The sequence below is a fragment of the Herpailurus yagouaroundi genome, unplaced genomic scaffold, assembly GCF_014898765.1.
Source record: "Herpailurus yagouaroundi ecotype Mexico unplaced genomic scaffold, PumYag 29, whole genome shotgun sequence".
NCBI classification, from domain to species: domain Eukaryota; kingdom Metazoa; phylum Chordata; class Mammalia; order Carnivora; family Felidae; genus Herpailurus; species Herpailurus yagouaroundi.
In genome coordinates, this window is record NW_024412377.1 from 65,141,889 (window position 1) to 65,285,534 (window position 143,646).

At 49.3% G+C, this 143,646-nt stretch overlaps 1 protein-coding gene and 1 long non-coding RNA gene across 4 annotated transcripts; one reads left to right on the forward strand and one right to left on the reverse strand.

Moving 5' to 3' along the window:
- The first annotated feature begins 19,530 nt into the window (after positions 1–19,530).
- CPLX2 (complexin 2) lies at positions 19,531–104,096 on the forward strand. Of its 3 annotated transcripts, XM_040445588.1 has the most exons (5): positions 19,531–19,774; positions 31,200–31,280; positions 98,586–98,705; positions 98,842–99,017; positions 99,783–104,096. In XM_040445588.1, the coding sequence occupies exons 3-5, from the start codon at positions 98,675–98,677 to the stop codon at positions 99,978–99,980; spliced, it is 405 nt and encodes a 134-aa protein (XP_040301522.1). In that variant the 5' UTR covers positions 19,531–19,774; positions 31,200–31,280; positions 98,586–98,674; the 3' UTR covers positions 99,981–104,096. The 3 variants fall into 3 exon arrangements, with proteins under 3 accessions (XP_040301522.1, XP_040301531.1, XP_040301518.1); XM_040445597.1 differs by lacking the exons at positions 19,531–19,774; positions 31,200–31,280 and adding an exon at positions 90,947–91,040; XM_040445584.1 differs by lacking the exons at positions 19,531–19,774; positions 31,200–31,280 and adding an exon at positions 91,533–91,745.
- LOC121011336 (uncharacterized) lies at positions 69,685–77,930 on the reverse strand. Its single transcript, XR_005781573.1, has 2 exons — positions 74,273–77,930; positions 69,685–72,112 (listed from the first exon to the last, which is right to left on the reverse strand). It is a non-coding gene; the product is annotated as an uncharacterized LOC121011336 (long non-coding RNA).
- Positions 104,097–143,646: the final 39,550 nt, after the last annotated feature.

Sequence of the window (143,646 nt, forward strand, 5' to 3'; positions counted from 1 at the left end):
CATTCACCCAATCTCCATAACCAGTCCATGGGGCAGGGACATCATGACGAAAGAGAAGCCCAGAAGGGTTAGCTCACTTGCTCGAGGCCACAGTTAGGAAGGAACAATTCCAGGACTCAATCCCAAGACTACTGGCCTCTAGAGCCTGCAATCCTGATAACATGGGGGTGTGGCTGGATCACACCAGGACCCCCAAGGTCTGACACTGCACCGGGATGCTCTCCTAGGGCCTCTCCTGTCCCACAACCCCTCCCACCCACAGGTCCTGGGTGGTTCTTGCTCATTTCACAGTGGGCCTAGCTGCTGCACACTTGCCTCCGAGGCCACCCCCACCCCCATCCACCCCGAGTGTCACCAAGGATGCCTGCTTTACGTGTGCGGGGCTCAGGGAGGCAGCAGGCCCTTTCCACTCCAAATCCACAAACCCTTGTTTGTCTCCTGAGCAGGCGGGAGCTTTGCAGGTCTGCTGGTCTCGGCTCAAAAGAAAACCCTCCTCCTTGGGAGAATAGCTGGGCTTGTGAAGAAGGGCCTCAGGTACCCGCACTCCATGGGTTTCCTCTGCACGGAAAAGAGCGTCGGCTTTAGAGACACGAGGTATGGCCCACGATCCCAGCTCTGGGGTGTTCCCGGGACACGTCCCCTCTGAGCCTCAAGAAATGGATTGTTAGTGCTTCCTTGCTGGATTATGGCCAGGAGCAGCTGCATGTCATGTAACTAAGCTGCACGGTAGTCAACAGACATCACCCGCCGTCTTCACCTTCTCATGTTTTCCGGAACATGTGATTTGGCCATCTCTGTGAGGACTGCCAAACAGCTTTTCCCCTCCTTTGGCAAATTAGGATATTGGAGCACAGAGCACTTAAGAGGCCTTCTGGAGGTCACGGAGGTCACACAGCAAGACAGAAGCAGAGCTGGGTTCAAACCCTGGGAAATTTCTGCATCTTCCCACCCCCTGGGCTCCCCACCACACTGCCCCGGGGCTCCGGCTTTGTGATGGAAGCAGTAGGCGTTATTTATTTCCTTCGTTATTTATGCACCGCACGTTTGGAACAGGGCCCTTGGTGATTAAAGCGCCTCGGGACAGAAAAGCTGAGCTGAAACATTCATGAAAATACAGAAAGGAAAACAAAGCAACAGCATCAACAGAGACACCCAGGCGGGAGTACAGGAGCATGGCTGAGGACACAAACTCATCCCAGTGCCCAGGAGGGCCCCCTTCTGTATTTCCGGTACCCCAGGACCAGCCCGTTGGCCATCATTATCAACAGTAGCAGCAGCATCCCTAGAGTCTTGGGGTCGGGCATCCCTGGTCTACAGCCCAGCTCTGCGAGTTCTGGCTGTGTGACCTTGGACAGGTAACCAGCCCCTCTGAGCTGCAAGGTGCCGGCTCTGGTTTCCCAGGGCCACTGGGGATGGGGAGTTTATGGGATGATGTATGTGAAACCACAGCAGAAGACCCTGCCTGTTACAGCCCTACGAAGCAATAGATTTCTGTTCTTCCTTGACATTCGAAAAGCCCTTCTTACATACACTACAGGCCAGGGTGAGCATTTGGGCTCTGAGTAGACTGTCGGCAACACGGCCCAGCTCCAACTGTGACTACCTATGATTGGGGAGAAAGTTATATGACACTCTAAATCCTCATCTGCACGTCTTTTAGATGGGGCTAACAATAACTCCTACCCCTAAGTGGGTGTGAAGTTTAAATGGGAAAATACACGCAGGGACGTATCACAGTTACTGATACGGGACAAGTGTTCCATAACTGTCATTGTTAATATTTGCCATCTTTCCAACATGCCTGCTTGGTAGTCAGGATAGGTACCTTTGCCCTCATTTTACAGATGACAGAACTGAGGCTCAGGGATGTAAAATGACTAGGCCAAGGTCACACGGCCTGACAATGGCAGGGCTGGGACCTCTGCACTGGGCTCCTGACTCGGTCAGTGCTCTATTATAAGAGTCCTAAGGTTGTTCCATTCAACAGGACACTGTCATCTTGGTCAGCTCTGCCCAAACAGAGGGACTGGAAGACATCTTGTGAGGAGGGGGGGGAAGCCTCGTTCACAGCTTCAGGCTGATCTGGTTTCAAACCTTCTGCCTTGCTGTGTGACCTTGGCTGGAATTGAGCCTCTCTGGGCTTCAGGTTCTCCTATTTAATTTGGCAGTCTAGGGGCGCCTGGGTGGCGCAGTCGGTGAAGCGTCCGACTTCAGCCAGGTCACGATCTCGCGGTCCGTGAGTTCGAGCCCCGCGTCGGGCTCTGGGCTGACGGCTCGGAGCCTGGAGCCTGTTTCCGATTCTGTGTCTCCCTCTCTCTCTGCCCCTCCCCCGTTCACGCTCCGTCTCTCTCTGTCCCCAAAATAAATAAACGTTGAAAAAAAAAATTAAAAAAAAAAATAATTTGGCAGTCTAATTACTGCCTTAGTCCTTGGGGTCACTGTGAGCAGGAAATGAGGATGGGTATAAAAGCGCCCAACACCGTGCCAAAAGCACAGCGAGAGCTCCGACAATGCCACGTTCCCTCCCCTGCCCCATCGGTGCATCTGTCATTGCCTCCCCTAGGGAGCCTGGCACCAGCGTCGTTCCCAGCCGGAGGGACCTGCGTGACTGACGGCCCCTGACATCCTGGCTGACAGAGCAGTCTCTTCTCCACGGTCCTGCCCCAGCCTCCCCAACACGGAGACCTAATAAGGCCACTGGGGGGTGGGACGGGCCCAGCCCAGACCCGCCAGGTCCTGCCTTTTTCTCTTTCTCTCCCCCATCCTTCTCTCAACTCTGATTCCTCTCTCCTACCTCTCACCACCCCTGACACTTTCAAGGAAGCAGACCCAAGGCATCTGACCATGATCCAAAAGTTACCTACATCAGAAAAGTACAAGATGCTTTAACTTCACAAACTCTGAATGCATTCTTACTCTGACCCAGGGGTGCTGAGAATACAAAGTTGAACAAGGCGTGGTCCTGCCCTGGGGGATCTCCAGAGGAAAATGCAGCACCAACGGAAATATGCAAAGTAATAAGATGTTGCATAATAAAGAAGGATTATACCAGCTGCCATTTATTTGTTCTGAGTTTCATATGTGTTCCTGTTGAAGGTCATAGCTCAGGTGCAGAGAGGTCATGAGTATTGGACCCACTTCCTGATTCGTGGTCAGCACTTTCACTCTGTGTCCTCACTTGGCGAAAGGGGGCAGAGGAGCTCTCTGGGGTCTCTTTTATAGGAACACAAATCCCACTGATGAGGGCTCCACCACCATGACTTAACATTCCCCCAAAGGCCCCATCTTCTAAAAGCATCACATTAGGCATTAAGATTTCAACATATGAATCTGGTATTTGGTAGAGACACAATATTTGGTAGGGACACAAATATTCAGAACATAGCACTACCTAAACATCCTATTCTAACATAAAGCATGTAAATGTGCACGAATCTGAGCAATATTTGGATGGAAGCCTTCGAGGCCTTTAAGAGGAGGTCTGTTGATGGAGTTCTGCATTCTCTTTTTTTTCCCAACAAAACACAGACACAAGACATCTAACATTTACACTTCAGACATCCTCAAAGTAGAACAAGAAAATGCAGCCTGAGTGCAGAATCCTTCTGGATTTTTATGCTCATTTCCCTAATGCTTCACGGGTCTTTCATCCACACGTAATTCGACAGAATTTTTTTTAACGCTGACCTTTATGGAGTGTCTTCAAAGCATTCAACTTAGTTCTCATAGAAATAGAGCTTTCTTTCCTATATTTTACTTGTATTGAACGCATGATTGTAATTATGTTATTTAGTTAAGTATGATGTGAACCGATGGAACAGGAGCACAAAAAAAGGGAAGGTGGTTGTTCTGAAGAAAGCTCAGCTGAGTGCTTTGGAAATACTCCATAAATATGAGTTATTGCAAGGCAACAAATATGACTGATTCCTGTAAACTGCAGCTCAGGTGGCAGAGCATAAAGACTTGTGTCACCTCCGCTGGAGAGCAACCTACCGGCCTTTGTCTTCCACCTGCTCCCAGCATCAGGGAATAAAGAAGTGCCATTTATCGAGACAGGCAGGTAAGTAGAGGCCATAAAGAGACAATTTTCTGTTTCCGAGCCCCCTCCCACAGCGTCCATGAGGGGTGGGGACCTGTTCGTGTTCTAGCTTGCTCCTCGTCCCCCTTCTGGTTCTCCCAAAAGGAAGGGAGGAATTAACTAGCAAGATCCTATGACGCTGAACATACTAAGTTTCCTAGTGGGCTGGGTCACTGTGCCAGAAAGGGACAGCTCGTTGCCATGGCCCTCTCTCTCCTTTCCCTTCCCGTGCTCTCCGCTCTTGTCTCATGTCTCGTACTGGTGACAGGAAGTCATAAGAGCATCTGCTGCAAGGAGATGGCAAGAGAGGAGGTCCCGGTGGAAGATACAGGTGTAAAGTGGGCAAGATTCAGTCTGTGAAGATCTTGGACACCGGGCTAAGGCTTCCGGACTTGATCCTACGGGCAATGAGGAGTGACTGAGGTTGAATCTGTGCTATAGAAAGGGTCACTCGGACAGTCGATGTGGAGAATGGAGGCAGGGAGACCATCAAGGAGGCTGCTACAGTCACCTGGGCCTAAACTAACACGGGGAGCCCAGGTGGAGGTGGGAGGCAGGTGGCGACCAGACCTCACAATGGATTAGACATGAGGAATGAGGAAGAAAAAGACTCTGACGAGGCTTAGGTGTGTGTCTGGGCCAACTGGCCCCACCCAGAGAGACAAAGAAGACAGGAATTCGAGCAAGATGAAGCCCTCAGTGTTGGCCATTTGGGCATGTGTTGAGAGGCTGCCGGAAGGAGAATTCCAGGAGCCCAGAGACACTCAGACCTACTGAGGGAACGGCTCTTGGAAACGAGCTGCTCTAGCTGCTTGAATCAGGTGCAAAGCACCCTCTGTCTTGAGGCCGTAACTGGCCTCAATAACTGGCAGCAGAACAGGTAGGGTGGCAAAAGCCACCAGATCATCCCGATCTGGGCAGAAATTCCTAATTCTGCTGGTATGCGTCCTGTGAGGCTTTGGATGTGTGATTTCATGTCTGTGAGCTCTGTTTTGTCATCTGCGAAGTGGAACTGCATAAAAGTACCTTCTTCATGAGCTATACGGAGAATCAAACGAGACGGTGGAGGTAAGCACCAAGCTAGTGCCTGACACATAGTAGGTGTTCAGTAAATGGTGTTACTAGAACTAGCGGAGGCATCTTATTGTAATTTATAAAATACCGTCTATTATTTTATTAATCCTACAGAAATTTAAAAAAAAAAAATTGCAATTCCAGAGTGGAAGGTCTAGTGACTCCAAGGGATTTGAGAAAGAGCTATGGTATTCATCTCAGTTCAACACGACTTTGTGGGGCTCTCCTGGGTGCCCAGGCCTGTGAGAGGCGCTGAGAATTTAGGAGGAGCTTCCAGAGTTTGCCGTCTTCTCTCCCCTCCCCCGCCCCAAACAGACAGTCACGGTCACCAAGGAGGGGGGCTCCCCCCAATTGCGTAGGAGCTCTGAAGAGTTGTGTTAAACAGACAGTCCACACTGGGCACTGGGCACTGGGCACATAGAGAAAAGTCGCGCCAAACCTGTGCCCTGGGGGCTTAGAGCCCAGTGAGGGGCATTGGTGAGTCTTGAATGAGCTTTTTCTCCAGGAACCAGTGTCCACCCCCGCCTTAGGCTCCCTGCCCAGGCACAAGGCTGCCAGCCCATCTGTGTCCTTGAGAACATGCTGGGCTCCTGACCCAGGCGGCAGCTGGTCCACTACCTGCTGCCCCTGACCCGGCACCTGTCCAACAGCGAGGCGGGGAGGGCAGAGAGAATCGGAGAGCTGGGAAGGAACGTGGAACTCATCCAGGGCATGGGATGTGCAACTCGCTCAACCTGGAACAAGAAAAGGCCTGGATTTTCAGCGAGCTTGGCCCTCTGCCAGCCGTATGGGTTGTGGCAGTTACTTTTCAATCTGAACCTCAGTCTTCCTAACTATAAAAGAGGGATAATAAATGTCTACCTCACATTTGTGAGGATTGCATAGGAGATACATAATTAGGAGCCTTTTCATTGAAAATGACAGGCACTCATTGAATGCCAGCTTAAGGGGAAAAAAGAAGGGGGCATTTATTGGTTCGTGGTGTGGCTGGAAAGTCGAAGGGTGAAACGAACTTCAGAAACCAGGTGCTCAAACAAACATCAGAAATCTGCCCCCCTTCCTTCTCCCTCTCCCACTCTCGCTCTCCCTCTCTCTCTCTTCCACTGTCCTCCAAAATTGCTTTACTTTCATATAAATCTTCCTTTGAAGCAGCCTTGGGCTTACATTCGACCTCAGCAGAAAGGGAGTGTTTCTTTACCAGCGGTCTGCCTCTAAGACTGCCTCTAACTGGGTTTTGCTTGGCCCTCTTTAGGTTAAAGTCCACCCCTCAACCAGTCACTGTGGCCAGGGAGATACCCTATTCCCACTGGCCAGCTTGGACCATTTGTCCATGTTTAGAATGCTGGATTCCCGGTTGGCTCACCTCCACCCAGATAACAAGGACTGACTGTGGAGAAAGAAGTATCCAAAGGAAAATCCAGATGCTGTCCCAGATAAAAAGGGCAATGGATACTGCATGGATATGGCATGCCAAAACAACATCCTGAGCATCATCAACGCCACAGTCACCACCGTCACAGGGTCACAGTGTCTCACCTGTGTGTTCCTGTGACCCACTCCTCCCCGTGTGGCTTCTTCCACGATCATTCTGTGCCTAGAAGACTCTTGGCACTCAGGCAGGTCCTCTGGGAGCCTGAGGCTCTTCTGCTTGCCTGCCCCCCAGAAATTGTTCAGTTCCTGCCTTCATCCTGTCTCTGCATCCTGAGATGGACCTGCCCCAGTCATGGGCTCTGCTCTCACCTGCACCAGACCCCAGCCTTTACTCTCCTCATCTCCTCATAGCTGAGACCCCCTGACGACCACTCTATGGACCCAGTTCTGCTCCAATTGTGGACAAAATCAGGAAGTTTGGAAGAACCCCAGACCCCATCACACAGAGTACCACACTTCTGCCCCTGACATTAGGACCTGTTTTCATCGCTGGAATCTGTCCTTGGCCCTATATCCTGAGTTCCTATCTGGCTACCTTCACTGGATGATTATATCAGCAAACTTTTGGTTGCAGAAACAGCGACGCTCACTCAAACTGACTTTTTCAAACCACATAAACGTGTTGGCTGAGGGGCCAGTACAAAAAATCCAGAAGTAGTTCAAGCTTCAGGCGAAGCAAGATCTAGCAGCTCAATGACATCTCCAAGGATCTGGTTTCTTCCCCCTGTTAACTCTGTTGTCTCAATGTTGACCTCATCCCAAGGCTGTTTTCCTAGTGGTCCCAAGATAGATTCGAGTAGCTCCCAGGCTCTATGTTTCCACTTTTATAGCCAGAAGGAAAGAATAGTTCTTTGTCCCAGAATTCCTAGCATAATTCTAACAGATTGATTTTGATTGAACCAGCTTAAGTTTTGGAGTGCTTTATTATGTAGCAAAAGTAGCTGGAACACCATGCAAATGGGTGCACAGGCACTTCAAAAGAGAATAATTTTGATATCAAAGTATTAAGAGACACCCTCGGGGAAATTTTTTTTAATCCATGAATATTTGTTCTAAAGAAACCTCTTGATAAACGTACTGCAAAAGTCAAATGGAAAATAACAAACGTTGTAATGAGCTGTCCAATTTTACTGGAAAACATACACCCTGAAAAAATTGAATACTTCATTCGATTTCTGTTTGTCCTTAAAATCAGTACATAGTTTCAATTATGACCTATGGTTTGTTAAATATAGGTTATCATCAATTTTATTTCATTTTTAAACTCTTGACAAAGTCCAAATCAAAGCTATTAACTTGCATTTATGACAAAATTATAGTCCGTCCTTGAAGTGGTTCATATTGAGTGGAATATTTTTTCTGGTCCCCAATTATTCTCAGGAAACTGAGATTCTCTTCTATATGTCTGGACCATAACCATGTCAATGTTGTGTCTTTTCACTGCTGGACTTGCTTTTGCCTTAGCACCAGAAGAAGGGGAATGTTCCCCAACCTTCCAGAATCTCCTTCTGCCCCATTCTGCCCATTCTGCAGTAAATTACCAGACTCAACTTGCACCCATTGAGAAAAGGCATCAAGGGCTGCTGCTTCTTCCCATAGGCCCAACCACACCAGTGCTACCACACCCCACCTCCCACCGTGCCTTTCCATGTGTCTCCACCTCTTTGGTTTTTGTCTCTCTTCACCCTCTTCCCTTTGCTGTCCTCTGCTCTCCTCTTCATTCCAGATGGATACTTGGATTATATCAGCCTCTTCGAGGAAACAGCCCAGACCAATGCCACTCGGTCCCCGACACCAGGTCATAACGCCGGCATTTCTGCCAGACTCACCTCATTTATCACCAAGAGAAAGAAGCAGCGATTAATAACCACCCATTCTCAAAGGCAACTGAGATTGACAAACCTCACACTCCTTTGGGGGGCTGGGTCTTGGGGAGGGAAGCTTGTGGATGGGACTTCCCACCAGGAAATTTCAAATGCAATCTTTTTTTCATCAAACTTTGGGGCTCAGAAGCCACGACCTAGTGGTTAGCATTCCTTGTGTTGAAGGTATCCGAACATCCAACTCAAACTGGTTTAAACAATAAAAGGAATTTGTTACCTCATATACCTGAAAAGGGCAGAGGTAGGCCTAGCTTCAGGTAAGGTTTGGTCCAGACGCTCAACCGATACCACCAAGAATCCAGTTTTATTCCGTCTCTCCTCTGCCTAGTACAACAGTATCCTCACTCTAAAGCTGGCTTCTCTCTTGGCCACAAGATAGCTGTCAGTATCTCCAAAAGTCAGTGAAGTCCACTTACCAACAGATCAACACAAGTCTCAGAAATGAGTCATTATCATTATATTAATTCAGGCTTACCAGAGAGGCCATACTTCCCCAATACTCTCTGCCCCTCTGCCCTGGCCCCGAGCATACATGCACACAAACCCTGAAAATACAGGGATGAAAATCAAAATACAAACACCTGACCCACCATTCAGATAATCCTGGCATATTAGAATGTTTTTTCAGCCTTTTAAAAACTATCCATATATTTATATCTATATGTGCTAGACACAGAGAAAGGTTGATTATATATGATTATACATAAAACCGTTATATGTAGTGTATGCTTTTTTAATCGAAGTATAGTTGACACACAATATTACATTAGTTTCAGGTGTATACATACTTTATACACAACAAAATGTTTACACATTCACTTTGAACTTTCCCCTATGTTAATTAATATTCTCTTACAATACAATTTCTTTTTTTTTTTAACGTTTATTTATTATTGAGAGAGAGAGAGAGACAGAGACAGAGACAGAGACAGAGCATGAGCAGGGGAGGGGCAGAGAGAGGGGGAGACACAGAATCCGAAGCAGGCTCCAGGCTCTGAGCTGTCAGCACAGAGCCCGATGTGGGGCTCAAACCCACAGACCACAAGATCATGACCTGAGCCGAAGTCAGTTACTCAACCAACTGAGCCACCCAGACGCCCCTACAATACAATTTCTAATGGTACCATCTCAGAACAATCTAACTTCAAATCAGCAATCAGCATTTATCGGAAGGCTTCCTAACCACCAGTATTCTTATTTGTAATCCCTTGCCAGTGCTTCAATCTGCAATTGACAAAAGGAAAAAAAAAAAAAACCCTTTTTAAAATTATTGTTAATTTAATTAGTTGTGATAACTGTATTATGGTCATATTAAAAGGAAGAAAAAGTCCTTATTGATTAAGAGGTACATACTGACAAGTCAAATGTAAAGATATCTGGGGTTTGCTTTAAAATATTCCAGAAATAGGGGCACCTGGGTGACTCAGTTGGTTGGGCATCCAACTTCGGCTCAGGTCATTATCTTGCGGTTTGTGGGTTCAAGCCCCACATGGAGCCCACTTCGGATCCTCTGTCCCTTGCTCTCTGCCCCTCCCCTGCTTGTGTTCTCTGTCTCACTCAAAAAAAAAAAAAAAAAAAAAAAGTAAATAAACTTTAAAAATTCCAGAAATAAATAAAAGTGGGGAGCAAGGGGTGGGATTGCTCAACAACAACAACAACAAAGAAGTAAGTCTAATTGGCCCTGATTGGCTGACTTGAATTATGTCATTGGCTGATCCTCCTGTAATCTCTGTGGCCAGAAAGATGAGAGATGCTGTCTGGTTTAAGCTAACTGAGCCCAACCTTTGATGTTGAAGTCAATGCCAACTAAGCCACATGGATGAGAGGCAAGCTACTCTTAGGAAGGCAGAAATGGATGTTGGAAGGCTAAAAACAGACTCCAGACCACAAGTCCCACATACTTCCTGGATGGAGGGCATATTAAGGTACTTAACTGTCCCCAAGATGGCAATAACGATATGTGTCTGCACACCTTTTCACAATTTGCCAAGTTCCTTTCCATCCATTACTTCCTTCGAGCTTCACATTTTCTCTGAAAGGTAAATATTAGTAACCCTGATGTCCAAATAAGCAAACTGAGATTCAGGCCAAGGACACATAACTGGTCAGTGGCAGAACTCCTAAATTCTGTATTTCTTCATGGTAATGCCACTGACTTCCTACGAGATGAGTTTCTAGAAAAGCACATTCAAAGCTGCCCTCAAATGGCAAAACACGGTCCAAGCCCAAGTTCTTAACCCTCCAACTCAGTACACAAAAGGCCCACCGGGACAGCCTGTTTTATGATGTTCATGCTTCTGGAAATCCTGAATTCTCCCATCTGTGAGACAAGGGGATGACATAGCCCCCCTACAGCCCTGTGACAGTACTAATGTTTCCCATTGGGCAGATTCTCTGGTCATATCCCAGCCAGCGCCGTCATTTTCCTCTGTTCCTGCCTCTCTCATCCAATGTTAATCAAATATCTACTAAAGCCCAAAGTCCTCACCATAGCAATCAAGCTCCCCTACCTCTATTTCTCTGACCTCCCTCCAACCACTTCTCTTCACTCACTCCTCTTCCTTTGAGTTTCTGCTTAAACATCACCTTATCAGAGGTGATAAGAGGTATCAGAGGTGAAGGGTCTTCTCTGACCCTTCAGAAAAAAAAAAATCAACATCCCCAGCACTTCCTAATCCCATCTCTGTTTTAATTGGTTCCATAATAATTATCACGTCAAATGTCTTACACATTTATATCTGTATTGTGTCTCCCTTTCCACGAGAAGGTGAGTACCTCAAATTCAGGGATCTTATCTGTTTTGTTCATTGATTCTAAGAGTCTGGAACTGTTCTTGGCACATAGCAAGTGTTCAATAAAGATTTGTGAAATAGTGAATGCTATCAACACAGCCAACTAGCCATACTCTCTTGCCTTTAGAGTTTTCCAGACATGGATGAATACCAACCTAAAGGTCCCCCAGTGTCAGAAGACTCAGACAAGACTTTCCAGGGGGGTGTCCTCAGAGCCCTTTTCATTCTTAAAGTGTTCCTCTCTCTCCCCCAGGACAGTGGCAGGGTGGGGTGATAACCAGAACACCAGTAACTTCAAACAAACTCTCTCTCCTCCTCTTTAACTTCAACCTTTTATGCCCTCAAGGCTGATCAAGGTTACTTCAGAATTGATTAGTATAACCTTCATGGGTAGAATGGAGCCTCACTTTGCCTAAGGGGACCTGGCACCTATATTTTATTTCTGGCTTCTGTGGCCTTAGCTGAAACTAAGATAGAAACAATCCATTTTGACACCCTATTACACATACATCATGTCACTGAATGTTCACAATGACCCTGCAACACAGATGTCTTTATCTCCATTCTGAAGATAGGGAAACTAAGGCTCAGAGAGTCCTTCCTCTCTGGCCTCTGAGATTGGATAAATATTCACAAAGTCCTCTTCTCTCAGTTGCCCTAGAGCGATATGGGTATTGCTGTTCTCAGGATCCAGTCATCTGTTGTGTTCTCTGTAGGACTCCGCCTCTCACCCAGTTCTCTAACCCCAACCAGGCAGCACCCAGAGGAACTGCTGACCCTGATCAGCTGGACCTCTTGTCCACCGCTTCGATAAGCAGCTTGGTGGGGAGATAAATGGCTGTGATTATTAGCCTCAAATGAGGTTTAGGGATTATCTGTGGATTTTCTCTATCCCTGTGGCAGGCACAACGGAGAGGGGAGGGGCTACGACTTCAGAACCCAGAACAACCAGAACATTCATGACTTGAATTGCACCAAATCTCGAGAGTCAAATGGGTGTGCGTTTGGATCTAAGCTCTGTGACCTTGGACAAACCACTTCACCTCCCGGAACCTGTTACTTTTCTCTGTACAAGGAAATGGAGACATGCTAAGAATGTTCTTCCACATCAGAAGAGGATCACTCTCCAAAGCTCTGGTTTGAAGGACTGTGCTCACAACTGCAAAGCTCTACATCAGTTACTTCTAGCATCTTATCCCCTTTTGCATCTCCTCAACAATGTCTTGAAGGAGCAAACTGAATTGCTATATAAAACAACAACATCAATACGAGCAGCCAACATTTACTGAGCTTCTTATATGCAAGCCCTTTACAGGCCTGTTACTATTTAATCCTCTCAATAAGCTTAAAAAACAGCTTCTATTTCATGCAAGTAAATTTGGTTTCATGCAGCTTGCCCAAAGTCACAAAGTCGGTGAGGGGGAAGACCAGACGGAGAACCCAAGTTCTAGTCCCTAAAGCCAATATTTAAACTCTCTGCTAAATGTCTCAATGGCATATGCCATGATTTCTGTAGGATATTCTGCTGGGGGCCTGACCTGGTGTCATTAGAGTAATCTTTATGCAATCTGATTGAACTACTTTTATGAGCACATACCATACTTGCCTCTCTGAGTCCCTGTTTCTTCATCTATAAACTGGAGGTGATAACACTTCCCTTCAAATGGCTGTTTTGAGGATTGAGTGAAATATAATAAAAGTTCAAGAAATATCGGTTTTCCTTCTTTTCCTCTCAAAAATTAATATAAATTGATTTGTTGAAATAATGACAACTGGGACTTAACATCAATAAAAACGGGAAAGTAAGTCAGGTATGAAATTGATAATGTTGGAATTGTCTACCTACCTACTCAGTGTGTCACATAATTCTGCAACTTTTGAGATGCTGTGCATTGCTCTGACATGAGAGCTAGACGATACGGAAAACAGAGTGGAGAGGTGCCATATTCTCACCGATTCAACAAACATTCATTGAGCCACTTTCCGCAGCCCTGTGGTTTCAGTGAAAAACACAATCGACACAATCCTTGTCTTCACTGCGATTACATTCTGGTGAGAGAAGCAGAATAACTAACTAACTAACTAAATAAGATGTTTTCAAAGAGGAGCAAGTGTTATCAAAGACAAAGCAAGGTAATCATCTAGAGTGTAACTTGGGAAGAGAAGGGGCTATTTTAGAGAATGTGGGCAGAGAAGCCTTGTGTGACAAGACATTTGGCACAAAAGCCTGCAAGCTGGGAGCTGAGGCCTCTAGCTAGGAGTGAGTGGTGTGTGTTTAGGGAATGAAAAGAAACTTTGTGGCTGGTGTGGAGTGAGTAACAGGTTAAGTAGTAGAATAATAGCATCATATAGATAGGTGGGGGCCAGAGGGTGCAAAACCTTAAAGGGAGTTTGAGTTTTATTCTGAGTTCAACAGGAAAGATACCATTAGAAGTTTAGCAGACTAGGGGCGCCTGGGTGGCGCAGTCGGTTAAGCATCCGACTTCAGCCAGGTCACGATCTCGCGGTCCGTGAGTTTGAGCCCCGCGTCAGGCTCTGGGCTGATGGCTCAGAGCCTGGAGCCTGTTTCCGATTCTGTGTCTCCCTCTCTCTCTGCCCCTTCCCCGTTCATGCTCTGTCTCTCTCTGTCCCAAAAATAGATAAACGTTGAAAAAAAAAATTTTAAAAAGAAGTTTAGCAGACTAACAACTTGATCTGTTTTATATTTGTATTTAGTTTATTTTATCTTTAAAATGTTTATGTATTTATTTTGAGAGAGAGAGCGAGCAAGGGCAGAGAGAGAGGGAGACAGAATCCTAAGTAGGCTCTGCACTATTAGCACAAAGCCCAATGCAGGGCCCAAACTCACAAACCAGGAGATCATGCCCTGAGCTGAAATCAAGAGTTGGACCCTTAACTGACTGAACCGCTCAGGCACTCCTGTTTTATACTTTTAAAAGCTACATTGGACCCAAATGAATATGGACACTTAGTTTATAACAAAGCAAGCAGAACAGTTGGGGGGGGGGGGGTTTTTTTTTTTTTTTTCCTTTCAATAAAGAGTGCTGTGTCAATAGAGTAGCCGCATGGCCAAAATATACTTAATCTTAATCCCTGTTTCATACCCACATTAAAATCAATTCTATATGGAGTGTAAATCTAAATATAAAAGGCAAAACAATAAGGATTCTAAAAAATAACAAGGAGAATGTTTTTTTGACCTTGGAGAGACAAAAGTTTCTCTAAGCAGAACACAAAAAGCACTAACTGTAAAGGAAAGAAATGATACATTGACCTATGATAAAAGTAGCAACTTCTGTTCATCAAAAGACACCAACAACAAAGGGAAAGGGTAAGCCACAGCCTGGGGGAAGATATTTACAATCTATATGGCTTCAAGGGATTCCTACCCAGAACATACAAAGAACTCCTACAAATCAATAAAAAAGCAACATATCAGAATAAAAGAATTGACAAAGACAGAAGTAAGCACTTCACAAAAGTTTTCCAAATAGTCATTCAACATGTGGAAAAGTACTTCATTAGGCATCAGATAAATTCAAATTAAAACCTCTACATACAGAGAATGACTAAAAGTAAAAATAGATTGACCATACCAAATGTTGGTGAGGATGTAGAAGAACAGAACTCTCATATCCAGCTTATGGGAGTGCAAATTGGTATTCTCCACTTCGGAGAACTGTTTGAAAGTGTCTACTAAAGCTGTATATATGCACACTTTACCCGTTTATTCCATTCCTAGGAATACACCCAACAAAAACCCTTACCCATATGTATCAAAAGATCTATACAAAATTTGGAAACAACCCAAAAATCAATCAAAACACTGAGATCCAGTCATAGAGTGGAATACTACACAGTAATAAAAAGTAAGACATTGCTGACACAGGCAACAACATGAATGAATCTCACAAATGCGATATCAAGCAAAAGAAGCCACACACAAAAGCATACATCCTCCATGATTTCGTAAATCAGTAGCATTAATCTGTAGTGCCAGAAGTCAAAACTGGGTTACCTCTGAGGAGGAGTAAGGGGGTAGCAACTGGGGTGCCATGATGAGGACTCATACTGTTCCATTTTACTATCTGGGTGCTGGTCGCACAATTGTGCTCATTTTGTGATAATTAATTAAACTGTTTATAGGACTTGTGCTCTTTTCTTTATAAGATATATAGGTTAAAAATCACTTTGAGAAGCAAGAATGAAACCAGAGAGACCAGTTAAGACACTTAACAGCAGTCCAGGCAGGAGATCATGATGGCATGAAAGGGAGGAATGTGGTGGAGAGGGAGAGAAGTAGACTAAGTTAGGATGTATTTTGGTGGAAGAGCTTAAATGATTTGCTGACGGATTGGATGCTGAGAGAAAGGAAGAATTCTATACTGCCCCCCTGGGTTTGTGGCCCCAGTGTCTAGGCAGATGTGGAACCACTCGTCCACATGAGGAAGACCAGGAAAGGAATCAGCACCATTGATATACTTTCATATGTTACCTCATTTATTTCACCCAGGAACCTTCCTTGGTACCTATTTTTTATCCCCATTTTACAGAAAAGGGAGCTGAGGCCCTCAGAAATGAAATTATTTATCCAGGCTTACACAGGTCTAGGAGGAAACAGAATGGGAAGACTGTACCCAGGAGACAGTCAGATAAAGTGTTGGAGCCTGCAGACTCAAGTCAAACAGCCAAGGTTTAAACCTGCCTCTGTCAGCATGCAACCTTCAGCAAGTCTCTTCTCTTTTCTATATCTGTAAAGTGGGGATAAGAATCATACCCTCCTCATAGGGTTAATATATGTCAAGAGCTTTAACGGAGCCTAACGCAAGTCAGCCATCTGTAAGTTAGCCATATCAGGGTCCATGTGGACTTCCCAGAGGGGTGGAGAAACAGAAGGTGGAAGCTAGTTCTTGAGCCAAGATTGAGTTTCATTAGCATGGTGATTGCCCCTTAAAACACTGAAACAAATGACGGCATATAATGTCATTGCCACATAATAGAGACCATCGGGACAAAACTCCAAGAGCCAAAAGACATAAAGTGCATACAACAGAGGAAATCCTGGCTTGGATGGGTGTTGGCCACCTGGGGGCCAGTACGCTTTTCTTTACGTTGGAGAAGAAAATTGTTGCAATTATTTAGCAACCATTTTGGAGGGCTAAATTCCAGCTTCCCCAAGGTGCTCCAAGGTAGAGGGCAATAAGGTTTTACTTTCCAGAGTCAGTAGTCAAAGAATTCTGCACTCTTGGATTAAGTGATACTTCTCATCACTTCTCTCTTATTTGAATTATTTTTTTTTAGTTGTTCTTTTTTTGAGAGAGTGCAGAAGGGGCAGAGAGAGAAGGGGAGAGACAGAATCCCAAGAAGGCGTTGCAGTGCCAGCGCAGAGCCCAACGTGGGACTCGAACCCATGAACCATGACCTGAGCCAAAATCAAGACTAGAACGCTCAACCAATGAGCTACCCAGGTGCCTCTCTCTTATTTGAATTATTGCAGCAGCCTCTAAACTGAACTCCTCCAATTTCTTCCTCTTCCACAAATACTACCTTAGCAACTGCATCCGTGGTCATTGCTGGGTGCTAGGGAACAATAAGAACAAACCCATAGGTATGATGCCCTCGTGGAGCTTCGGGTCCACATCACTCCAGAGTGATATTTCTGTTACTAGAAAGCACTTTACAAATTGTAAAGCACTGGTCCAATGTTGCTACTGTAGGATAATCAAGGTAATGATAGCAGCTGTTAAAACAGAGCTCTTGCCTTTCAATGTGGCTGTCTGCTGCCTGTAGGATAAAGGCATAAGCCAAGTCCAAACTGGATTCCAGCCTCATTTCCTAGCCCCCATCCCTTATCTCAGTCTCATACTCCATACTCACCAAACCACTGAGAGTCCCTTTATTTCCACACCCCGAGGCCCTTGAATATTCCATTTTTTTCTGTCTGAAATACTCTTCACCTGCTGTCTGCCTACAAACTCCCACTTAATCCTTCAAGATCCAGTTCCAACCTCTTGCAACTCCTCCCTCCATGCAGGTTTATCTCTCCCTCTTCTCCTTTTTGCAGCACTCTCCGTATGGTTGTTTCTCAGTAGAGGTTAAGATACAACAGAATAACCTAAGAATCACCTTCAAATCTTGTGCCAACCCTGCTCACCAGCCATCTGGATTCAGTATGTCTGGGGTGCATTAATGGCTAAGAATTCAGGGTTCAAGTCAAACAGACTCAGATTAAGCTCAAGCTTAGCTGTTTACCAGCCTCATGACCTTGGCCAGGTTACTTAACCTTCTCAAGGTTCTGTTAACTCCACAAAGTGGGAATAGAAATAGGAAGGAACGATCAGTCAAGACAAAGTGTGTAAACACTTAGTACAGCACCTGACACCTGGGAAGTGTACAAATTGTAATGGTTATTGAAAGAATTTTGGTTTATTCTGACCTGGTAGCCTATCCATTTCTTCCCCACCCTACCCATCTCCAGGTTGAAAATCATTGCTGAGTATTCATCAAATTGTACTATAATCCATTGTTTATGCACCTGTGTCTCTCACTAATGTGAGCCCTGGAGGGCAGGAGGCATGTCTTAGTTCTAGATGCCCAGCACGTAGCACAGTTCTGAGAATAGCATCACCACTTGCAAGCTGTGTGATCTTGGTCAAGTCGGCCTGCCTCTTTTGGCCTCAGAGGTTTTCAGTGAATACCAAATGAGATTATGGATGTGAAAGTGTTTTGCATGTTGTGAAGTGAGTTGTCGTCGTTATGGCCATGCCATCCAGGGTGAGAAGGGGCTGTCATGTCACAGCCACGTACCTGTGGCCCTCCATTTCCTCTTCTTTTTCATCCCATAGAATATCAGTGTGACCCTTTTGCCTCAAACATTCTTACTTGGTGTATACCTAATAGTAAATCCCACAATGACCTGCATAATAGCTCCAGCCTTTCTAGGGAGAGAGGGACTATAGATGCCCTGGTGTGAGGTAGGCTCCTCTCAGGATACCAGCCACTGAGAATACTACAGCAAGCAAGAGAGACATGATCCTTGCCCCAGTAGAGTTTTAATTCTAGTTGAGGGAAAGCCAATGATAAACAAATAAATCCATAAATAAAACCATTTCAGAGAGTAGTAATTACTAAGCAAAAAGAAGTAGATAATGTTACAGAGTAATTGGGGGAGCAAATATTATATAGGGTGGCCAAAGGTCTTTTCAGGAGCTGACATTTGAGCCAAAATCCAAGAGACAAGAAGGATTTAGCCATGTAAAGACCAAGGTTAAAAGAGTCCTAAGTAGAGAAACAGGGGGGAAAAAATTAAGCAACTTGGTACAAAATGGTGGTTACTGCAGATGGAATTACTAAGTCAGGAGAGAGTTGGTAGTGATGAGGCAGGAGGGTTAGACAGAGATGCCCCCACATGAGGTTTTACAGGCTGTGATTAAAAGAGACATGGGAGTGGGGAGAGGGAGAGAGAGATGAGGTTGGGAGAAATCAAATGAACACTGAAGGAAAGGAAGTTACTTTGACCTCTGCTTCTCACGTGTGCATACATTCAGCAGACACAATTCAACATCTCTTGTATGTCAGTCATTGTGCTAGGAGCTGGAGATACAAAGAAAAATAAAATATGGAACCAGTTTTTATGAGCCTGGTAACTGAGAATATAGATGCCTAAGTAATTTAAATACAATATGATAAGAAGTCTCCTAGAGAGATGTAAAGGCTGAGGGAGATTAAGGAGGGAGTGACTGTGCCTTAGGAATCAGGGAAGTTCTCACTGAGAATGCGGACACTTTAACTTACAAATAAAGTGTAAGTAGTAAGGGGGAAAATGTTCCAGCCCCAGGGAGCAGCAGATGATAAGGCACTGGGGTGAACCTGTTCAGAATAAGTGATTTTCTGTCCTTTTGGAAACAGCTGGAAAGGCAGCCTGGGTCTTCCTGGTGAAGGACCTTCAGTACCACACCAAAGAGTTTGTATTTTTTATGAATGCACTGTACATATGGAAGGCTTGGAAAGCCCTCTCTAGGACATGGTACTACAGGTACTTCAACAGAGCAAGTACAAAACCTGCCTTTGGTTAACTGGTCACAGAAAAGGGGGGCAGGGAAGAGAGACTTCCAAGGCAGGGAGCCCTTTGTTCTCTAAGTGACAGAACCCTATGTTCCCAAACTTCAGGGCAAAACTGACTCTATGGAGAGCTCCCCCCATGTCTCCCTCTTGATTTCACTGCTGGCGCCATCTCTGGTCCCCGTCGCCAGCCCCCGCCTCCTATCTCAGGAAGCTTGGGTCTCCCTGGGAGCGGGTCTGCCCTTGGGGGAGGCCTCTCGGCTTTGTGCCCTGCAGCTCGGCTGACACTCGGGGCGGACCGAAGAGGGGCTGGGCGCCCCCGGTGTGCACATGTGCTAGCCCAGGCAGGAGGGAGCGCCTCCGCGGAGGAGTGCAGGAAGGGGGAAGGAGACGCGCGCCAGAATCTCGGTCCCGGGCGCCCTGGTCGGCCGCGGAGGAGCTGCAGCCTCCAACAGGTTCGTAGAACGCACGCTCGCTCTCTGCTGCTGAGCCGCCACCTCCTCCGCTGGAGCAGGTTCGCCGGAGAGACCCTAGCCATAGGCCCCGCGCCGGCGAGCTCCCTGAGGGTGGTTTCCTCCGGTCCTCTTTCCTTCTCCCGGTAGCTCTCAGCCGCCACCGGCTCTTCCGGGGAGAGGCGGAGGGAGCCACGGGCCCCTTCTCGCTTCAGCACCACCTCGGGGACAGCTCCCCTCGCCCAGCTGGGTCCTCTCCTCAGGTCAGCACTGCACCTGCCTACAACGGCCATCCGCCGGCTCCTCTCCTCGTTGGGTCCGGGTTCAGTGCCACGGCCTCCGAGGACAGTCCCTCGTCCCCGTGGACTCCGCTCCCCGCGTCAACACCGCGGTGGCAGACAGCTCTTACCGGCCGCCTGCTTCCTGGCGAGCCGCGAACAAAGCCGTGGGGCTGGGGCCTCCCGCGTTCCTTGCGGGTGGGTGGTTGCATCGGGGATTTCGGCTTCCCCAGAGCAGTGTCTGGGGCGAGCTGGGGAGTGGAGCTCAGTCACAATCGCGCGTCTCTGGCTTGGGTCTGCAGTTCACCAAGGCCTGGCCGTGCAATGGCGGGTCCCAGTTGGAAGTCGGAAAGAGGGTGGAAGGAGAGACAGGCACAGAAGGGTCCAGGACTCCAGTGGGGCGGCTGGGCCTAGGCTAGAAGGGAGGAGTGCGCTGCCCCTTCTTCCCTCCAGACCCCCACTTCCACCCTAACTCAGGACCATGGACTTCCTTCAGAGAGCCTCACACAGATACCCGAGGCTGACAGCTGCAATCACTGACTCAGGCTGTCCCCGGAACATCCCTAGAAAGTGTGAGGCTGAGTTTCCGTGGGGGGAGGGGGCCGAGAAACCGCGGGGAAGCCTCACGAACTGGGCAGCTACTCCGCTCCCCGCCTCCGGAGTGATGCCGGAGAGGAATGAATGGGGGAAGGGAGAGACCCCAGAAGCAGCAGGTTGTGAACTAGGCTTGGCTCTGGGAGGCTGCAGGTAGTAAGAAAAGAGGTTGAAGGAACATGAGAAGCTGGGAGGTTCCCAAACAGAGAAGCCAGTTCAGAGGGAGAAAACCAAATGTGGAAGAGGAAACCTTTTCTCTGTGAGCTGAAGCTGGGAGGGCCCTTGCCTCACGTGACCCTCTCAATCCCGGGTAGTCTCAACCAGAGACCCGGGAGTCCCGGTATAGGGGGCAGAGGTGATTTGCCCAAGGTCACTTAGCAATTAAGTAGAATTGGGCCTAAAGCCCGAGCTCCCAAAATCCTGGGCCTGTTGTGTAACATTCACGGGGAAGTGTTTTAAAACCCCAGATACCAGGAGAAGAGCAGAGTTGTTTCCATTCTGAGTCCAAATCTCGGCTCTGTCACTTCCTAGCATGTGACCTTGGGAGAGTGACCTTCTGATCAGACAGGTTAATAGTACCCACTTGTGGTGAGGATTTAATGAAATACCTATATAATAAGCTTAGGGAAGTGCCTGGCACACAATAAGTACTCAAAAAATGAGCTATCCTTTCTGCTACTATTCCCTCTGTAAACATGCGCTGAAGACTTCTTGTGTGCACCGGCTGTGCACTGGGGAGACAGAGACGTGTCCTGAGGAGGACACAGAGCAGCAAAGGAAGCAGAAGACAGTTGCAATATGATGTGCTAAGTGCTACACTAAGGTGAGTACACAAGGCTATATAGGATCTCAGAGGCAGGAGCGGTGAGCTGTGGGGAAAGGAGAGGAAAGGTACCTCAGACACTTGCAACTGTGTGTAAAGGCCAAGAGGTGTGAGATCAGAGCCACCAGGGTGATGTCACTGCGCCAGAAAGTCCTTAAGATGGGGAGTGTGAAATGAGAGTAGAGAGAAAAGCTGAAGCCAGTCTCCAAAGGGCCTTCTTCTGTGATGAAATATTTCAATGATATTTTAAAAAATAGAAAGAATAGTATAATAAACCCCCACATACCCGTCATCCAGCTTCAACGGTTGGCCAATTTTGTTTCATCTTTACCCACACCCACTCTCATCACACTCAGACACACACACACACACACACACACACACACACACACACACAGAGGGAGAGAGAGACATATCTTGAAGCAAACCCAAGACATCATATCACTTAGTGCAGAAGGATTTTAACAACAACAACACCCTGCCATTCAAATGTTGTTCTACCTTAGAAGTCTCTACCTCAAACTCTGACTTTCATTCCTCAATCTGTTCTGAACATTCCTGTCCTTAGCAGAAAGTGTTGCGAGAGATCCACCCTAAGATGATAAGCCATGTGCATTAGAGAAACTATTTCAGAAAAAAAATGGAGGGTACATCAGCCCTCAACAGATTTTACAAAGCCAGAATTGTTTATCTCCACTGCCTACACTGTGGCTAGAGGCCAGTACTATTTGCAAGACAATAGTCAAAAGACAAATTGAGCCCATAAAGCAAAAGACAAAAGTGAGAGCTTCTCTTTCAAAGTAATCTGAACTATAAGCTTATAAGAACAGAAGGCTTGAAGTCATGGAAATCCTGGATTTGGAAATCATCAAACCCAACAGCCACTTTTTACAGATGAGGAAGACAAGGGTCAGAGATAGGAAGGAGTTTGCCCAAAGCTCCACAGTGCTGAGACCACAGCCAAGACCTTTGAACTCATAATCCAGAGTTTTTGTCAGTTCACCATTCTGCCTAGAAGATTAGGTCTTAGAGTTTCTCAGCCCCTAAAACTGGGATGCCATTTCCTTCCAGAGCTCAAAGAGGCTGGAAGGAGGAGGGAAAGTGGGGCAAGAAATGTCCTTCCTGGTTCTCAAGAGGATGACAATGTGTGGCAGTTGGTCTTTGAGATACCTTGACTCATTTCCCTTCCATATCCTTTCACAGAAAGTCTACAATGGTGGTACCTATATTCTGGCCACTGCGTGCATCTCCTGTCTCTCCCCTTGGTTCTCATTAACACATTTCTGCAGTCAGACACCCAAACCTTATTTCTGTATTTTTGCTCATCCTGCCTGTCTTAACCAGATGAATATGAAGTCTCTCTTTTCCATTTGCCCCCAACTGGGCTGCACATTCCTCTTAGCGACAGACCGCCATTTCTCTGAGATATGAGCAGTGTTTGGCCCAAGTCCTGGCAGGACGCAGAATTCTTGTGCCTTTCTGGAGCATGAAGTCTCTCCTGTTACTGATGAAATGTGATGGATGTGACGGGTATGTGTGCTCCCATCAGGCTCTGGGCACTTCACAAGTCAGCATTTTGCTTTTCAGGGATGTCCCTGCCTGCAAAATGGGGAAGGCAGTATCTCACAAGTTTCCCTGAGTCTTAGGTGGACAATTAAGGCACATGTAAGGAGTTCTAAGCATCCCTCGTGAAGGGAAGTCAGCAGAGAATGGTCAATAAAATTGCCTTATGTCTGGGAGTATGATTGCAGGCAAGGTGATAAAGATAGTGAATTTCAGCTTATGAAATTATCCCAGCTTTTAGCCTGAGGTGAGACCAGTTCAGATATATTATATTATGTTATATTATATTATATTATATTATATTATATTATATTATATTATGTCATGTCATATCATATCATATTATATCATATTATATATTGCATTATATTATATTATATTATATTATATTATATTATATTATATTATAATTATATTAATACAGGTTTTTCCACACTATCTGAAAGTTCACTTTATGTCGTATCACTTTTATGGAAGACCTATGTTAGTACCTGTTTTCACTAGCCAAAAGAAATTTGACAAGGATTTCACTTTTACAGAAAGATAATTGCTTCTTTGCTTTACACCATTTGGGTTTTAAAAAGGTTTCATAAGAATGCTCCACTTTCAAATAGCAGGGGAAACCTGTATTATATTATCTGGGCCTAGGTGAATTTCAACAGATAAGCATTTATACTTCCTCCAACATTTACTCTTTGAGTGGCTATTCTGTGTCAGGTATGGTTACAGGTACTGAACAAGACACCTCAGATCCCTGCTTCCATGGGGCTTATAAACTTGCAGTAGACACAGTCATTAATAACAATTAAAAAGTAAGTGTGAAGACTTTTAAGCATACAGAAGGACAGATAGGGAAGGTCTGTCTGAAATGGCAACATGAAACTAAGGCCCAAATAATAAGAAGTCAATCACGTGAGGATATGGGGCCAAACATTCCAGGCTCAGGAAATAGCTCTGGAAGAGGCCCTAAATGTGAGCCTGGACTCTTTGGGGACAGGCAGAGGGCCAGTGTAGATGAGGGTGGAGAGGGGGCAGGGACCAGTCCATCATGCAGAGTCTTCTAAGCCATGGTCAGGATTTGGGATTTTATTCTAAATTCAGTGGATTATCACTGGATGATTTTAAGCAGGAGCGTGATAAAAACTGCTTTTGCTTTAAAAAGATGCCTCTGGTTACTGCATTGAGGAATGGGTGATACGAGTATGCTGGGCTGGGCATCGAGCAGGCAGAGAAGGTGAGACACAGCTTCACCCCTTGAGATGCTCAGCATCCAGCAGAGGAGACAGGACATGAACCAGAATACAGAACCCTGTGGGAAGGGCGGCCATGGGGAGGGATGTGCAAGGCATTATGGGAACACAGAGCCAAGAAGAACTCATTCAGTCTGGGAGGCACTGGGCAGGGGTTTGTGGAAGTGGGCCATGGCTGTTGGATTGCACTTAGAAAAGGAGAGGGTAGGGCTGGTGCCCAGGACAGAGAAAGGCAACTTAGCAGCAACAGAGTGCCTGAAATGGGAGCCGGACTGTCCGGGTTCAAATCCCAACCCTGCCATTCAGTAGCTGTGTGGACTTCCACAAGTTACTTAACTACTCTGCGTCTCAATGTCCTCATCTTGAAAATGGAGACGATGAGAATCACAATACTAATTTCAAGGGATTTCTGTGAGGGTTAGCCAAGTTAAATTTGGGGAAGCACTTAGACAGTGCCTGGAAAGCACCTAGAAAGTGACATATGAATAAATAAAAATGGAGCACGTCCGAGAGCAGGAGCCTCTGGTGGAAAAGGTCGAGTAGGAGCCCAGCTCTGAGTGACCTTGAAGACCAGGCCAGGCATGCTCACCTTCTCTGTATGCAACAAGGAGCCATTAAAGGACTTTAAGCAGGGGATCGTGGGGAGGAGAATAAGCTAAAGCCCAAAAAGGGACCTATCCACAGTCACACAGCCAGTTATAGGAGGGACGCTGTCCTCGGTCTCCCTGACTGATTCAATATCATAGCAAGGGAAGGACAGTCCGTATTTTGTTCCCCCGTTTCACTCTCAGGGTTAGAAGGAGGCCTCGGTAACTCACAGTGTTTGTGGACCGCACGACTAAATCAAATCACGCAGGGAAAGTCAGAAGCCTTGGATTCCCAAGAAGGTCAATGCGTTTTGGACCGTGGAGAAGCTGCTCTCGAGAAAACAGACCAAACTCCTAGAGATGTTGACCTGGGGGCCTCCAGCCCTCTGAACCCCAGGTCCTCCTGTGACCGAAGACACTGCCGCCCACGCTGCCCCAGACACCTACTCAAGCTACAACGAGCATTGCTGCGTAGGTTCAGAAGTTAATCTTGGTGAAGTGCCTGGAAGATGAAAAGCGTTCCCCAGACATCCAGTGTGGTAATTGCCACTGCGGAGAAAACGCATCTCTACATTTGCAAGAGGCAGGCCTTTGTGTTCCACCAGAAAACAGCCATTAGAATTCCTGTCTCTGACTCGTCACGAAGCTGTGACAGCCTGGCGGGCAAGGAGGGTCTTGCAGTTCAAGTAGCAGATGGCAGGACACTCAGAGGAACTCGGATGCAGCTATCCATTCCTGAATGCCTGCCTGCTCCAGGCAGGGCGTGGGGCCCGGCGCATCCTGGAGACAGCCCCAGCCCCAGCACATCCTGCCGGTGACTTTGGGCAAGTCCCATCATTTCTCTGAGCTTCAAGTTCATCATCTAAACAATGGGGATAACACCGCTGGCCCCACTGGGTCATTTTGGTTTTGATTCTGACCATGTGGGGTTCAGGTTGTAATCCCATTTCACAAATGTGGAAACTGAAGCCCAGGGTATGGCTCACCAGTTCCTCAATACTCACTGAGCACCTGTGATGGGCCAGTAGCTGTTGGAGGAGCTGGAAAGACAATGAAGAATAAGACAGACAAGATAAGGTCCAGGCTGTCCCTGAGCTCACGTTCTATTCGAGAGACAGAAAAGAAGCAAGTCAACAATAAAATCATTCCACCAAGTTATATAAGTGCTAGGAAGGAAATAAGAGAGGGGTGTGTCAAGGAGGCAGGGGCTGTTGGGGCTGTTTACATAAGGCAGGCAGGGCTTGAAGGAACAGGCATCAAAGCTGACATCTGGACAAGGAGAAGCAGCTGGCTATGGACAAGTGCAAGGGTCCTGACGTAGGAAGAAGCTTGACAAAGGTGCATGACGGAGGTCGAGCCAGCGAGGGAGAGGGTGGTAGAGATAAGGGCAGAGAGGTTGACCGGGGCCAGAGCAGGCAGGGCCTTGACGACTGGGTGAAGCAGAGGGGTGGCATCATCTAAATCGTAGCTAAGAGTCTTCTCTCCGTCTCATCACCGGTACGGGGCCTGCTGGGGCAAAGCCCACATCAAAGTGACCACCTGGACCCCCTTTAGGCCTACGGTTCCTGCTGCCATCTCTAGAGCAGGTCAGCCAAAGGGCAAAAAAGTGATGGGTTCCCCTGCTGGGAAATAAATGCATCGGTCGGCTGGCTGGCTGCTGGGTGGGCACCGCCCCGTGCCTTGCAGGCGGCATCCCTAATGCTATGAGGCAGCGAGGGGAGGGAGAAGACATAAGGCCGCTGGACTGGGGGGTGAGGCGAGGGAGAGAGGCACCTGCCTCAGGTGCAAAATGTAGAAGCGTGCCAAAAAATGCAGCCGTCAAGATAAATAACATGTTGTGCGGTATTTTTTTATAAACAAAATTGGAGCCAAAGAATCCATAATGAAGAAAATATTAAAATGTTTAAATGACGACAGGATTCTAAAAGAGCCAGTTCGGGGGTAAGACAAATGGGGTGAATCAGACACGTGCAGGATCTAATCCTGACCCAGAGATGTTCGCTCAACTGCAGGAACACTTCCTGGGCCGGGGCCCTGTTCCCACCGGAAGCCAGCATCCAGAATGGGACGGCTCATGACAGACTGAAAGTAAGAAACAGTCCCTAGTAGGCGCCTCAGAGACCACACTCCATCCTGGCTGTGGGGACAGAAACCCAAGCGGGGACCCACAGCCAGGAGGTGTCACTTGGCAGGCAGCCCTGGAGCCACATACCCCCAAGTGGACCTAAGTTCAAACTCACCCCTTGTATGCTCTGGGACCCTGAGTGAGGCTCAGTGCCTCTCAAGCCTCATCTGCCCCATCTGTGACCCCAGGGCTAAGAAGACCTGGTCCCCAAGAGTCAATAAGATAAGATTTGTAGCCCTCTAGCACCTGGTTACTCCAAGTATGGTCCCTGGACCAGCAACATCAGCTGTCTCCTAGGAACTTGTTAGGAATGCGGAACCTTAGCCGCATGGCAGACCCACTGAATCAGAATTCGCATTTTAATGAGACCCCCAAGGGATTGGCAAGCATGTAAAAGCCTGAGAAGCTGGCCAATTCTTGGCACTTTGAAGATGCTCAATAAATGATAGTGCTGCCCCTTTGCCCACCAAACCCCGAGTTAGATCCTGACTTCAGGCAAGAGGAAAAACCCAAGAGAGGGAGAAGAGATTCCCGAGGTGGCCAACTCAGTACATTTTAAACGGTCAAGTTGTAAAGCCAGGGAGTCTGGCTGGGCTCTTATACAAAACCATTTAGGTCCTCCATTATTTACCTGGAAAATGGGAAAAATAATAGCAAATACCTTATACGGTTGCTGTGAAAATAAAATGAGATAATACTAGTAAAACCTCAGCACAAAGCTCGGCACGTAGTAAGTGTTCAATAAATGCTTGCGATTGTTGCTAGTGGTGAGAGGGGTGGAGGGGGTTCAATAAATGGCTACTGAGTACAGCCCATGTGATGAAATAGATAACATTTGTATAGCTCTTTGCCATTTATAAAGCACTTTCATCTATACCGTTTCAACAGACTCTTATAACTCCCTGGGTAAGATAGCATGAAATATATTCATTTTACAGAGGAAAAAAAGTCAAGGCTCAGAGAGGTAGTGATTTGGCTAAGCAAACCAGGATTTAAAGCCCTAGGGTCTGAAACCAAAATCTGTGCCAGCAACAGAGCGTCTAACAATAACCATGGGAAAAGGTTAAAAATGGAATAAGATAATATTAGACTCTAGAGATAGTGTTATTCAACCCCCTTATTTTACAGAAGGGAAACCTGAGGCTCAGGGAGAGGAAGAGACTTGTCCAAGGTCACTCAGACAGAGCAACAGCCCTGGGTCAGAAGCCAGCTCACAAGGGTTCTGTCCAGAGTCCCGTCCTGTGTCCAGACCCACCTCCTGCATCTGAATGGCCAGGCTCCACCTGATGAAGCCAGTGGCACCGGCTGTGGGCGGCCCCGGCTGGTTCCCTGGGCGTGTCTGCTGGACAGTAGGCATCCCAGATCCGCCTTCCTTTCCAGCCTAATCAGAGGAAGGGAGTGTAGAAGCTGGTGTTGCCAAGGTGAGAGCTGTGAGGTTGCTAAGACACGATTTGGGAGCAGTCAGGTGGCAGAAGAGGGCTTTGCTGAGCCTGGGGTAAAGATGAGGACCTGTCGTCAGGACAGACTCCTCACTGGGGCCTGGAGGAGGACCTCTAACTCCGCGGGGTAGGTCAGCCAATGGGAGAGTTGAGTCTCGCAGACCTTCCACCTCTATGCACCGCCCCAGCCAGGAGGCAGAGTCTACTTCTCCCTCTACTCAAGACCTCATCAAGCACAGGTCCTGCTACCTATCCCTCCAATCCAGACCCTGCCCTCAGAAGGAGCTCCCTAGGGCACAAGCTGAGCCCTGCAGTGGCTCTCCATCACCCTCTGGGTAAAGTCCATGTCCCCCTAAAGCTCCTCATAACTGACCCCGACAACCTCCCAGCTTCATCTTTGTCCCCAAGGATCTAGCCAAGCCAAATTCCTCCAAGTGGGACCATGCTCTCTCCACACCTTTGCAGATGCTGCTCTTTCTGCCTGCAAAGCCTTTCCTGCTCCTCTGTCCTCTAAGCCTCAGCTTCAGACTCACCTTCTCAGGGAAGCCCTCCCTGAGGCCTCCGGGCAGTGAGGCACCTCTGACGAGCCTGCATTTCCGGGGATGTCACCTTGTGTGTTAACTATCTGCTTTCCTGTTTGTGTCCCCATTAGACTGTGGGCTTTTTACATCTCACTCCTAGAGCAGACCCAGGTTCCAACTGTGCAAGATCAAGACTTCTCTGAGCCTCTGTGCCCTCCTCTGTGTGATGGGGATTGTGACCTTGGCCTTGCCAGGCTAATGGGAATATTGGAGATCGTGGATGTGAAGGGCTTGGTACATCACAGATACAGCAAAAGTGCGGCCGTTGCCCTGTTGTTTATGTCAGTGCCGCCCGTGCCCAGACCGGCGTGCTCGCTAACACGTGCACGTTCAGTGTATCCGTCACCTGCGCCGGGAGAATAGTAACCGCTGTGCAAAAGGGCTCCGAGAACAGTGAAGCCCCGTTCAAGTGTACATCATCATCATTCTGGTCGTCAGCACCCTTGATTCCCACCAGCCCCTGGACCTGAGTCATCCTGACATACTCTCTGCCCAGGCATTGAACAAACGGGTTCATTCACTGCACAAAAGAGTATCTACTCTGGGCCAGGAAATGTGCCAGCTGTTTGCAACTTAGCAGTAGGTAGACATTCAATACTTAATTGTGCCACCGTTCTCTCCTGGCCTTCTTAAAGGTTGGCCTCCCCACCTGGCGTGCCTGTGGCCCTGCCTGAGGCCAGGGAGGTCACTCTTTGCTCTAAGATGCTCCGTGGGCAGTCAGGGGGCCCACTTCCCCGCCTAGCCAGTCAGAAAACAGTAACATCTGCCCTGTTTCTAATCCAGTTGCTCGTTTTAAATTCAGCTCTGAGAGCCGGAGCATGCTTGTCCTTTTCCCTGCGGTGTCCCCAGCTTTTAGAACAAGGCCTGACACAGCCATTCAGCCACTATTTACTCATTCATTCACTCACCCACCAGATATTTGTCAAGTCCCGCCAAGTGCCAGGCCCTGGGGAATCAGCGGGGCCCTGCCTCGCTGAGCTCCTAGTCTAGAGGTGGGATTGGGGGTGGAGGACATTGTGTCGGGAGGCAGCAATGCCTTGGAGCAGTGGAGGCCAAAGGGTTAGGTACTGTGGTCCCAGGGTGGTCCCAGAAGACGACCAGTCACAGAAAGGGGCTTGAGTGGGCTGATTGTTGGAGCCCCTGCTTTACCTATACTGTGTCTATCATCCAGGGCAAATCCTCAGTCCCCACCTCTGGAAACGACACCAGAATCTCCCCTTTCTTGAGTCACAGCAGGACTGTGGTTACGGGAGGAAGGGAAAACAGTCGAGGAGGTGGCACCAGGTTGTGCACAGGCCCCTGAAGTTGCCGAGGCTTTGGTGCCCAGCAAGGAGAGGCCCTGACTGCAGCAGGGGGCAGAGCGGGGACTGAGGGTTCTGATCTGGCTCCACAGGCTCCCCCGGTGGGAGGTGGAGCAGAATGGCCTCCCCTCTGTGTGCCTGTGTTCTTGTCTGTAAAATGGGAGAACATCAACTTCACTAGCCCCAGCTTTGTGAGAGCAGACCTAGCAAACTTGCTGAGCACCGCTCAGTCAACAAATGTCTAATGGGTGCCCACTTTCTGTCAGGACTTGTGCAAGGCTCGGGATACAGTCATGGAATGTACCCTTGAATGCTTGGTGCCTCCTAGGAGAAAGCAGAGGCAGGTAACTAAAATTTGAGGGTCTGCAATGTAATAGGTATCTTCCCAGATATTTTTAGCCAACACTGACAACAGTAATTACAACCAGCATTTATACGGCATTTAATGTAGGGGGTTGGTGCGGTTAGTAGCCCCATTTTATACATAAGGAAACTGAGGCTTGGGGAGACGTAATGGATTTTCCCAAAGCCAGAATTCAAACCCAAGTATGACTGACAGTAAATCCCATCCATTGACATAGTCAGAGATCACATTTAAGCCAGAAAGCAGTGTGGTCAGTGGTACCATACAAGAGTTGCCTGAACCAGTGGCCGAGATGGGCAACTGGTGTCAGGGGAGTAGGTGAGGTGGGGCCCGGGGTTGGGTCTGATGCCGGGTAGAGTCCCATCTTGCCCAGCCCCTTGATGAAACCCAGGGGATCAGTAGCGGCCTCAGGAGAAGCAAGAGTATGTCTTTAGTGGGGCCTGGGGTTCAGTGCCCATTCAGAAAGCCAACCACCCCAAAAGTCCTCTCCCTTTACCCCTCAACACCCTCTCTTCTCTTCCAGGGATCTGTGCATCTCTGGCATGCTACCTGCTCTGCTCATTGACTGAAGGCCCCTACATCTCAGCTCAGCCAAGAAGCAAAGGTAAGAGTACTGTCCAGGGTCATTCCATGGATGGTGTTCAGGCCTCCCCACTCCTGGGGCCCCAGTGAAGGGGGTCATGATGACATTTCCCCTCTGTGATCACCAAGACCACTCCTAATTAGAAAGGAGCTGAATCAACTGGGCAATATGGTGGAATGGTGCTAGCTTGCATTTTCAGAGTTGTTTACAACAGAGAAACACTTTCTTGTGCATTATCTCCTTCCATGATGCTCCCCCCCAAAAAACCTTAGGGGGTATTATCCCCAATTTACAGATAAGGAGACAGACGCACAGAGAGGGGAAAGCACTTACAGCTGGCAGGTGGCTAAGCCTGAATTCCAACCTACATTTTCTTGTCTGTTATCCCCATATGGCCTGTGCATATTGTCTGTGCTTGCTACATGCTTGATGAATGAATGAGTGAATTAATGAACTGACCAAGATCAATGGCAGGGCAGAGCGGGCTGGAATCTGGCTCTCCTGTTACCCCAGTTCCTATGTTTTTTTCTGCTAACTGTGGCTTTCTGCTTTGATGAGCTCAACACTATACCAATCCCTACACCCCCACCCCAGGATTTCAAGCATCTCATGTGTGGTGTCCACTACCCTTCCTGCTGCAGACAGAAGGATAAAGGTGGAGTGGTTGGCCTCAGCCTCTCTGTCGGGTGGCCCCCAAGCACGGATCACACCCAGCAGCCCTTCATCCACATCGCCTCTTCCCCACCACCCACTACCAGTAATCCAATGTGCATAGTTGTAAACTTGTTTCTTTAAATAAACAGTCTTGAGTTTCATACCAAATAGTCTTTTAAGAGGAGGAACGTCTCCAGGCCACCTCGTATTTAGCATACAGTGAGCCACATATTTGCACAGAGAGAGTGTGTGTGGATATAGAGATCGCTCGATCGCTATAGATATCGTTGCTCATCCAGATGGGAGCTATTTATGATGCTGAGTCACTCGCAATGAATGCCACTGAGGGATTCCAGGCTGGGCTCTGAGCCCCAGCATCACAGACCTCATGGCTCTCTGCCTCGTCCTCACTGTTCACAAATGAGAGAGACAGAGAGAGAGAGTGGTCCCCCATCTCAGTGCAGGGACAGAAGGAGACATGTTGGCCACAGGAAAGAGAGACTTTCTCATAACCAAGTTCTATTTCAAATCATTGTCCTCCATCCAGAACACCACACCCTTACAGAGCATCTAGTCCAATTCCTTCCTTGTATAGATAGGAGAGAAAACTGAGACTCAGAGAGGGAAGGGCCTTGCCCAGGGTCACACAGCGAGTCAGTGACAGAGCTGGTCCGAGAGCTCGAAACTTCTAATTGCTGCCTGGGGCTCTTTCCCCTTTCCCAGCCACCTTCTTCAGCTTTATTTCCAATGTCTTGGCATTTCAGCCCCTCAGGAGCTTCCTGTCTTCTGAAACCTTGGAGATGTCACTGAGCACCTCTTTCCTTGAGCTCCTCCAGGAGGGGAACTAAGTCTGGTTTGGGGGTTATCCCCAATACTTACTGCAGGAACTGCACACACTAGGCACTCAATACATGTGCATTGGGTATTATATAAGACCAAACTCAGCACCAATTCCTGGGGAACCCTAGTTCTCCATTTGAAAAAGCACCCATTTATCCCCACCCTCTCTTTCTTGTCTCTAAGCCAGTTCTCTATCCATGCAAAAATAGACTCCCTCCCACTCACCACCCACCTCTGCCCAATTCTATAATGAATCAATTTTATTAATAGGCTTTAGGATAGAAACTTGACAAAGGCTTTTTGTGAAAGTCACCCTTTATCTCCCTATATAGTTTTCTTCTCAAAGAATTCTAATAAACTGGTCAGATGAGATTTTGCTTTACATAAAATATTCATTAATCCACTCCTTCCTTCCATATGGAATATGTTCGTTTAAACATTCGGTGATCTCTATTCTTTATTATGGATTTTATCCAGTTGTTCTAAGAGACCATGGAATGACATGGAAAGCGTATGGGCTTTGGAATTAGGGCTGGGTTAAATTCCAACTGACCACATACTGGCCCTGCATCCACACGGATTGCTATAAAAATTAAATGAGATAATGTCTGTAAAGTGTCCAGCACATAGTAAGGGCTCAGTGCAAGTTTGTGAATAAATGCAAGACTCAGGACCCATATGAACCATATCCTAAAGAGTAAGGGACCAACTGACTCTGCAATCTGAAATCTTAAAATCAAACAACCCCAGAAGGGTAGTTTGAGAAGTCTTGAAGAGCAGACCCCAAGAATTACACTGTTGGTTGGGATGTCTCCAGGCCAGAAAATGAAGCTTTTTCTCCAGCTCCTTGTACAAGGAGTTCCCTCAGCTCAAAGAAAAGTCAGAGTCTGGAATCTAGGAAAACAGAAAGCTCCTTGAGAATAAGCATTGTGTGCTGTTAACTGTTGGGTTCTACCTCTCCCAAAACTAGAGCCTATCCATAGGGTAGTACAGATAGGCAAAGATGGATAGGCAGCTGTTATGTTGTATTCTACCTCTCCAAAAACTACCCTACCCATAGGGTAGTATGTATAGTCAAAGAGATACACAGTAAGTATGCATTGGGTTGAGTTGAGTTGAGTTGAGTTGAGTTGAGCTAAGTTGACTTGGCTTTAATTGACTTGAGTTGTTTTGAGTTTGCTAATGGACCCCACTTTAGGACCTACCAAGGGAGAAGCTTCCTGGAACTCAAGCTTAGCTTAGACTGGGACCCACAGCACAGGGGAGACCCCAAGGATGATGTCCTGGGAACATTCAGGGCCTTCCAAAGATCGAGGTATCTCAGAGATAACCAGAACCATAGATAGGACTGAGAAAAAAAAGGTAGAAACCTTAGCTTGGTGGGGGGCACCACAAAGCTGAATTTCCTTTAGAAATCTTTAAAATTTATCAGAATTTGGACTGGATCTTACTTTATCTTTAGAGTGACATATTCTTCTCTTCATGGCAGAGAAGGGCCCTTTAGTGGTACCCACTTCAGTGGAAGATCTCTAGGTTGGGGGCATAGGCTGCCATGAAGGGAGAAAGCAGCCTGAGGCCAGGAGCCAGTCAGAGCTCCATATTGCAGATGCTGACACAATTGTAAATTGATCCTTCTATTGGAGTAAGGGTTTGGGGGTCTGATTAAGGTACATTTCAAAGTCCAGACTTACATCAGGCATCAGTTGATGAAGGGAACGGTGACCCAGGAATCATAATGGGGAATCAGACAAGACCTCTGGCACCAATGGGGTCCCTTCACTGGCCCCATCTCAGGCACTGCTCATCACAGGATGCAACCAGGTCCTGAAAGGAGCCAGGAACAGAGGCAACAATGAGACTCAGGCCAACAGGGACTGCTCCAATCCTTACTGCATTTGGCTGTGTCTGTCTGTCTCCTACACTGGCTTGGGAACCCATCAAGGGGACTACATCTATTCTTCTTGTGTCATCTAAAAATCTGGGTACAGGTTAGACATCAGCATTTGATGAGTGAATAATTAGGTCAGAGTAAGCCTTACAATGCCAGTGGAAGATTTCAAGAGAGTAAGATGGAAAATTTTAAGATTTTAAAATGGCAAAGGTCCAAGAGAGAGATGCCCAGCCAGGAAAGATAACATAGACCCAGAAGTTGCCCCTCAGGAGTTTGGCTCACAGGGAAAATTGGACTAAATGAAGTCAAGAGACAGTGATGCCATGTGGGTCAAAATAACATTTGTCAGAGTCCTGGGCTTCTGAGACAGTTCTCAAGGGCCACTGTAGAATGGATTTGGTCAAGAGAAGTTTTTAAAAAGGAATCTCTGCACCCAACAATCCTATTTGAATAATTTTTAAAAGCTCCAATTTTATCTGTTTCATATATTAGATTTCCAAACACATTTTCATTTTTAACAGATTCATTGGATTTTTAAAAAATCTATTTGGAAAGGACTAGTGTTGAAAGAGCCTTGGCATTTGGAGTTAGACTGTCTGGATTAAAATCTCAGCCTCAAGCCTTTCCACCTATGGGACTTTAGGAAGGGACCCCTTTGAGCCTCCATATTCTTATCTATAAACCATCCTTCTAGAGATAGGTGAGAATTAACTAAGGAGCTACAGTATTTCCCAAGGGCTGTACATGGGTGATTGATGGTGTACACGATGATTTTAGGTAGTAGATGGATGAACATTTATTATTTTAATAGCTCACAATTGTGCATGTTAGAAAAATATAACTGACACACCAAATTCTGTGATTTATGGAAATAATATAGCATTTCCTTTTAAAAGAAAATTCAGAGCTTTTTAAAAGGCAAATCAATTTAAAGAAAACTACAAAGTAAATGAATAGTAGTGATATGGCAGAAATCACGAAGGGGGTACAGGAATGACTGAAATGTGGGGAAAACTGAGATAATCTGTGTAAAATACCTATCCGTGTCTGTCACTCAGGAAGGGCTCTAAAGACTTAATTCTTGTATCCTTCTCTCAATTCCCTGAGATGGCTGGACCTAGAACCAAGCTCGTCCACTGGGACAAGATAGGCGCCCAAGCCTAGTCAGCCAGGAATACAGTGTATGGTGGGTACGAGTGGGCAACCATGGCCAAGTCCAGGCGGTCAGCCATGGTCAAGTCCGGACGGGCAGCTAGCCACAGGATCTCGGAGCAGGCACAGGCTGAAGAGGCAATGTTTTCCACAGAGTGGGCACCAGCCATAGTTTCTAGCAGCTTCTAGTTGAAATTAAATAACAATGTTGTATTTTCCGCGTCCTCGTTTTTACCATTACCTTCCACTTAGAGAATAGGATCGAGCTTTCTTGTTTTTGCAAATGATGTCATGTTCCTTTTAGGAATACATGTATTAAAGGTTAAGAAGTGAGTGTGTTGTTATTGTTCAGTATAAAGTGAGTAATAGTACAAGAGAATACATGTGTGGAAACAAGGTAAAAGTGATCATGACTGAGAGAAAAGCCAGTCTGGCAGAAGCATGGAAAGGGGTCCTGCAGCTACAGGGCCCATGCTGAGCCCACAGACAAGATGTCTCCAGACTCATCCGCTGGCTTCAGGTCAAGCCTTGTCCTGGGGAGGCAAAGGTGGCCCCATCCTAAGGAGCCAGCTTGCTGGGCAGGTGACCTGGAGCCTCCAGACTGAGCTGGGAGTCCAGGGACCACGAGAGTGGCCCAGCAGCAGTCATTATGGTCAGGGCTGCCCCCAGAGGGTGTGTCTGGAAGAAATCCCAGTCCTCTGGTTTCTGGCGAGGTTGGGGCTGCAAAGGATGACCCAGCAGCTCCAGAAGAAGGGGAGGAAGGAGGTGAGGGTAAGGAAAAGCCAAAGCTTTTCTCTGTAGCTGACTCTGTAGCCTGTGCAAGCTTGGCCTGGCATTCAGGGGAATCCAGTGTGAACCCAAACAGTCCACACCGCCTATGAGAGGTGCTGTGCATCGGTGTTAGTAGCAAACAACAGAAACCAAATCTGCCCCAATCAAACAGAAGCAGGGGTTATTGAGAGGTTATCAGATAACACCCAGAAACAAAAGGAAGCCTGTCGATCAGGCTCAGGAAAGGACAGGAACCAAAGCAGACCAGGGGTCTGGTAGCAGGACTGAGGCCAGTTTCTGCAAGTCTCCCCTGTGGGACGCATCAGCCACAGTGTTTGTTCCTCCTTGCATCACTCTACGCATGATTCACAGCCCCGGGAGGGGCACTAGCTGGCATGGCTTGGGTCCTGTGTCCTCCTCGTGGCCAGCAGAGAGCATGGAGCTTGATCAGATTCCCTCCAAGACTTGAACACTGAGGAAGGGGTGATTCTCAAAAAGAAAATCAAGGGACTGTTATTAAAGGAGGAGAAATGGATTCTGGCCAGAATCCCAAACCAGCAAATGTCTACCATGAGGAGCCAAGGGAGGACCAGGCGGTGTGGTCCCCCGGGTCTGACTCTTTGGAGCCATCCCTGGGGCTTCCTTTCTCCCACACTGGTAGGGCCAGGTCACTGTCCTGACCTAGGGCCAGTAGGCAGCCATAGCCAAGACAGAAGCCCATCAGACTTCTAGTGAGGGGTTCCTGGATCTTCCAATGAGCTGAGGGAGGGAGAAAGTTGGATAAGGCTGTTCCTTGACCCCAGAGCTGAAAAGGATCTGCTGGGTTGAGGAAGTCTAATGAGAATTACTCACTCAGGGGCCACAAACTCACTATCTGCAGGGCTGGCCAGAAATAAATACATGAAAGGAACTATGGTGATCTGGAATATGTCTGTCTACAGGGGCAGCCCCTGCTGGGTCCAGCCAACTGTTGCTATACAGACTCACGGCCCCAGTGTTGATCGATATCCTGATTTTTTTTAATGTTTATTTACTCATTTTGAGAGAGAGAGAGAGAGAGAGAGAGAGAGAGAGCACACATGCACCTGTTCATGAGCAGGGGAGGGGTGGAGAGAGAGAGAATCTCAAGTAGGCTTTTTGCTTGGGGCTCAATCCCACAAACCATGAGATCATAACCTGAGCTAAAATCAAGAGTCAGACGCTCAGCCAACTGAGCCACCCAGGCACCCCAATTTAAGTAAATCCCCAAATCCAGATTTTTTTGTGAGACTCCTCCTTTCCAAGTATTGTTAACTACCGAAAAAAAAGTTTAAATACTGTGCTGACCAGACAATGCAAACCACCAGTTTGTGACCACTAGACTAACTTCTCTTCATCCACCTCAACGCAGCTAAGAAGTCACTTCCTCCAGGAAGCCTTCTGTGACTTGCCCCTCCCTCTGCCTTGCCACCCTCTGTTTGGATTCCCACAGACCCAATATTTCCTCCTATCACAGTAACGACACTCTGCATTATACAAACTCCTTTGCTTCCATCTGCTGCCCTTTAACTGTGCTTCCCAGAGGGTGAGGGTGCCCACCACATCTGACATCTACGCCCAGCATAGTGCCTGACACATTCGAGGCACAGGGCACAACTGTAGGGACTGCGGTTGTCAAGATGGCTAGGTTAAACAATGGTGACAAATTAATCCTGAGACCTCCGTGGCTTAATACAACAAAAGTGGGCGTCTCCCTCATGCAAAGTCTGCTGTGGGCCCAGCAGGTCTCTGGGTAGCCTCCTGCCAAGCGGTGACTGGGAGACCCAGGCTGCCTCCACCATTCGGTGGCAGGGGAGGAGAGAGAGCAGAGAATCCCCACACACTCCAAACCTCAGCCTACAAGTGCCTTTTGTCGGCTCCCTTCACAGAACATTGGCCAGAACTAGTCCCATGACCTGTCTCACTCCAAGAGGCACAAACCCTGGGCTGCAGGCGACAGTGCTAAGGAACCCCAGGGTCCAACAGGTAGACTCCAGCTGCTGGTGGGCAGAGGCAGCCAAGGCCCATCGTTCATGGGAAGCAGCAGGACTCCACAGGTCATGTTTAACTCAAGACATCTGGAAAATTGGGACGAGAGTGAGGAGAGAATTTCATCAGCTTGAGCTTTCCACCTCTCCTTACTGTTCCAATCAGTAAACATTAGGAAATGAAAATCAAGTTGATGGAAAAATTGAGGTCAAATGCCAATGAGCAAACCATTTAGAGTGAAATCGCCACCTGGCCCCGTGACGACCTGGGAGTGACTGCAGCTGCTCGCAGGGCCTCTCTGCTGCGATCAAAAGCCAGTGCACTCAGGGATCCTGACCCCTGCTGTCAGCCTTGCCCAGAACCTCAGCCAATGGCACCCCCAACTGCAGCCCTCTAGCTTCCATTTGCATGCTGCTGGTGACAAGAAGCTCACCACCCTACCCCCACCCCCAAATCATCCCGCTCCGCTTTCAGACCACTCCCATGGTGTTTGTGGTGACAGGATCCGATGTCCCTAGGGACTAGCGTTTGAGGAAAGTGCCTGGCTCAATTCACCCCTCTGGCTGACCAATCACTGCCTTGACCCCCAGGAGCTGTCTGGGGAACCGAGTGCAGTAAGAATGAAGGAGGTGAGGCATTCAGGGTAGGGGAATATGTGTCCATTTCTGGTTCATAGAATGAAGACAGAAATCCATTACATGGGAGATAGGATCAGACCCAGAGACATTTATCCCAGAGAAGAGAAATCTCTGAGAAACTGTCCCAGGACAGTGATGGAGGTCCAGCCTGATTAAATGAGGGGGGCAACAGAGGGGCAAATAAGATCCCCAAATAAGAATGTCTTTTCCCGGGGCGCCTGGGTGGCTCAGTCAGTTAAGCGGCCGACTTCGGCTCAGGTCATGATCTTGCGGTCCGTGAGTTCTAGCCCCGCGTCGGGCTCTGTGCTGACAGCTCAGAGCCTGGAGCCTGCTTCAGATTCTGTGTCTCCCTCTCTCTGACCCTCCCCTGTTCATGCTCTGTCTCTCCCTGTCTCAAAAATAAATAAACGTTAAAAAAAAAAAAATTAAAAAAAAAAAAAAAAGAATGTCTTTTCCCTCATTCATTCTGCAAACATTCACAGTTTGTCTACTGTGCCAGGCCCCATGCTGAACACCGGGAACAGAGAGACTAATCAGTCACAGGCCCTGAGCTTGGGTGAGTGGGCAGGCATGTAATAATAATATTAAACCCATATGGGGATGGCTGAGATAAAGTGCAGGATGGAGACTATGGGAGATCAGAGAAGGGGTACGTGGCATACCTGGAGGTGGGGTGTTCAGGAAAGGATGAGGGGGCAGACAAAATGGGAAGAAAAGGATGGTGGGTCAAGGGCAAAGGCCCAGAGATGAGAAATAGCCTGGCATGTGGGAAGACCTACCCACTGTCCTGTTGCTTAAGGCAGGAAGTGATGACAGGGAGGCCAGAGCAGGCAGCAGAGGGCCTTGAATTGCCAGGGAGCTGGGACCCTGGCCTAGGCTAGGAGAGAGCCATAGGCAGTTGGGGGGTGAGGGGGAGGTTGCAGAAAAACATATCCTACATTCCTAACAAACCTATGTTTGTTACTGAAATATAACCTACATTCATAAAAGTGCTCACATAATACATTTACAGCTCAATGAACTTTCACAAAGTAAACATACCCATGTAACCAGCCCCCAGATCAAGAAACAAACTTCCCAGCTTGCCAGAAAGCCCCTTTTGTCCTCTCTTCATCGCCCCCTCCCTGAAAAAGAACCACTGTTCTCCACTGTTCTAACTTCCAACCTCACCGATTAGTTGGTTTATTTTTGAACATCGCACAAATGAAATCACGCATTCTTTGGTATTTGACTTCTTTCACTCGTGATGTGTGGCATTCTCTCATGTTATTCATTCCCATGGCTAAATTATATTGCAAATATAATTATATTTGGAATTACGTATATTATGTTATAATATTAATGCATAACATATTTGACAACACCAAAATGCATTCATCCATTCTCGTGTTGATGGACATTTGGGTTGTGTTCAACTTGGGACCCGTATGGTTCCATTAAGAGTCTTGCTTGTGTCTTTGGATGAACATATATACACATTTCTGTGGGGGGTGTGCCAAGGAGTAGAATCAGTACGTTATAGGGGATGTGGGTTCATCTTTAGCAGCTACTGTCAAATGTTTTTTCCAAAATGGTGGTCCTAATTTACACCCTGCACGGTACTGTATGAAAGGTCTAGAAGCTCCATGGCCTCACCTACATTTGACATTTTCTGTCCTTTCCATTTTAGCCTTTCTGGTGAGTGCACAGTGGTGATTTGCATTTCCCTAATGACTAGTGAGGTTGACCACATTTTCATGTGCTTACTGGCCATTTGGACATTCCCTTTCCTGACATGGTTGTTCATGTCCCTGGAAGTTGAGGAACAAGGTGTACATTTTATTTTAGAAAGTCATCTCAGGCGGCCAAGTAGGGTGACTGGGATTGTAGAAGTAGATTCTCTTGAACCTCTGGCTAATACTAATGGCATCTCACTTAGGCACAGGGCTTTATCTGCTTCCTCTGCCTCTTTAAATTCTTACAGCCTCCTTGTGAGGTCAAAATTGTTACCAACAGGGCACTTGGGTGGCTCAGTGGATTAAGCATCTGACTTCAGCTCAAGTCATGATCTCACGGTTCATGAGGTTGAGCCCCACCACGTCGGGCTCTGTGCTGACAGCTCAGAGCCTGGAGCCTGCTTTGGATTCTGTGTCTCACCCTCTCTTTCTCTCTTTGCCTCTCTCTCTCGAGAATAAATAAATGTTAAAACATTGTTTTCATTGTTACCAACATCTCAACACCTCAAAGATGAGGTGACTGGGAAATTACTTGTACAAAGTCTCACAATCGGAGCTAAGTGTAGAGCCCCAGCATGGGGGGGGGGGGCCTCAGGCCTGGGTTTGTTTCCTCGTTAATCTCAGACAGGAGCAGGAAGCCTGGGAAGGAATAGAAGAGAAAGGAACAAAAAGAAAGGTAAAGAAACAGCGCCAAGAACATCTATCGCACTCTTATATTTTATCTCACGAGAGGAGATTCTCCCTCCCTTTCCTCTCTTCCTTCCTCTTCCCTCCCCTCTCCCCACCTCTCCCCAAAAGTCCTAGCAGAGGTGAACAGCCATCAGAAGCCTAGTGACCCCCAACCCCATTATTGTGTTGGATGCCCAGTGATGTGAAGGGAGGACTGGAGCCAACCTGAGTTGCCTGACCTGCTACCACTCACTCTGTGGCCCAGAACCGGTCACTTTACCTCCCTGGGTCTTCAACTCTTTGTCTGTTTCAACAGTCCCTTCCTCAGAGCCTTATGGAGAGAAGCCAATGAGCCAGCATGGGGCCTGCCACAAAGCAGCCCCTGGTTTAGTTGGTACATGCTCGTTCCCTCCCTGGCCACATCCAGGACTGGTGTGGCTCCGTGTCCTGCCTGCAGCCCTGTCCTTTGGCTCTCTCCTTCCTGAGTAGCAGGGCAGCACCCTTTTGTCTCATGCAGCGACAGCAGGCCCCTAGCAGTTTCGTCACTGCCAGAGAGCAGGTGTGGCAGGGGCAGGAAGAGCACCCCTCCCCCAGGACCTCCCTGCAGCTGCCTGCACTCTGGCCAACAGCCAGACAATTCGCCCCAGAAGGGCCTTTCTCTTCTCAAGGGCTCTCATCTCAGAGCCCAGACGCCTTTATTTTGGGAGCCTTGCTTGGTAAAGTGCTCTGTCAAAGCTACCTCCGAGCAACATCCCCACCCCCACCGCACACACACCACACACTGCCATCCTGCCTGATCTTCCATTCATTAATCTACACGGTATTTGGTGAGCATCCCAGGCACCCTGCTAAGCCCTAGGAGACCCACAAGGTCCCTGTCTTTCTGGGGCTTCCCCTGCAGGGTGTGGGGAGGTGGGTAAGACACAAGCAGATGGATACAAGACATAGGATCACTTTGGGATGGTGCTCAGGGCTATGGATGGTGAAGTCCAAAGCTGTAATGGACCACCCTGTCCCCAAACAGAGTGGAGAAATTTACAGGCCTGCTGCTGGCAGGGGTGTGTCCTTCTCTGGTTTGGGCTCCAAAGTCAGTTCCTAGAGGGAAGGGTCACAGCATAGCTACCACTGGAGAGGAGGTTCCAGGAGGTGGCTGGAGAAGCTTCTAGCTGCAGCTGACCCCCAGCTATCCCACCCCCTCCTTTCCCTCCCTGCAGAGCCCTGCCAGATCCTTCAGATCCAGCAGCCCTCACAATTGTCTTGTCTCTCCCACCTCCTGAGGCAGCAGGAGGGGTCACAGGAGCTCTTCCTTGACTCACCAGCTACTCCCCACCCATCCCATAGGGTTTGTCCCTCCAACCCTACTGGGTTCCGACCAAGCCACGCCCTTTCCAGATGGGTCCCTTACAAAACACCAGGAGTGGGGTGCCTGGGTGGCTCAGTCGGTTGAGTATCCAACTCTTGATTTCGGCTCAGGTCATGATCCCAGGGTCATGGAATCAAGCCCCGTGTCAGGCTCCTCCACTCAGTGTGAAGCCTGCTTAGGATTCTCTCTCTCTCTCCCTCTGCCCCTCTCCTTGACTCACATGCTGTCTCTCTCCCTCTCTAATACATACATACATATATACATACATACATAGAAAAAGAGAGGACAGAGCTCTTCTCTCCTTAAAAAAAAAAAAAAGAAAACAGGGGCGCCTGGGTGGCTCAGTCAGTTAAGCATCTAACTTTGGCGCAGGTCATGATCTCACAGTTCGTGGGTTCAAGCCCTGCATGGGGCTCTGTGCTGATAGCTCAGAGTCTATAGCCTGCTTCAGATTCTGTGCCTCCCTCTCTCTCTGCCCCTCCCCACCTTGTGCTCTCTCTCTCTGTCTCTCAAAAATAAACATTTAAAAACAAACAAACAAAAAACACCAGGAGTAAGGTCATCTGAACCTTAGTCAAGGCTGGCAGACTTCCCCAGATCTCCACCCCCAGAATTCTCTCTCTGGCTCTCCTTCTCAGGCCTCCCGTATCCCTGTCTTTCACCTTCTCACTGACTCATTCTCTTTCTCTGTGCATCTCTCTCTGTCTCTGTGTCTCACCTCAATTTTCCTCCCTCTGTCTCCCTATCACTCTGATTCACATCCTAAATGCACTTCTTATCTGGACGTTAATTTACTTCAAATACTTACTTTAAAAAAATGCATTGAACCCCTACTGGGTGCCAGGCATGGGGCAAGGAGCTTGGGTCTAATCAAAGATGAGTAAAGCATAGACCTCCCTGAAAAGAAGATGAGTCATACACGGAAAGAAGTGAAATGGAGAGGCTGAAAGTGACTGAAGCTATAAAAGAGACGATGGGGGCTCAAGAGTATCAAGGAGGGGGTTTTCTGAGGGCTTCATGGAAGAGGTGACTCTTCAGTCAGATGTTGAAACATGGTCATGCAATGGAATGTGGGCTGACTGTGCAGAGGAAGGTCCTCTCCTGTGGTTGAGTTCTTCAAGTGCCCTCTCCACTCAAAGCTAAATCCTACTCTCCAGCATCCTTCTTGTTTAATCTCCAAAGTACCCTTAATAAAACATGGACTTTGGTGTCTTACAGACCTGCATGCGTCCCACAGACTCAACTCTCTGAGCTTTCATTCCACCATCTGTAAACAATCCTCTAGGGCTGTTGTGAAAATCAAATAAGACAAAGGATGTGAAAATGCTTTCCTACTGTTAATGAGACTCTTTACTCTTAATGAGGGCTCTTTCAACTGCAAGTGACAGAAACCTAACACAAAACGACTTCAAATAAAAAGAAAAGTCTGACATTGCTGGCATCAGGCACACCTGGATCCAGGGGTTTAAATGACTCTATATCTCTCGATTCTACTCTCAGGCAGACTCTCTCGCTCAGAGGAGAAACACAGCAACTACTTGTCCACAAGTTGAGCAAGTCTAGCAGAAATAGGATACTGCAACCCCAATGGTGCCAGCAAAGTTCTGGGGTTGAATTTCAGTGGACAGAGCCCTAATCTGTCCCCATAGCCAGGCCTGGGTCACACGCCCACCCTGGAGCTGGTAACAACATGGCCCTCCCACCCAATCCATTAGGGCCATGAGTAGGAAAGGGGTAGGTACTCCCAAAGAGGTGCTGTTACACTGTTACAAAAAGGAATGGGTGGGGGGGTGTCAATCACCTTGGGTAGTGAAGACAAGGAACACACAGGGAAAGAAGGTTTACACTTTCTTATCTCTCGGATCCAAAGCAATCTGTCTTCTCCAAAAAGTCTCTGATCCCCCAAGGCTGTGTTGAGTACCCCCTTCTGTTCTTCTGCAGCAACTTATACTTCCCTTATCATCATACTCATTGCATTTATTCTCATTTTCCATTTACTCATCTGTCTCCTTCACAAGAGAGTATTGAGAGGTCAGATACAGTGCCTGTCTTGCATGTTGTTGTACCCACAATGCTGACAAATACTAGACACCTAGGAAATGGTGGATGGATGGATGGATGGATGGATGAATGTATGGATGATTAGATGGCTAGATGGGTGAGTGAATGAATGAATGAATGGGTGGATGGATGGATGGATGGATGGTTGAATGGATGGATGATTGGATGGCTAGATGGGTGAATGAATGAATGAATGGGTAGATGGATGGATGGATAGATAATGGATGGATGGGTGGATGAATGGTGTGGGAGAAAATTGGTAAGATCAGTTTGGGACATACCAAGCCTAGGCTCCCTGTGAACACACAAACACGGCTATCCCTCAAGAGGCTGACAGGTGGACCTGGAGTTGAGGAGAGAGGTCTGGGCTGGAACCGAGGTTTGGGAGCTATTAGCATGGAGACTATAATAGAGGCCATGGGAACGGATCAAGATCACTAGGGAGGGGGCAAAACTGTATACCCAAGGTCACACATCATGTAAGTGACACTTGAACCCAAGGCTGTGCAATGTCAAAGTCTGATCTCATTCCTTCATTCCAAGGCAATGGGGCCACTACTTGAGGTGGCAGCACACAGTTAATGTCTCTCCTTTCTCCCCACCCTCCCCCTCCTCAAAACACTCAGCCAGAAGGGAGCAGCTGCCTGGGAGGACAGAGAGACAGATTATGTAAACTGTGATTGCCACCCACAGGAGGAGGAGGAGAGTGAATAGGTATTGAAATGCGCTTTCAATAATGCATGTCCTCCCCCGCAGAGGCCTGGGGCTTGGTTGCAGGGAGAAGAGCCTTAAAGGGACCGAGCCTCCTATCCCTAGTGGTGGCACCCACAGACCCCTGGCCACACAGGTCTTCTGTCCACAACTGGAGGGCTCCATGGACATCCACCACAGGGATCTCCAACCTCTATCTATCAAGGACACCTTTTTTTTCCCCCTCCTGGCCCCCATGGATTTGAGTTTTTAAAGATTCTGTTTCCCAAACACACTGCATTTAAGTCATGATTAATTCATTTCCTCCATTTTTTATTAATCAAAGACACTTAACTGCCAGTCAGAGCTTTGATCAGCAAGAGGTAAGCCATGAGGTGATATCACTCCAACCCAAGGCTAAGGAATATGACAACACTGTTAGCCAGGCCCACCTTGCTACTCGAAAATGTCCTCTCTCCCTATCCCCATTCATTACTGTCTGTGGAAGAGCCCAGGTTGGGGAACAGTGATCCTGCCCAGCACTCTCATTTCACAGAGAAGAAAACTGTGACCCAGAAAGGTGAATGGACTTGCTTGAGGTCACAGGATCAGTAGGATCTGAAGGCTGAGATCTGACCTCTCCTGTTTCAACTGACTTAGAACTTAATAACATGATAGCTCTGATAGGTCATCCACGGGAACCGAAAGTCCAGAGAAGGACAAGAAAAAAGCCATCAGAGCCAGCACCTTCACTGCACCTTTACTATGAGCCAGATGCAGTAGATATATTCTCCCACTTTGTTCTCACACAAGGGCCATGAGACGTGGGACTGTCATTCCCATTGAGCATATGAGGAAACTGAGCACCAGAGAGGCTTTGTGGGTTACATAATCCACTGGGCCAGAAAGTGGAGGATCAGGATTCCAGCAGGCTTGCCAAGAGCACCAAACGCACACTCCTTTCAGCTCTCTGGCCTGGCTGGAATGAAGGTGAGGTGGTCACGTAGACCAGATTTGAAGTTTTGCTCACCACTTACCAGCTGTGTGAATTTTACTAATGATCTCACCTCTCAGAACCTCCAGTCCCTCACCTGGGGAATGGGGATAGCACCTTGTTCCTTGAGTGATCATGAAGGATAAGGAGAGATGATGGGGTTCAGGCACCCAGCACAGGTTGTAGGGATGGCACCTTCTCCCTCTCGTCTCCCCTCTCCTTGTTAAAAAGACTCCAAGCTGGCAGAAGCCAGGATGAGAGATTTGATTGCTTATGTCTTTGGGGATCTCCTGGGCTGGGGATAAGGAAAACATTGCCGTGTTCTCCCTCTGTTACTAATTAAAGGGACTGTCCTCTCCTGGTCCAGTAATTCTAAGACAAGAGCCAAGGGTTGGATGAGGCTCTCCCTCCAGCAGGGATGTGCCCCTGGTCATCACCATCTGCTTCCACATCTGGTTTTGTTGGCATTGGGACCAGGATGCCTTGAAAATTCCCACAGCCCTCCTGGAAACTCATTTCCTCAAGGCAGCCTAATGAAGGTGGTATGGAAATCTCAGCTCCCAGAAACTAGAGAAGGTGACCTCCTAGACTTGCCACAGTTGCTCCTCTGGACACGGTAGAGGTTGAATAACTGACTCTGTGGTCCCTACTTCCCCTGGAAGTGGTTTTAAATGAATAAGTACCAAAAATTAAAAAAAAAAAAAAAAAAAACCTCGGCAAGTGAGATGGAGCATTAAGCAATTCCCTGGACACAATGAAGTGAATCAGAGGTCTCTGAGGCACCTTGTGCCAGGCACCGGCTAAGTGCCGAGGACTCCCAATGAATGGGGCCTGGCTCTGCCCTCAAGGAGCTCCCAGTGCCGAGGGTAGAAATGGACACAAAGACATAGGCTAGGACCACTGGGAGACTATGATGGAGGGATGTGGAGGGTGCTGTGGGAATGCAGGGGAGGGTAGGACTGACTGAGTGGGGAGAGAAGCATGAGGAGGCTTCACAGAAGATGCACTTTTATGCTGAAGTTGGTGAGAAAAAGCCATTTCAGATAGTGGGACAGGTGGAAAGACAGTACCCGTGATAGCATTTTAAGGAGGGTGAATGGATTGAATTTGGTGGCTGATAGGGTGTGTGGATGAGAGAGAGGAAGGAATCTCCACATGCTTTTTGGGCCCTACCTGCCCCTTTACTCTGTGTGGGTGGGAAGACAGAATGCACTGATAAGCAGCCCCACCCAGGTTCCCAGGGAAACATGGAGAGGGAGAGCTTCCTATCAGCTCTCTCCCTCAATACTGAAGAACTTTGCCTCTTGTACTCTCCTACCTGCCAACACACTGTCAGTTGCAAGTGAAAGAAACTCGACTCTAAGCGTCTTTAGCAAGAGGGACAATTTATTGGCATAGTGTTGAAAGGTTCAAGGATGATTGGTTTCTCCCACAGCTCAAATGAGGAGAGCAAACCTCAGTTTCTCTCCACGTCTTTGCTTTGCTTTCCTGTGTTGGTTTCATGTTCAGGCAAGTTCTTTTCTGACAGTGGCTCCTGAAGCTCCAGACTTAGATCCCGCTAGCTTAGCAACCTGCCACAAAAGGAGGCTTTCCCACAGCTCCAGCAGAAATTCCAGAACTGAGTCTCATTGGCCTTTCTTGGGTCACATGCGCATCCCTGAGCCAATCGTATGTCCAGAGGACTGCACTGATTGGTAAAACCCTAGTCATGTGCCCTCTTGGATCCCCAGGCTGGGAGCTCAGTACACAAGCCTAAACCATGTGGAAGGAGACTGGGGGAGGAGCAGTTCTCCCAAAGGAAACTGGGTGCCATTATTAAAAAAGCAAGATGGATGCTTGGAATGCAAAACCACGAGCTATCCTTTCCATCTCCTTCCCACAGTAGCCTAGGGCTGTCCAGAATGGCTGCCATTCCTTCCAGTGTTTAACATCCATACCATGGTCTTAAACCCAGGACCGCTTACCATACCTCTAAGACTCAAGAGGTGAATGAGCAGGGAGAGGCACTTGACCTTTTGTGCATTCAAAATAACAACAAACTGAACCTGTTCGTTTGTGTACTCATTCATCTCCTGTGTGTCCTAGCCAGGTCTGGCTGCTGTGAGTGATAGAAAGACCCAGACTCTGCCCCCGAGGGATTCACGGTCAGTAGAATCTATTTTAGGAATAATTCTCTGATAATTAAGTAGAGTCAGACTTACTCTCCAAAAAAATACATTTCACTGCATTTTTTTTTTTCTGGCACTCAGATGCTTTTATTTGCTTTTAGATTAACTGCCTCCCATGAAAATCACAAATTGAAAAGGCCTTTAAAATTTCCCTTTTACCTCTGAGTCAATTTTGTCTTCACTAATAAAAATTCCTAATTGCTATTACAGTTATTGAACATTCTCATTGAGGCAGCCTCTGGTGTTTTCATGATTTATTCTTTGGAAATCTGAATCTGAGTCCTGAGAAGGTATGGTGGTGCCTTCACCAACCAAGAGGGCGAGGGTCCAGAATCTGTTCTGTTAGAACAGGGAGCTGCGAAATTGGGAGTCCTGACAGCAGATGATTTGGGGCGTGTGATCTCTGTTGGTGAATATCTACCTGTAGAAGCGATGCATACTGATCCTGAGGGCCTAGATTGGAGTGCTTGGGAGTAGGTTTTCAGTTCAATGTGAGTGGGGAATGTCCAAGGACCAGAGCTGTTACAAATTAATAAGCTGCCACAAAATATGGTAAGCTTCTTGTCCCAGCAGGTGTATAAGCACAGACTCTTAGCAGGGAGGTTAGACCAAATGATTTCAGCCTCTTCCATCCAAGAGATTCCTGAACCGTGGGTTGTAGCTCTGGCTCAGTCACAATCTTGCTGCGTGAACAAGTCACTGTCTTCTTTGGGTAAGCCCTGTCCCTCTCTGAGTCGCAGTGACCTAGATAACCCTATAGCTCCTACTTTTTCTAAATGCCTCTCCTCAGGCCTGCCTCTGCACACTCAGATGATTTCTGTCCCATGCATGTTTCAAGGCTCCCATCCCTAAGTGAAGCAGCCCCGAAAACCTGCAGGTGTGAGGCATCTTCTGTTCCTAGAGACACTGTGATTCACAGCCATGGGGATGCCTCCCCCATCTGACAGGTGGAGACAGTGAGGTCTAGGGAAAGAAACCAGCCACCAAGACAAGATGCACCCACGCGCACCTGGTTGGGCCCCTCGCACTGCATCATCTCCCTGCCCTGGGACTGGCCCACATCCACAGATGATCTTGGGAACTGGCCTCGCCTCACCAGGTCGGGCAAAGGGCAGCAAAGGCAGATGCAGACACCAACATCAAGGAGGTAGAAAGTGTGCTTCCCACGGATCTTTCCAAGGGTGGCCTTAGGCTTCTCTCATTTCATTTTTACAACAGCCCTGCAAGGGAGGGATTACCACTCCAAGTCAGGGACCTGAAGCCCAGAGAGGCTGGTGAAGGTCTGAAGCCAGCCAGCAAGTAAATACTGGAGAGGGCACTGGGCCAGGTCCACCTGCCCACACCGGGGCCCCTCCCCATGATGCTCAGAAGCTCACCCTCCGGCAAGAGGCATCAACTCCTTCTAGGAGGGTGCCCTTTGGCCAGGACAGTTGGCTGGAGCCAGATCAGACCTTCCAGTCCCTCTGTCGGTGTTTGCCAGAGGACAGAGAGGATTGGGTGGGCCCAGAGTCCTACCTGCCCCCTGAACTCTGCTGGAGCTTTTGGAGAGACCACACTACTTCCATTTCTTAATCTAGGTGGGGATAATGCCTTCTGGCTGTACACAGGCTGACAGAAGCATCTTTCACCCCCGCACCAGTCCCCTGAGACATGATGACAGAGGTCCCACTCTAGAGTGGAAGCAACAAGAGGCTGTATCCTGTGCCCAAAGGCACACAGTCAGAAAGTCTCAGAGCCAAGGAGGAGGCCCAGATCTTTAACATCCTGGCCGTGACTGCCCAGAACTCACACCGACTTAGCCCAGGGCCTGCGGCCACAGGCTTCACAGATGGAAGGTTCAGCCGGCAATGCGCTTGTCAGCCCTGGGCGCCACCCGCCGCCAGCTTCCCCATCCCAGAGTTGTTCTGAACCCTCATTTCTGCACCATCAAAGGTGCTGAGGTAGTACCATGTCACTGCCTGGTGGCCCCTATGACCCCCCCACCACCACCACCATGCGTGCACACGCACACACACGTGTGCACACACACACAGCTGCATCCTGTACTATACTCTCTGGGGTTTCCAATACAGAAATACACGATTCCTGGTTATCCAGGAGAGAGGCACTATGGGCAGAGGAGGCCAGGAAAGAAGGACAATAAGGGAGAGCAGGCCTGGGGATGCCGATGTGAGCCAGGGCCCTCCTTATTTAGGGGGGGGGGGGGGGCGGCACACCCACAGCCAAACAGGAGAGAGACGTCTGCACCTACCTTCTGTGGCTTAATTTTCACAACTCACGAGAAAGAAAGAGATGATTAGCCCCATTTTTCAATTGAAAACAATGATGCTCAGAGACATAAAGCAACTTGTCCCAGGTTACACAGCCAGGGAGTGGCACAGCCCACGTATAAACCACTAATAGGTCATGCTGCCTCCAGGAGGTGCGTGATGCCCCCACCCAGGATGGCTGAGCCAGCAGCTCTCCTCTGGGAGCGGAAGGTTCCGCCGGGAAGCAATCCCCCTACCCCCGACCCGCCTCAACCATGCAACCACCTTAGGTGTCTTCCTCCTTGCTGCGGGTTACATGGCACCACCAGGGAGTCTGGGCGGCGCTGGTGGTCTCCTGGGGAGACCCTTGCACACAGCTCCATGGGCAAGCAAGGAACAAGCAAAATCCAATCTCTGGAGTCCTTATTCCCCAGAGCTTTCCTGGAAGCAGCAGGAAGCTATTTTTAAAAGCGGCATCTGCGGGCAGTAACCTGGGAGATGAGTCCCCAGCCCAGTCCTCACCCCTGCAGGCTGAGGGCAAGTTCACCCTGCTCACCTCTCAGCCCCGAGGCCAAGCAGCTACTTTGCCCAGCCCAAGCCTGGGAGAGAGGCCAGAGAGACATGTCACCTGCCAGGGCAGAGTTACGTGTCTACCTCAAGTCACCCCCACTGCAGCAGCTTGGATCCCCAAAGGGAACGTGTGTGCTTGTGCTCACACACCTGCAGGTACCAGTGAGACTGCGTATCTGTGTGAGTATTGAAAAGTCAAGTCTCATGTATCTGGGGGGATGTGTGTGCACAGCAGCCCGAATGTCTCCATATCCCGTGCAAGCGTGACATTTAGGCCATTGTGCGTCTCTGGGTCTCTGAAAGTCAGTATACTGATGTGAATCTCTGTGTGTATGTGTGTGTGTGTGTGTGTGTGTGTGTGTGTGTGTGTGTGTGTCTGGGTAGGCCGTGTCTGTTCCTGCGCGTAGGTGTGTGTACACGTGAGTGTTTACGTGTGTCTATCTGTCTCTGAGAAGCCCAGGAGATAAATGAATAGAACTTTAGAAGGAGGAGGAACACCAGCTAGCTCTCGAGGACAGTCTCTTCTGTCCCCAGTCCTCTAGTCACAGAAGGAGAAGTCAAAGCCCAGAGAGGGGAAGGGACTTACCCAGGGTCGGGCAGTGGCAGAGAGAACTGGAACCCAGTGTGCTTCCTGGCTGTCAGAGCCACCCTTCTACACAGTCGCCCCACACAAACTCCACTTCCAAGGCCAGCAGCTGCAGCCTCCGGGGCGCCATGCAAGCAAGGGCCAGCTGGGCCTGTCATCTCCACTGGGCTTTGAATTGGCTGCTGAGAAGGAGGAAGTATCCAGACACAAGTGCTTCTGTTCTGGGCTCTGAGTAGAACATTCATTAGTGCAACAGACCTTTGCTGGGGAAGAGAATGAGCTGAGCCTACTGGTTGCAGAGTCCCAGAGCCATGGAGACCCTGAGACAGGCCAGACATGGTCCCTGCCCTCAGGGAACCCACAGGCAGGCAGGAGGTCAGTCAGGTAAACCAAGAACTATGACCTGGGATTAAAAGTGCACAACAGAGGCATGAACAGAATCCTTTTTTTTTTTTTTAAGTTTTTATGCATTTATTGATTCAGAGAGATAGTAAATGTGCACACACGTGTGAGCAGGGGAGGGGCAGAGAGAGAGGGAGAGAGAGAGAGTCCTAAGCAGGCTCCAGCACTGTCAGTGCAGAGCCCGACTCGGGGCTCAAACTCATGAACTGTGAGATCATGACCTGAGCTGAAACCAAGAGCCAGATGCTTAATGACTGAGCCACCCAGGCACCCCAGGTACAGAATCCCAAAGGGCATCGGCCCAGAGGGTAAAACAGAGCTAGTGAGAAGGTGGCATTTGAATTGAGATTTAAGAGACAGATAAGTTATGTCAGACATGGAAGCCAAAGGGAATTGCAAGCTGGGGCACAACTCATGCAAAGGCATCTTCCCCACTTCCTGATAGTTTGTTCTAGCAAAATCTAGCTCCTTCCTGGTCTACCGTTAACACCCTGCTTAGTCTTCCTTTCATACCTGTTGTCTGTGCTCCTGTTTTCCCACCATTTGGAATTTACCCATTCCTTCAGCAAATGTGTCTTAGAGACCAAAATGGTACCTGGCCCCAAAAGTAGTATAGGAGATACAGATGGCGATCAAGCATTGTCTCTATCTGAGAGCAGGAGATGGTAGTAGTTAATAGTCAACCACCCATGGCTCCTTATGTTCTGTGTGCCTGGCCCTGTGCTCAGTGCCATGAGAGATGAGAAGACTCTTGAGTGCCCTGCTTTGCAGGCACACATCCTCACAACACAGAAAGGTAGGTCCTGGTTGCCTCGTTTCCAGGAAAGTTGAGGCTCAGAGAGATGAACTAATTTATTGAGAGTGAAGCCAGGTGTGTGGGACTCAAGTCCAGGTTCTTTCTACTGGGCTCGGCTGCCTCCCTGCACAATCAGAAACGTGGGCTTTGGAAACTGCCATTTTTACTGTTCTTTTGCCTGTTGCTGTCTTTTTACTGGGCTCCTAAGCTTTCAGTTATGCTCCTTATGGAAATGTCAGCTTAGCTGGAAGGCCCTAGACAGCAGGAGGTGTGTTTGCCCTCGGGCTCAAAGAAGGTAGGGTCAAACTGCCCCTCTCTGAGGAGCCAGTGTGGACCCAGCGGGTTGGAGTCTGAGTGTGGAGGGACTGGGGACACAGTCCCCATGGCTGGACCCTTCAGTCTTCCACACCTTCCAGAAAAGCACCTCTGCCCCAAACTCTTCACTGCTCAGACCAACAGAAGGAAGCGTGTGCTGAGAAGATCCAGTGAGGCCGCACACGTGAAGCCTTTAGCACTCTGCTTGCCCCAGAGGAAGGCCTCTTTAGCCTCAGCTAAGAAAAAATGACCATGCTACATTGCATGTCAGCTATAACATGAGGTTTCTGAAATCTCGCTTATGACTGAATCTCCACAATCCACCCCATGATTAGGAATTGCCACCTCCAGTTTACAGATGAGAAGCACTGCATACTACAGATGTGGATATGAGGAAGACAGTCCTAGCTCTCAAAGAAGCAGAGTCAAGAAACATGAACACACAGTGAGCCTCTAAGGCATTTAAGTCTGTGATAAAAAGAAGCGTGGCGGGGAAAGTGGGACTCCTTTCCTATATAGAGAGTCAGGGAAGGCTTCCTGGAGGAGGGGACATCTAAGCTGAGACCTGAGAACGAGTCAAAGGTAGGCAGGCAAATGGAAACAGGAAGAAATGGTAAGCCAGGGAAGAAAGCTTTGAGCCCAAAGCCCAAACCCCACTCCGTGAGCTCTTAGAAACCTTGGTTTCATACATGCATTAGGTCAGTGTGTTGGGGAAAGCTTTGGCAGCAAGGATCTGGCGTGGGGATGGGAGGCTGGGGAGGGGATAGCTGAACCCACATCCACAGTCCATTGGTCCCCAGACCGGAGGGAACTCTCTCCACCCACTCCTGCCATAGTCAGGCCCTGCTTTGGAAACTCCGCCCAGACCTTGGGCTGGGCCGCTGCCTGCCTTCTGCTGTCCAATCCAGCTTCCCTGCCCCCTGTCTCTTTTCCTGGGAAGCTGTGGACCCATCTAACCTGGGAGCCCAGGCTTCTGCAGGGCACGTGGCTCCAACCCCCATCATGGCCCAACACCCCTTTCTCTCAGTGGCTACAGTTTCAGCACAAGATTTCACTTAGGGGTAAATGCTAAAACATTTTTCAAATAGCATCTCAGCATGTGACTGAGAGGAAGGGGAGTCACTGGATTTGGAGTCAGGGAGACCCACCTTGGCATGCCAGCTCTGTCACTGGCACAGCTTGGCAAGTGCCTGTGCTTCTCTGGGCCTCAGTGTCCCCATAAATATATAATCAGGTGATGCCACCAACAGCACAGAATTATTGTGAAGACTCAAATGAGACAAAGCACGTGAAAACGCTTGCAAACTATTCAGAGGGGTGTGCACCTAGAGGGGTGCTTATTATCGCTATGGCTGTGGACACAAAGAGCGACAAATGTTTATTCACTCAACAAGGGTTTATCAAAGGCCCACGTGCCAGGCTCTGTGCTCAGAGCTGGAATCTTAACAACGACCTGAGTGGATGCAGGGTCCGTCCTCAAGCACTTCGCAGTCTGGGACAGAGACAAACAGAGACAAGTTCAATATAATATGACTTGACCTTGGGTAGGGGGAAGCCCCGGGAGTGGGCAGAGCCAGGTGCATCACCTAGCCCAGCCTGGGAAGCCAGAAAAGTTTAGTAGAAGTGGTATCCCAAAGGAGCAAACCAGGGCTAGGGCAGGGAAGAGAGCTCCAGGCACAGCAAAGAAGGGGCAAGCCGGGAGGCAGGTGAAGGGGTGGATGGAGCTGAAAATTAAGCAGGGTATGTCAGCTTTAAGAGAAGGTAAATATTAAATGCATTATGTCAATTAAAAAAAAAAAAACAGATGGCAAACAATTTGTTGGGTTGTTTTTTTTTTTTTTTTAAGTAAAAACCACAAACCCGTGACACATGAATTTAGATTGTATTACGTTATCAGAGGCAGGAGCAGCTGACAACAAGAATTCAGGTCACAAAATTGTTGGGGAATAGTTCAGCCAACCTCAGACAGAAATCGTGAACAAAACAGCTCCTCGTTTTTTAAGATAATTTATAGCCTCACAAATCTGCATCATGCTTCACTGGCAAATCCCACCGAACACTTAAGGAAGAAATAACACAAATTCGGCACAACATCTTTCAGGAAGGAACCTTCCCAAGTCATTTTACAAGGTCAGCATCAGCTTGATCCCATAACCAGACAAGGCATTACGAGGTCGATATCCCTCAAGAACACAAACACAGAAATGTTCACCAAATGTTAGCAAATTAAATCTAAATAAACACCTGCACCTTATTCCCAGAGGCTGCCATATCCCCCTTGTTGAAAAAGGTTCTGCTAGAACCAAATTATTCATTGTGGGTGAGTCAGTAAGACAAAAAGTTGCCAGTGGTTTTTGAAAGCTCCAACTGCCCTTAAGTAACAAGAAAAAGGTAAGGTGGTGGTTTGCCCAAGACGCACGCACACCTGGGTCCTGGGTCCTCATGGCGTCATCAGGAAGTTAGTTCCCTCCGCCTCTCTCAGCCCTGCCCTCCGCTGGGCTGTCCAGTGTCCTCGGGCAGGCTCTCTCCAGGGGGTGGCGAGATGTCGCCATTGGCACCATTCGTCCAACAGCTCCAAGTCACCTGCAAAGGCAGGACCTCTCTCCCGGTAGCACCCGCGAAGGTCCTAGGCTTCATTCCCATTGGTTTGGTTTAGGTCACATGGCCTCCTTCGACCAGAGAAATACAGCGATCTCGATCTCGGACCGCAGAGTTGCGGCAGTTCCCCAGCTGCTATAACAAGGGGCTGTTACCGGAAGAAGGGGGACCAAAAATAGGAAGGTGAAGATAATCCACCAAGTTAGTAGCTGTTTCCCCTTCTGCTCTCCTTTGAGAAAGCTCAAAGTCGTCCCAGGAGGCATTGTGGCTTTGGGTTCAGTATTTTCTCTCATTTAATTTGATCCTTGCTATGGCCCTTTCTAGAAGGGTGCTATAATTCCCATTGTACCAGTCAGAAAGCTGAGGCTTAGAGAGGTAAAGCCCTGTGCCCAGGGTCCCAGAGATAAAAAGGGGCAGATTCCAGAGATGAACCCGGGGCTGCCTGACTCCCCAAGCCCATTCTCTGCACATCGCCAGCATGCCCCGGTGGTCCCTCCACTCCCCCGGTATTTCGGGCACGTGAGGCCTTTTTTCCCAGGTCTGCGGTGAGTTTCCCTAATTGAATGGGGGCAGGAGGAGAGGCAAGGACGGAGCCCAGAAGTGGGGCGCAGCCGGGGTGGGCTACAGGTGGATTTGTCCCCACATGCTATCTCCTCCACACTCCCCCTCCCCTCCACAGCCCAAAAGACAGACCATGGGGCAGAAAAAAGAAGGAAATAGAAGCAGTCATTCCCATGTGTACCGCCCTCTACAGTTTCCAAAGCCATCACCTCAGCTGATCTCCAGCCTGGCAGAGCAGGCACCACGGTATTGCCCATTTTGCAGATAAGGAACGTGAGGAGGTCACACAAGGGGTGGAGCCTTAGCTTGTGTTCAGATCTGCAAGATGCCGCCACCCCCAGGGTGTTTTTAATTTTTTTTAAGTTTATTTATTTATTTTTTTTTTTGAGAGACAGACAGCTTGAGAGAGGGAAGGGGAGAGAGAGAGAGAGGGAGACAGAATCCGAAGCAGGCTCCAGGCTGTGAGCTGTCAGCACAGGGCCCGACGCGGGGCTAGAACTCATGGACCGCAAGATCATGACCTGAGCCGAAGTCGGCCGCTTAACCAACTGAGCCACCCAGGCGCCGCAGCCCCCAGGGTGTTTTTAATTCTCAGAGAGTCTCTCCAGAGGAAAGGAAACCCAAGCTTGGGTGTCCTAAAGGAGTCCTGTTCATTGAGTGCTTACCATGGCTGGGGCACCAGGGCCAGCGCTTTCTCAGTTGGGTCTCTTGTACTCCTTGTCACAAGATATCCTTGATCTGAGACTTTGAGAGGAGCCGTGACCTGCTCAAGGTCACACAGCTAGAAAGGGGAATCCAGCCCCCAAGCTGTGCTTTCCCCTGACCTTCACTTGGCTTTTAGGAGAAAGACCTCCCCACAGCCCCACAGCACAACGCCCCCGGGCTCGCGCATCAGGCAGGGGCTAATTGGAAGCCAGAGAGCTGAAAACTTCCCGCTGGTGCCCAGCGGCCCCGCCCTCCCCTTCTCCACCTGGAGCCAGGACCATCTGTTCCCTTTTGTTGGGTTGCAGGAGAAGATGAAACTAAATTTAAATACTAATAATACTTAACATTTGTCTGGAAAGTGTTTTGCACACTAATTGCTGATTAATCCTCCCCAGGCCCCAGAGAGATCCTGTCTTTGTGTCCCCATTCTGCAGACAGACTGATGGGACCTGGATGGGGAGGCTGGAGGGTAGATTCCCGGCTTACTGGGCCAGAATTTGGTCAGTCTCCATCTCTACTCAGCAGGATAGGGGTGGCTGAATAAATTCATCCAATTCATTGCTGCCGCACAGCTAACAATAAAGCCAGAAGCTGGATCCAAATTGTGGTTGGCTGTCTACCAGCTGCTTAATCATGCTCTGCCTTAACCTCTGTGAGCCTTGGTTTCCTTATCTGTGAAATGGAAACGATGTTCCCTTTTGCTCCGGTCACTCATTGACCAATGTTTGCTAAGCACCCCCCAGGTGCCTGCCACTGCGCTGGGCCTTGGGAGCCCACACTGGGTGTGACAGTCAAGGTTCCCGTTCCCTCATGGCCCACAGTCTAGTTGGGGAGACAGATTAGACAAGATAATTGCAGCTGGTGATCGTGAAGTTGTTGGCAAACAATTTGTAAACATATTTCTTAAACCACAATACCCCTCAGAAATGCTTCTGGGTAGGGAAATGACTCTTCTCTTTCTTGCAATGTTCATTTAGAAATGAGAGATACGTTCCCAAGTGGAGGGAATGAATGCAGCGGACAGAATCCTGGGTCCAGGAATGTTTTGGGGAAGGGGGCGCCCTCACGCATCCTGGCAAATACAGGGCACCAGCTGCACCCCACCCTCACTGTCCAGCTACTTCTCACCCCCTCACATCCTCCTCTTGTCAGTCACCTTTGGGCTTCCCCAGGGCCTCCAGGGCTGTTCCCCCACCCAGGCCGCAGAGCGGGGCCTTTCCTGTGCAGCTGGAGCTTGGGGCTGGGGCCATGCATTTCCAGCCAAGCACGGTGAAGCCCCAAGATTCCGCAACAGTCCCCTGGGGGCTACCTCGGAGGTGAGAGGGCCCCCACCCAGGGGTTTTCAGGCCCATCACCCTCACCCCAGCCAAAGCAGCCTCATCCTAACCTTCTTAGATTCCATTTCTTTAAAAGAGGTGGAGGGGCGCCTGGGTGGCGCAGTCGGTTAAGCGTCCGACTTCAGCCAGGTCACGATCTCGCGGTCCGTGGGTTCGAGCCCTGCGTCGGGCTCTGGGCTGACAGCTCAGAGCCTGGAGCCTGTTTCCGGTTCTGTGTCTCCCTCTCTCTGCCCCTCCCCCGTTCATGCTCTGTCTCTCTCTGTCCCAAAAATAAATAAACGTTGAAAAAAAAAATTAAAAAAAAAAAAAAGAGGTGGAAAAAAATGGGGACGCCTGGGTGGCTGAGTTAGTTAAGCATCTGACTTCAGTTCAGGTCACGATCTCATGAGTTGGAGCCCCACATTGGGCTCTGTGCTGATAGCACGGAGTCTGCTCTGGATTCTCTCTCTCTCAGCCCCTCCCCCACTTGCTCTCTCTCTCTCTCTCTCTCTCTCTCTCAAAATAAATAAACTTAAAAAAAAAAGAGGTGGAAAAATACCCGTCTTGGTGAAGGTGACTTGAGGTTAGATGGCCAACACTCAAATCCGAGTCTCTTGCTTAACAGCAGGTGGCCCTGAGCAGGCTGGATGCCTAGCCTATAAAATGGGCTGCCATCTGACCAGGGGAAGTGAGCCCACACAGTGACAAACCCAGTGCAACGCTCGGTTCCATGGAGGCACTCGGGCTTTTTTTTTTTTTTTTTAATTTTTAAAATATTTATATTTTAGAGAGAGACAGAGACGGAGCACGAGTGGGGGAGGGGCAGAGAGAGAAGGAGACACAGAATCTGAAGCAGGACCCAGGCTCCGCACTGTCAGCACAGAGCCTGACGCGGGACTCGAACTCAGGAACCTTAAGATCATGACCTGAGCCGAAATCCAATGCTTAACCCACTGAGCCACCCAGGCGTGCTTTAAACTGAATAGAGCTGGGTTGCAATGCCCAACCTCACCACCAGGTGGGCCCTGCCTGAAAAGACCACAAGATCTGCAAAACAAACACCTTACTTTATAAAGCCTACAGCTTCAAAAATTCTGTGCATTCCATTCATTTTAAAATAGGAGATGCCTCCCTTTTTTAGTTTAAGAGCTTAGTGTCTAGCCTTCCACGGAGGGTGACAAATCAGCACAATTCATCTCAAGGCAAAGTCTAGAAAGCCCACACAAGCCATGCTGTCCCGATGCCAAGGTGTGCAGTTATTCTGAGTCATGCAGCAGGTCTGAGAGGATCTCGCCTCTTCTGCATTAGTTGGTGCCAGAGAAAAGGATAAGCATGGCCAGGAAGGAAGGAGACTGTCTTGTAATGATGTCAAGGAAATAGCCCCTGCTTACACACATGGTTTGACAAGACTTCTTTCTATACCACGTTCAGCTCAAACAAACTCCTGTGCACTGGGCACACAGGTGTCATCTCCGGTCGTTACAACAGTGTGACAGAGGAACCCTGGGCCCGGGAAAGTGGGTAACTCACCAGCCTCCCGCACAGCAGATGGTATAGCTAGGATCTGAGCTGAGAACTCTCTAACTACAAAGTCTGTGCCAGAAATGTTTTAAGGTAGAGACAAGGAAAGCATCGAATTTCATTACGTGAATGATTCTAGAAGCAGAGATCTTGAGGGGACAGTGAGGCTCAGTGGCTGCTGGACACCCCTGTCTCCTCTGGCAGCTTCTCACCTTACATCCCAGCCACCCCACCGCGCCCTGCGCCACAACCACACACATCCCCCCTACACTGCAAACTTGTACAAGGATACAAACGCTCAGATGCACAGTCAGAACTCATGGCTGCACAGGTGCGCACTTTGTGCAAACCCCAGCAGGTGCACACGTAGGCTTACACACGTGCTCATGTGGGTACAAACACAGTGATGCACAGAGGTCCACCCAGGGAGCAGGTGCACACATGGAAACGGCAGCTACACACAGGAGATGCACCCGGAACACACGCCTGAGCCTTCTAGTGGAGAAAACCTGAGCACGGAGCCACTATGGTCCTGCTTTGTGCTGCGGGCTTCTGGGGTCCAAGCTCCTGCTGCTGGCAAAAATCCTATTTCTAAGCCCTAGATTCCAGGGCCCCCAAGCCTCCTCTACCCTGCAGGTTCCAAAGGATCCAGGTCCCACCAGCAGGGACACATGGGCACCTCTACTGCAGAGGCATCCTCCAAAGTGGCTCTCAGACACTGGGAGCACCTTGGTACTCAGGCATGGGGGCCAGGGCAGTGGTCTCCCTTCTTTGCCTTAGACCAGAATGGAACAGTGACTAGAACCACAGATTGGGTGGGACTCCTGCCCAGCTGTGAGTGACCGTGAACTAGTCTCTCTTCTCTCCGAGCCTCAATTTTCTCATCAGCAAAATGGGGATATGAAACAAAGTTTTAGTGAGACATGAGACGAAGTAGGTAGAACATCTAGTAAGAATGGAATACATGTTCATTATCTTCCCCTTGGCCTTAGTCCTTCCAGTGCTCACTGCTCGGACTGGCATCATTCAGTCAGCCACAAGCATTCCTCCCAAGGTCCCTCCTTTCCAGGAACTCTGGGAATTACGGAGAAGATATGGGATATGGACTGATAATGACAGTCCAGCAGATAGTGCCGTGAAGGAGGGGGACATGGGCGCCCAGAGCAAGAAGTGGCAGAGCAGGCTGCCCAGAGCAGGGCCCACATTTCCATCAAGAACAGCAGGTGTCTTAGCACCCTTGCTAATCACTTCCTCAACCACTCCCAGTGTTGACACTTACTGAACACCCACTGTGTGCCTAGACGCTTTACATACACGTTCCTGTCTGATGAATCACTGCTCCCAACGACATAGCCAAGAAGCTAGTATTATCTCATCTTACAGAAAAGGAAACTAAGAGAAGGGGGCGTGACCTGCTCAAGGTCATCGACATCGGAATCAAGCCTGACTCCAAACTCTGAGCTCTTTCCGCGTGTTCCCCTCTCCCAGCCACTGCAACAAACAGCCCCCCACAACCCGACGGTGCTTCCTCCCCAGTTCACGGGAAGCCACACTGTATCCTCACCACCAACATCTCTTTAGACTCTCAGTGCCTGGGGAAGGATGGCCATGGAGTCACTGCTCCCTGGCTCCCAACCCTCCTCCTCTGGCCCTGCCTGGCCCTCTGCCTCAGTGGCCCGGCTTGCCCATGTGCAACTGCAAGATGGCTCTGCGGAGGCCACAGCACAGGCTTGCACCTCCGGGTGTTGAAGCAGCCTGAGCATCTGTTGGCCCCGCCCTTCTTAAACCCTCACTATACACCCACCTTGTGACAACCATTCCACAGAGGGACTAAGGCAATAAAACCAGAGGCCCCGGAGATGAGTGCCAGAGGCTCTGGGGAGGCAGTGAGTCTGAAGGCCTAAAGATCCTTCTCACTGCATCCTGGGAATCAGGAGTCATGGCTCCAAACAGCTAATAGCCCACAGGCTGAGCTAGGATTTAGGCAGGCTTTCCGGAGAACAGGCTGCTGGGAGAGATGAGTCACCCAGCCTCATAGGGTCAGCCAGCCAGTGACTGGGAGGGTCAGCCAGCCAGGCAGACATTGTCAGCCACCCAGTGTCCGGCGGGCAGCCTGAATCAGCCCAGGGGGGTCAGTTGGTCAGGCCTCAACAAGCTGGACTTGGCTCCCACCTTCCTAGAGGCCTCTCTCCCCAGTTCTGCCTCCCCGTGAGCCTTGGGGGAACACAAGAAGCTCAGAGGCATCACTGTGATGGCCTGACCTTCCTCAACACCTACGGGAGCTCAGAGCATCAGCCAGAAAGCCCTGAGCTGTCAACAGTGAAACCGTAGCCCCTAGGAGCACACACTGTGTTCTCTCTCTGTCTCTCACACACACACACATACACGCACACACACACACAAACACATGTGTACTCATGGTGTAATGTCACACATATGCACATACTCAGAGTCATGCGCATACCCATCACACACACGCGCACGTATTGTGTAATATTGCACACGCACGTACTCACAGAGGGTGATGCATGTCCACACAAGCACACATGCAGATACACACACACACACACACACACACGCACACACTTACTGCCTCCTTCCTACTCACATTTTGTCATGAAAGCACTCAGGTTTTCCCCTGTGGAGGGGGTTTCTGAGCAAGGGAACACCCTAATCCCTGCCTAGTCTGTCACCTTAGGGGACTGAGGAAGCCTTCAGGGGGAAGGGATTATTCCTCACCAGCAAGGGGTTAACGAGGGAGCAGGTAGCTGGCTCTCTGGGGCCCAAGGTCACATACTTTGGGAGCTAAGCAGTGACTCTTCAAAATTATACTGATTTTTCCTCTCATCTGGGCTCCTCTCATCAAACCAGCGATGAAGATGGTTTTCTGGGAGCACAGGACTCTGGGGAGCCCCTCACCCTCTAAGGCCTCCCCGCACCGTTCCCTGCACAGGAGTCCCTGCTTTACTGCGTGTTTTAATCTCAGGTCTTACCTGTGTAGCAGATTTGAGAGCAGAGGCCCTGTGTGCCCACCCTAGAAACGACCCTCACCACCCTCCTGACCTCAGGCACACTCAGCATCTCTCTTGACCTTGGTCTCCTCATCTATGAGATAAGGTTAATGAGTTTGTTAAGAGGAGGTATGGGGTTATATGCAATGCTGTCTAGGGAGCAATTTGCAGACTTCTCATGAAGCTACCAGCCAGGTATAGAAAAAGAACAGCCCAGGCGTAGCAAATGCAAAGGCCCTGAGGTGGGAATGAACTTGTTACACATAGAGGAAGGGAACAAAACCCCTCAGAGCTGAAAGAACACAAGTGACTTAAAAAGAGGGGAGAGTAGAGGGGCACCTGGGTGGCTCAGTCAGTTAAGCATCCGACTCTTGATTTTGGCTCAGGTCATGATCTGAGGGTTTGTGGGTTCAAGCCCCACATCGGGCTCCGTGCTGACAGCACAGAGTCTGATGGGGATTCTCTCTCTCCCTCTCTCTCTGTCCCACTTGCTTTCTCTCTCTCTCTCTCTCTCAAGATAAATAAACATTTAAAAACAAAAGAGGGGGCTAGAAAAGTGCCTTTGCAGAGGGAGGAAGGCACCAGATTACGTAGGGCATTTGAAGAGAACCAATGGGATGTTTGTCAGCCGCAGGGATTAGGAAGATGGGCCTCTGTTTGGGGGCTGGATTGTCCTTTAGGGAAGCACGTTTCAATCAGCAGCCTCAGAGACAGGACCCCAGAGACAAGTCTCAGTGGGCTCCCAGCCACCCCTCTGCCTAGAGCGTGCCCTGATGAGGATCAGAGATGGGGACACCCCAGGCAGCCTGCGCAGTGGCTCCAGGAGGCCTTCCCAGCGCCCATGACAGAATATGCCTGCAGGTTCCACAGCCAGCAGGTCACCCTCCTGGAGGTTTTCTCCCTTCATCTTCATGCCATCCTGCGTGAGAGTCCACTCCAGACCTCTTTCCTTTCCAGAACACAGAGCTTAAGCTCCAAGATGTTAAGAGGCTGCACACTTCCTGATGTCTCCACTGCCCTGTCCACACCATCACCTCTCTGGGGGAGCAGCCACACCCTTCTAGCCCACCCCCCACTTTCAGCCCTCTCCCCTAATCTGCCCTCCACGCAGCAGCCAGAGGGGTCTTGTCAAATGTCAGTCGAACCCGTTCCTCTGCTGCTTACAGCTCTGCAGAGGTCCGCTATTCTCAGACTAACATCCACAGTCCGCACTGGGACCCTCAAGACCCTGGGTGGCCTGGCCTCTGCAGGCCTCTGCCAGCTCATTTCCCCAACTCTGCCCCCTGTTCCCCCAGCTCCAGCCACATCAGTCTTCTCTCTACAGCTCCAAAGCACCAAGCTCATTCCTGCCCCAGGGCCTTTGCACCTGCCTCTCCCTCTCCTTGGCAGATTATACATCATGCAAATGTCACCTTCCCATGAGGGCTGCTCCCTCTAGAGTAACCCCTCCCCACATCTCCTCCCCTGACCACCTCACACTGTATTATTTTCTTCAGCGTATTTATTGACATCTGAATTATTTCATCTTTGGTTTGCTTAAGTATCTGTTACCCATTCTAGACTGTGAGCCTCCTGAGGGTAGGGATCTCATTAATACTGCCTGGCACAGAATAGGAGCCCAGGGGATATTTATGGAAAGAATGGACGGGTGATGTGCCCAAGGTCACATGACAGGTAGACAGCAGAGCCATGATTTGCACCCTGGCCTTTGGCCTCCTAGGGCCAGAAATCTAGGGCTCTGGTAGTGCGAGGGAACCCAGGATGGTGGTGCTGGTACCAGGGGAAAGGAGTCACTAGTGTGTTCATCCTCAGAAGTCTGACTGGTATGATGGCCGGTCTCGCCCTCTTGAAATCAGGGGGGGACAGACTTCAGACAATCACGCCAGCCATGTGGCTGTCATGGCTCTTCTTTTATTTTGAGGCTCGGCTTACAGCCATTTACTACTGAGCATGCACGCACACACCCACACCTCACCCTGGTGCCTGGCCGGTCGGTCCTCCTTGGGGGTAGGCGCGGGGCCACCAGAATCCCAGTCTGCAACTCCACTGGACAAGCACATCACACCAGTTGGCCACGCCTGTGGGTTCCCAGGAGCTCAAGGGCACATGTGGTCGGTGGGACGCAGACAGCTGGATGAGCAAGTGAGAGACACAGGCCCCAGCCCTCTCCACCTCCCTCCAGCTGTGTGACCTTGGACACAGCGCTCCCCTCCTCCAAGGCTCAGTTTCCTCATCTGCAAAAGGAAATCAGGGTGGATTTAAGAATCTCTGAGGACTCTTCCAGCTCTGAAGAGAAAAAAGAAAAGAATTTTTTCGATGCTAGGCATTTATTAAACACCTGCTGTATACCACCACCATGTTTTACTCTCACAGCAAACCTATGGCTACAGCCCTGGGTGCAGAGGGACAGAGGCCTGTCCTCACGGCTGGTGGGTGGCACAGCTGGGGCTTGCACCAGTCTGCCACTTCTCTCCTCCCCAGCTGCCCGAAGTGTTGTCGCTGCCTCAGGCCCCCCTCAATGCCCGCGACCTCGTGCCTGTAAGTTGGGCCGTCTGCCTTCTCCATCTGAAAAGCTTGCTTCTGCGCTGAATCCCTCCAGGGTCGCTGGGGTGGTTTGCCGCCCACAGCTGGAGGTCCTCGGAGCCCCACCAAGGCAAGCCCCACCCTGCAGCCTCGCTGAGCTCAGGGACCCCAAAGTTCAGGGGTCTCCAGGTGCAGTTAGGCCCCACCTGGATGGCCTTGGGCAAGTCGGTCAACCTCTCTGAGCGTCGTCTTCATCATACATAACACAGGAAGGATACTTCTTATCTTCGAGTGACCCTGACATGACTCACTGACAAGAATACAAGAGGGACACTCTAGACCGGACCCTGAACACATAAACAGAGCGACGTGGGGGCTGTGGAGGGCCTCGGGTGCCAGCAAAGGAGCCAGGCTCATCCCAGGCAACGTGAGGTCACCGCAGGAAGTTTCTGAGCAGGGGAGTGATATGATGTGAGGAGTATTTTAGGAAGATTCTTCTGGCAACGCAGTACAGGTTGGCTAGGAGGAGCTGTGTGGAGGAGTGTGGGCGGCGTTTATGCCTGGAAAACACTTGCAAATGAGGCCCCTCTCCCAGCCCTCCAGCATCTGAGGCGATTTGAGAAGCTGAGCGGTGTGCGTGCGTGCGGAGGTCCCTCTTACCCTCTTATCCTACCCACACTGCACTCACGACCCCAGGGCCGTCAGCAGGCTCCAGAGAAACTCAAGCTTCGCTCCTCCTCTGAGCTGCGTCAGCACCTTTGCCATGATAAAGTGCTTTCCTGTGTGTCCCATTTTGTCACGCCCGTCTAGCTCAGAGTGGCAGTGAAAACGGGAAGCTGGGATTTGAACCCAGCTGTAGGATGCCAAAATCCAGTGCCCTTCCACTCAGAGTCAGAGGTGCTCTGGGAGGAAACAGGCCATCCCCGGAAAGCTGTCTGAGCCTCAGACGGGCACCGCCTGCCCCACCTCAGTCCAGGGCAGGATCAGGGGGAGGCTCAGCCTTGCTCAGCCCCAGCCCTCTCCCCCAGGAGGAGCCTGACTGCAGAACTTCCCAGACACAGACAGGGCCTGTTACTTGGTACCAGTCACAAAGAGTCAACCCCAGCTTCACCAGGCCCCGCGAGACAGCAGAGGGAGCTGAAAGCCACAGGCAACCACCACGGAGGAGAGGAGGCCACCGGCCCCACCCCCCGGTCCCTGATCCGTGGTTGCCCTGAAAGGCTCAGGGCGTCTCCCTGTCGGAGAGCTTTCTGGCCCCTGGTACTGGCCATATCGCTCTAGTCCCCACCCGGCGGCTGCCTCGCAGGGCTGATCATCATGCTCCTTCCTGCAACAAATCCTCTTCCATGCTTGCTTTGCGCCAGGCCCTGAACATTCAGATGTGGCCGAGCCTTCAAATAGCCCACAGGCTGGTGGTAGAGGCCAGGAGGGTGCAGGGTGGGAAGGGCTGCATGAGATACAGGCAAACACAGACGATGCAGGAGACGGTGCTGGGGGGTGGGGGAGGGTGCGTTGGGGGGCGGGACTCAGCTTAGCCAGGTGCAGGGGGAGGCAAGGATGAGAAGGGGGATCGCTACTGACAGGGCCAACATACCTCTTGGGGTCAGGACATGCACCTGGTGCTGAGGTGAGTCTTGCCAGGGATAGAAGAGTTAGCCAGCTGACAAGAGGAGGTGAAGGTGCTCTAGGCCAAGGGAGGGCCAGGTGCGCAAGGGCAGAGGCAAGAAAGGACAGGGTATTTCCAGGAAATCGCAGGCGGGTCAGCACGCCTAAGGGAGAGGGTGGGAAGCAGCTTGGAGGGAGCAGCAGAGATCCTTGTCCACTGCATTGAGGAGGTGGGGTTTGTGAGTGCTTTGTGTGCCCTTGGGTGACCTCGGGCAGGTCACTTAACCTCCTGGTGCCTCAGTTTGCTCATCTGTAAAGTGGGGATGTCATCCACCAATAAGTGGGAGGGCTGGGATCTGAACCCCAGCCATCAGCCCGAGCCTGTATTCTAAAGCACTTCGTTGTCTTCCTACTCAGAGAGCAAGTCTCCTGTGCCACCGTGGGTGTTATAGGCAGCAGGACACAGCAGTGAACAGGGCAGATGAGGTTTCTCTCCTCCTGCAGACTTTATGCTAATGGGGGAGACAAGCAATATACACATAAACATATTTAAACAAACAAAATAATTTCAGACAGTGGCAAGTGTTATAAAGGCCATTAAAGAGAGTAATGAGATAGGAACTGACATCCTCGTTTAAACAGAATTTAGAGAGTAAAGGAGGGACAGTCTCTTTGAGGGGGGACATTCAAGCCCGAAAGTGAATACCAAGGAGTCAGCTAAGTAAGAATGGGGCGGGGGTGGGGGGAGACAGTGTTCTAGGTGGAGGCAATAGCAAGTGCAAAGGTCCTGAGGCAGGAACAAGGTTGGCAGCTTGAGAAAGACAGAGTGCCTGTGGCTCAAGTGGAGCAAGGAAGGGGAGAATGGTGGGCAAGGAGGGTAGAGGGAAGAGGGGGCTTAGCTCATGTGGAGCCTTGGAGACCAAGGAAATGGCTTTGGACTTCATTCTAAGTGTGGTGGTTTTATTCTAAACTACTAGAGGGTTTTGAACAGAGGTGTGACATGATCTACTTTGCATTTTTTCAGGATTCCTCTGCATGCTGCAGGGAGACTGTGTTGGTGTGTGTTTTAATGCCAACTAGTATTGCTGTGTAGCTAAAATGACATCCACATTTCAACAGTTTGCTTGTTTGCATAGTGCTGACCTGTCTGTTGTCACCAACCACCTCCTGTTGGGTGTTTGTGGCTCAAAATGATGCTTAGTCATCTAACAGGAGTCACCTTTGAACGAGAAGACGATAGGACTTATCGATTCCATAGGAATGCATGATGGTAGGTTTCAAAGCACTGGACCTCAGTCCGTATCTTCCTAGGGCTATTCCCACGAAGACCTAGAATCTTCCTTAGGCCAAAAAACATCTATGCCTCACTTCAAACGCATAACCTCATGCATGCAGCCAAACTCCATGCTAGATATCGGAGGTGCAAACACAAATAAGACTTGACCTTGAGGGGCTCCCATGCTGACAGGGAGGATAACTCACAAGCAGAGGCTCTGCCCAAGCAAGCACGGGAGTGCCACGCTGGATGGGGACAATGGCCCGGCATGGGAGGCCCCGCATAGAGGCGAGGTGGGCTCGTGGAGGAGAAGTCCTCTGACCTGAGTCCTGACTGGGGTCCAATAGGAGAAGCAGCTTTGGCGCTGCTCTCAGCTGAGTTCCTGCCTTGGTGTTACCACTTCCCAGCTGGGTGGGTCCCAGCAGGTCCCCCAAGCCCTCCCAGACTCCATCCAGCTCCTCCCGGGAGCTCCTCCCCCGGCAGGGTTCTGCCCATCAGAGGACATGACGTGTGTAAAGCATCGAGTACGGTGCTCTGTTCCAAGCAGCCACTCAGTAAACATTAGTCCCCTCCTGCAATATTAATGGAATTGTCCCTTCGGGGGGGCAGCTGACACGGGACCAAGCATGTTCATCCATTTTAGCTTTGGGTGCTGCCCATTTGCCACGGACTCGGGGGCTCCTTGGGGAACGCTCAGTCCATGCAGCAGGACCACAGCCGCTGCATCAAGCTATGTCAGTGGTAAGGCGCACCATGAAGGAAAGACCCGCACTGATGCTGATTAAAATCACTCAGGTTTGCAAGTGATTTTATTTTTTTTAGCAAATTAGAGTGGGTCCAAAGATTTCTGTATAATAATGTCACATTCAGTGACCTAACGCTGGCCAGACTGGGGCCCACGGGGCAAGAGGAAGGCGAGAGGTCTCCCATCCTGCCATCACTTGGGAAGGCTGGAGGAAGGGTTACATTTGGGCTGGGCCTGGAAGGAAGAGCGGCTTGGGATGGAGGGAAAGAGTGAGTCTGGCGGGAGGATGAGTGGGCGGCAGACAGAGGCGGGAAAGCAGCCTCAGGCACAGGGAGCGTCCGGAGGTTCTTTTTGGCTGGAACTTTCTGGATGCGACTGGAATGGGCAGAGCGGCGGTGGCAAAGGTGGGCTCGGCCGTGCCGTAAAGGACCTCGAGTGCCAAGGTCAGGAGTTTAGGCTCCAGCCAACAAGCCGGCATTTCCCGAAGCGCGTTTTTCGGAACACCCCTTCCCTTGATGCTCCCCGTTGAAAGCTTCCATGATCAGATAAGCTCTAGAAATGCTACACTCTGTGTCACCTCTCTGAGAATCATCATCCACCAGAGCACATTAAAGGCCCCAAAACCTCCTGAAGGGAAAAATCTGCTTGACTTCATTTAGCCCAGCAGTCCCCACTCACCTGAGCGAGGGCCTCCTATGCACAGAGCCCCCGTTAATACCTGCACAATCCACTTTGGAAAATGTCAGCAGAGAAAGGGGTGAGCTGCCGACTGTTTTGAGCAGGGTCAGAACTGCGTGGTCAGAGCTGGGCTCGCAAAGGATCTATGAGTCAGCCCCATGCGAGGCATGTGAATGGAGACGGGACCGCGAGAGCTCGGTGGAGGTGGGGAGACACGACTGGGAGGCTCGGTGGTGCAGGGAGGAGCCGGTAAGGCCCAAGGAACCCACGGGCAGGGGGCAGGGAGACAGGAGATGGCTTGGGGCCAGTCATCTGGACTTGGAGCTGGACATCCACACTGACCAGGGCTTTGAACCTGAGGAGCCAGGGAGGTTGCAGAAACCCCACCTGTGATAGCTCTGGTGGGTGATGAATGAGTCTGATTCAGGACGTTTTGTATGAAAGGAGCTGCGAGCAGGCGGCTGTGCCGCTCGAGAGCCATGAACCGGTTTTCTCGTCTCCCTGAAGCTGCCCTCAAGTTAGGGAGCCTGAAAGAGGTCCTATATCCTGTCTTCCTGACTGAGTGCTGAATCAACCCGGGTGTTTTGAGTTGGGATGCCCCTCGGTGAAACACTCCATCGCCATTCACTCTTTCGGTAAACACGTTTCAGGCCCACGCCGGGCAGGCGCCTGCCTGGCCCTGTGCCAAAAGGTGCTTCCGCCCCCTCTCTGACAAGCAGCTGTGCCAAGTTACTGGGCAGGCAAATGAGGGCCACCATGAAGCCTGCACAGAGTCCCAGTGAGCCAGGGACTGACTGTGCCCAGAGGAAGAGACAGGTCTCCTGGTTTGGGAACAATTCTAGGAGGAGGAAGGGCATCCTAGGCAGAGGCCACAGCAGCTCAAAGGTGCAGAGCAGGGCTTGGAGAAGAGAAAACACGTGGCTGGGGTGAGAGCTCATCCCCAGAAGCCACTCTGTGGACTGGGCCTCGGTTTTCCCACCTGGGAAATGGGTATGAGAACGCCCACTGCAAATTCCACAGAGGAAGGGCTGTGGACACTCCCCCTTCCACTTGCCAGACTCTGCCAGGCCCCGTGCCAATTCGGAGGACCACAGGGACGGATGAGCCTGGAGACCAAACTGGGCTCCTTCGTGCCACTGACATAGGATATCTATTTTCCGCCCTCTAGTGCTCGGAAGGCGGTTATTGTTGGAATCAAAGCCAGGGCTGTCCTCCGCTCCCAGGGGCCCGGTTCCAGATGTGCACGTCTGGCAGCCGTGCTTTGGTCCTGGCGAGAGTCTGAGGAGCCGTGGGCTGCTCCAGAAGAGGCAGATGTATTTTGACAAGGCTGCCACAGCTTCTGCAGCATCCTGAGTCAAAATAAGCCCTTCTCTTGGGCAGCCCCTGGGACGGGCTATTTCTGCACCACATTCCTTTTTTCCACATGGGGGGCTGAGCAGCAATGATTCCAGCTAAAAACAGAAGCTGCCTCAGCTGGAGCCCACAGCGTTCCCCTCCACGACAGAGACATCCGCTTGCCGCCTGTCGTGAACTCCAGAAGTCTTTCTTGTGGACTCAAGCTCAGATAATTTCCCCTGAGGGTACAGGCGGTCACGCCCAGGCAACACTCCCGATAACCCTCCCTCGCCAGAGGATCACAAATCATAAAAATAAGTCCTTACGTGTGCGCAAAATGTCACCAATGACAAAGTATTTCCTTGCCCATACAGTGACTTGCTGAGGTGGCTGTGACTGTTCCCGTTTTGAAGATGAGCAGACTGAGGCTCAGAGAGGTGATCTGACCCTGGAGGGGATGAAAGAGAGAAGATCTGAGTCCAAAGCTGTCACACTCTCTAGGTGAAAAGAAAGAGCCTGCAAGAGAGGAAAGGGTATGGAGGCAGAGAGCTGTGGCTGCGAACAGAATTTCTAAATTTGAGCAAGTTGGGATCAAAGGGCAGGAAGGCTCGCTGCCCAGGTACCGGGTACCAGCCAGCGTGAGGAGTCACTTTGACACATAGTGTCTCATTCTAATCTTCCAAAGAGCCCTGGCAAGAGGAAGTCATTATCCGTGTTTTCTAGACGGGGAGACTGAGCCTCAGAGAGACAAAGGCCTTGCTTCCTTGGCGTCGGTGGAGCTGAGGCCAAGGAGAGCTCAGGTGGGAGGGGAAGTGAGGCCGACCCCAGGGAAAGGGGTGCGTTTTCCAGAGCACGGAAGCCTTGGTCCCTCAGCCACTGGCTCCAGGTGGCTTGGCAGGTACCGCTTTCGACAGCAAGTCAAACACAGAAACACGTGGTCCTCTTTTTCGGTTCTTTTACAACACTTCGGTTGCATCCAGGAGGAAGTCTCGGGCTGGTGCCGGGGGATCCTTAACACCTCTCTGATATCAGCCCCCTCCCTTTCAATGACAAGGGTGCTGGCCTGACACCCAGGGCGGGTGTCAGGCCCCCAGAGCGGGGAGCTGGACGTCGGCACGCATTTCCTTTCCGTTGTGTTTATGCGCCTGGTTACCCTCTGTTACAGCAAGTGACACTGGTTTTCTGGTGTGAAGTAGCCAGCCGAGGTTTCCTTTTTAAGTCAACGCAGTGAAGGGTTTTATTTTTGCAAGCGCGTGAAATTAGAGGGCAATGTTAAGTAAATAGCAGAGGTGGTGTGGAGACTGGCAAGGCTGCGGAGGTGTGACTTCGGTGAGCGAGGCGCCCGTGCCTTACCTCTGGGCCCCTCGCCAGCCCCCCGCACGACATCACCACGGTCTGCTGAGGGGACCCCTGAGAAACCTGGCGCTGGCACCTCTTCCCCCATCTCCTGCCAAACGGGCCATGCCCCGGTGCCAGCACGGACCACCACAGGTTTGCAGACAAATGTCTGTCTACTGCCCCCCGAGACCTGCTCGGGGGAGAAAGGGGAGCGGTCCCTCAAAGGTAAAACCAGGAGTACAGACACTGGCCAAAGGAGGCGAGAGTACAAAGCGAGCAACTGTCTCTCACTGATAACCAGGTTCCAACCCTGAGAAGGCCAGAATGGTAAGGCGGAAGATCCGGAACCACACAGCCAGAACTCAGATCCAGCTGTCTTGTACGTGCTGAGCGACCCTGAGCAAACGGCTGCCCTGTTCTGCCCCGTCTCCGCTGCAGAATGGGATCCTCAAGGGGCCCTCTCCCAGGGGTTGTTGCGAGGATGACCCAAGTTCAGGCAGATGACGGGCCGCAGCCGCCTAGGCATGTAGCCTATGCCACATACACAGGGCCCGTGACTCTTTGCCAGGCACTGGCTAGGCAATTTCCAGGTGTTAAGTCAAGGCTGGCGTCAGCACTGCAAAGTGGGCTCAGAGAGGTGCCAATGCCTTGCCGTGGGGTGCTAAGGCCAGAGCCTGGCCACACAGCCAGGAGGTGCTGAGGCCAGAGTAGGAGCCCAGACTCCCCAGCCAGGGCCCTTTCTCCAACACCCCTGAACTCTCCCTCAGCCTCGGCTCCCTCGCCCTGAGGGTTCCCCTCTCTCCTGGATGCTTATCCGCCCCCCTTTGACCTTTGCAACAAAGACTCTCCTCCTTCCAGCAGGGCACAGCCAGGCCTTCAGCTGCTGAGTCAACCTTTTAGCTCTCCTTCAGCCTTTATGCTATCCTCACTGCCTTCCAGCCCGGCCTGGCAGGCTCCCATTAAAGTCACCGGTAAAAACAAGCTCTCTTTTGATTGCACCAGGCAGACCCCTAACTCAAACGGCAGAAGCAAAAGAGCCACATAACCTCCTGAGCCTCAGTTTGCCCTTAAGTATAATGGGGTCATAACAGTACATTCGCATGCAGTTGAGGTAAGGATTCAATAAGGCGATGCGTGTAAAGCCTCAGGGCTGTGCCTGGCAGATAGTAAGTGCTCCTCATTAGTATTATTCCTTGTATCATTGTTAGTATTATTACTACTCTCAGTGGATGATGGTCGGAGACGCTGCCCCAGTCTTCAAAGAACTCACTGTCTTGCAGGGAGAGCCAGGATAAGGCGCGTCCGGGATCACAGGTGCCCTACAATACAGCAGAGCACAAGCGAATTTTGCAGTGTCAGAATGATATAACACTGCAGTCAAACAGGTGTACAATGATCCAGGGCCCCAGTGGGAGTGAAAAACTGCACAATCCATTTGTTCGGCAAACATTTACCAGGTGCCCACCACAGGCCAGGCACTGTGCCAGGCTTCAGTGCTGCAACAATGGGCAAATAGACGTCATCTTTGCCCCTGTGGGACTCCCACCCAGTGGAAGAAATAAACCTGGAACAAATCATTATTGAAGTTCAGTCGAGCTAAGAAGAAAAGTACCTTGGGCCATAAAAATGTCTACCAGGAAACAGAGTTTAGTCTGAAGGTGTAGCCAGAGAAGACTTCCAAGGAAGCAGGGATTAAAGGGGATGAGAGTAGAAGCAGGGAGAGCGGTTGGATGTGACTTGGAGAGGGGACATTTCAAGAGGTATTTGGGGGGCGGGGGGATCCAGCCTTCCTGCCATACAGCAGGGTGATCAAGGTGCAGTCTAGAGTCAAAATGCCTGGGGTCTAATCCCAGCTGTGCCATGAACTGGCTGTGACACCTTAACCAGCAGAAGTCTCTCTGAACCTCAGTTCCCTCATCTGCATAGTGGGCACCATATCAACTACCTCGTTGGATTAAATGTAATAACATACATGGAGTAGTTAGCACGATGCCAGCCAATCCTATTATAGATGCAGGTGATAGAAAAAGCAAGCAAAATGCTTCAAGGGCAAAAAAAGGGTTCTATTACTTCATGTAATTAAAAAATTCAATGGCGGATTCTGGATTTCAGGAAGAGCTTGATCCAGGAGTCATACAATATCCTCAGGGCTCAGTCTCTCTCTGTCTATCAGTTCTGTTTCTCTCTGGCTTGGCTTCTCCCTTATGCAGGCTCCTTCCACACTGTGACCTTCCAGCTCTAGGCTCACACTTTCTTAGTTCAGTAACTCGAACAGAAGAAGAATTTTCCTAACATTTCCAGAATAATTTCCATGACTGAGTCTTACTGGACCATCTCAAGTCACATGTCCAAAGCTTAATCCTAGGCCTGGGTTATGCACCAGTCTGTAGAGCTTAAACAAGGAGAATTGGAGGACTCTATCCAAACCACATGGCCAGAGAATAAGGGGAGGGTGAATCTCCAAAGGAATATTAAGGAGCTGTACAGAAGAAAGGCTACAGGGCAGACTAAGACAAACTTCGTCCACCATAGCAACTACACAGAGACCACAGGGTGACCACACGGCAGCAGGCAGTGACCCACAGAGAGTGCTCAATAATCACTTAGTGTCTCCTCACCCTCCACTCGGCTGCAGAGTGAGTCCCATCTCCCATTCAGACATCCTGATCCCAGAAGAACAGTGAGGCAAGGGCCACACAGCCTGGATGCAAATCTTCCATGGCACCTTCTAGCTGTCTGGCCTTGACAAGATTCATGGCCTCTCTCTGCCTCTTTCCTCCTCTGTGAAATGGGCATAATACTAATTTACTCACTTCATAAGGTTGTTGTGCAACTTAAGCAAGGTAGTGCATACAGGGCGGATAGCACAAAGTAGCTCAGCAAAGTTAGCTCCTGCTCGTACCGTCATTCCACAGGCTCTGGACATCAGGGGTCATGTTGATTCGCCCCTCCCCATTAGTAAAGCCCCTTCCCACTTCTTCCAGAAGATCTACCAAAAGCCAGTGAAAGACCGCATTAGACTTCTCCCTTCCTCTAGGTGAAATGAAACATAAATATGAAACTTTGGTTTGGCAGGAAATCTAAGTAAGTGGCTCCTGCAATCTAGGGGAGCCTGCATCCGGCCCTGAGTTGGAGGGACCCCTTAGAAAGCATCAGAGGCCCCTAGACAGCCCAGGCCCACATCCTCCCTGTGACGGGCCTCCCCCAGGTTACCGGCTCTGTGCAGGTCTGCTTGGGAAGCTGGCTTCTTCCCATGCCCTTCGTTAACAAGGAGCCCAGCAGTGTCCCCTCTCTGTCACGTGTCTGGTCCTACCGGCATCCGCGTGTGTGGACCCCGACCTCCCTCCAAAACATCTAGGACGCAGAACTGATTAGGTAAGGAAAAGAGGGAAAGGAGAACGAGAGAAGGGAAGAAAAGAGGAACCAGTTTCATTAAGCACGGGAGCGTGTTCCACACTCAGCCGGACACCTGTGTACAAGTCCTCATCTAATCTCATCACAGACCTTAGCTACGATCCCCCGCACTCCCAGTGAGGAAACTGAGGCTCAGAGAGGTGAAGTGACCTACCGAAGGTCACCCAGCTAGTGAACGAAGGCGCCTGCCCGCCCAGGCCTGCAGATGCGAGTTGCCGCCACGCTCCGCACTGAGCCAAGCCGGGAATCGCACAGCCCGGCAGCCCAAGTCCAAAGAGAAAGCAGGTTTCCAAGGAGAAGGAGGAGAGGTGTTGGGAACATGCAGTTATTTACAGGGTGCCGTGTGGGCTGTTGCGGGAGGAGGGAGACACGTCCTGAGGTGAGCAGGGAGTGGGAGATGCTGGGTCCTCAGTTTCCTCATCTACAGAACCGAGATGACAACAACAGCCTCCCCGGGAGAGGGAGCCCAAGAAAGCAGAGAGCGCATGCGCAGGGCCCCCGCAGGGCACCGGGAGCGCTACAGGTTCTCAGGGTGCAAGGGGGTGGATCCCGCAGGTGGATCCGGGCCTGAACCCTGGGACTGTGGGCCGCGGTTTCCCTTGAATTGAGGGCGGAACCTGCTCGGATCCTCAACAGAAGCTCGCAATTCTCCAGAAATGGCAATTTGTTAAAAAGACTGTCTGGGCAAATGAGGTCGGAGAACTGGGGACTGGAGATGGGGAGAATTCACCCAGAGACTCACTGTGTGTTGCACCTGCTCCTTAAAACCTCCTGATGGATGGCCCTTATTCCACTTCTATAACATCGGGGCCCCTCCCCCTGGCTGACAAGGACCCGCAGGACCTGGACAGCCCACCTCTCTGACTTCCGGTACTACCACTACCGCTCTGCCCTTCACCTCCCACGCCACCACCACCCCATCCTGGGCTTCACTCTGTCCCAGGAATGGACCAAGTTCTCGCCCAGCTTGGGGGAGTGCCTTTTGGGCCAAACCTTCTGCCCCAGACCTTCACACAGGCCTCTTCCACTCTTTCAGGTCAAGGTCTAATGTCATCTCCAGGAGGCTTTCCCAGGCACCCTACCCCATCTTTCTCTCTCACGTCACCCTGTTTTATTTCTCCAGAGCACTCACCACTCCCTGAATTATCTTTCTATTTATTTGTCAATTGCCAGTCCCCTCCTGCCAGAAACACTGCACAAGGCAGAAACCTCCTCTGTCTTGTTCACTCTGTATTCCGCACCAAGACATGCCTAGCCCAGAGCAGGTGTTCAGGGAACAGTGTTAAAAGAGTGCGTAGATGCTGATCTTTCCAAGGCATGGATGTGATGGTTAATTCTAGCTGCCATTTCCTGCAAGCCTCTGGTGTGCCAGGGCCTGTGCATGCCCTATCTAAGCCCCACAGTGCACCTGGAACATAAGTGGCAATACCCTTTTTTTTTTTGCAAGTGAGGAAACTTAGCTCAGAGAGGGAGATTGGCTTGCCTGAAGTCACACAGTGAGGACCCAGCAAAGTCAGGACAGGAACCTAAAGCTCCTTGCATTCTGCTGTGCCCTGGGAGAGGAGCTTCAAAGAGCAGTATGCCATAAGAGGTGTGGGGACTTATTTGGAAGGAACTTACTGGGATCCCAGAGTGTTCCATGCCAAGGACTGGGAGCTGTTGGCCTGTGGTGGAGGCCAGAGCACATCCACACCTGTCGTAACCCTCTCCCTGAGCACAAGCGGCTCCATGCTTCCTAGCCCCTTGCAATCAGCTGGCCCAAGGCACTAGATCTGGCCAATGAATGGTGAACACAAGTGTCAAGATCAGTGAGAATCCTGGCAGGAAACACGGAACGTTCCATGTGGACCATTTGAGGAGAGCTTCATTAAGGGGCAGGCAGAACTGGCAGATTTCACAAAGGCTAGCACAGTTCTCCAGGGCCAGCATTAGTGCAGAGCCATTACCACCTCTAAGCCTAAAGGACGAGGAGGGAGTGGTTGCCAAGCCTGCAGAGGGGACATGTGTAGGAAGGACCACTGCCAGGAGCAGTGGCCTTCAGCCAAGGGACACTCTGATCTTGTTGTCCTCCTGCCTCCAAACCCTGCTGGGGCCTCCCATTGATAGAACCCAACCAGAAGCCAGAGGACAAAGGGAACCTGTTGATTGGTCCATATAGACCAGCCTCCTGGGCACAGATATGGTGGGGGGAGCAGAGCCAGAGAAGCAAACAGAAGCTAACCTGTAAGATCATCTCCCAGCCGGGGCTGTGGGGAGCTATGTGACACTCCAACTCTCTCTTCCCACCACAGTGACCCTAGAACCTACATGCTGAGATGGTAGCGTCCCAAGATAGCATAGGACCTCCTCCCTCCTCCAACCACAGGCCAGCAGAGTCTGACGGTAACAGTGAGAAAGAAAACAAAACAAAGCAAGAAGCTAAGGAGAGGCTGTTACAAAGAAAAAGGAATCTTTTGGAAAATCTTTAAAAACTGATGACTTAGAATCAGGAAGCCTATCTGGGGCAGTGAGGCTTTGAAATGATGCAATCCAAAGACACCCCAAAGTCACCTTGAGATGGACTGTAGGGCCAAGAATCAGAGATTTTTCAAGTCCATCAAATGGAAAGCAGGTCAGATAAAGGACCGTTGAGATGCTTGATGATCGCAGCTCTGGGAGAGAGCTCAGAGATGAAAAAAAAGATATCTAGAACATCTGAGAGCCTCAGCCTCAGCTGTGACTGAGGAGGACCTCAGGGCAATTCCTGCTCCCAAATTGTCTTTTGGAAGTAGGGGCGCCAAAGGCACTGCTCTGGCGGGCAAATGTTCCAACTCCAGTTGACAAACAAGATGCAGACAAATTGCCAGGAATGGATGGCACCCGCCCAAGAATGCTGATGCCACTCAAGGGTGAAATTGCAGAGCTGTTGGCAAAAATATGTGCATTTTTGAGGGGATGTGGATATATGAATTGGGATCCATGGATATGAAATTTGAGCTTTGGCAAAGCTTTGAGTATGGACCCACAGTGTGAGCCCCTTCTCTCCCTCAAATCAACACGACCGTGGAATCATGCTATACAGGTGAGGAGGCGGCTTAGAGATCAAGAACTGGGACCAGGATGATGAGTTCCTTCTTGGAACATTGAGACTATTAAACGAAGGGTCCTTCCAGAGTCAGGTCCTGCTTGATTAGAAGTTTTGTGAAGGAAGGGACACACAGCTTCAAAGTTACAGTTTCCAGCAGGTTTCTCCTAGGTGGCAGAGACAGAAACCTCATTCAAAAAAACTTAAGTAGAAAGGCAACATTTATTGATCACAAAATGGAAAAGTACAGGAGAAGATGATGCTTAAAGGCACATCAGGAACTGGGCACTCAGACACTGTCATCAGAAATTTGTCTCCTAGCCTCCCCTTGGCTCTGCTCTTCTCTGTGTTGGCATCACCCTCTGGCAGGCTCTCCCTGGGTGACGGCAAAACAGCCCAGCTGCTCAGGCCCACATTCTGCCAGCTCTGCAAATCCTATAGAAGTAGAAAGCATCTTTCCCATTGGTTCTAGCTAAAATCCCAGAGCTGGCTCTCATTGGCTTAGCTTGTGTCACTTGCCTTCCCTGAGCCAATCACTGTGGCCACAACTAATAATGTTCTAATTGGCTGCTATAGGTCTATTGCTCACCCATGGAAGTGGGGCATGGAGTTAACTCCACTCAGACCATAAAGCCTAAGAGTACGGGAGGACAGGGACTCCAAAGAGATACCAAACAGGACAAAAATGTATATCAACACAGCTAATAACACCAAAAATATCCCAATGACAAAATGCCACAGTGATGAGGCCAAAGCATGGAAGGAAATCATGGGATTAGGTGTGTGGACTAAGAATGAAAAAAAGGGGGGGGGGGGCGAGAACAAGTATAAGATTTAAACAAGAATGCCAGAATTATTATTGTGGTCTATACCCCAATAAGGGGACTAAGTCTGGCCCTGAGATGAGGACCTCAAGACTGATGCGGCAGGACAAGCCACTTCAATCCTAAGCAGGTGGGGCAATGTCGTGCACAGATTTTCACCTCTGGAAAGATTTGTTGAGCATTCACAGTGGAGAAGGCCTTGGGTTTGGTGCTGGAGACTCAGGGATGAGCAAGATATGATCCTTGCCCTCAAACAGCTTATGATCCTGTGGGAGAAGACATCCAAGGACATGTAAATTAATAGAGGAATAAATGAACACCGGAGGTGTTGAGTGCTCCACAGCAAATGAGTGCTCTGTAGGAGAGCAGTCATGGTAAACAGGCTGCAAAGGAGGCGGAAGTCAGATCAAGGGAAGCCCTTGTGGGTCTGGACTTGATGCTGTAGGCAATAGTGAGTCATCGAAAGCTTTTGAGCATGGGAGTGACACAAAACAGGATGAAGTCTCATCGTCTTAATGGTGCCAGATAAAGCCCAGAAGAGTCACAGAGCTGATCAAAGGGCTGGCAATAGGCCTGTGGAGGAGACAGATGAGTGAGGACTGGAAAGATGAAGGCTAGTGGGAGCCTTGATCAAAGTCAGGGAGAGGAGCACACGGCTTCCTGATGCCAGACCAAGACAGGGATGGAGCCGCACCATGAAGTCAAAGAGAATGTGGCCTTTGTTCAACTCCCATCAGGAAAGGTGTGTTGTACACATAAAAAAATGTCATTTATATAACTACACCCCAAGAGGGGGTGTAGGCTGGAAATGGGAAATAAATGACTATCAAAGAGGTTCTGGTAGAGTCCCGAGTTACTGGTAGAGTCATAAAGAAAGGCTGAGGGGATGTTCCTTATTCATTCATTAAATGGTCACTTCCTGAGGCCCTGCTTGGAGCCTGGCCCTCCTTTAGGCTCCAAGCCCAGAAACCATGAAGCAGGCATCCCCTTGTCTTATTATGTCACAGCCCTACTGCTTTCTGAAATGACCCAGACCCCCTGTGTTTACTCGATCGGCGTCTGCTTCCCCTGCCAGACAAGAGGGAAATTGGTACATTTGTTCACTGTTTATCCCCAGCACCTAGAGGAGCCTCTGACATGTAGTAGATGTTCAGTCCATATTTGCTGAATGGATGACTCCCTCATCCTCAATGAGTCTCCATCCTCAAAGAGTTCAAAATCTAGGGAGAAACTCAGACAAGGAATCCAACCTTAAGTGTCAAGTTTAGTTTCATTGGTGCTACAGGGTAAAGGTCCACGTGGGAGCAAAGAGGAAACTTCTGCTTCAGTCCTGTTTCCCAGGAGGGATTTCTTTATGCTTTAGCTGAGGCTTTATGGTCAAAGCAGAGGCTTACCAAGAGAACAGAGCAGACAAGGCCATTCCTCAGGGGGCAAACAGCATGGGCAAAGGCTCAGAAACACCAGGTGATGGCACGTCCAGGGATCAACATAGAAGGTGTCTGGAGAGAGAGGTCAGGGTCTGATCACCAAGAGCCTTAAAATCCAATTTAAAGGACTTGAACTCTCTCCTGAAGGCAACGTGAACACATCAAAGGATTTGTGTATCAGTTAAGACCCTTTTGGTTGCACATAAAGAAAAACACCACTCAAAATAGCTTTAACAAGAACAAAAGGGAAGGGTTAGTTATTGGCTCACAAAAATGACAAGACCCAGGAGAGCTGCAGGCACAGCTTGATCCAAGGTATAAACAATGTCACCAGGCTAAGATTTCCCTGCTCTCCTTTTCTTGACTCTGCTGGCTCTAAGTTGATCCCCATTCTAAGGCTCCATGTGGTGGTTCCTGAGAACCTCAGTTCACATCACAGTGGAGCTCAGAGGAGAGTCCATTTCCCTTAGCTCAAGCCAGGTCCCAAAATTGAGTCTCTCTAGCCCTGACTGATCTGATTTTGGTCCTGTGCTTATTGCTGAACTGATCTGGGGGACCAGGGGAACCATATGTGCTGATTGGCTCAGCCCGGGTCATGTGATCCACCCACAGGTTCAAATGAAATACACACGTTGGCTCTTCCAAAGCTGATGCCACATAAGGGAGGAGTGGGTGCTAAGTGGCAAAATAAGCTGTGACCACCATGTGTTTTAAGGAGGGGAATGCCACAGTCCGACCCATGTTTTGGAAAGCTATGATTCTCCTACAGTTCTGGAAGCCAATTAGAAAGTCAATCTCAAGGCAGGAGCAGAGGCAGGAGCAATGGTTAGATAGCTGATCTTAAGAGCTAGGCTGGGGCGCCTGGGTGGCGCAGTCGGTTGAGCGTCCGACTTCAGCCAGGTCACGATCTCGCGGTCCGTGAGTTCGAGCCCTGCGTCAGGCTCTGGGCTGATGGCTCAGAGCCTGGAGCCTGTTTCCGATTCTGTGTCTCCCTCTCTCTCTGCCCCTCCCCCGTTCATGCTCTGTCTCTCTCTGTCCCAAAAATAAATAAACGTTGAAAAAAAAAATTAAAAAAAAAAAAAAAAGAGCTAGGCTGCAGCAAACTGAGCAGAAGTGAGCGGAGGGCTACCACAGAAGGAGATTTCTTATATAAATCCTTAGGGCATAATTCAGGGGTCCTGAGCTACAGCCCCCATCCCTTTTGATCGCCTTCAGACCTGGAACACTCAGGCTCATTAAGGACCAGCCTATGGCAAGATCCCCATATAGGCGTCCTAGCAGGGTCATCCAAACTCTGGGACCAGTTGCCCCAAAACTGCAGGCCCAGGCTCAGCTTCCAGAAATCCATTTAATCTCCCTTCGGAAATATGGCCAGCTGCAGAGCTACACTAAGCTCAAATGCTGATGCTACTACTTCTTGGCTGTGTCACCCTGAACACGGTGCTTAACCTCTCTGAGTCTGAATATCCCTATATGAATATGAAGTAGAGGTAATGACATTTAAAGTAATGGAGGCATGGTGTGGAGATTAAATCAAATGAAGACTGTGAATCACCTCCTACAGCGAGAGGCTCAGTGAATGAGAACTTCTTCCTCTTCAGCCCTTCTCTTCCCCCAGCTTCATCTTCCCAAGACCTCCCCAACATCTTGTTTGCCAAATAAAAGGTGGTTTGGTTTTATTTTGTTTTCCTGCCAGGAAGAAACAACTGGAGGTTGAGTGGCACAGAGCAGCCATTTTTAGATTTGTGGGTGGAAAATTCCTCCCGCTCTTGGGCCTGAAGTCCAAGCCCCCTCTGGGCTTCCTTCAAGCGGTTCCCATTTGGGAACACAACATCCCAATCCCTTGTGTGCCACAGAGGAAGGGAGGAAGCCCAAAGAAGGGGCGAACAGGTAGAAGAAATATCTCTCCTATTTTCCTCTAAACTTCCAATTCTTTTCGTTCTCATTGCAACTTAAACAAACTCGAGGAAATCAAGAGGCAGAGTTTTCTGACCACGATCACTAAAAGGTTTCGTCTAATGGTCGCATTGCCCAAAACGCCAGAGGAAATGCCTACCTTACTCAGGTGTTGGAGGGAAAGAGAATTAATGTTTGCTGAGACTACTGTGCTGCTGTTTCCTAAACGGTGCCTTTATCTGAGCCTCACAATCACCCTGGGAGGTCGGGATCACCCCCCCACTTCACTGAGGAGGAAACTGAGTCTGAGAGAAAAGTCACACTGTCTGGTTTCGAGGGTGGTGCTGGGTACAGAAAGCTGCTGAGCTTGAACCCACGTGCCTATGCGGCCAGAGCCCAAGATGACTTGGCCGCCCCGGGGACAGCCACCCTGTCCTTTCCCCGCTTCGGGCTTCCAGTCCCATCTGGCTTGCAAGCTGTGTGTATTTCATTCTGCTCCCCAGAGCTGCCTCTTCACTAGGACAGCACTTAGCATGTTGTATTATCATCAACTGTTTGCGGCCATCTCTCCCCCGCTTGCTTCTGAGTGCTTCGAATCGGAGGCTCCAATCTGAAGGGATCTTGAGCGCGTGAATTTGTCTATGTGCTATCCCTCTGTGGAATATTTGCATCTGTCGTTGTGGACTCAAGAGGGGAAAGAGAAACTCTGAAACATCCTATACATCTTTGTCTGTCTAGGAGAGTGCCTGGCATGTTTTGATGAATGAATGAGTGAAAAAAATAGCTGCTACGTAGGGTTGTCGTGCAGCTGGAAGTGCTGACATCTGTAACATCCCTAAAACAATGCTTGGCACGCTGGACATGTTTTAAGAAGCGTGGAGCTGTATGCTGAGTTGTAACTCAGAAGGAGTACTTACCCAGGAGTTAGGAATTTCTTTAACCAGCTGTGTGGCATTAAAAAAGTCCCTTCCCTTTTCTGGGCCTCTGTTTCCCCACTTGTAAGTTGAGAACACTGGGTTAAATGACCAGAAAGAAGTTACCCTTTCGTTGCTGATTTTTCATGTATGTTTCAACCCCTTCCCTTCACTCCACTCCCCTCCAAACACACACACACACACACACACACACACACACACACACACGCGCGCGCCCATCAATCTCCAAAATAGCATTCGGCTATCCCTCGGCGCTCTTTCTGTTTCATTTCCTTGACCAGAAGCTCCATGAGCTTAGTAACCTCTGTTGTCCATGTTCCTCAAATATGAAACAGCAATAACGTCCCCTCAGATTCATTTTATCAAAGAGCAAGATCTATTTTGTGGGCCAGGGTGTGCTGGTCCTAAATGAAAAGCAGAAGTCATTTCCAACTCACTTGCTCCATAAATGCAGGGGTTCTGCCAGCTGCCTTTGCACCAAGATGGAAAGAACATTTATCTTCACAAATGTAGGCGACACCGTGGAGGCAGCCCTGCAAGGGACAGGGGAAAAAGCCTTCCATTCCAAAAGGAGTGATGAGGCTGAAAAAGAAACTTTCCTCCTAGAACAGGAACAAAATCGCACTCCAGGGTCACTTCAAACTCTATAATCCTAGGCGTTAAGATTCATGGAATTTAAGATCCTAAAGTTGTGAGTGAATGTGTGTAATTAGTTGAATCTAAGCTTCTGTGAATCCTAAAATATTCTATGATTTCATGATTCATGATTTTATGATTTTTTTCTATAAGACTACGGCCTGGAATCATATGATTCTCAGATTCTAGTGGCCCAAGGCAAGGGTTTTCCAACTAGGGGGTATATCAAAACCACCTGGGGGGGCTTGATACTGTTGCAAACTCCTGGGATCCCATCTCAGAGATTTTGGTTCAGTCCACACGGGAAGATGCCCAAAAGTCTGCCATTTTTTTAGCAAGCCCTCCACCCCAGTGGCTCTGAGCAAGAGTGGGCCATACAGTGGTTAGAGAGCCTATCATTCTAGATTCTGTGATTCTAAACGTTATCCTAAAAAGGCCTTTGGCTTATGAGTTTAGTGTTCTGGAGCTCTGTTATTCTGTTTCCATGTGCCTAAGGAGAGGATTCTAAGGTGTAAAAAACTGTCTTTCTGAGCAGGGCTTCACATGGGGGGAGGGCGAAAGGGACCAAGTGTCACAAGGATGGAGTGACATTCTGGAAGGGGAACCTCCTGAGGACACAGAACAAATTTTGATGCTTCACCTATTATGACTGAGCAAGTCTAGCACTAAGACTCAAATGAGGCTTGGTGGGATGCATTGTCTGGCTCTGGGGTGATTCGAGCATCTAGGGTCATTGGGAAGAATTTCTGATGGAAAGATTGGTCCAACCACATCCTCGAGAGTTGGAAGGGCTCAGATTGGACGAGGGGAGGCAGAAGTCCCAGTAGAGAGCTGGAAAAAGAACCAGGCAAGGGAGGAAGGATTTACCACCACAATATCCTCCCTGTGCCGGATGGTGGGAGAACCGCAGACTGGTGTGGCAGACATGAAAATGTAAGGTTTCAGGAAAGCTCAAGATGGGAGGGAGCTAACTGTGTGGGGATATCCCAGGGTACAATGCGTGGGCTGAAAAAGGACTGCTTTGACATGCTAATGAGTGCCTGGATCCGGGTGGGGATGGGATGAAGGGTGGCAGAGGACCTCCAAAGAGCTGGCAGGAGGACGCTGGGCTGGGGAGGAGCTCTGACTTGGGGGCAGGGCTCTGGGATAGAGAGGGGCTCCTCAGGGATTCCCACACACACACTATGTGCAACACCAATGAGTCATGGTTCAGATGGGGAGCCTGGAACCCTCTTTCTGAGAAACAAAAGTGGATAATGGAGAATCCAAAGGTTTATGCAGCTTCCTGCATGGGGCAAGAGCTAGCAGGTTGGGCTACCAAGGGTCTCTCCGGTGGGGGAAAATGGAAAAGGAGGGATCAGTCATATTCAGTGACGCATTTCGCCTGTATGCCTGCGCAGTGGGATAACACACTCCTGGCTGCACAGACACACCCGTTCGGCCCCAACAACGACAGTGACACATGTGCCAGTCCATTGTGACACACTTACATTTACACTCTTCCCACCAATGACGGCACCATTTCACGTTGACGGTAACATCCTGTCACCTGTATCATCTCTCGTTGACAGTGACACCTAGACATACGTCATTACACAGAAATGGTGGCATGTCCCCAGCGCCTTCGCATCTGGCACAGTCTATGTGAATAGTGCCTTCTGTGGTTGTACACTGCACAACCTGCACAGCTATACATGGCAACGATGTCTTACACCCAAACCTTCACACAATGCCATTACACATCCCGCTGTAAAAACAACCCTCCTGGCTTTATACCCCATGATACAGTCACACCAGAGACACTCCACATCCGGAAGGTTACACCACCACACGCTGTGGATCACATGGCAACAGACCTACATCTGGCCTCCTAGCACCTATGTCCCTCCACATGGATGCTGTCCACTGCTGCCTACACGGTCCCACACTGGTGGGCACACGCACTTATGCACCATTGCACAACAACGGGTTTGCCTTCACATTGCTACTCCATGTTGAAAGAGACAGACTGGGCCCCTGGCCTTACATCCTGACCGTGGCACCCTCGCCATTATCAGTGACAAGATGGCAGGCACTCGTCAGATGAGCAAGTTGGCCTAGAGCCCTTCCCCTGTGCGCCACCCCCACAGTTCTGTTTCTGCCTCTGGCACACAGCCACCCCCTCAAACCAAGACCAATTCTGCCCCTCCAGGCTCAAGCTAGAATGGCAGGTTGTGGAGTCAACGTCTCCAGCACTCAGAAGCCTCCCTACACCCACCAGCTCAACTCCCAGCTGAGGTCAGCCCAGCCAGCAATCTCTTCCTCACATCCCACACTGCATCCAGAGTGCCCTCTGGGCTGAGACAACTGCAGGGAAGAAATGGGCTGACCTTTGGACAAACGCCGTTCTCACTGATCACTGCATTTATGGTCTGTAACAGTTGTCATTCTTCACACACTGTTCCTCGATCCTCACACAAAGTACTGACATTAGCTCTCTTGATTGGCTTCCTAGTGAACAGTCAAGGCATGTACACGTAATTTTAAAAATCTGTTCGAATCTGGCCCCCTGCCCCAGACCACAGGGCTCACAAATAGAAGTGGAGATCCAGCACAAGCCAGGGTGAGACACCTTGCAGAGCCACATCCATATTTTACCAGGTGACTCTTAGAAGCTGTCTACAGAGCAGGCTCCACAAGACCCTGAGGCTGGCTGGGGGAGGGGGACTCACAGCGGGCTGGATTAGAGATGCAGGAGATGAAGAAAATGCAGACAACCCACATGACACGAAGACCCTAATCTGGGTGTGAATTCAAGGCAGTTTTTTGTGTTTTTATTTTTTTTAAGTGAGAAACTGGAGAACAGGGAGGACGATAAATGTCAATGTGAAAAAAATCTGAAGAGCAAAAGTTACATTTCCATAGGCTGTGGGATGTGTCAGAAGAGAAGCAGTGGGGGGGGGGGGGTGGGGGGGGGTGGTTAAAGGACCCCAGAGCTGAGCATCAGGCAGGCCTGGGCTAGAATCCTGGCTATGCCAAAGACCCACTGCATCTCCCAGGAGATCGACTTCCTCATCTTGGAAACAGAGGTTTGTGTGAACTAAAGGAGAGAATGTAATTTATGCAAAGCACCAAACTAAGTGCCTGAGATATAATGGGGGCCTGATGGTTGCTATGACTAGTAGTATTATAATCATTAGAAAATGGTTATAATATTTAATGACTTTTCTACATTGACAGTGGAGTATTTAGGAACTATGTCTAGGCTGGCAAGAGTGAACAGGGAGCAAGTATTCAGCTGTCCGCCATCTTTCTTCAACAGAAAGTATCAGTAGCTAAAGTGCCCTGATTTGCCCCTAATCATTCAACAGGATGAAGCCAACAAGGCTTGACTGAGCTGTCCTTTTATCCACCAGTAAGATTTTCTGCAGCTGACATGATTCATGTCAGCTCATACAGTATTTTATAGATTCACAGAAGTTTGGGTTCAAAGGGGGCTTTAGCTGTCACCTGCCACCCAACTGTCATTTTCCAGGGAATGGAGAACTCACTACCTAACATGAGGCAGTCCACGCTATAGCTAGATAGCTCCAACTGACAGAAGATTTTTCCTCTTAGAGCTTCTGTCTGCCTGCCTTGACCTTTCCCCCATTGCCCTAATTCTGTCTTCAGGGCTGATGAAAACAATAGTACTCCATTTTGCTTGCAGTGGTCATTCATTCAACCACAAGCATTTCCTTAGCACCTACTTTGCCAGGCACCATGCTAAGTGCCAGAGTTATAAACTGAGCAAGACTTGGCCCATCAGCATTCTCTCCTCCAGATGAAACACCCTCAAATCCTTCAACTTTCACCCATGTGACATGATTTCCAGACACCCGCCACCAAACTACCCTTTTTTTCCCTAAACATATGCAAGCTTATTGAATCCATTTTTTTAAAAAATATTTTTAATGTTTATTTTTGAGAAAGAGACAGAGACAGAGTGTAGTGGGGGAGGGGCAGAGAGAGAGGGGGAGACACAGAATCTGAAGCAGGCTCCAGGCTCTGAGCTGTCAGCACAGAGCCCAACATGGGGCTTAAACCCACGAACGGTGATATCATGACCTGAGCCAAAGTTGGACCGACTGAGCCACCCAGGCACCCCTAAACTATCTTAAAGTATGGTGTCCAGAACTGAGCTCAGTATTTTTCTGAGGGCTAAGTTGGATGTTTAGCCCAGCTTGGTTGATGTCTCTATTTTTTTAACGTTTTATTTATTTGAGAGAGAGAAAGAGAGAGAGAGTGGGGGAGGGATGGGAGAGAGGATCCAAAACGGGCTCTGTGCTGACAGCAGAGAGCCCGATGCAGGGCTCAAACTCACGAACTGTGAGATCATGACCTGAGCCGAATGAAGTAGGAGGCTTAACTGACTCAGCCACCAGGGCATCCTGGTTGATGTCCATGTTAAAGACAATGCCCATTGGGGCGCCTGGGTGGCGCAGTCGGTTAAGCGTCCGATTCAGCCAGGTCACGATCTCGCGGTCCGTGAGTTCGAGCCCCGCGTCGGGCTCTGGGCTGATGGCTCAGAGCCTGGAGCCTGTTTCCGATTCTGTGTCTCCCTCTCTCTCTGCCCCTCCCCCGTTCATGCTCTGTCTCTCTCTGTCCCAAAAATAAATAAACATTGAAAAAAAAATTTTTAAAAAATAAAAAAATAAAAAAAAAATAAAGACAATGCCCATTGTGGAAAAACCCCAACTGTAAGTAGAGGGCTGCCAGCCAGGTCCCATTCACCGAGCTTCTGCTCTGGAAGAACAGGAAGAAAGGAGGGAGAAGGAGAGAGAGGAGGAGGACTGTGAGTCTTAAAATGGCATAATATCAGATCTCCCTGCCCAGAACTCCCCTCAGGCATTAGTGGCAAGTCTAAGTCACTCTAATCAAACAGCCTCCCCACTGCCCCCCTCCCCCATTAGTGTCTGCCTCAGGAAAAGGAAGAAAATTAAAAATGAGCATGCTGATGGCCCAACACAGTGTTAAACAGAACTCAGCCATAAATGAAGGGCTTTCCCTATACCAAGCCCCATAGCCTATAAGGGGAGAATAGAGATGAGCTTCAGAAGATGACTCTCCAGGTAAGAAGGGTGGTTCCGCCAATGGCCTCTGACCTGTGGAAGTCCCTCACTTTGAGGACTCTGCTGTGAACTTGTGTAAAGGAATAGTCCCCTCCTTTTGGAACAAAAATCACACAAATCACACCTCCTTCCTCTCCCAATCCTGTCCCTCTGCAGCTCTTGCTGCTTCCTCCTTGGAAGGAAGCCATCCCCTTACAGAAGCAGAAGTCATCTACACTCTGACATAACCCTGATTGATGCACAAACTCCTGCAAATCTTTCAAAGGCCTGATATAAGGCCCCTCCTCCCCTAAGTCATTTTCTTACAGATCGGTCTGGATTAAAGGAAGCATTTTAGAGCCAAAAGATGGCAGGCAGAATGGAAAGACTCATTAGGAGAGAGTAATAAAATGAGAAATGAGTGTAAGTGGGAGAGGAAAGTCTTGAGGGATATGGACAGATGTCCCCCTACCTCTTGGAGGTCCCGATTCCGCCCTGGGCCTACGAGAGAAAGAAATAGGCTTCTAGAATAAAGTTTGCGACAGATTCCTTATTCTGCACAGGATACCAGATCTACAAGGGATTGGCAATCAGCGAATTTTGCAGCAATCTTCTCCCTCTGGGTCCACAGGAAGGACTCCTTAGCCCCTATTGGAGCCTTACCACATGATCCATCAATGTTTCTTGAGTACTCCTGTGGCAGGACATGATGCTGAGGGGCCGTAAAGATGGTCTGATGGTGGCCCTGTCCTATAGGAGCTCACAGGCAAGAGGTAAGCAAAATAGAGCAACAATTGCCTCTGAAACAGGCATGTGTCTAGGGATGGCAGAAACCCTGAGAAGAGTGGGACCAATTCTTCCTGAAGGAATCAGGAGGACTTTCCCAAGCAGGTGATCTTTGAGTTTTGCTTTAAAGAACCCTTCCTCCATCCCCTGACCCATCACTGTGCCCTCAGTGCATTGAAGCAACAAGCTTGTGGTCCTAAGAGCTTTGGCCAGGACAAGTGGCTGCGGGGGGGGGGGGGGGGGTGCGGGGGGGGCTTGTGGGGGCGGGGGTGGAGGGGACAGAGAAGGGTGGAGGAGGAAGGAGAGTAGAGAGAGAAAAGAGGGGAGAAGGAGGAAGAATGGGAAAGGGAGAGGAAGGGGGAGGAGGAAGAGAGGAGAGAGGGAGGAGAGAGGGGGGAGAGAGAGAGGAGAGAGTGGAGAGGAGAGAGAGAGAGAGAGAGAGAGAGAGAGAGAGAGAGAGAGAGAGGTTTGAATTTCCCATCTGGAAGGGGAGCGGTAGCACGTCAGGGCCTGGCTGAGGGGCGTGATTGGAGGGCGCCTCAGGCAGCCGCCCGCGGCAGCGGCAGCCGCGGCCCCAGCTCGCCTGGTGGAGTTGCACGAGGCGGCGGCGGGAGCTGGAATAGCAGAAGGAACCGCCTCGCTGAGTACACCCGGAGCCCTGCAGTGGCTCAGACGGTTTCGTGGACCGCCAGGTCGGTGCTGACCACGGGCCGGGAGGGCGGAGCCGGGCTGTGGGCAACAGGGTCCCGGCTCTCGCCGTGAGGCTGCAGGGCAGCCTGGGAAGCTGGGGAGTACGGCTTTCGAGGGGACAGCTCCCCAAGACTGGCCAGGCGCCGGAAAGGGAGGCTGAGCGGCAGCAGCTGGGACCCTCCTGGGCGCGCTCGCCGTGGTGCTGAAAGGACAGCTCCCCGCGAGGGTGGAGCGAGCAAGCGGAGGGAAGAGAGTTAAACCTGGGCAAACTGGGAAGGAGGAGTGGGCCCCGAGTCGGAGACCTCCGGGCAGAAGCCCAAAACAGCCCTGCTCCCGGAGAGCCAGGACCGCCCCGAGGGCGGCGGGAGACTCAAGTCTGAACCTAGAGAACAACTTCGAGCTCGCGGGGGTGGGGATTGGGGGGGGGGGGGGAGTCGATCTAAGCTACTTCAGGCTGTGGTTCACCCGGAACCCTCCAGTGCCCTCTTCGCCCCGGAGGAGGGAGCCGCCCCCGAAGGGGTTCAGGCTCCTGGAGTGAGTCAGAGGGCGCCAGGAGGGGGGCGGAGAGGCCGAAGGTGGAGGGGAAGAAAGCTTAAAACGTCAACTGAAGGTGAGGGGCCAAAGGGACTATTTGTCCTCAGAGGAGGAGGAGCCAAGGTTTGGCCAGAGCACGTTCTCCGCCTGGGGTAATTAGTTACCGTCCCTTCTAAGGCCTTCGCAGGCCCCACTCTGCCCCCTCCCCCATCAAAGTTTGATACCTGGCTGGGTCTTGGGGTTGTTGGGGGAGGGGCGCTCTCAGCGGCCAACCGAGAGCTCCAGGGCAGAGCTGCTGGCTCGTCTCCGCAGGGGAGCGGGAGAGGGACGCCTAGATTCCTGTCCTCTTCTGCCGAGGGAACGCTAAGTCCCTGCCACTTCCGCTTTTCTGAGGGAGCCGATTCCCTATCCCCTCCCATCCTCCACTGCCCCTTCCCCTCCCCCAGTGCTTCTCTTTTCCAGGGGCGTATGGGGGGGGGGGAGTGGAGGGGGAAGTAAGGGGCATCCTCTGTCTCTGCCATCGCCATTAGCGTAGGGTCCCCTGCGAAAAGCAAATGAGTGTTGGATTGAGTTGCGGTGAATATAGGCTGGACTTGAGCCATAAGAACAGAAAAACAGCCACAAGGACAAACACTGCAGGTGCCCGAATCTGCTTGTCGGATGGCGGGGCCCAGTCCCGAAAACCGGTTGGGGCTCAGACGGCCATGCCTGAGGAGGTGCCTCCGCTGCCTTCGGGTTGGGACAGGCTGGAGAAAGTCGAGGAGGGAAAGCTGAAGATGGGTCCTAGGTCCTGGGCGCGCTAAAGGCACGGAAACGTGCTGCGGCGGCAGCCCTCCCTCTCCCCTTTTTTGTCTCCCCTCCCCCAGCCCAGCATCACCACCACCCCCACCCCACAACCACCACCACCACCACCCTTCCCGCGCGGGGATAGACCAAGGTTTCCCGCAGAACCGCTGAGGAGCGCCTCCTGGCGGTCTGGCCAAAATCCTCAACTGCATGCAACCTGCCCGACCTCAGCACTCCTACAGGCATATGGCAAAATATCTACACACACGCCTGCACACACGCTCACGCAGGCTCACACGATGCCTAAGTTCAGAGTTAGACATGCAGGATCATACTCTGAACGCGTAGACTCTCACATACTCGCTGACACACAACATTAAATTCAACCTAGCAAATACGTCATGAGGCTCTACCATGAACCAGGAGATATTGTGGACTCTGGAATAAGGGAAATGAACAAGATACAAGCCCTCCCCTAAAGAGAGCTCAGAGCGATCTGGAAAGGAAACGCACACAGCTGGACAGAGCACATGAGCTGGAGGCAGGCAAGGCTGCAGTAGAAAAGTACCCTGGGTCTCAGAAGAGGAAGACACCATCACATCTCACCCAGGAGATCCAGGATATTTCATAAAGGCAGTGATGTTTGAGAGGGCTCTTTGAAAATTAATATTGCTGCTGCTGATGATGATAACAGTGATGATGATAACCATGATAGTGATGATAGGTAATATGTATTAGCACCTTCTATGTGCCAAACACTAGGCTGAGCACTTTATTTGCATTATCTCATTTAATGCTCACAACATGTCTTGGGGATAGGCAGTATTGTCTCCATTTTACAGATGAAAAAAGATTAAGTCATTTGCTCAAGGTCACTTAGTAAGTAGTGGAGTCAGGATTAGAACTGACAGAGATGAAGTTAAGGGGTTCCCAGGCTGTAAAATGAACAAATACCCAGTGGTTTTCAAATAGAAGCAGAGACACATGCAAAAGATGAGAAATGAATGGCAAGGCAGGCAGGTGCTAGACTGTACAGGATTTGAAGGTCAGCACAAGGACCCTCTGGCCAGTTTAACAAGACCATGGGGAGCCATTGCAGGGTGTGTTTGATGAGCAGATCTGCCCTTTAGGAAGATTAATTGGACAGCCATGTGGAGGATGGGTAAGAGCTGAGGGAGGGACAGACATAGAGGTTATGCACAAATCCAGAACCTTGAAGTCCTGAGCCAAGACATTAGCAGTGTAGGAGAAGAGGGTGTAGATGCAGGAAGCACCATGAAGCTACAGTCTCTGGACTCCTCTCTAGCATCCCATCCCAATTTTAACTCACCAATTCCTTGTGTGGTCTTTTGTCCGGTGTCTACCTCCCCAGCTAACTGAATGCTGTGAGAACAAATGTGACTCCCTTGTTCCCTGCCACAGCCCCAGCACCGAGAATAGTGCCTGGCAGAGTAGATGCCCAAAGAATATTGGGAGTGAGTGAGTGCGTAAGTGAAGAAGTCACTGACTCTAGAGTTTTCAGTTGAGGCGACTGGAACAAGACATGCTGGAAGGAAAGGTGGTTGGGTGAGGGAAGCGAGGATAAGATCGATCTTTGGATAGACTGAATTTGAGATTACCCATGTGGCAATATCCAGCAGAAAGTTAAATGTGTGAGTCTGGGGGCTGGGGGTGGTCTGTGACTAAAGAAGGGCATAAATCAATAGGGTTAGGTGAGATTCCCAAGGGAGACAGTGGAGGAATAAGGGACAGTAGGAGGAGAAAGAGGGAGAGCGATTGCTTGGATAACATCTACATTTTAAAGAAAAGAAGTCAGTAGAGGGGAGAAAGATTTGTCTGAGAAGTAGGATGAAGACCACAGGAGTGCCGTCCTAGAATTCAAAAGATTCAAGAAGAGGGCTGAAAAATAGAGGGATGAGGAGAGAGTAGAGTCATCACCAGTATCTGATGCTACAGAGGGATGGATGGAGGAGCTTCAGAGCAGTGAAAACACTCCAGGATCTGGCATTCTGGAGGCCTCTGGCAACTCCGACGAGGGCAATTTCGGTGGCAGTGCAGAGGCAGCAGATCTCTGATCTCACAGAGCTGCAGGGCTGACCTGGAGCTGAAGAAGTGGAGACACCAAATGGACACCCCTTCATCACAAAGGTAGAGGACAGAGATTAAGGGAGCGGATAAAGAGACCTATCCAGGAGACTGAGGATGTGAGGAAGAGAGAGCACGAAAAGATCAAGTAGGAGGTGTAAGGAGAGAAGATCTGCAGTACCGGTGGATAGATTAACTTCAGCAGGAAGGAGGGGGACCTCGTCCTCAGAAGCTAGCAGGGAAAGTGGCAGGATCTCATACCAGTTGGCATTAATCATTTTGAGAGTGATAGCAGTCACCATGTACTGAGCTCCCCACTGCCACCATGTGCTAAACACATTATTTCTAACCTTTCAAAGTGGCACGTAATCCTCACTGTATGAAGAAAAGAGGCTAAGTCAATTACTTACTATCTCACAGCTAAAAAGTAGCAGGTTCAGGATCGGAGTCAGGTATGCCTGACCCAGGGCTCACAAGTCTTCCAATGCACCTGTGGAAGGAGACAGAGTAGGAGGGCCCTGGGCCTTGAGAAATTGGTTGGGAGAACCTCAACAGGCTGAACAATAAATAACTTAATAGCTGAGAGAGCCACGTTGGGGGTGAGCAGGAGGACTTTGGGATGGACCCAAGAAGCTGCTAAATAATCCCAGCAGGCCTCAATAAGGGTAAGGGGGCACCTAGAATGACAGGGATGTAAGTATCCAGAAGACTCAGGCCTCAAGTGAGTAGATGTACTTTGCAAATTGGGGGGCCGGGAGGGATCGTAATCAATGTTTGCTGAATGAATGCTTACAAACAGAAGAGTCTGGAGAAGGAGATGGTGTGGTGATAGAGACATGGTATGTTAACTTTGAATGGTGCCATGGGACATCCAGAGGGAGGTGTCCAAGAGGAAGGCAAGTGCATATCTTGATTTATTTGTTGTCTATTTCCCTGTGCACAAACACACACACACACACACTCACCGCCTCCCCCCCCCCCCCCCCCCACACACACACACACTCCAGAATGTAATCTGCATGAGGGCAGGGTTTTGTCTGTTTTGTTTACTCGTATATCCCCGGTGCCTAACACCCTGCCTGGTATATAGGAGATACTCAATATTTGTTGGATAAATGACTACAGGGGTCTAGAGCCCACATAAGATGTCTAGGTATCATTAAAGCCCAAGAAAGGATGAGTTGCCCTAGGGAAGCATTAGAGAGGAAAAAGAGACGGGAGCTAAAGTCCGGGTCCTGGGGAACACTCTTATTGAAGAGCGGAGAAGAACAAGAGGAGGCAGCAAAGCTGGGATGGGGAAGGGCGAGGAGCACTAGGAGAGGAAAGAGAGCAGTAGGACATGGGGGAGAGGAAAGAACTGAGTCACAGAGCCAAGACAGGAGAAGGATTTGAGGATACAGTGGGGGTGGCCAGGAGTTCAAAGGCTGCAAAACTGCTCCAACGGAACCACTGGGAAGAGGGCCCAGAAGATCGTCTGGTTCAGGAGAGAGACTTGCCAGAGCAGCAAATTAGGGATGAGACTGAACCTAAAGCCCAGGTGCCCTGTGGACCAATTTGAAGCATCTCAGATTAAAGTCCCATGTCTCTACTACCACCTGCAAATTCCTTGAGCTGCATGTAAACACAGAGGAGGAACCCAATAGTTCCTGAAATCATTTGATTATTAAATTGTTCATTTCCTCTTCTTAGAAATGCAGTTTCTTTACAATGTTTTTGAATCCAGCAAAAACATCTTAATTGACTGAGTGGAGCCGCCTTCACACTCAGAATTCTGGGTCGGGGTGGGTTCTCTTACATTTCCTGGAAACCCTGCTCCGACACGTCCTCACAAATATGCAGTCAGCAATGGCCAACATTAAGGAGCAGCTGCTACATACCCAGTCACTTGACCAGTGTCTCCTCTTCTTCAAACACCAGTACAAGGGTAGGCTTAATACTCCCTCGCTGTCCTGGAGCAAACTGACACTTCCCCAGGGTGGCCACAGCCAGGGAGCCCGAACTTCTAACCAGGTGTGTCTGATGCCAAAGCCCCTGGGGATGTTTTTCTACTTCGTCATGATTTGCTCTCCTCAAAACAACCTGTCAGGTGGTATGATCATGTAGAAATCCTCAAATAAACTCTCAGGCCCCATTTGATCGAAAGATCTCAGTCTGCTGATATGTCTTCTCATTTTGAAAGAAATGAAGAAAATCATCAACAAACAGCCAGTGACCTTGAACTCAACCTGGTTGTGATATCCAGCCTGCTTCTCTGCCACCACTTCCCTTTTGTCTCCCAGCAAATCATAAAGCCCCCAAGGCTGTGTGGGCTGAAAGGCCTTGGGGAGTAGGCCTCACCCCATGTGACCACATCACCCTTTAGATAGGTCAGGGATGTTCCCATCTACACCCAAAAAGTGATTTGCGATGGCTTTGTCTATGAAAAGCTAGTGATGAAACTGAATGGTTAAAATAAAAAGGAAATCTCTCAGAGTTACAGTATCAGGGTTCAAATTCTCAAGGATGTGGGGGGAACGAGGTAGAAGGAGGTCAAGGATGGAGGGAAGCTCCAAGCTCTCTACCCTCCCCGCCCCACTAACATTGGGATCTTGCATACTGAGATTCTCATTAAGATTTTATTTGGAGAAAATGTTCTGAGGCCAAAAAGGAAAGAATAAAAAATATAATAAAAATTGAAAGTTGGTAATTTAGAGAGAAGAGGAGGACTAACACAAGCTGAGTGCTTACAAGGCCCGTGCTCGGTACTTTAAAGGCCCTAAGCCCCAAGAAGATTATCATGTCTCCAACCCCCATGTGTAATTCAAAATAAAAATCAATATTAAGCTATAAAACACAAAACTTACATGTTTCCTGAAATAAAAGTAACTTATTTCTCCATTTGCCTAATTTCAGAAGTCTGGATATGTTCATCCAAGCTGACTGTTCTCAGTTTTTCACTGGCCTCTCATTTGCTGGGGCCCTAATCCCCTGCTCATTCCATCTAGTGGTTGGCCCAGTGGCCCAGGCTGGAATTTTCTCCAGTCTCCACAGTAGCCCTGGGAAAAGAGGCACTGCCATTCTATCTTATGGAGGAGGAAACTGGGGCTTAAGGAGGTTCAGGAACTAGCTGAATGTCACATGGTGAATAAGGAATGAGGGTGGCATGAGAACCCAGCTCTGCCTGACTCCAAACTCCCCCTTCTTTCTAGCACTCCTGGACTCAATCCAATTAAAGCCATAAGGGCAAGATGAGGTTTTAAAATCGGAAGCAGAAGATATTTGGCCACACATATGTGCCTGGCACGCAGCAAGTACTCAGGAAATAGCCCCTTTCCATTGAGTGCCAGAGCACTGGGTCTTGGCCTGGGCTGATGCAGCCTGGGGCCCGAAGCAGGGTGAGGCTGCTGTCTGTCTGTACAGAGGCCTCTCCCATCTGATCCCTGACTCCACTTTTGCAGGTTGACACATATCTCTGAGCCAGGCCTTGTCAGGAGCCCTGCATGCAACCTTGGCTGCGAGCTAAGGCACGCTAACTAGAGCCGGCGTCATGGACTTCGTTATGAAGCAGGCCCTTGGAGGTGAGTCCCGCACCCTTCACTCCCCGACCTGGGTCTCAATCCAGGTGGGAGGGGCCCGCAGAGCACCAAGTCCTTCTATCCCCAGCCCTGGTCCCCCCTGACCCCATCCTCTCCTTCCCCACCCCACCCGATTTAGGGGCCACCAAGGATATGGGGAAGATGCTGGGGGGAGAGGAGGAGAAGGACCCAGACGCGCAGAAGAAGGAGGAGGAGCGACAGGAAGCACTGCGGCAGCAGGAGGAGGAGCGTAAGGCCAAGCATGCGCGCATGGAGGCTGAGCGTGAGAAGGTCCGGCAGCAGATCCGAGACAAGGTCAGCATCACCCATCCGTCCGCGTGGGAGAGTAAGGAACTGAGGTCAAGCCGGTCCCCCCAAACCCCGGCCTCAGGCTCCCCTGAATCCCTGCTCTCACCTTAGACCTAACTCTCACTAGGTTTCTTCCTCATAGGGAGAAAGGAGTGTCACAGGAACACCTCCCTCAAAGGAGGGTTATGGCGATTAAGTAAGATAATGCACACGATAAGCGCTCCCGAATGTTTGCTGCTATGGTCCGCAGTCTTGTGCCCAAGACTGGAGACCAAATGTTTGCAATCCAGAATTTGGGAATTTGGGGAAAGTACCGTAGTGCCCTAAGCACCTGTTATTGTTACGTGTCACTCTCAATGGGTCTGCAGCTGCCACCTGATGCCAAGCAGTTCCGTACATGTCTAGTCTCACCACTGCAAAAAAACAAGGCTATAAGTAGCCTCCCATCAGCTCAGATCGAGTTTTGTCATCGAAACCTATGGGAGGACTTTCAGATGTGAAATCTTGGGGGATGTCAGAAGGGCAGAGAAGTTATTATGGGCAGGTATTAATTTTAAAGGAAACCCTATGCACCGACTCTCTTTTCTGGAACACCTGCCGAGAACAGGCACAATCCCATAAGGAAGGCATCCTTATCCCTATTTTATAGATGAGAGGACTAAGGCTTGGGGAGTTTCCATGAGTGGCGGCCCCGGATGAGCCAGCTTGACCTTGAGATCCAGCTCTCTCCTTGCCCCATTCATGTTCATGTCTGCCCTCCCCCCTTCCCAGTACGGGCTGAAGAAGAAGGAAGAGAAGGAGGCAGAGGAGAAGGCAGCCCTGGAGCAGCCCTGCGAGGGAAGCCTGACCCGGCCCAAGAAGGCTATCCCTGCAGGCTGCGGGGATGAGGAGGAGGAAGAGGAGGAGAGCATCCTGGACACGGTGCTCAAATACCTCCCCGGGCCACTGCAGGACATGTTCAAGAAGTAACCGGCCCTCCTGCCCTGTTCCCACTCCACTTGTTACTTTTTTTTTTTTTTTTTTTTTGTTTTTTTTTTTTTTTTTAGTTTTAAAGCTTCTGTTCTGAAGGGGAAAACCTCAGTTGACCTCTGCCCCCCTTCCCTGGCCAGGACTCCTCCCCCTCAGCACTCCCTCACACCCCCTTCATCCCAGGGTATTCAGCCCCCACCTCACTTCCCAGTTGCTTGAAAAAGGGAAGACAGCTTCCCCCAGCAGGGGGCGTTGAATCCAGTGCCAGAGACACTGAGGGCCCCCTCCAGAAGCCTAAGGTCTATGCTAGTGTGGTAACCCCCATACATTCCTTCATGCACCCCACTGCCAGGAGGACCATTGTCCCCAGCCAGCCAAAGTAATGACACATTCCAGCCCTGCCCAGCATGCCGACCTTTGGCCTCTGACCCACAGTGGACCTCTAGGTCAGGGTAGGGGCACTGAGTGGCCTGGTTCTAAGGAAGGGAGTCAGGGTAAGCCTGCCCTGTGAGGGCCCAGCCTGAGAGGCCCTGTTGTATTCTGGCCAGGCCTAGGTCTGGGCAGGAGGCTGGGGCTCTCCTTCTTCCCTCCCCCTGAGATGACACCCAGCCCAGGAGCACTCCTCTCCCAACCCCCACCTGAAGAGGCATGGCCCCTGCCAAGCCAGTCCCTCCAAATGGATCCTCTTTGGACTTTAACTCATCTGTGGAGAGGCCCCAGGGTAGAGCAGCCCCTTGTCTCCCCACTCTCTGCTTGGGTCCTGGGGCCCCACTGCCAGGCTGGGCCCAGTTTGCCCAGCCAAGGGGCTTCCCAGGCCCCCCAGAAAACACTTGGAGCCATTGGGCAGCGATGGCCCATGCCATGGGACCTCACCATTGGTACAGCCAAGCTGCCCCCATTCCTATCCACCCCACTTCCCCAACCCATCCTGTTCATGTGCTTCCAGGGCCCCATGGTCCCCAGGAGGACCCTTCCTGGCCAAAGCCCCAAGCCTTTGGGGAGAAGCCAGTTCCCACTTGACAGAAGGCATCTGTCCATTCATCTCATTGGCCAAGAACAAACTCTCCTCTGGGATGTGTGAAAATGGCATTTGTTCCCTCCACCCCAAACTGTCAAGGCCTCCTGCTCAGTCAGTTGTGTGAGAACCAGGGGCCTTGGAGCAAATGAGAGAGGAAAGTGTGTGTGCATGCACACATGCGTGTATGTGGCAGAGACTGCATTAGCAATTGTGCATCCAAAGATTGTACATATGGGTGCATTGTCAGTGTGTGTGTGTTGAGACTGTATGTGTATGTTAATCATACCCTTGTGTTAAAGATTGTATATGTTAGGCAGCCTTGTGTATGTGTGTTTGTTTGAGGGGGTATGTATGAATTGAAATTGTGTCATATCTGTTTTCTAGCCATCTTATATGGGTGGTCAAGTTTGCATGTGTTAGCCTGTATCTGCATGTGTTTTCAAAATAGCAGGAGTGTCTGCAGCAATGGGTATGTGTTAGAAGTTGTACAGTGTGTGTCTGAGAGACTGTCAGATGTGCTGAGAGTGTTGTGTGCATGTGTGGCTCTGAATAGGCACTTGTGTGCAGAATGTGTGCTTCGGGAGAAAGAACATAGGTTACATACCCCCTTCTTGGCCTCCAAACCATTGGCCGTGGGTGGCCACATCCAACAGGAGACCTTGTCCTTGGCCTAGAATCCTCCCGCCCTTGGAGGGTTCCTGCCTGAGGTCCTCAGAAGTCCACTGGGACTGACCCTGGCAGTGCCCCAAGAAGCCATGCTGGGCCCTCATCGGGGCCTACCCCAAAAGCAGGGCCCAGGGAGGGGGCGACTTGCCTGCCCCCGAAGCTCCTGCCTCATTGACCCCAGTTTGCATTCTGCAGGTTTTCCATTTTAGTGGATTTATGCTTTTATTTCAGAGACAGACATGTGTCTTCTCTGTCCGTTTCCAATAGTTAAAGCCATATCAGTTAGACTGCAATACTTTAAAGATGAGACAAAACAATCCATATGTTTAGGGAACTAGAAAAATCCCCTGGTCTGTCCCTTCTCTAGGGAGCAGGGCTCCAGCAGCTCTAGCTCCCTGGACTTGCCCTTCTCCCCCGCCCCCTCCCCCTCCCCTGTGCCCTTGTGTCCTGCCCCACCAAGGGGCCTGTGTCTGTGCCTGTGTCTGTGACGGGGAGCCACCTCGCACCCCTATTGTCTGCTTGTCTGTGTCTCTAATCCTGGGCAGGATGGTCATTCTCTAGAGCCCTGGGGTCCTGGGACAGAGATAGGCAGGGTGCAGTCAAGGGGCCCCAGGCTTCCCCAGACCCTGTGTGTGAGCCCCAGCCAGACACAGATGTGGATCCCAAGTGTTTGAAAACGTCTCCCCCTTGACAGGGGCCCACAGATCTCAAAGGTGGTGCCAGAGCACAGAAAATGACAGATGGGCAGCAGAGACTGAGGCCCAGGGAGCTTCAGATGAGCAGGGGAACACAGCCATGCAAGATATCCCAGGTGGACCTGAGGGACACCAGCCCCTCAGAGAATGTCCCTGGTGGTCTCCACAGCCCTTCTGCACCGCCAGCGGGCTCTGGATTTTTCCCATAGGAGAGTACCCTCCAGGCTGGCTGGATGAGTCTGGCAAACGTCCCAGACTCTTCCAGAATCCTCAGGCCTACCCCTGAGCAGAACTAGAGGTCTTCCTGGAGGCAGGAGCAGGGGAGAATTTCGGCATGGGGCATACCTGGCTCCAACCACTGCCAGGTGATCAACTTCAGGTCCAGAGAGACATGATGACTGTCATTCCCGATGCAGACCTGTGGAAAGAAGCTAGTGTGTGACCCAGTGAAGATGTTGTGTGCAACACACTCAGGTGGAGGGAGAGGGGGTACAAAATATGTGTGGGGTGTGCTCTAGCAGGGAAGAGATGTTTACGTGATGTACCTGGGGTGGGAGGTGTGTGTGACCCACTGGATGGGAGGGGGATGAGTGTGTCACACCTAAATGGGGCAATGCATGTGATACACTTAGGAGGCTGTGGTAGGGAGGGAGCAGTCCCAGAATTCAGTGCACACATGCAACATACCAGGGAGACATTCTTCAGCTAGAGAAATAAGAAGGAGCAATCATTTGTATATGGTGCAAGCAATGAGATGCAAGGGAGTGGGCACCACCTGATGTGGGCATGCGTGGTTGCCAGGGAAGGCCACTGCCAGGCTTGCGTGCCTGGGAGCTCATCCTCAAGAAAGGAGGGAGAAGTCTTCTCTGGATCGCCCATGCCGGTGCCGGCAGCGAGCCAGGATTTCCACACATGCACATCCTCAGCTCCAGGTTCAGAAGCTCCAGGAAGTGGCAACACTGTGTGGGGTCTCCTCCAAAGGCAAGCAGGAAGTCAAGAGACCCTCTTAAGTATGGGTGTGTGTGTGTGTGTGTGTGTGTGTGTGTGTGTGTGTGAGAGAGAGAGAGAGAGAGAGAGAGATGGAGACAAGACAGAAAGGGAGAGAGAGAGGGAGGGAGGGCACAGAGGGAAGAGAGACAGAGAAGGGGAGAGATAGTGAACTGAAGTATTTCAGCAGCCCAGGCCCCTCTCAGGTGGCCTGATGAGGAAAGTAGCTACCCCCACCAGGCTATGGCTAGAGCCCCAGTCCTGAGAGTCCTGCCCCTAGATGGCAGGGTTGCCCCCACTGCCCAACTGCTCCATCCTTCGAGGGCCTCATAGGCCCTTGACTGGACAGGCAGCTGGGGATCAGATGGCTCAGATAAGGGTATGCCTGAAGATATGCCTTCCTCCACATGTCCCCTACTCCCCTCCCTACTCCTGCTGCCCACCTTCTTCACTGGGGAGAGGTTGGAAGGTGCTCCCACTGGCCCTGGGATGGGGGTGGGGGTCCTAGTGAGACCCAGGTGAGGATGACCATCCTGCTCTCGCGGGGGAATCCCTTTCCCACATCTGTGCTGTGTCCTTGTTGCTCTGCTTTCTTTAAATGTGTCAGTGCCTGGGGGGAGGGGAGGGGCACCCCCTCATGCCCCCTGAACCTGACCAAAAGCCATGGCTGTTGCTCCCCCCTTTGTATGACGCAGATGCTAAGATGTACCAAACCAACCATGACAACAAAGAAAAGACCTTGTACAGCAACTCTTAGTCTGTCTGTCCTTTTCTGTCTGTTGGCACCACCAGGGTTACATGGGGCACCAGCTAAGGCAAGGGGGGCTGACCTGCAATGTTCAAGAGGTCTCAGAAACCCTCCCATTTTGCCCTGACTTCTGGCTGGGACATTGGAAACAAATGAAGGCCAGAGTCAGGGCTCGCCCCCAGAGATCAGCGCCACTCACCTCCCGCCCTTCAAGTTCAACTGTACGAAAACTCCCCAGAGCTGGTGTTCCAGCCTGGTCACAATACCCCACACCCATCTCTGGCCATCCTTCTCTGAAAGCTCCCTGGGATATGGCGTGCCGACATGAAGCCAAGAACCGTGGGTGGGCAAAGGTCTGTTACTGGTCACCCACCAACACCAAGGGAGTTCCTACTCTCTGCCAGGCCGTGTGTGGGAGCTGGTGCCACTCAGCATTGTTCCTGGACACAGACACTTCCCAGACCTTGTTGAGTCAGGACAAGACGAGAACCTTCTTTCACCCTCGGCTGTCCCCACCATTGCCCTGCCTTAAGCTGGGCCTCACTTTTTCTCTACTTGTCTAGGCACCTCCCATTCCCCACATACTAGTCTCCCAGCTTCTGCCTCTTCCCTCTGTCCATCCTCTCCCCATAACCCCACCTCGCCTGGAAGACTCATCAAAACACAAACTTAACCATGTCACTCTCCTGCCCAGCACCCTTCAGTGGTCAGGACAACAGCAAAATCGTCAAAATGGCCCTGTAAGATATGACCCCAACCTACTAGGTTAGACCCACACCCAACTCTGAGCCAAGCACACATGGTATGCACATGCTGAGTCTTTCCCCTCTGCCTGGAATGAATGGTACCCTTCCCCTCCCTGGTGTACTCCTGAAATTCTCAAGATCCAGCAAGATGTCACCTCCTGTGTGACGCCCACCCTGACACAGCCCCCCATCCCCCTTCCCACAGCGGGGTTTGTTGCTGTGCTTACAACACACAGAGCATCACAACTATGTTCTCAGGCAGCCCTGGGTTTGCCAGAGGGTTGTCACCCAGCAGAGTGATCTTGAACAAGCCACTTAACCCCTCTGAGTGTGTGCTTGCAAGTAAAATGGGATAATAATTGTTTTGACCTCCACAGTTGTGAGGAAGAAATGGGGTCACACATGCACACTCTTAGCACTGCGTGCCAACCATTCACTGAATGGCACCTTATAAATCCTACTACAATTTATGCCGCTGCAGTGTCTGTCTCTAACTTGGGAGCTCTTCCAGGTGTCATGCTGGCTGGTGCCCCAATGCCTCCCAGCACCCACTGCAGAGTCTAGCCTGTAGTGGATCCTTAGGAACCCCAGTGCTGACTCAGGATCCAAGCGACCAATCTCCCTCTCCTCTACTTGGTGGCCACAGTCACTTTTCCTCTAGCTCTCTGCACCTACTGGACAATAGGGGGAGGGGAGGCAGAACCTGACCCCTTTCTCTCCTATGCCCTAACATCACTCATCCTACCTTTCTCCCAGATCCCCCCATAAGTCTGGGCTAGTGCACTAGGATAACAGGTCTCCTCGCCTCTCAGAGTCAGGGGAGCTCAGTGTGCACTGGGAGGCTGTATTAGTTATCTACTGCTGCATAACAAATTACCACACACTTGGAGGCTTAAAGCAACATGTATTTATTATCTCACAGTTTCTCACAGGAGGCCAGGGTTCTCTGCTTCAGGGTCTCTCACCAAGCTGCAGTCAAGTGCAGGCCAGGGCTGGGGTCTCAACTGATGTCAAGGGCCACTTTCAAGGTCACGTGATTGTTGCCAAGATTTAGTTCCTGTTGGATTGAGGGCCTCAGTCCCTGGCTGGCTGTTGGCAAGAGGCTGTCCTTCATTTCTTACTACGTGGGCCCCTTCATTAGGGCAGCTCACAACATGGCAGCTTTCTTCATCCAAGTGTGCAAGCCAAGAAGGCAACAGAGAAGGCTGATAAGATGGAAGCCTCAATGTTATGCAACCTGATTGGGCAAGTACATCCCATCACTTTTACCATATTCTATTGGTTAGAAGTCATAGGTCCTGCCCACACCCATAGGGAGAGGGTTACACAAGGATGTAACAGGACAGGGATCACTGGGGGGGCATCTTAGGGTCTGCCCCCATAGAGCCTGATGCAACTCCCCCCTTCCCTACAAAGAAGCAGGAGTGGAGCAGGACCTCAGACGAGCCAGAACCAAACTTCATCTACCACAGGGTCCCAAGTGGAGGAGGAAACGTGTCAGAGCAGAATAAGGGCCAACAGTTGGTTCCCCTCAGGCCTCTGCAAGACTGAGACCATTCCCAGAGTCAGTGGCTAGGCTCTGAGGGCCTTCCAAGGATGAAGATTGGAGAGAAATGGAACACAAGGTCTTTGGGCTTCCCTAGAAGTCCATCTGTGTGCTCTATCAGCACACAAGACACTGTCCTTTCAAGACTCAGGTCCCTCCTCAGTAAACAACTCAGCCCCAGACACTCAGATGCTTCTCTCTGCCCACTTTGCCCCTCCTTGACACTCAGTGGCACCCCACAGAATCCTGTGCCCCAGCTGGGAAATGACAGCATCCTCTCACTGTTAGTCCCAAAGGTCTTCCCCTCATAGTCTTAACCCTTTCTTAAATAGCACTTACTGAGCTCCTACCACTTGCTAAGCACCAAGAACACCAATCACACACTAGACACCGAGAACACCAATCACACAGCCCTTTCTACCAGGAATCTACCTGCTAAAGGAGGAGACAGGCAGATAAATAGGCCAATTAGCCACCATAACACGTGCAGTGATAAAAGCAAACTCAGGATGCTTGGGGAAGGCTCCCGGGAGGAGGCAATATCTCAGATGAGTCTTAAATGAGAAGTCAACCTGGTAGAGAAGGAGGGCACTCCAGGCGGAAGGGCTGGCATGAGCAAAAGCAGGGAGGAGACAAAAGTAGTCTGAGCATGGGTGGTGGGTGTCAAGGAGGGAGAAGCAGGGGACATCTGCAGGAGCTTATTAAATTCTTGATGAAAAGCTGAAAGCCTGGGGACATCAACCAGGGTGCCAGGAGATGGAGCTTGGGCTCTCCCTGCAGACCATGGGGAGCCACTGAAGGGTCTTGAGCAGAGGTGTGATACGATCAGGTGGGCAGATTGAGAAAGATCATTAGGGCTGGGAGGAGAATGAACTGGGCTCCAAGAAGGAGCTAGTACAATGTCAAGGCTGGAGATGGTAAGGCCCGACCTTAGGCAATGGCAAAGGGCCTGAGAGAAACAGATAAATTGGGGATACTACATAGGAGGGCAAATTGGCAGGACTTAAGGATTGAATGTGTGGGGCATGGAACAGGAAGGGGTTGAGGCCAAAGCCTGTGTCTCCATCTTGGGTGGCTCCATTCTTCAAGATCTGAAAAATTTGCGGAGACAGGTTTGGGGGAAGATAATGAGTTTAGTTTGGGGCTTCTGTGTTTGAGGCACCTGGGGAGAGTCTAGTGGCCATTCTGCTGTCCATGCTGGAGAAGGACAAGAAAAGCACAAACTGCACTGTGCATGGGCTGGCCTCCAAATGGAGCAATGTCTTTACAACTTCATTTACCACAGGGATCAAAGCATAGGACATCACGAATCCATCCTTCCATGCAACCCAGGAGTCCCTCTTGTGCCATCTTTGGTGGAGGGCACTCTCTGCTTGCATTCCCCACAGTGTGGGGGAGCTCATTACAGACAGATGCCTTCTTTCTCCTAAACCAAAAGTTGCCAGGAGGCAGGGGGTTAATGAAGCTTCCTCCAGCATCCCTTTAATTGACTGCAAAAGTCTGCTTCCAGACCACTCACTTAGCACTTGTAATTAATTGGGATTTCTTGCCTGATCTAAGAGATGATTCAGTATCCCTCCCCACCCCCCAACGTTTTCTCAGCTGGGATCCTCCAGCTGGAGCCCTCTCTACACAATGGCCTCTCCACAGGTACTGACCTAGGTTTGAATGCGTGTTCCTTCCTTCCTTCATCTCTGTGTGAGCTGGGGCAGGAACAGGGCTAGCACAAGGTAAGGGTCAGTGGGTGAGCAAGAGCTGCTAGGGCTACCATCTCCTTGGATTCCAGACCCAGGCATGCACCCCGTCCATCCTGGGGCAGGCCCATCGGTCTCATCAACTCCCTGTTGGTACTACAGTGACAGGCAATGACATGACCCTGTCTATACAAGGGCTAGGATAGCCCATTGTAAAGTACATAAGTGGGGAGGGGAGAATAGGAAGATCAAGGAAGCCTCCCACTTACTAGGCCTTCGCTCCATGCCATAATAGGGTTGTTGCTCTAAAGGCACCACCTTTGCTCATCCTGACAGGGATCTGTGAGGTCAGAATTATGCCCATGTTACATATTACAACACTGGGGCTCAGAAGTAGAGACGTATAATGGAAATGAGCATAGGCTTTGGTTTGCAGACAAACCTGGCTTGGAATATTGATTCTTTCTGTCCGGTCTTGGGCATGTGACTCTCTGGACCTTGGTCTCCTTATCTATTTAAAATAAATGAGTATATAATGTATGTTATCTATACTGGAATTAAAATAAAAAACAAAATAATAGAATACAATAATAACTAACCCCACCACCACCACCAATTAAGGGAACTAAATTAAATAATGTCTGTGGATCCCCTAACACAGTGCCTGGTGCATAACAGTTACTTAAACAATGACAGCCATTACTACAAAATGCTACTCTTACTATGGCAAGACTGATGAAGACAAGAAAAAAGGATAGGAAAGGAGGGATAAAAAGTAAAAAGGGATAAGGAGAAGAATTAATTTCAATAAAAATCCTCAGGTCATCCAAACAGTAAACTGGGAACCTGGATTTAAAACCAACTCTCAAGTCTTTTTACTGTAATACATACAAAATAAACTGAGAGGCAGGAGTCACGAGTGAGAAAGGGGACAGGAGGGAATAAACTGCCTATTCCAGGAAGCTCTCATCAGCTCAAAAGAGACTTAGCAATATGCATGAGTTATCTGTTGTTGCATAACAAATTATCCCAAAACTTAGTAGCGTGAAACAAACATTTCTTTTTCTCTCACAGTTTCTGAGAGTCAAAAATTCTGTTGTAGCTTCATGGCTATTTATGGATTGGGGTCTCTCATAAAGTTGCAATTAAGATGTCAGCTGGGGGGCACCTGGGTGGTTCAGTTGGTTAAGCATCCAACTTTGGCTCAGGTCATGATCTCACAGTTCATGAGTTCGAGCCCTGCATCTGACTCTCTGCTATCAGCACAGAGCCTGCTTTGGGTCTTCTGTCCCCACCTCTCTCTGCCCCTCCCCTGCTCTCTCCCTCTCTCTTTCTCTCTCTCTCAAAAATAAATAAACATAAAAAAAAAAAAAGATGTCAGCTGGGGCTGAGGTCTCATCTGAAGTCTTAACTAGGGCTTGAGGATCCACCTCCAAGACGCCTCCATCACATTGCTGCCAAACTGGCGCTGGCTTTCTGGCAGAAGTCTCCCTCTCCAAAGGGCTTCTGAAGTGTCCTCATGATAGGGAAGCTAGTCTCTCCCAGAGTGAGTAATCCAAGAGAGCAAGGTGGAAGATGCAATGTCTCTCATGACCTAGCCTCGAAAGTCACACCATCGCTTCTCCAGTATTCTGTTGGTCACACAGACCAGCTCTGATTCAATGTAGGAGGATACTACACAGGGCATGAACAGCAGGAGGGACAATCACTGGGGGCTGCAGGCCATCTTGGAGGCTGCCTACCTCACAACGCATACCTCATCCCACCTTCTGCCCCTAGTCAGCAACTACTCTTTCATTCATCCATCCACTCAGCAAACATGTCCTCATTCCTTTCTTCCTCCAGCAAACTCCCCATGGCCAAACACTGGGATAGGAGCTGCCTTTTAAACCTGAATCTGATATGGTCATGAGAGCTCAGAGTCCAGACATGTACACGAACACACAACAGAGCATCATGAGAAAACATTTGGGTTTTTCCCAAGCAGACCTGGTTATAAGCCTGACTTGTTATGTGGAAGCCATTTGATCTTGAACACATTATTTTACCTCTCAGGGACTCCATACTAAAGGATAATAATACTTGCATTGCCCAATTATGGCAACAAATGTATTAAAGTGCCCAGCACATACAAGTTCTTAATAAATGATGACTGATACTATTAATATTGCTGTCCTAAATAAATGGAGATTGCACTCCCAAAGTGGACAGCAGCCCCATCTAGGCTTCCCATGTCCCCCAGGAGAAGGCTGGGTTCTTGGACCCCAAGGCTGGTCCCAGCTCCTGCCTGCCACCTCCTCTCAAAGGCCTAGCTGAGTCTTGCCATGGCTCTGACAGCCAGAGGGCTCCCTGGCTGCCAGCCCTAATCAGCAGCTCCAGCAGAGTCCTCAAATTGATTTGCCATCGTTTAGCTGGGAAGCGAGAGCTCTTCTTGACTCGCGGCCAAAATCCATTTTGAGAGCAAAGTAATCACCTCCGTGGCGGGTGTCCGGAGAATGTGATAGAGATCTAGGACAAAAAGTCTCCATCCTACCACCCAGAACCACTGTGTGTGTGTCCTCATGAGGCGGCACATACTCCCCACCCCACACTTCACGTGGTCTAATGCAGTGAGCACCTCTCAAACTTTGCAGCAAGTGGGACTATCTGGCGGTTTTTTAAAAATACCAGTGCCTATTTTGGTCCCCCAGATATTCTGACTCAACTGGTAAGGGCTGTATCCTGGGCATTGGCGTTCTTATAAGTTCTCCAGGTGGTTCAAATGAAATGCAAGGTTGGGGAACTGGTAATCTAATGCACACAGCATTGGCCTCACCTGCATGCACATACCTCTGCATTATTCAGACAACTATTTATTGAGCACCTACGATGTGCCAGGCACTGTTCTAGGAGCTAGAGAACAAAGTGGTTGTCCTCAGGGAATTGACATTCTAGTAAAAGGAAGCAGACAAAAAACAAAAGAATAAGTAAAATATATAATATGTTAGGTGAGAATAATTGAGAAGTCACATGTGGCCAGTCACTTTTGTGTGACACCTGGCTCCCCCATATACCAGTTGACAGCATCTGCCCTGTCTCCTGCTGACCAGCTTCTGATCGCCAGCCTGGACCCAGACTGAGTCTTTACCACAGCCACACAGTGATGCCAACTCACACAATAACCCCAACCGTGGCCACGCGCTAAGCTCGATACAAGCAGAGTGAGGTTTGACCCTGGCAACAGACAAGCCCTAAGTCTTGAGAGCCACTGGCCATTTGCTCAGGCCCCCAACTGTCCCACGAACCCAGCACTTCACGTGCTCTAGCCCACCTCCCTGGCCCTGCCACAGATCCCAAACTTGGCTCCACTCTGAGCAGCTTCCCCTACTACCTGTCCGACTACCAGGTTTTCTAAGGATCTTTACCACTAGTATCTAGACTCACAAGAAAACAGATGGGCTAAACAGATGGGAAAGGCCTCTGAGTGGTAAGGTCCCTTAGAGGGCATCCCACCTCACCCCCTCATTCTACAGTCAGGCCCAGAGAGGTTAATAAGTAACTCGCTCAAAGTCACACAGCAGCAACTTAGCAGAGGAACCAGAATCAGGACCCAGGTCTCCTCTTAATCCTGTCTCCCTAGGAGAATACAGCATCACCCATCCGGGAAAACAGCCATCAGAATTTCCTTTAGGAACCCACTCTTCCTCCGTTATCTACCCATGATTTGAGTGAAATCCAACCCCCTGGCCCCATGATTGGTTGGGAGCTAGACTCAAGACCCAGGCAAGGCAAGGCAAGGCAAAGCAAGGCAAGGTAAGGCAGGGCAGGGAGACCTGCTGAGAGGTGGCAGTTGCTCTGGCTCACTTAAACCTGGAGGCTGGGGGTAGCAGTGACTGCTGCTATGTTGCCATCTCATGTGGACTGGGAATAAAGCCAAGCTGGGGTTGAAAGGAGATTTGGGAGGTGGAGGGAAGTGGAGTTGTGGGACATCCTCTGACCCCCAACCCAGCTGTACTTGGAGGAATTCTTACCTGTGTGTGATGTTTTAGTCTCATGTGTCAGTAAATCCCCCTGGTCCTTAAAGCCAGTTTTGGCTGGGTTTCTACCACTTGCAGGTTTGACCATGACAGGCGGAAATCCCTTTCTGGCTCTCCCAAAACTCTCTTAACCTGCATCAAATCATCCTGCTATCTGACCCTGACTGTCCTTTTGCCCCTGGTGTCCCCCATTCTTAGAGTCTCAGAGAGGGGTACCTCTCCCCACATGGCAGTGGCTTCTCAAGCTTCTTCCTTATTGTGATGGGCAGGACAGTGGCCACCCAGAGATGTCCATGTCCTAATCCCTCGAACCTGTGAATATCTTGTTAATTTACACGGCAAAGAGGAATTAAGGCTGCAAATGAAATTAAGGTTGCTAATAAGCTGACCTTAAAATAGGGAGATTATACTGGATTTTCCAGTTGGGCTCAATGTAATCACCAGGGTCCTTAAAAGTGAAAGAGGGAGGCAGAAAAGAGAGATGGTACCATGAGAAGGACCCAGCCCAACATTGGTGGCTTTGAAATGGAGAAAGTGCCCACAAGCCAAGGTAAGTGGAAAAGGCCCCAGAAACTGGAAAAGACAAGGAAATAGATTCTCCCTTAGAGCCTCCAGAAGAAACCCAGACGTATCCACCCTTTGATTTTGGCACAGTGAGACCAGGCCCCATCAGATTTCTGATCTCTAGAATTGTAGACTAAATTTGCATTGTTACTAAGCTTGTAGTAATTTGTTACAGCAGGGATAGGAAACTAATACATACATCAAAAGACCCTGATGTTGACATTTGAGAGATTGGTAGACATTTCATTTCTTCTGCAGCCCTGCTTAAGCATATACCACAGGCCTGACTCAGGTGGATGCTAGAGAGCACGACCAGCAAGATACCCAACCCTGGCTCTCCAAGCTCCCACAGCTAGCAGAGGGCAGAAGACAGATCTGCAGTCAACTGTAACTGAGAGTACTAAGCACCATGATGTAGAAGCATGTGGGATGTTATAAGAGCCCACAACAGAGACACCTAGACCTGCTGAAGGCGGGGAGTGGGCACATGTTCAGGGAGCATTTCCTGGAGGAGTCAAAAGCTGAGTGTACTTACAACCAAAAGTGGGGAGAGACATTCCTTGGAGAGAGAACAGCATGAGCAAAGACTCAGAGTGGAGGGAACATGGCACACTGTGGGAACTGGAACATGCAAAGTGTTGGAGGAGGTGTGGAAGCAGAGGCTGCAGTAGGGACCAGGCCACATGGAGCTCAGAATGCTAAGACAAGGAGTACAGATTTCATCTGGGGGTGCTGGGGGAGCCACTGAGAATTTTAAAACAGGAGAGAGCTATGGACAGGCAGCATGGATGGTCAACCAGGGGCTCAGAGATCAACGTGGAGACTCCAGGAAAGAAGGAAAGGTGAGTGAACCAGAGCACAGCCATGAAGAAGGTAGTTAAAAGAGTTGGTGGAAAGCTAGTAAAGGTTTGGCTTACCTGTGGTAGGTCAGGGGAAGAAGAGAGTTGGGAGCGACTCTGTGTGCCCTGGGCTGGGCTAGTGGGCAGACAGTGGAGCCCTTCTCCAAGATGGGATGCCACAGAGGCAGAGCAGGGTAGGCGGATGAGAAGTGGTAGAGTCTGTGGAGCCCAGGAGCACCCCTGGGAGATGCCCAGGAGGCAGCTGCTCAGCAAAGAGTCTGAGCTGCAAGTAGGGTTTAAGTCATCACTGATAACTTTCAAGGCCAAGGGCCTGGTGGGAGAGGAGAAGAGAAGAAGTCTGAGGGAAACTTAACAGATTTCTTTCTACTGGAGAAAAGGGAAAATGATAAGGGAGATGGGTCTACAGTATGGGAGCAACAGTACGTAGCCTCAAGACTACAAGTAGGACTGGTGGGATTCTCAGACACAGGACAGAGGGTAAGGGTCCAGCAGACACCACAGCCTTGGCGCAACCACCATAGTAGCCAAGAAGCCTCAGTGGGGGAGTGCACCGTCAAGGTGCCCTAGGGACCAGCACTGGCATCAGTTCAGCTCCTTTCCTGCATCCAAGGATGCTCATGACACTGTCCCTGCTGTCAAGGAGGGGCTTGCACCATGGTGACAGGTTTAGGCCCTGGAGAACCTCCGCCCTCCCCTCATATGATGAAAAGAAGGGATCCCCTGGTCCAGAAGAGGCAGAACCAACCCCAGCCCACACCCACAACTCCCATGTTGTTTTCTTCCCTCATCTGCCAAGCTCACCATCCTAGGGAGTGCCTAATAACTGGCTGCCAAGTTCCCTGGGGACAGACTAATGAAGCTGCCTCCCTGTCTCCCACCTCCTCTGAGTCCTTGGGCTCTACCCCTCCCCGCCTACTCCCACCCCTCTTGTCCCTCTCTGAAACCTCCCATCCTCCCCACTGAAGCACTCAGGCCTAGGGGCCTCATCTGGGCCCCAAATTGCCAGGCTTCAGATAAAAAAACGAAGCTCTGGACTCTGGGAGAGGCCACAAGGGAACTGTCTGGGGCAGGAGACCCTGGGACCAGAAAGTGAAGCCCCATCCTGTGCCTCATCTTTGAGCATCCTCAGAACATCTGCTGAGTAACTGTGGGAGACACACAGCTCAGCTTACCTGCCACGTTTTGGGGGCGGTGGGGGGAGGGTTGGGTTGCAACTGGGTCTCTGGTCCCCAGCATCAAAGGAGGCCCAGCTCAGAAGAACCAGGGCTTGGACATCAAATGGGCAGCATTCCCTCTTAGTATGTGATCTTGGGAAAAGTTTCCTAACATCCTCGAGTCTTGGTTCATTTGTCTGTAAAATGGGGACAATGATACTCCCTCAGTGCAGGGAGGATGAAAGGAGGTCATATATGTAAAGCACTTGACACAGGGCCTATACCATAGAATGTTTGCAATAAATTATATACCAGAATGTTTCAAATTGCCCTCCTTGGCAAGGTGAGATGTCCAATCAGGATGTGGTGGTTACCCTGGAAACAGAGGTTTCTCTGCACAATGCACCAGTGGATGCTGTGGGGACTGGACTCCCTCGATGGTTTCCCCTGGGCTGGTTCCGTCCCTCCAGGTGTTGGTACTAATTTGTAAAACTCGTTTCCTCCTCTTGCTTAACCACGGCGAATCCCTGGAAGGCCTGGTCGGGTGGAGCCTATGGCCAGCCCACGAATCATGGAAGCTCAGATGCTTCCCTCATAACTGTTTGCTCCAAACTGCAATCAGGACGGCGTGAGGAGGGTATAGGACACTGCCCACCCCATCCACAGAGTTGACCATAACCAAACCGGTTCACTGGCATAGCTCCTCCACTGTTAGGAACTATTGTACTGCCATGCATGCTGCTGCCTGGGGCCAAATGCTTTTCACTAAAAGCATTCCAGGAAATGCTTTTCCAGGAAAGCGGTCCTGACCCCCGGCTCAGGTGTCCCAGGCTTCCCTCAGCCCCAGGTCATAAGACACGAATGGATGGGCCTGTCTGGGGCTCTATGAAGAACATCCACTGGGTTTGCCAGCCAGCCATCTCCCCCTTTACTGGGTGCAGGGCCCCAATATCACTTTCGGGGACCACCCTTCCTCCACTCTAGACCCTTGTAGTTCTGGCTCCTCTGGTCACGTGAGAGGCCTGCTCTGTGAGAGGACTACATTCCCCTAGCCACTTGATTGGTTCAGTGATGGTCATGCGACCCAGGTGTGACCAATGAGAGGGCCAGATCTTTTAGCCACTTGATTGGTTCTGTGATGGTCACGACGTGACCTACGACAGGTCACTTCGGCCTTAGTGAGAAGACCACATTCTCCTAACCATTGGCCGATTGATAGCCTTGTCACCCAAGGATGACCAGTGAGAACCCTGCCTGGGACTTTAACTGCAACCACGAGGAGGGGCGCCTGGGTCGGTTAAGCGTCTGACTTCAGCTCAGGTCATGATCTCACACTCCATCAGTTCGAGCCCCCCATCGGGCTCTGTGCTGACAGCTCAGAGCCTGGAGCCTGCTTCCGATTCTGTGTCTCCCTCTCTCTCTGCCCCTCCCCTGCTCACGCTCTGTCTCTCTCTGTCTCAAAAATAAATAAAAACATTAACTGCAACCACTAGGAAAGGGGCTCCCTCTCTCCTCTGCAGTAGCTCTGCTGGCCCAGTTGAGCTGCCAGCAGCCATCTTGCCACTTCCTGGGGGAAACTGGCTTGGGAGCAGAGCTTACATAGAAAGCAGAGCTCAGAGAAGGTACCCCGGTTTGTGCCCTTGAGCACCAGGTGATTTTTCTTCCTTCAGAGGGCAAGGCTGCCTCACATGCCACAGCAACCCAATTTATCAGCCCTGAGCTACAACACAAATAGGTCTCGAGAATGACAGTACACATGTTCTAACTTGAGCATTAACCACCAGGGTCAGAGTCAGACAGAACTGGGTATGGAGCTCTGCATTCCTGCATGCTTGGCTTTAGGCAGGCCACATCTTCTGTATGAGATTCAGTTGCATCCTCCTTGAAACTGAGTTAACACCTGAAGGCAAGCTAGAAGACCCCATACTATTTCCTGTGTTAGAACGTACTATTTCCACTTTCTACCTTGTGAACTCCTATTTAGCCTTCAAAACCCCACTCACCGCCACCTCCAAGCAGTCTTATTCCTTCCACTATGCCTCCACAGAGATAATACATACTAGTGTTTACTATATGACAGGAACTGTTGTTGCATTTATCCTGCACAATAATCCTAAAAATAGGGACTAAAATATCCCTGTTTTGCAAATGAGGCATCAGAAATTCAAAGAGTTTAATTAATTTACCCAAGATCATACTCTCTGCTCTGGTCTTCCAACTATCCATTTGCTTCATTTTGCTCTCCTGCCACCAGTGAGTCTCTGAACCCCTGGACCTTGTTTATCCCTGCAACCCTATCCACTTACCAGAGAGATTTTAAGGCAGACCAAAGCATCCATGCACATGCATCCACTCACAAGTACTACCTCCTATCCATCTCACCTCCCTTGCCCCAACGTGCTTGCCCCCCTCCCCAACCCTAGGCCTTGGCATCTGCTGAGTGTCTCCAGGATAGATGAGGAAGACTACAGTCTGATGTCCCCAGGGGCCCAGTGGGTATGCAAGGAAGAAAGCTGGTATAGGGAGACTTCAGTTAATGGGGAACCTGTTCCCCCCTGGAGGGCCAGCATCTCTCTGCAGATTTGGAAATATCTGCTAGACACATCATTAAGTGATCAAAACAAAGGCAGAACCTATTTTAAATGAGAGAGTTGAGGTGTATCTATTCATATTTGTTTGTGTCTGCATTTTTTTTTAAATGGAAGGAAGCATGAGAATGTAATGCAGGGCTTTATTTGTGGTGAGGGGCTGAGAACAGAGTGGATGATGACAGGTGTGGGAGTCAGACTTTTCATTCTATACTGTCTTGTATTGTTTTGATTTCTGAACCCTAAGAATGTATGATCTATTTAAAACAAATAACAAAAGTAAAGCAAACAACAAAAGGGGAAAGTCCTACTCATCTCCGGCTGACTGTTGCCACGCAAAGGTGCCAGCCTGGGTTGAGGAAGTATGCAATTATTCAGAAGAAACCAGGATACGGGAGTTTAATATGAAATAGCCCCATTTTTAAGTGTCGGTAATTACTGTATGTCCTCATTACTCGGCAGCACATTTTTTCATATATAAACATCATTAAAATTTGGGGGTTCATCTTAAAATTGTTGGCATGTCTCTCAATGATACATAAAATGGAAGAAGCATACTTTGCAATAAGTCTCATAGTAGAGCTGATGAAATATTACAGTAATGGTAATATAAATAAATCTTTTTAAATGGTTGTCGGCCAAAGAGAACATAGTTGAAGGCCAGAGAGGCTCAGGGGCTGCTGGGCCTGGTCCCCCTCAGCCATCCAGCTCCCTGCTGCTATGTCCCATGGCATACAATGTGGCTGAGTCCTCAGTTACCCTGAGTCCTCACTGGGATGGGGCTTTCAGTCTCTATCACCAGGGTCCCACACTGGGCTGGCAAAAGTAGACACTAATAAATGTATATTGACTGGCAGAGCGAATGATCTAGAAGACAAACTGGAGTTGAAAGTTGCCTCTCGGGGCGCCTGGGTGGCGCAGTCGGTTAAGCGTCCGACTTCAGCCAGGTCACGATCTCGCGGTCCGGGAGTTCGAGCCCCACGTCAGGCTCTGGGCTGACGGCTCAGAGCCTGGAGCCTGTTTCCGATTCTGTGTCTCCCTCTCTCTCTGCCCCTCCCCCGTTCATGCTCTGTCTCTCTCTGTCCCAAAAATAAATAAACGTTGAAAAAAAAAAAAAAAAAAGAAAGTTGCCTCTCAATCCACCTGGACTTGGCCTCAGTCCCTGGACCCAGTAGGTGCACCTCACAATCATGGCTAGTGGGCCATGCGGCAAGTTTCCAGGCAGCCACATGTAGACGTGTGAGACATATTCTTGAACATAGCACATGGCCCCACATAGGCAAGATCAGTCTGACTCCCTTCTATTCTCTAGATGGAATAAAAGAAGCCTTCAAGGTGGAAAGGGTGTGGATGTGTTTTTTTACCATCATCTGTTGACTTTTATTTGCTCACGGCATCTCAGTTTTCCTTTGGGACACTGCCTAACCCCAGCTTCCCATCAAGAAGGGCTGACCTCATCCTCCCCGCTCTTGAGAGGCCCCATGACCCAGGCCTGGCCAATAAGTAGGATTTATCCTAGAACTAGTCATCACTGGGAGGTTTTGGCCCCCTCGTTCTGCCAGTGTTCCTGAGCTGGCAGGATGTGGGCCTGGAGATGTTAGAGACCATCTTTTCTTCTCTCTCTCTCTCTCTTTTTTTTGTTTCAAATTTTTATTTAAATGCTAGTTAGTTACCATATAGTGTAATATTGGTTTCAGGAGTAGAATTTAGTGATTCATCACTCACATACAACACCCAGTGCTCATCGCAACAAGTGCCCTCCTTAGTACCCATCATCCATCCACCACCCACCTGCCTCCACCAACCCTCAGTTTGTTCTCTATAGTTAAGAATCTCTTATGGTGTGTTTCCCTCTCTCTTTCTTTTTTTTCCTCCCCATATGTTCATCCATTTTGTATCTTAAGTTCCACATATGAGTGAAATCATATGGTATTTGTCTTTCTCTGACTGACTTGTTTCACTTAGCATAATATACTCTAGCTCCATCCACATCATTGCAAATGGCAAGAGTTCATTCTTTTTGATGGCTGAGTAATATTCAGACATAGATATATATAGACATAGATATAGATACAGATGATATAGATATAGATACATATATAGATACAGATATATAGACAGATATAGGTATAGGTATAGGTATAGGTATAGGTATAGATACAGATAGATATAATGCCCCCCCCACCCCCCGTTGAGGGCCATTGTTAGCCTTCAAGGGCAGACTGCCTGAGAGTGAAGCCAACTCAGAGGAATTGGGGACTTAGAGATGGAAAGACAGGTGTGTGTGTGTGTGTGTGTGTGTGTGTGTGTGTGTGTGTGTGTGTATAAAGAGAGATTGAGACCCATCCTGATGAAATTCTTTGAGCTCCTGTATCCATCCATTCCTGAAGTCACTTCCATGTTCCCAATTATGTGAACAAGTAAACTCCTTTCATGACTTGAATTATTTTGAGTTGAAGTTTTATCCTCAAATAACTACCTATAAAGTATGCAATAGCTACCATTTATGGAGTCTTTATCAATTAGCCTAGCAATAGCTAGGACTTTTTATATCCGTGTCTTACAGATAAGTGAACTCACAGGTGTTGGGGTAGATGCTCCGATAGGAATAAAGACCCTATTACCCCAGCTGCCATCAGACAGTCCTCAGCTATCAGTACCATCAGAGACTGCTTCAGCAGAAGAAGACCTCGTCACCCAAGGTCACCAGCCTGTTCCCAGGACTGCCAGGGCCTTTTGCCCCAACTCAGAACAGCTCTAAAAGATCACACCACCTTCAGGACTCACTGCAGGGCCAGCTGAGGCTTCAAACAGTACTATGGGGCAACTTGACTTCTCTCTCTGTTCGATCCTGTTTCTGTCTCTTCCCCTCCACAGGTGTTGATCCTAAGAATTATTCTTAATAAATACCCCACATGCTGAATTCTGTCACAGAGTCTGCTTTCTGAGAACCCAACCTGTTACATACAGTTGGTACCAAAAGTGGGTCAGGAAAGCAGACACCAGGATGGGAGTTTGGAGCAGAATCACCTGCCACCCAGCTGGTTGAGTAATGAACTAGGATGGCAGACTGGTGACAGGGAATCCATTAATTAGAGTGATGCATATAAGAAATATGGAAGAAACAGTAACTACAAGGACAACCGAACTGGGTAGCTGTTGTTAAACCTCACTGATCCTGAAAACAATAACACAGAGCTGAGTATGATTAGTCAGCAATTAAAAGCTAAATGTGAAAGCCAGAGGGCCTTCTGTTGCTGTTTAGAGAGGTGGTCATCTTCCACCACAGAAGGACAGAAAATGTGAAAACTTGCCCTAGGCTCAACTCCAGCCAAGACACGTCTGCTCTGCCAAGGTCAAAGCCCTGGTTAGGAAAGAATGAAACCCTGACACGCAGTATGGGGACATCTGGGTGGGGATGTTGCAAAAGCCCAACTCTCCAGATCCCCCTGAATGCTCTGAGTCTGCAGGAGCTTGCCCCTCCCTGCTGGGAACTAGCACTCCCTCCTCACCTGAGACTGCAGAGGCTTCTCCCTGCCAAGACATGTCCACACTCAGGATCTGCTCCACTTCTGCTGATGTCATTGGGCCGATAACTAGGGTTAAGTCACACATAAAGTAGCTGTGGGCACACTGCCCAATGTGGAAAGATGGGGGCTCTACCCCAAAGGGGCTGCAGCACCTAGTCAACATGGCTCTGGATTGGGACGGAAGGTGAGTGATCAACAGGGCCAGCGCACAAAGCTAGATAAAGGGAGCATTTATCAGTATGGGAGCACCCTCCCAGGACACAGGATTTAACACCCTCACGAGTACCCCAGGGGTCCCCAGAAGCATGGGGAAAGCAGTGGCCCAGGTGAAGTGAAAAGTGCCACCGCAGATGTCGGAAGAAGGCACTGAAAGGCTCAGAGAAGTGGGCACGGCAGAGGGGATGTCCTATACTATGTAAGGCCAGAACTCCTTCCAGAGGCCTATATTGCACACAGAACCCAGAGGACATACCATGTGCAAGGCGGTCAGGAATGCACTGGTGAGTGGCCCCAGCATCACTTGGAAGTTCAAGGATGGCTCTTCTCTGGAGGCTGGGGCTGGCAGTAGGAGATGCCATTGCAAACCGGGCTTACTCACAGCAGTGGGGGTGATAGGGCCCTGAAAACACAGAAACCACCTGAAGGCAGGAAGACGCAATTCTGTGATGAGTGGTAAGGTGGAGGGACAGCGAGGAGAGCCTGACCTGCAGAGGGTCATGGAGTTGCTAGAACATAGCATCAACCAACCAGGATACTACTCTATCTGCATTAAAAAAAACAAACAAACAGGGGCGCCTGGGTGGCGCAGTCGGTTAAGCGTCCGACTTCAGCCAGGTCACGATCTCGCGGTCCGTGAGTTCGAGCCCCGCGTCGGGCTCTGGGCTGACGGCTCAGAGCCTGGAGCCTGTTTCCGATTCTGTGTCTCCCTCTCTCTCTGCCCCTCCCCCGTTCATGCTCTGTCTCTCTCTGTCCCAAAAATAAATAAACATTGAAAAAACAAACAAACAAACAAAAAAAAAACAAAAAAAACCATCTAAGATGGGCTGTCGGGAAACTGAAGATAGTCACCCCAATAAGAAGTAACAATCCCTTCCCTAGTTTCATACCCGAGTAGGTTTTTAGACCTGGAATCCACTGGTTGAGGGAAAGCCGGTGTCCCCAGGAGGAAGGACCCTGCAATAATACGCAGCAATGATTTCCCCAGTCCTTCCCCCAAGTTACTCAGGTAACTGAATACTGAGAAAAGGGCAATAACGCAAGCATTTCTAGGGCAGCTGGGCACAGAATTGAAGATCACTTTGCTACCTCCAAGCATCATCGTGGTCAGGGGGTCAGGTGATAAATGGAGTTCTAGCCCAGGCCCTGGTCACAGTGGGCCCACTGCATCCCACCCCGGAGTCTCCAAATGTATAACTGAAATAGACATACTTAGTAATTGGCACAAACTCCTTTATCCTGTGAGCTAAGAGTGGTCATGGTGGGGAAGAACAAGTGGAAGCCTCTGAAACTACTCCTTCTGGCTAAGGTGGTAAATCAAAAATAGTATTACACCCTGGGAGGATGGCAAATATTAGTGCCATTCTTAAAGATCTTAGGGATGTAGGGGTAATAATTCTTATCATGGCTCCACTTAATTCACCAGTCTGCCCCCCATGGAAACCAGGTGAAACCTGAAGAATGCGAACTCGGGTACATATTATGAAGTCATTAATTTGCTAACTGTATTCTCTTCTATCCCAATCAAGAAAGAAAATCAGGAACAGCACACATTCATAAAGAACCGACAACATGCATTCACCATTTTCACCAAGGCTCTGTCATGGTAGTCCAAGGAGATCGGGACCATTCGGACACACCACAGAACATACACCAATCCATTACACTGATGACATCATGCTGATTGAGCTGATGAACAAGAGGCACCTAGTTTGCTGGAGGCCAGAGGGTGAGAGAGAAAACTGATGAAGATCCAGGGGCCCACCATGTCAGTAAAATTTCTAGGAATCCTGTGGTCTAGTAAATACTTGGACCCACCTCCAAAGTAAAGACAAATTATTTCATCTCTCACCTCCCATCACAAAGAAGAGAGCACAGCACCTGATAGATGGGTTTGGAAGCAAAATTATTTCATGTCTGGGAGTACTGTGATATGAGGGGCTACCAAGACCCAGAGCGAGGAAGAACTCTGCAGAAGGTTCAGGCTGCTGGCACCATCAGCCGTGTCACTTGGGCTGACCGATTCAGCAGACCGTATGGTATTAGACACGTAGGACAGTGATAGGAAAGGATGCCCTGTGAGGTGTGACGAGCTCCCCGGGGAGAACCACAATGGAGACCCTGGGAATTCTGGAGCAAGTGCATATCATCTGTAGTGAAGAATTCTACATCTTTTGAAAAACAGGTTGTGGCATGCTCCTGGCTCTGGTAGAGACAGAGCGCCCAATTATGAGATGCCGAGTGTTCACATACCCAGAACTGCCCATCATGAGCCGGGTCTGTCAGACCCACGAAGTCAGAAGGTGGGTACATCCTGAGTTGAACATGATCAGGACTTGAGTTCACCAGCAAGCTGCATAGCAGGTAAAAGAACCCTGTCACCCACCACTGTTTTACCAGTACCCTCAGCTCACACAAATGGCCCCACCAGGGATCCTGTGCCACCAGCTAAAGAGGAGGACAAAACCTTAGATTCGTTTGGGTCAATATGTAACAGACGACTACTCTGGACCCCTCCACCCTGGAAAGACCAGGAATAGAGACATGTTCCAGACACAGATTGGCCTTCCTTGCCCACAGGCTGTCTATCCAAGGGTGTATGAAGTGTTGAATCCACAGGCATATGATACCACATAACATCACGTCAAACCGAATAACTCATCTTACAGCAGTAACCCATGAAGTAGGGGAGCGGGCTGCCATCGTGCACCCCATTACCCAAAAGCTTCTGGCCAGGTGGGGCAGTGTAACAGCCTGCTAAGGCACAGCTGAAAAGCCAACTCAGAAACAATACTTCATGAGGTCTGGGCACCATCCTCCAAGATGCAGTATCACTTTAAATCAAATACCTTATATGGCACTGTGTCCCAGTGGGATACATGGGTCTAAGAGGAAGCTTAAGTGGCCCAGCTTACATCCCTCCCAGTGACCCATGTAGAGAATTTGTGCTTTCCATCCCTCAACTATGGGTTCTGTGGGCTCCTTGTTCCCAAAGGGAGGGTACTTTTGCCAGTGGATGCGGTAAAGTCCCTTAAACTATGGGCTACAGCTGCCTCCCCCTTGGCACTTTAGGCTCCTAGTGTCAGGGAACCAGCAAGCATGAAGAGTGGCCATCCTGGCCAGAGCAATTGACCCTGGTCATCAGGAGGAAGTCACCCTTGGGGACAGGGAAGAATATGGTGACACATAGGTGATCTCTTTGGGTGCTTCTTGGTGCTCTCTTGCCCATATTGATGGTAAACTGACAAGTGCAGCCATCCAGGCCTGAAAAGGGCATGGTGACCAGAGTCTCCGTCCCCACAGAGATGTCGCCTGAGAGTGACAGGGATCTCTGGTGGCTAGTGGAGGAGGAAGTTGAAGAATGTTGGTTGCAGCCCCTGATACCACAAAACCCTTAGCAGGAAGAGGGAGGGGTGCTATAGTTCATCCACTAGCCTTCTTTTTCACTCCTAGAGGAGCCTCTCCCAGAAGAGGTCCAAGGAGTGGACTGTGGTGGGCTCTGTGAGGCACCACCCAGGTCCCCCTGCAGGAGTAAAGGACCTATTCCCCCAGCTTCTGTGGGTGTTGCTGGCAGATGGTTGTCAGCCCCTCACACTCCATTCCTGGAGTGACCTACAGACAATGATGGATCAACATGGAGTGCAAAGGCCCAGCCCTTTTGCCTCAACTCAGAACAGCCCTGAAGGGTCATCAACTCCCTGCAGGACCAACTGAGCTTCCATAAAGACAGCATGATAGGTTGGCTTCCTCCTTTGCCCAATCCTGTGTCCGTCCCCTCCCTTCCAAAGATACTGATCTCAGGAGCATTCCCTAATAAACTCCCTGCATATTGTATCGCAGAGCCCAGCCCAAGATTATATACTGCGCTTGAGTGGCAAAGACAAGCCAAAAACTCATTGCTGTCCCCATCCAAAGCCCATCCATGCTCCTTCCTCTAGAGCTTCTCTGGCCCCTTTACCCAGGGGTCCCAAAAGTCAGCACCCAGAAGGGGAAACACAGAGCAAGCCTCTTGATGGGATTCCCAGCACTCATCCAATTACCTAAGCTGCTCCACAGTGACTGATGGCATTGCTGAGTCCCCATTCCTGGGATGGGGGAGGGTAGATGTTCCGCCTCAGTTTCCCCAACTCCAAAATGGGACCAACAAAGATGCATTTGGAGCAGCTTCAAGTTTTGTACCGTCTGCAAGGCTCCTGGCATGCAGACACCTCTCCGTGAATGTGGCCATTATTATTCAGGAGCAGTGGAGCTAATTAGCCTCACGGCTGATGCAACAGGAATTCACAGCCGGCAACTGGCCTGTGAGGGGAGGATGAGGCTGGAACATCTCATTTTGACAAATGGCTTTTGTTTACCCACGACTGGCAAACAAACGCTCCACGACGTGCGGCTAATCACCTAAAAATAACAGCACATATGTTCCCTCTAAGGAGTGTTCCTTGCTAACAAGCACAGTGGCCGTGGGGTGCTGGGGGAGAACCGGCTCTGCACTCCTTTCTCTGCCCACCCCCCCCCCCCCCCCCGCAGCCCTGCAAGAGCCTGAAGGCTCTGGACATGCATCTTCGACTCCCCATATCCAGTCTGCCACCTAGCCCCATCAGTCCCACACAAACCCACCCTCTCTTCTGTGGCCCTGGCTCTGACCCCCTGCTGCTGTCCTGGTGAGGCCTCCCCCCATCTTGCCAAGACTGGCACCCCAGTGTCCTCACTGCCCTCCCAGCCCCACACAGGGGACCCCAGGTTCCCCTCCGCCCTGCCTCAGATCTAACACACAGATCTGGCACAGTACTCCCCTGCTTAGTACCCTCCATGGCTTCTGGTCCTCAAAGCTGAGCCAACCTCATTTTCCACACCAATTTGGCCTAGCCATCAGCACTCAACCCCTCTTCGTACCCTGAGTGCACCCCAAAGCCTCAGGCCTTTGCAGATGCCTGGATCAGGGCCCCTTCCATCTCCACAGCATCCTGGTACTCTCAGCAGGCACAGCTTTCAATGACATCTGTACTAGTGACAAACAAGGGTCTTCTCCAGAAGCCCAGGCCCATGCGTCCAACCGTGTACTGGATGTCTCCTCCTGGTTACAGAGTAGGTATCTTAACAATGTGTCTAAACACACACACACACACACACACACACACACACACACACATGCACACACATCTCATGTCATCATCTCAGTATTTCCAGTTGCTCAGGCCAAAGGCCATTGAGTCTTCTTTGTCTCCTCTCTGTCTCTGCCACCTCACGACCAACCTGTTAGCAAACAGGGTCACTTCCATCTTCCAAACATGTCTGGCTTCCCCCCATGTTTCCATACTCCCACTGCCATACTAGCCCCCATCTCTCACTTCCCATGCCCTGCCCGCAGCTTCTGCCCCTACCTACTGCAGTCTGATCACAACATAGCACCCAGAGGATCCCCTTAAAACTAATCACATCCTATCCCTCCTCTGCTCCAAATCCTCCAGCGGCTTCCATCTCAGAGTCAAACCAAAGTCTTACAGAGGCCTGACACTAGGCTAGCTAAATTTAGCAAAAGAAAACACAGGACACCCAGTTAAATTTGAATTTCAGAGAAAGGCAGTTTTGCATGGTTCATACTTATTATACTAAAAATTTATTTGTTGTTTATATGAAATTCAAATTTAACTGGGCGTTCTGTACTTGTCCAGCAGCCAAACCCACAGGCCCACCCCTGCTCCCCGCTCCGCCCCCCACATCCCTGCATGCCCGCCACCCTCCCCGCAGCTCTAGTCTCCTGGCTTCTCCCAGGGCCCAGCAAGGTTCTACCTCAGGGACTGTGCACTGTGTTCCCTCTGCCTACACTTTTCCCCCAAATCCCCATCTGGCTCACTCCCTTGCCTCCTCCAGGCCTCTGCTCAAGTGGCACCTGTCACCAAGCCCTGTCCTGAGCACCAGATACAAAACAGCAAGCACCATCCCTGCTCTGCTTGTCCTTTCTCTAGCCCCCCACCAGAAAATCATCTCCTTGAAAGCAGAGATTTGTCTGTTTTGTTCACAACTGTATCCCCACACTTAGAACACTGCCTGCCACACAGGAGGTGTCAATAAATATTTTTAATTAATGATGTCCCACTGTCCCACCCCCCAGGCTAGCTGGTAACTTCTCTAACTGCAGGGACAGCTCCGTGTCCCTGCCTCTGAAAGGCTCTCCTTGATGACACACGTGTGCTCCAGGCAGAGGACGTCACCCCTCCTCTGAGCTCCCAGGGGTTGGGTTGTCCATTGTCACAGCATAACCTAGCCTGTCCTGGCTAATTCCACTCCCACAGCACCAAAGAACTGCAGGTGTATTGTCACGTTTCCTAGATAATAAAAAAAAATTAATAAAAAAAAATAGTGATGGAGATAAGCAATGTGTTAATGAGGACCATGAGACCATAGATTTGAAATCAGAATGTCTGGACAAAATCCAGGCTGCAGAGCTCCTGAAATCAACAGCCCTCCCTACCCAATATCATGGCAATGATCTCTCCCTTAACTGGCATCCCCACTCGAGTGAGGGCCCCACTGAGGTGGGAATCGTGTCCCATCCACCTTTTTATTACCCCCAGTGCCTAGTCGATCGATGGTGGCACATGGGAAGTGATCAGTACATGTGTGAGTGAGTGAATGAATGGAGTGAATATTTGAGTGAGTGAAGAAATTAATAGCTTAGGAGACAGAATTCTATTTCTGAGACTTTCTGTAAAGGCTGGTTTAACTCCCATTGTCCCCAAAGGCACAGAGTGTTGTTGGTTAACACCACTAAAGAATACCTTGAAAGAGAGGCAGAAAAAGAGGAATATGCCATCCCTTCCCTCTGATTCCCACTCCACAAGGCACGTCCACATCCGCCATCATCTCACCAGCCCTGAGGGGCCGCTGTTACTACCCCCTGGTCCGGATGAGGAGACTGGGGCCCAAAGAGATGGAGAGACTTGCAGAAGGCCCCACCATGAGAGGTGAAAGGAGATGCAGCTGGGATCTGGCCACCACATAGTGCCACCTCTCCAACTGGTCCGAGGTTACAGTGACCCACTGGGGAAGAGGCATTATATTCCCTGGATTCCTCTTTGGACAGTCCAGGGAGGAAGGGGTTAGACTGCACAAGAGGACAGACCCTGCCCAAGGTAGAGTTGCTGTCTCCTCCCTTCCCACCGGGCATCTTGGGGACCTGGTCTTGTTCTCCTCCTACCACATCTACACTGTTTCCTCTCTGCCCCTTACCACAGCTCCCTTGCCCACACCAACTTCTGAGCCATCCCTATGCAGGCGCCTTCCCTGAATCATTGCATTTGTCTCAAATTTTTTGGATATTAATGTCATTCTGTACTAATGAGTCCAGCCCACTTGGTCCCAGCTGGAGCCTCGGATGTCTGCTGATTAATTGGTACAGAGCTCTTGGAGGGAGGCAAGAGACGGGAGGTGGGGGGAGAGAAGAGTGGTTTCCAGAGTAGAACTAAGATTCCTCGGCTTACCAGTGATCCCCTCAACCCCATCCTTAAGTCTTTAGCTGGTTATGGGGCAGAAGCTAGAAGGCTACTCCTTTAACAGCCACTTGGTCCCCAGTTCAGGAAGAATGAGACATATAGACACTGCCCCAGGGTGCATACGGGTGGGCTGGAGGACACAGGTCAAAAATTGGAAGATCTGGTTTCTGTCTCATCCCAGTTCTGCCCAGGTAAAGTCGTGGACTTCCCTGAGCCTCATTTTCCTCATCCATAAAATGGGGACAAAAAATCCTACCAGAGCAGAGAGTATAAAGCTCTCAGGTTTGATTACTTGGCTTCCAATTCTGACTCCTCCATTTATAGGCTGTGTGGCTTTGGGCAAGTCACTTAACCTCATCTGCAAAACAGGGGGGTTAACAGCACCTACCAGAGTAGCAGGAAGGATTGAATGAGCTAGTGAAGATACACTGCTTGGCCTGGCATCCAGCAAGATCAAGCACTCAACGAATGGTAGCTACTGTCACTATGTCCGGCAACAGTCAAGTGGTTAAGCCTGTGGAATACCGCACAGTCTCCATAAAGGATGCACACAAGAGAGCGTGGCCCAGGAAATGCCTCTGCACTGTACCTGTTTGAGGGAATCTGATCTCCATTTTACAGAAAGGATAGCCAAGCCTCAGAGAAGTAGCTGAGATTTGTCCTGGGTCGCAGAGTAAGCAAACAGCCAGACCAGGAAAGAAAGCAAGGAAGACCTGGCTCAGAATGCAGACTCTTTCCTCTTTGCTACAATTCCTGCACATCGAATTTTTAAAATTGATTTACTAAAGTCTTGAGCCTACAGGCATTTCATTCTGGTTTCTGTCCATGTGATCATGATGTTTCTGTGCCATGGATAATCACTTTTTAAGGCAGATATTAATGCCTGTCCTGGGTTCCCCACCTGGCTGATGTGCAGATCAAAGGAGCTAATGGTTGTGTGAGGGCTTTGGAGACAGGAAAGCACTGGCCCAGGGGAGCATTACAGGACTCGGGTGGTTTGGCTTAACGTTAAACAGTCACTCATTCATTCATTCATTCATTCACTCGACAGGCATTCCTAGAGCCTAAAGGTACAAGTTCTAGGCTTAGAAGACACAGCAGTAAACAAAAGAGATATACCTTGACTTTTTGTAGCTGACATTCCTGTGGAGGAAACAGACAGTAAGCAAATAGAAACAAGTATTACAAAAGAAAATAAAGCAGGATAAGAGCACTGGGGAATGAGGCTCTTTTGTCTACAGTATCATGGAAGGTCTCTCTGGTAAAGTGGCATTGGAGGCTGAGATTTAAACAAAGTAAGGAGGTAAATCATGATTCCAAGGAGACAGCTTTCCAGACAAAGGAACAGCAAGTGCATTGGCCCTGCAGCTGGCATGTCCCTTTGGTGGTCAAGAAACAGCAAGGCCAGCAGGGCTGAGGTGAGTAAGGGGAAGGTGACAGAAAGCGGATGCAGCCGAGACAGCAGATGATGAGGGCCTTGCAGGCCATTGTATGAACCTCAGAATTTACACTGTTCAACTTGAAGAATCTAGTATATCATTTTCTCACTGTATTAGTTGCATTTCCTTTATGTTCCAACAATTTCCCCTATCTGTCTAGATAAAACCAAACTAATTGGCATGGCATTCAAGGCCTTTCAGAGTCCCAGCTCGGACATAACTTTCCAGCCTCTGGTCTCTTTGCTTCCTCCCCCACCCCAACCCCCTCAACCCTCCATCTCACCTCTGTGCTTTTGCCCATGCAGTTCCCCCTGCCTGGCTTCACTCAGGCCAACACTGAAATATTCGGTGAGCACCTATGAGGTGCCAGTCTCTATGGAGGAGATGGGAAAACCGTGGGGAACAAAACTGTCTCTGTCCCTGCTCTTCTGTTAGATGCAGAGAAGACAAACACTAACCAGGAAAGTGTGAGGAAATGAATAGGTGATTTCCATGAGCTGTGGGGCCATGGCTACCACTAACAGGGCACCTACCCACTCTGGACTGGGAGGTGGTCAGGGAGATCCAAGAATGACCAGGAGTCAGCCCAGGGCAGAGGTGGTTAAAGGAAGACCTGCCCCTCGCCCAGCCCCCAGTGAGCAGCACACGGGAAGTCTGCAAGAGGAGAGAGGAAGAGGCCAGTCTCACACGACCCCAGGGCCTAGTCAGGCCTTTATACTGAGGCCTGTGCAGGGTTTGGCTGCCAAGGAGGCACTCCCAACTCCCCACCTGCCACATCCTCTGTTGTCCCATCTTCCTCCTGGGCACCTAAGCCAGGCCAGGAATAGAGCTCAGCAAACAGGCAGCGCCTGCCCGGCTCAATGCTGGGTAAACAGGACTCTGCCCCGCACCTGCGGTCTCCACTCAGCCCACAGCTGCACAGGAATAAATATTTGCCTACAGCCTCATCTTGCCTAATGAGTGTTTGGGCATCCGCTAGGCAGGCCTGGCCCAAGTGGACCTGGCAGGAAGGGGGCCAGCCCTGGGGGGCCCCAGGACCTCACTCCCTAGGGCCCAGCAGTTCAGGACCCAGACCTGGAAGGCCCACAGCCAAGGCATCCCTGAAGGTCTTCACCAGCATGTCAGTGGGATTTCAGGGGGCCTGATGCCTGGAAGCCAAAGAAAGAGAGTGACCCTGAGAAGGGCAGCCCTATACCAGGCCACAGAGTAGCAGCCAATGCCCTCCACCCTTCCCACTCACTCTCTTCCCCCTCCTCCTGCCAAATACAATAAATACATGCTAGGAATACATTTCTTCTCCAACAGGGAGCTGGAGAGGGTAACTGGAAAATTGTACAACTCCCTTTGTGTTTTTTGGATGTTTTCATTTTGTGCATTATTATTAATGGTAGTCACATTAGGGGCGCCTGGGTGGCTCAGCTGATTAAGTGTCTGACTCTTGATTTCAGCTCAGGTCATGATCTCATAGTGCATGAGATCAAGCCCCATGTTGGCTCTGAGATGACAGCACAGAGCCTGCTTAGGATTCTCTCTCTCTCTCCCTGCCCCTCCCCTTCTCACACACACACTCTCTCTCTCAAAATAAGCAAATAAACATTTTTTGAAAAATGATAGTCAAAATAAAGGCAATCAAATAAGTAAACAAAATTGTAAGGTAATATATGTTCATAATTTTGAAAAATCAAATTGTAAAGAACAGTTTATAAGTTAAAGATAAAAGTCTCCTGATCCTTTATTCCCACTTTCCAACTGAACTTCATCTTAACTTTGGTAAGATTTCATTTTTGTTTCAACACAAACACCATCGTGCCACACATCCTGTCCTCCCCTACCAACATGGTATACCCTGGATACCTTTCCACACCCACACGTCCAGGGCCACCTCATTCTTCTCTTAGCAGCTGAAATTTATTCCACAGTTTAGATGTACTGTGATTCATTTAGACAGTCCCCTTTTTAACGGGAATTTGTTTCTGGTTTTTGCTGTTACAAATAATACTATACTAAACAGTCTTTTACTTGCATCTTTCCATATTTGTTGGTGTTTACCTGTACGATAAATTTCAAGCAGGAAGCAGGTGTATTTTCACATTCAACAGACATTGCCAAATTACCCTCCAAAGAGGCATGTGCCAGCTCATGAAAGGATCTGTTTCCCCATCCCCAGGTATTAGGCAACATTCAGCTCTTTGACAAACTCATGGGTGAAAAACAGATCTCACTTTATCTGTCTTTCTTAATTATTAGTGAGCTTGGAGATCTTGTCATTGGTATTCCTTTTTCTGTGAACTGCCTCTTCATACACTTTGTACACTTTTTGGTGAGGATGCTTTCTTTGCTTCATTTCAACAATGTTTGAGCACCTACTTTGTGATGGGTGTTATGTTCAACAACCTTTTGTGAAACTTAGGATAAAATATGTGCACACTCAAGTGGGAACTGGAGGCAATGAAGAGTTCCCATGTGGGGCATTCCCAAGACAAAAGAGAGTCACCAAGCCTTGAATCTTCCTTACTAGTAAAATAGAAAAACATAGTAATTCCTGTCTGTTAGTGAAAAGAGCACAAAATGTTTTGTAGAAGTCTGAATAATTTCAGATGCAAGTGACAGAAAATCAATCAAAAATGGCATAAACAGAAAAAAGGAAATATACTGGCTCATGTGACTAAAACTCAGACTTCAGGCATGGTTGGTTCCAGGTGCTCAAACACCACCATCAAGCATAATCTGTCTCTCTCCATCTTTCAACTCTGCTTTCCCCTGTGTTAGCTTCATTCTCAACCTAGATGTGCTAAGACAGCCCTCAGCAACCAGAGACATATCCTACTGGTTCAACAACCTATGAAGAGTGACTATTTTTCAGTATCTCCAGCAAAAATACAGGGATTAGCTTTGATTTATCCAGCCTGGGTCATATGTCTATCATCAAGCTAATCAATGAGGCCTAAGTGATAGATTACATAGATTAGCCAGGCCTGGAGATGAGGGATGAGAATAAGTCCTCCATGAAGCAGATGGCCTGAGTATGAAATGCGAAAATTCAATTGCCATTGCTAAAAGAAAGGGCAGACTAAGATTACAGATGTCCCTCAACTGGATTCTAGCCCTACCTCATCTGTGTGACATTGGACAAGTCACTGCTCCTCTCTGACCTGTGAGAGTAAGACAGCAAACTCCACCACTGATTTTTGGATATTTTATAGTAGCAGAAATTTTTACTTTCCAATTAATAATACATGGAACCAAATATGAAAGAGATAAGAGCTATGTTTTCTTAGAAACTTTTATTTGTTTAATCCTGTATTAGGGTAGACCAGGATTTGTTGTAATAACAAATGAACCCAACATCCCAGTTGCTGAACACACATGTGTGCTGCTCATGTCACAGTTCAATGTAGTTCAGAGAGCATTTCATGGCAGATCTCCAGCACCCTCAGTCAGTGACCCACCGTCTCACTATCTTGTGATTGCCTATTTAAAAAATAAAGCCCTGGCCTCTGCAGAAGGAGGGGGGGCGGGGGGAGGGGAGCATACACTACTTGGCCCACAGCCTGGTGGCCCTCAGCACCCAGTGCCTCTGTTCAAATGCAAAGGACTCTGGGAAGTGTAGTCTTCCTCTTGCAGGAAAAGACAAGTTTTGGTACCTCTGCACAAACTCCGTAACATTTACTTATTATAAGGTCAATCCCTGAGATCAATAAGATTGTTTTAGTGAGTCAAAAGGAATAAGAAGTTTAGGGGTGGCTCGGTTGGTTGAGCGTCTGACTCTTGATTTCAGTACATATCATCATCCCAGGGTCTTGCTACCTGTGGGTTAGCCCCCATTGGGCTCCGTGCTGAGCATCGAGCCTACTTAGGATTGTCTCTCTCTCCCTCTGCCCCTCTCCCCAGCTCACACACACGCTCTCTCTCTAAAATAAATTTAAAAACAGAATAGGAAGTTTAAAAAAAAAAAGAATAGGAAACTAGATATGGATGACAGACACAGTCATGTTTCAACCTCAGCACTGACTTTTTTTTTTTAATTTTTTTTAACGTTTATTCTTTGAGACAGACAGAGACAGAGCATGAACGGGGGAAGGTCAGAGAGAGAGAGGGAGACACAGAATCTGAAACAGGCTCCAGGCTCTGAGCTGTCAGCACAGAGCCCGACGCGGGGCTCGAACTCACGGACCGCGAGATCATGACCTGAGCCGAAGTCGGACGCCCAACCGACTGAGCCACCCAGGCGCCCCAGCACTGACTATTTAAAGCCTTACTCTTTTAAAAATTGTAAATATGAAGATAATCCCTAGTTGCAACAAATAGGAGTTGGATATGCTAGCAGTATTTAAAAGTTTGCTTTGCAATTTCAGTATTCTTTTCTTTTTTTTTTTTTTTATTTTTTTTTATTTTTTTTATTTTTGGGACAGAGAGAGACAGAGCATGAACAGGCGAGGGGCAGAGAGAGAGGGAGACACAGAATCGGAAACAGGCTCCAGGCTCTGAGCCATCAGCCCAGAGCCCGACGCGGGGCTCGAACTCACGGACCGCGAGATCGTGACCTGGCTGAAGTCGGACGCTTAACCGACTGCGCCACCCAGGCGCCCCTCAGTATTCTTTTCAATTATACAAACAGAGAAAAAAGAAGAAACTTGAAGGTCGAGCCTACACGTATCTGACTTAACAGCTTAAGAAACTATGCTGGCCATCTCCAAAATGCTAATATTTAGCATGCAACATATCTGACGTTCTTGTTGCATTTATTACAATGTTTAAATAGTTAAGTATATTTAAAATGTGAAGTTCAAGTGTGTTTGTGGAGGCCTCTGCTTTGGAGAGCACAGTGCCAGGTGACCTCTGAGCTTTACAGCCAGTCCAAATGAGTGGAGCCCCGCTGGGCATCGTCGGGCAAGATGCTTTACTTCCATAGGCCTTGGTTTTTTCATCTGTCATAGAGATGACTTAGCAAACTCAAGGGACTTGACCAGAGAAATAAAAATTTTAAAAAGCAAAGGACAGACCAAGGTGTGCCAGTATACCCCACAGGCATCTGTAACTCAGTTGGCTGCCTATAATTCAGCAATGTGCAAGGAGTATCCTTTTGAAACACATGAAACTCCTGTTTGAACAAAGCAAAACAGCCAATTATAAGCAATTTTGCAAATAATATACACTAATGTATGAGAACTGGTAGCCTGTGGTCTTTTTCTAGTCCATAGACATGTTTTATTTTAAAAACACTTACAAACTGAAATTTTTCACATGAAAAACCAATTTCTGGTCTCTCTTGGGAAAAAATTAATACCTCTACGAGCAAACATAAGAGAAAAATCTTTGTGATCACGGGCTAGGCAGACTTCTTAGATACAGCATGAGAAGAATGACCAAAAAAAAAGTTGGTAAATTGGACATCATGAAAATTAAGAATGTCTACTCTTCAAAAGACACTGTTAAGAGAATATGAAGACCACATACCTGAGATGCTTGCAATATGTTTGCAAATCATGTGCCTGACTTAGAAAAATTTGTATCCAGACCATACAAAGAACCCTCAAGACTCTAGGGCCACATATTACACGACTCCATTTATAGGAAATGTCCAGAATAGGCAAATCTACAGAGATAGAAAGTACATCAGTGGTTGCCTAGGCCAGGGGGAAGGGGAGATTATGGGGAGTTGTGGGGTGATAGCTAAGAGGTATGGGGTTTGAAGTGATGAAAATGTTTTCAAGTTGACTGTGGTGATGGTTGCACCCCTTGAGTGTACTTAAAATCATTGAATTGCATACTTTAGTGTTTACTTATTTTTGAGAGAGAGAGAGAGTAGGGGAGGGGCAGAGAGAGAGGGAGACACAGAATCTGAAGCAGGCTCCAGGCTCTGAGCTGTCAGCACAGAACCCAACATGGGGCTTGAACTCACAAACCCTGAGATCACGACCCGAGCCAAAATCAGACACTTGAATGACTGAGCCACCCAGGTGCCCCCTGAATTGTATGAGTGAATTTATGGCATATGTTCCCCCCCCCCCCCCGCCTCCTTTTCTTAGAAGGCTCTCCCTCCTGATGGACATGTGATGCTCTCCTCCATTCAGGTCTTAGCTTAATGGTCATCAGAGGAGCTTCCCTGAGCCCCCTATATAAAACAGTAGCCCCCTCCCCTACCCACAGCACACCTGTCCCCCTTACCCCACTTCATTTTGCTCCACAGCACTTACCACCTCCCCACAAGTATTTATTTGTTCACTACAACAGAAGATCAATGACAGCAGGGACATTGTTTTGTTCACTATTATGTACTTGAGTGCCTACAATAATATCTGAGTCAGAGCAAGAGCTTGATAAAATATGTGTTGAATAAATGAATCCAATTTTACAAATGAGGAAATGAAGCCTCACAGCTAGTACGTGGCAGAGCCAGGATGTGGTCCCAAAGCTCATAGGTTTGACTTTAAAGGGTGTTCTTTTAACCAGGATCAAGTGGAGGCGGGATTCGGAGCTCAGGCCTTGGGATCAGAAAGACCTTGGCTTAAGTCAGTGCTTCCTTACCATTGTGGAATTACTGACCTTGAGAATCTGTTGAAAGTTTTAGACCCTTCACTCTAAAAAAGGGACTGAGGTGCAAACGTAAACTATTTTGCAGATGACCTCAAGGAGCTCTTGGATTCTCTTTGATAGCTTTTCTGAGCTTCCTGGCTTGTGTCTCTGGACAAGTCACCTAAACCTTCTGAGCCTCAGTCACTGCACGAAGGAGGGGATAGTGAGACTGACCTCACGGGGTTGATGGAGGATCTGAGGACATCAGTATGAACATCTGGTGTTCAAGTACTACCAGTCTGCACTGCCCCTTCCCTGCCCGAGCCACTGTGTGGCAAGGCAGGGGAAACGGACTCAAGAGACCTTGCCCCAGTCTGTGTGACTCTCAGATCCTTACTTTTTATGAGCCTTGGTTGTACCCACCAGGAAAATGAGATTATTGCTCATTTAACAGACGGGATCAAATGAAATAATGAAAGCCCTCAGGAAACACTGAAGTCCTGGAAACATTTCCCAAGACATCCCCACTTGGTGTTTTACTGTTTTACTGTTTCAATTTCAGCTACAAACTGTTTTACTGTTTCAATTTCAGCTACAAAAAGCATTCTGCAGACCCAGGCCTAAGGAGTTCAAGGATAATTTGGGCCAAATCCCATTATGCCAAATCCTATCACAGTGCCACTTTCCTGTGTAGAAAGCTCCTCTCACCGTGGGATTATAGCCGGGCTAACTTGCCTTTGCCTCCCACTGGCCTAGCACAAAGCCTGGCACACTTTAGGGACTCCATTAGCAAAAACTTGCATCCATGATCCCAAGAAATGGGCTTTGAGAAAGAGACATCCACGAGGGAAGTCCTGAGTTGGTCACTGGCCTCAATGTGGGGAGGGGTGGCCAATATGTCAGATGCCTGTAGTCTGCCGTATGAGTACCTAGGACGCTTTGAAAATACCGGCTGCTGGAATGCTCTGTTTGAAGAAGCGCACAGACCACACCAGGGCAAAGAAGGGAAACACATGGCTGCTGCAGTGAGCTGACCTCTACTGTGGGCAGTCTGGCTGGCCACAGATGCCCCACTAGAAGCTGAAGCTCCAGTCGGAGTGTGGGCAGAAGAGCTGGTGCCCATACTCCGCTAGCCGCAGGGCTGACAGACAAGATGGGAACAGACGTACCTGGTGCCTTTAATCCCTGGAGATTTTCTGGAGATGTGGGGTGCTAACTGGTCAACTTCTGGCTTTCCCCCATGGATGGCCTAGGTTTCTGTTTCTTCTGACCTGCTAAGATAGTTAGCATCCATCCAGTTTCTTTCCAGCAGTTTCTTTTGTTGCTGTTATATCCTCTCTTTATTCTCTTAGTCATTGTGAGCGAATACCCTTTAAAGCCTCCTTTGTCACTACAGGGGCCTTTGGGGAGGGAGCAGGGGAATATGCACCTGCTCAACGCACCTATCAGATCAGAAGTTCATCTTTGGGGCGCCTGGGTGGTTCAGTTGGTTGAGGGTCTGACTTCGGCTCAGGTCATGATCTCACGGTTTGCCAGTTCAAGCCCCATATTGAGCACCCTGCTGTCAGCACAGAGCCCACTTCCGACCCTCCGTCCCTCTCTCTCCGCCCCTCCCCCACTTGTGCTCTCACTCACATGCATTAGCTCTCTATCTCAAAAATAAATATTTTGTTAAAAAGCCTAAAAAAAACTTCATCTTTGCTCAAGCTCATTAGTTTACAATTTTGTCACTTGTAACTAGGGTTCTGACCAATACAATTATCATTTCCCTTTGCAGATGAAGAATTTGAGGCCCAGAGAGGGTAATTCATGTGTCCAAAGTCACATAGCGGGCAGATGGGTGATGTCAGAATTGGATCTCATATCTCCCTGACTCCACAGCCAGTGCTCTTCCCCAGGATCTTCTACTCACCCCTCACCCAGTCCTACTGTGTCTAGCAATTAGGTCTTAGTAAATCATAAGTTAATGAAATGTGGAGGAAGTGAATCCTGGTGGGCACACATTTATACAGAAGTCTGACAAAAACCCAAAGTCAATATATTTTGTCCAACCCGGGTGGAAAGTGGTAGCTCTTTACACTGACTGGAAGGCTGGTGTTTGCATCTGAGGCCTCCCCTTTCTTAGAGTTACACTGTAAATGAGCCATAATAACATGTTGTAGACAGTATCCACAAATTCAGTCTGGGGGGGTTGTTGATAGGCTGAATTGCAGGCTCCCAAAATTCATATGCTGAAGCCCTAATCCCCAGGTCTTTGAAATGGGACTGCATTTGGCGACAGGGCCTTTAAAGAGACGAGGCAGGTAAAATGACTGGACCAGCGTTGGGACTGCCCATCTCTGGCAATTTCTGCAGTGGGGGAGGGGAATGTGCTAAATGACCTTGCCCAGGCCAAGTGGTCCCTCTGGGATCAGAGGGCTGAGTGGAGTCAATGTGCTCAGAGGCACAGAGCCCTCTAAACAGAAATCCAGTTTCGGGGAGGGGGAGAGAGAGATGTCATTAGAACTTCCTATTTTCCTTTGCTTCTATCTGCATGTCTGCTTCATTTTTTTCAACTCAGTGTCTCCACAGGGTGAAGAATGTGTCTATCAAATGATAGCTATGCTTTGCTTTGCTAAGGGGATAAACAGGGTTGTCAGCTCTATTTAAAAAAAAAAAAAATCCTAAGACAGGATGTGATTGGCCTGGTTTAGGTCACATGCTCACGCATGGCCCAATCACTGTGGCCAGGGAGACAGAATACCTGCCTGGCACAGCTGGGGCCAAACACACTCCCCCTGGAGAGGTAGTGCTGGGTTTGCAGCTCCTGCTTGTGTAGACAAAATGACAGGAGTCCTCTCAATATCTACAAGGCAGGGTTGTTGCAAGACTATACCTGAAGTTTCCTTTTTTTCTTTGGCATCCAATGTGTCTTCAATTCCCTTTTCCTTTCCCAACCCACCACCCTCACCTTGCCCTCCAGCTCCAATGTGCCAAGCTGAAGAGCAGGTCCTGGGAAAACAAAAACAAAAACAAAAACAAAAAAACCCACAGGTGAGTTCTGTCTACAAGCAGGCTCTGGTTCCCCCATGCACATCTCTCTCATTTAAAATAAACTATTCAGGGGCACTTGGGTGGCTTAGTTGGTTAAGCATCTGACTTTGGCTCAGGTCACGATCTCATGGTTTGTGAGCTCAACCCCCGTGTCGGGGTCTGTGCTAACAACTCAGAGCCTGGAGACTATTTTGGATTCTGTGTCTCCCTCTCTCTCTGCCCCTCCCCTGTTCACGCTCTCTCTCTCTCTCTCCCTCTTCCTCTCTCTCTCTCTCTCTCTCTCTCTCTCTCTTTCAAAAATAAACATTAAAATTTTTTAAAAATAAAACAAAATAATCAAAGCAGAGAGTGCTTGAGTGAACCACCATGTTCCTGAGACTCACATTCTTCAGCTGTCAAATGGAGTTAGTGATAGTCCCTACCTCAGAAAGTAATTGTGATACGAACTGAATTGACGCATGTAAAAAGGGTTCTGAGCGTACAGTAGCCACTGAGTAAATGGTAACTATTATGTTCCATTCCATTCTATACTTTTAAAAGCCCAGTCAAAAGGGAATCTCATTAAAAATAATTGTCCAAGAACATTTCAAAGCCTCCCCCACAGCTAAGAAAAGGCCATATCACCTTCTTCCCAGGGAGGTCCTGTCCCTCGGTGTCACCCTCCGGTACCTCTACCTGAGACGCTGCACACCCAGGCTGAGTCCCCTGCACCCTGGTTTCTGAGAGTTCAGATCTGCACATTCACCCCCTGCACCTCCCTCCCCGACCCTCCAGTCATCAGTGTTGCCCAGCCCGGCAAGCAGTCTGTCTCTCTAACACCCCACCTGCTTCATTATTTTATTTCCCCACTTTTCCCACTCAGTGAAAGGAGGGAGCAGGGATAATCACACAAGGCAGGAGGCCCTGGGAGCCAGCTGGACACAGCCCCTGCTGCCAGGTGCCATGCCCCTAACCTCAGTTCCCACAAGCCCACCTCTGGCCTTCTGGCACCTTCTTTTTCCTCCCCACGCCACCCCCATCACTCCCAGGTGAGCAACCAGTGCTTCCCAGTCCCCACCCACTTCCCCTCCCCCTCATCCCAAGATTGGTCACAAAGCCCGGCCGAGTTCCAGACCCCCAGAACCATAGCTCTGGCAAAAAGCCTAATTCTCCTCTCTAGCAGGATGCATTAGCTAGAAAACACACTTCCCTGTCTGTAGTAGGTGGAGGGGAGGTAGGAAGGCAGTAGGAAGACCACTCACTGAGACCCCCGGCCCTCTGCAAGCTCTAGGCTCATTAGCCCTGTGACCTTGGAAATATTATTCTCTGAGCCCACCTATTTATCCCCCATCCCCCAATAAATAATTCTACAAATATAATACAAACCCTTACTTCCTGTGACTCCGTTTCCTCTCCTGGGAACTACGTGGGCAGCATAGTGAGTGGGGACCAGACTTAATCCCTTCTAGACTGTGTGATGTTGGACAGGTCCCTTTGCCTCTCTGCAGCTAGGTTCCCTCATCTACAAAATGGAATGATCTGACACCCGCCTCACAGGCTTGCTTTGAGGAGAAAAACGATCACACGATAATGGGAACACACTTTGTCAAGCTGTTGGTTGCCACAAAGGGAGGTTTCTTCTCAGGTGGATTTTGAAAACAAGATCATGGAATAAAAAGGTACTTTTCTGCTCCAGCAAGTTGGAACATACTTAACCTTCCATCTGACACAACAACAACAACAAAGCATAGTAAAAATGTGAAACAACCATTTTCAAGACAGTGGACATAAAGCAACAAAGGATAAAGACCCCTGTGAGGGAGAAAACAAACAAAGTGAGCCCTGAAGTTGCCCTACCTCACTGCCTGAGGGGAAGTCCAGGCTGTGTTTTAGGGAGCAGGAAGGGAGGAGAGGCTGGCAGACAACTTGAGTTGAAGAGACAAAGCTGAGAGCTGGGAGACACTAGGGTGTCTACGGCACACAGCACAGAATGCCAGGGAGGAGCCAGCACGCGGGGAAAGCTCTAGAGGGCCCTGGAGCATTTAGCAGAGCACTGAGCAGTACGTGTGGGTATGTGAGGAAACTACCCGAGGCCGGAAAAGATTCATCCTCCGACAGCGTTAGAGGGACAGCCTTGGGTCCTGGCACAGGCCGGGAACATTGCCTGTCCCTACCATCCGGTCTGTAAAGCCTCAAGCTTCACAGGGTTTGGGCAGAACACTCGCAGTCCTGCCTTGGGAATGAGGAATGATTAGCCCTTCACTAATACATGGTCTGGTCCCATGTAGTAATCTTGAAAGCAAGATACAGAAAATAAACTGTTTTCAAGTAATTAAGGTGCTTTCCAAAGTGAAGCTCAAGAGTCTTTGTAGAAATATTAAAATAGCCAGCAACCAACAAGGTAAAATTCACAATGTTTGGCATCCAATAAAAGATTTATAGGCATGGAAAGAAGCAGGAAAATATGACCCACAATGAGCAGAAAATCAGTCAAAATCGATCTAGAACTGACACAAATGTTAGAATAAGCAAAAAAGGACATTAAAACAATTATTATATTTTACATGTTATAACATTATGTATATTGTATTAATACTTTATAATATTCAATATATTATATTTCACATATTACAATGTATTGTACTTGATATAATATATATTTATTTTTTAAATATTCCGTACTTTCAAAAAGTTAACTAGAGGGGCACCTGGGTGGCTCAGTCGGTTGAGCGTCCGACTTCAGTTCAGGTCATGATCTCACAGCTCGTGAGTTTGAGCCCCGCGTCGGGCTCTGTGCTGACAGTTCAGAGCCTGGAGCCTGCTTCTGCTTCTGTGTCTCCCTCTCTCTCTGCCCCTAACCCACTCTCATTCTGTCTCTGTCTCTCTCAAAAATAAATAAACATTAAAAAAATTTTTTTAAATAGTTAACTAGAAACAGGGAAAACATATTTTTTAAAAGACCTTAAATTTTAAAAATGGAAACTATAATATGTAAGGAAAAATATACTGAATGAGATTGTTAGCAAATCAGTCATTACAGAAACAAATATTAGTGAACTTATGGCCATAGCAATAGAAACTATCCAAAATAAAACATACAAAGAAAAAATAATTTTTTTAAAGATTTTGTTTTAAAGTAATCTCTATACCCAACTTGGATCTCAAACTCACAACCCCAAGATCAAGACCTGATGCTCCACCAACCAGCCAGGTGCCCCCCAAGATAATTTTAACTAATGAAGAGAAGTGGCAGCAAACTATGGAACAACTATATATATATAAATATTATATATATACTATATATATTTTATATATATATATATATATATATATATATATATATAGTCAATTGGAATTTCTGAAGAAGACAGGGATGGAGAGAAAAACTATTTGAATAAATGACACCCAAAATATTTTAAATTTGATAAAAACACACAAATTCAAGAAGCTCAACAAATTCCAAGTACAAGAAACATCAAGAAAACTACACCAGGACACATCATAATAAAATTGCTCAAAACCAGTTAATGAGAAACAGAGAAAATTTGAAAACAGAGAAAAAAAGCACATCACATATAGAAAAACAAATATAAGAATAACACAGACTTCTCATCAGAAACAATTCAGCCAAGAAGACAATGAACAACATATTTGAAATACTAAAGGAAAAATCATAAACCTAGGGATACACCTTGTTACTGGGTTGGAATACTCAATATTATTAACATGTCAATTCTCCCCAAATGGATGCATATAGTCAACACAATCCAAATTAAAATATCAGCAAGTTTTTGTACAAATTGACAAGCTAATTCCAAAATTCATATGGAAATGCAAAGGAGCCAGAATTCACCACCACCACCCCACACACACACACCTCTGAAAAAGAAGAACAAAGTTGAAGGTCTAAGACTATCTGAATTCAAGAATTATTACATTAATCAAGATAGCATGGAATTGGCATCAAGTAGTCACATAGATCAGTGGAACAGAAGAGAGAGTCAAGATATAGACCCACCCAAATGCAAACTGGTGCAGCCATTCTGGAAAACAGTATGGAGGTTCCTCAAAAAATTAAAAATAGAAATACCCTATGACCCAACAATTGCACTACTAGGTATTTATCCAAGGGATACAGGTGTGCTGTGTTGAAGGGGCACACGCACCCCAGTGTTTAC

Bases quoted from the DNA above. Each gene is read 5' to 3' on its own strand.
- CPLX2 (XM_040445588.1), top strand. From the start codon at position 98,675: ATGGACTTCGTTATGAAGCAGGCCCTTGGAG. The intron at 98,706-98,841 runs GTGAGTCCCGCA...CACCCGATTTAG, and splicing joins TATGAAGCAGGCCCTTGGAG to GGGCCACCAAGGATATGGGG. The intron at 99,018-99,782 runs GTCAGCATCACC...CCCCCTTCCCAG, and splicing joins GGCAGCAGATCCGAGACAAG to TACGGGCTGAAGAAGAAGGA.